A 144,179-nucleotide genomic window follows, 5' to 3' on the forward strand; every position below is an offset into this window, starting at 1 on the left:
AAAAGAAAATTCCCAGGCCCCACCCCTAAGATTCTGATTCAGTTGATATGGGGTGGGATCTGAGCATCAGATCCTTAAGGAGGTTCTATTGTGAGGCCAAGTCTGAGAACCACTGTCTCAGGACAGCACTGGTAATGCAGAGGAAGTGGAAACTGGCATCATATGAGGTGGGTCTTGGTTGTGACCGAGAGCTGAGCCCAGCTCTATATTCTGGAAGCACTTAGCGACTGATGTTCAATGAGTTTCACAGCATGGTTGTGAAACTGGGGGAGAGAACTCTTGGACAGAAGCCAAGAATCATAAGAATCCCTGAACAGTGGATCAGAGGAGCCCCTTCTTTAATCCTCTTCCTCATCGCTGCATAAACACTGGCAATTCACTTGTCTCTGAGTCTCGGTTTCATTATCCATTAAATGAACAGGTTAGACTAGACAAGTTCAAGGGTGCCTTCCTGGGCTGTTCTTCTATGATCCTAAGATAGTTTCCAGGCATCAGAGGAAAGAGAAGCTGGCATTGCACATCCTTGTTGGTATTCTCTGCCCACTCCTTGTCTGAAGTCACTTGGCAGCTCTCTGTTGCTGACCAAAGGCCAGCCTTGAGTAACAGCTGAATCTCCAGAGCAACAGCTGAATCTCCATCCTTGGGGCCTCCCTTCACCCAGGCTTCTCCTGCAGGATGAAAGATTTCATGCCATTCTTGTGAAGGCAGCCCACATGAATGGCAGGAGTAGCCTCTAAGTGATCTCTCTGCTCCCGGGCCAGCACACAGCCTGATGGTATCTGCAGAGGAAGGGGTGGAATGTGGAAGTTTACATGACGTCAGTGCACACACATCTTCCTGTCTTAAGCTGGGAGCCCAGCCGTCAGCTACTGTGCCCTGCTGCATCTTTTCCACCCCTTCTCGAGAGCCTTGGGCTGCTTTGGAGTCCACTGCTCCATGCTTCCTGACAGTATGGGCCTCTGAGCAGGACTTAAAGGATTGGTCAAAACAACAACAACAAAACCTTTATCGTTTGCATCCTCGGCAGCAGACTCTGTACTAGTGACGTCACATTCCATCTCTCCAGGCCTCAGACTGACCAAGATCCACTGGAAAAGAATTTCTCTGGTCTGTTTGTCGCCCTACCCCCCAGAAAAATTCACATGTAGAAATCCTAACCCCCAAAGGTGATGGTATTAGGAGATGTGGCCTTTGGGAGGTAAGTCATAAGGGTAGAGCCCTCACGAATGGAATTAATATCTTACAAAATAGCCCCACAGAGCCCCTTACCCCCTTCTGCCATGTGTGGATACAGCCAGAAGCCTGCCACCCAGAAAAGGATCCTCACCTACCTTGATCTCAGACTCCAGCCTCCAGAGCTGTGACAAATAGATACCACTGAGTCCGTGGGATTTCGTTAGAGTGGTCCAAGCGGATGTAGACAGGACTCATCCCAGCCAATCCCCTAATACAAAGTGTCCTATCCAGTGCACACATGTATGGAAAACCATCAGATGTGCCTCACGCTTAGGAGAAAATGCCCTAACGTGCCATGCTCGAGGCTGTGAGGACATGCAAAATGTTGGTGGGAAGAGGGTAAGGGGTTTTAACGTGCATATTGCAGACCTTTTGGAGTTCTCAGCACCTGTGCCGGTAGAAGAGAGGGGAAGGCGAAGGAGTGGGTGGTTGGAAAAAGGCAGATTCAGTAGATCCTGCCCATGGCAGGGCTTTGAAAGTAACAGTGGGAGCTCCTGGGTCCAAGACAGCACCGGTGACATAGGTCAGTCTGGTTTTGCCTTCCAGGAACTGGCTCCCAGGTCCAGGTGAGGCCTGGAGCTACATTGCCATGCATAGCATAGGTGGTCTTTTGGGGCACTGAGGACAGTGTGGCCTCAGACCCCAGATCTTCTTCCCTGGCCCTTCCTTGGACTCACGAGGGCCTGGGGTCCTGGAGGAACTCTTTCTTGTGTTCTCCTCATATGGAGGGTGGCACAGGAGCAGCTTAGGCAAACCAGGTCCCCTCTCGATTGTGAAGAAGACTTGACGTTCTGGCTTCTGATGCTGGACCTGCCGCTCTGTGATCTTGCAGTTCTGGCAAAAGGTGTGGAATGAGAGGTATCACCTGACCAGGAGGGGCTTGGGATTCAAACATGGGCCTTCCAGCCAGCCTGAGACCCAGCAAGGTCCTATAACGTGGACCCCCAAGCAAACAGGCTTCAGGGCTTCCTCTTTGCTCCTTGAAACAAATGTTCCCTTTGGAACTGTGAAGCCGACTACTTCCATACTCAAGTCTATATTAGCATTCAAAGGGTCCGTGCCAGGAACCCATGGGAGAACATGGCACACGTCTGGCAGAACTATAGACACTCATCAGTGGACATTAGGTGTTCAGGAAGTGTTTCTATGTTTGCTACTCTGTAACTGAAAAACAAATCAACTCCAGGAAATCAAATATTTTATTGCTTTACTTAATAATGTTCCAAATCAGTCTCCCAGCCCCCAATCTGCTGTAAGCAAGTCTCTACGAGGAGCTCTAGGTGCCATCCTTATCCTCTGTCAGTCTGGTCCTTGGGGTGCTAGAGGTGGGCAGAGCAGGGCCTGGGTAGCAGGACTGAGAAACACCGACCCCCTGTCCATCCCTTTCACTCTGTGAGTAATATGTCATGGCCACAGGCAGTGGGGAATAACCAGAGTCAAGAAAACACAGAGAGGAGGAGAAAAAGGGAGAAAATGATAGGAGAGAAAGGAATAAAGGAGGAGACACAGATGCTGTGGAAGGCTAAACTCTCACTGTGTAACCAGAGATTCCAAACCACTAATTCAGCCACGTGGCTTCAAGAGTTCAAGAAAATTATGGGAGTAATGGGATGAACTATGTAACATTAGTACAGGTAATACCTGCTGGGAAATTGGGCCAGGAGTTTCCAGAGCTAAAAGCACATTTGAGAATATCTACTTATATTTGTTTTTATCTCATCATTATTCAATTTTTGTCCTGTGTATGTTTTGTGATATAACAATACAGTAGTACGTGTGTATAATTTATAAATAAATAAATATACCTATATTGAGGAATGTATGTTCAAATATTTTCTATTGATGGGGTACATGGTCAAAAGAGCTTGGAGACCACCTAACTAGAATGATGACAAAAATCACTAAAGACTCCACCATCCTACCTATCAAGGCCTGGGGCCTCACCAGGGGCCTTGGCCAGGGTGGCTTAATGTAGAAGGAAAAGTCAGCTGTCAGCTGGGAAAGCCCTCTCCCAGCTCTTCTCTAGTGCCACAGGTCCCTTTAAAGGGTAAAATCACTTGCATTTTGGGGAAACAGGAGAAATATTATTATCACGACTGTTACTATCTAAACACCCAACTAGCATCTAAGGAAGCTGCATCATAGTGGGCCTGCCCTATGCAATCGTGGCCTCTGAAAGGCAAGTGGGATTGGAATGCGGCCCATGATCTGCTCATCAAGCCATGTGCCCAGAGAGGGGTGCATCTGTCCCCAGGCAGGGGAGACTTTTACTCTCATCATGGTGTTGTATGGATTACCAATAGCCCTACTTTTTTTTTTTTTTATTTGAATCTAATTTTCTAATCGCTTTTGCTTTCATAAATCCAGTTTACTGCTTGTTTTGTCTTTGCCTAATACTAATGTCAAGTTGGCAGCCCTGGAGAGTCTGCATCACAGGGGGGGCGGTGGCAGAATGGGGCCCTGGCTTCAGTAGGTGCAACCCCTCAAAACACAGCCCACCATGGCTGAGAAATCAAAAGCTGAATATCATTTTTGGCCCCTGTGTCTCAGAGACACCCGGAGGTCGTCTGACTAGGTGAAATGTTCCACACAGGAAACAAAGAACCAACTTCTCAGTCCAGCCTCTGTTGGTGTCAGCCTGTTGCCTGGGTCCTGGGATGTGGCCTGCATCAGAGTCTCCATTCAGCCACGGGAGGTGCCGCTTCACTCGGCCTGAGACCACGGTGGAGTAATGCAATCCCTTTGAATACAGCCCCGGGGCTCAGACATGTCCACACAAGTCCCAGCTCACCCTTATCCTCCAGCAAACTCCACTGATTTATTTACTGGGAAGTGTGATGTTTCCCCCCCGAAAATGTCCTCTCCTTCTTAGGTAGGAATGTTGCTTCCTGGTCATCAGCTAGCAGCGAGAAAGGGAGCATTGCTGGGTCTCTGCAGGCTGTCTCTGTGGTGCTCCTGGGACCCTCAAGCATCGGTCTTGGGCTCCTTCATCGATTTGACAAATTCCTTGACATCCTCTTCCAAGGCCTTGTTCCTCCTCTCCACATCCTCCCGGGAGCGCTCCACGTTGCGGAGGCTGATTTCCAAGGCTGCAGACTTCTTCTTCTCCTTCTCCAGTTCTTCACTGAGCCTCACCACCTTAGCCCACACATCATAATTTTCCGTCTCAAGGCTACGAGGAAGGAAAGAAAAGAATGAAAGGACGGGGTGGGACCTCTAGACCTTCCCTTCAGCCTTTCCCTCAACCCCCTCTGTCCACTTTACCTTCCACATCCCAAGACCCATCTCCAACCTGTACCTCCTAGTTATGTCCCATCCCCGACAGGAGGACTTCCCAGTAAACCTGAATTCCCAGAGCCTGTCCCCTTTTTTGTCATTTGTCATCCATCTCATGACATCTCTTGTGTTGTTTTTCACGTCGTTTTGTGTTTTGTATCTCCCACCACACAATAAAGTCTTTGAATGAAGAGACCACCTCTAATATTTACAGCCCCACAGCGCCTTGCATCTGTCCTGCTCAGTGGAAAGGTTGACTGACTGCTGAACCCCATCCGGATTCCAGATTCCAGGCGCCGGTGTACACATGCATGCTTTCTCATCCTGCTTCATTGCAGAGCACGGACCAGAGCCTTCTCTTATGAAGGCTCCTGGGGACCAAGATTTGGAGAATTTGGGGGAGCTGCCCCTTGGGAGCAACTGTCTTGTCAGGCCCACCCTTGTTTCTGAATCCCACTCCAAGTGAAGGATCTGTTGGATTCCCGAATTCACAGGATTTTCATCGCTACTGGCCAAAATCCTAGTCTAGTCTCAGGTGCCCATCTCTCTCCCTCCAGGCTGTGCTGAATTAACCCTTGGGAATGAGAGTACATATGACATTTTTGAGCCAAAAGAGGGAATTTCAGGCCTATGAGGAGACTATGATTGGAAATTGGCTTCAGAATTTCATTCTGTGAGATGCTGCTTCCCTGCTACCCAATGCCCTGCTCATTTTTATACGGAGACTTGAGCTCCTGTTTGAGCCCATCTCTGGCTTCTATCTTCAAGGGCCTTGGTCCATTTTGCAGGCAATGGCCTCTCTTCAGAGCCTTGCTTACCCCTGCCTGTTTCTTCTTAAAGCCAAATTAGTCTCATTCCTCTGGAATTCCACCCATTACAAATTTAGTTTTCTTCTCTGAGTCCTCCATATCCTTCTTGTTTTGGGGGGAAACCTCAAAAGAGACACCATGCTAGATCTCGACCACTGCCTCCAGTGGAGAGGTAGAATCTGAGTGGGTTTGGGAGGTTGGCTGACCCGAGTTCAAATCTCAGCCCCACCAATGACTAGCTGTGCAACCTTTTTATACTTCCTAAACTCCCATTTCTTCTGTAAAATGGGGGTATTACCTATTTCACGGGATAACTGAGGGGATTATATGAGAAGGCGTGTCTGAAGCATGAAGCTTAGAGCAGGCACTGTAGACTGTTAATTCTCCTTCCTCTCCCGAGGATGGAATGGGACAGCGGATTCAGAAGACTTTGTTCCCTTCAGGAGGAGTGGCCACCTCAATGGCAGCCAGTTTTTCCCCACCCTGTCAATGACCCCTGTGCTAGAAACTGGGGCTCAGTGTCTGCTCTGGGGTTGCCTTGGTCACTGCCAAGATGTCACCCAAGTCTCAGAGTCTACAAACAGCTGATTTCAGTTTCTTAGACAAGAAGTTATGTGTTGTTCTAGATGGGCAGCCCTCTCCAGGGAACACAGGTTCACCAAAGTCTTCCTTTCATGTACCTGAGTCTCTATGGACTGAAAAGTACCCGTCGTTCGAAAACCCCACTAGGTTCACATTTCACTAACTTTTGATTAGTGTGACTTTAGGCAAATCTGGATTGAGGTTTCTTCTCAGGAAAAATCAGTGGTGTGAAAAAGATTTCAAGAAAGTAGTTTATCTACTCAAGTGAGCAAATCATGTCCGAGCATCTTAGAGATTTGTGTGAAATGGTGGCAATGGCCATGTCACCGGCCTCACTTCCGTTCACCCCCTGCAGTCTGAGATCGTGGGGAGTTAGTGATCCTGACCCATTGAAGCCTCAGTCAGGTCAGGGGTGCCCAGAAGCTCTGCCTCACTTAGGCTTTCAGGTGGCTGACCAGGCCCTCTGCATTCTCTGCCCTCTCCCATCAGTCACTCCCCTGCTGCCACCAACCACCGCTCTTCCTCTGCATGAACACGCCAGACCCCTCCCTTCCCATAGCCTCTGCACTTTGGTTCTCTCTGCCTGGCCTGCTCTCTCTCACACCCACCCCAACCCCTCCCACATGGACCTCCCTCGTTCCCTCCCCTCCTTCAGGCCTTTGCTCGAGTGTCACCTTCTCAGTGAGGCCTTCCCCAACCACCCTATGTAACACTGGAACCCCCTTCCTGAGCTCCCCAACCTCCTGCCCTGCTTTATTTCTCTCCCTAGCATTTTCCACCATCTGACATAGCATATGTTTTAATTACCTTTTTGTATTCTCTGTCTGTCTCCACTAGAAGGAAAGCTCTATAAGCAAAAGGGCTTTTGTGTGTTTTGCTCAGTGCTATTCTCTAACAGCTGAGATGGTGCCTGGCACATAGTAGATGCTCAATAAATGTTTGCAGAGTTGATGAATAACATTAATATAAAAAGTTTTAAAATTTCTCTTAATTCGTTAAGACATGTTGATGCTTAAACAACCACTGTTTGGAAACAGTTGATTAAACTACTTAAGCTACATATTTAACTTTTCATGAATGTAAGGTAAAGCTTAGAGTGTGCACTAATTTAGTCATCTCCTCAATGCCTTTGCCCTGTTCTTCATTAGGCCCAACTGCTGTAGATAGCATCTTCTGTAACTGAAGTTTTATAATGTCACTTCTTTGGCAGAGGAGAACAATCCCTAATGCTTTTAAGATGGAAGGCGAGTGGCTGCCCAGGGCCCTCTGGACGTGACTTACTTTTCAATCTGTTCCTCATACATTTGCTTCTGTATTTCTATTTCCTTTTGCAGCTCCTGGACCATCCTCTGCAAAGATTCAAGTTCCTCTTCTCCGGAGTTCTTTTTCCCAGGCCCGGTTTCAGAGTTTAGGCTGGCAAGAGCATCTCTCTTGGAGTCACAGGCCTGGGATGATAGTGTACCGGCTTCATCCCCAGGGGACCCCGGCTGGGTGGGGACATTATCATAGGTGGAAGTCCGCTGGGAGTCAAAAAACTGTGGCACACCTTGAGACATCGTTCTCCTGTGCCCGTCCCCTGCCTTCCCCTCCAAAGGAGATGACCAGAACTCATTTTTAAAGATCTCTACTTTGCAGCTGTTGGCACCTTGCAAAGCTGATGTCAAGAAGCATTTCCGGTTAGGGAGCGTCTGAGTCCTTTTTCGTGACTGCAGCTTCCAATCTCCTGGCTTTTCCCTGGATGCTTTGTCTTCTAGACACCCATCACTTGGCCGTTGTCCAGTGGGGCTGGTTGCATCTGAGTCGCTGGCCTAGAAAAAAGTGGTCACGGATGTTACATGGGTTTTTCCCACACGTGTCACGTTCCCAAGATAAGGATTAGAAACTTGAAAGAAAGTATCTCCTGGCCACACACCTATGAAACTCAATTAGAAGACCATCTCTTAATTTGTCACATTAGTTGATTATCTGTGTGGCATTTTTCCAAAAGGATATTATACTTGAAGGAACTCATGCTCTAGAGGTAAACTGCTGACTAAAATCAATTGTTTGTTTGTAGTAAGGGACCCTAAACTAAGATTCTGTTATAACCTTAGAATGGGGGGGGGGGCTTTTCTAACTATGACCCAAATCCAGAAGCCATATAAGAATAATTTGATAAACTCAATCCACATGTGTTTCCATGACCCCCAAAATTAAAAATAAAACAAAGAAACCACCACATGCTAAATCAAAGAATGACAAACTGACAAAAATATTTGCAATGTATATCACAGACAACAGGCTACTCTCCATAATGCATAAAGTTCACAAAAATTGAGAAGAAAAAGACTAATATAAATATGGGCAAAGAGCAAGATCAGAGAGTTCATGGAGGAAAAATGCAACTGGCCCTTACACGTAAAAAAAAATGTTTGAACACTCTTATAACAGGAAAAACTCAAATTGGAATTAAAATTACTGAAATATTAGTTCTCATCTAACAGATGGGCAATCCTCCAAAATCTGACAACACACTCTGCTGGCGAAACTATAGGGAAATAGGTTATTTCATGCATTGCTGGTGGAAGTGCAAAATGGCACAACCACAGTTTAACAATTTTAATCAAAATTACATACTACAAATCTATTTACCCTCTGACTCAGCAATCATACTTCTAGGAATTTATCCCAGAAATATATTTGCCTGAGCACAAAATGAAGCATGGCCAAGGTTATTCATTGCATCCTTGTTTGCAGTACAAAGGAGTAAAAGAAACCTGTTCATCTATGGAGGTTGGCTGAGTAGATCACAGTACATGCACAGAATGTAACACCACACATCTGCCAGAAACTTGAGGTTGTATGAGGTACTGCCTATGTATTGACATGAAAAGGTCTCCAGGGTATCTGTTAAACAGAAAAATTCAAGATACACAGTAGCGTGTGTGTGTGTGGAGAGGGAGAGAGTGAGCATGTTACGCTTTGTGTAAAAAGGGAGGTAAATAACAATTTACACTCATATCTGCTTATATTTGCAAAAAGGAACACTGGAAGGATAAAAAAGAAACTGATAAAGGCATGGCAGAATAAGGTGGGTGCAGACAGCAGAGGGAGCAGGAGTTCTAAACATATCTCTTTCTTTTGTTTTGACTTTCTTGAGTCATGCATATGTATTTTTAGATTAAATTAAAAATGAAAAGATTGAGCCCTAAAATGAGAAAATCAGGGCTCAACCTGTCTGTCTGACGCTTCTAGCTCATCACCTGCCTTGGCAATCCCACCTGGAGTCAGAAGGACCTGGGCCCTGAGGTGCAAACTAGATCTAAGTCCCACTCTCGACCATTCTACTGCTGTCATCTTGGGACAGCTGGTCAACCTCCCTGAGACTCAGTGCCTCAGCTATAAAATGTGGATGATAAATTCTGCCCTACAGAGTAACGGTGAGGACTCCAGATGTGATCTGTTTAAGGTTCCCAGCACACTGCCTGTCCATTGCTGCCCATACTGTTATAATAAATACAGAAACCTGTCAAATGAGCACAACAATGGCTACTCTCAAAGATGTCTAGGATGATTTCATTATATGAAATAAACATTTCTAAATATTAATTTGATTTTAGAGTATTAGTAAATGCACTGTGTCCAGACAGGCATCACCCAAGAAAAATCACAACTACCACCATATTTTTTCCAATACATTCTTAATCATCCTCGGGATTAACAGTAGGCAACTGACATTACCTGGCGAACTGGAAATTTTACATTCATTCCTTGACCACACATAAAGAATTAAGCTGCTATATAAAGTTCACACATTCTTTTAAAAAATATTTGCCTCTATAAATACGTTAAAATATTTGAGCTTTGCAAATTATTGGCCTAAATAGTCTAAATTTCAGAGTCTGCAGAGTTTTTTGACATTGTGAACGTGAGCCCCAACCCTTCAGTACAAATGAGGGGGTTGACATTGCTGAGACAGCTTATCAGGGAATGAGAAATATTACACAAACACATACATACTCTGAGAAAGGAATCACGTTTCATGGCTTAGCAGGAAACCGTTCTCTCTGGACTTTCACCCGAAATTTTCAACAACTCTCACTAGAACATTAACACTGCGGTATGTAATTTCCCCATTGAACTTCCCTGGACTGAGTTTGAAAGGGTTTAGAGTGGGCTTTAGTGAGGACTCCCATTGCTTAGTCACTGGGGGGTGGGCACACATGTCACTAATCCCACCTCCAGGATACCAACAGAAACTAGATTTTGAAAGAGGCCAGGCTTTCAAGATTCATTCAAATGGGTCTATATCAGCTGTGCCCACTGCCACAGCATCACCCAGGGCTCCCTAAATCGCCGCTCCAGAGCAGCTCTTACATGGAATGACCTGGACTGAAGGAAGAGTCGGATGGAAGGAGGAAGGCCCTCTGCACCTTACCATGTTACTGACGCTGTCTGTTCTAGAAATTGGAGGGTCCTCAGTGGCATCCCAGCCCACAGAGCTTCGCGCCACTGGAGGTTTCTTGGGGTCATTTTTTGGGGCAGGGGGTGACAAGGGTGCATCCTTGGACTTGGGAAAGAGGACTTCGTGGTCTCTGATCATCATGGTCATCACTCTTTGGATTTGAGGAGTCCCTGAAAGAAAGAAGAAAGACATTTGTAGTGCTGGACCATGGGGCAGAGGGCAGGTGGTCCTCAAGGTTCTCCACCCATGAGATGTCTCTAAACTTGACTCTAAAACCACATGGCCCCAAAGGACCCCATTTTCTCCTCACAGGACCCTTCTTAATTGCTTGGGGTAGGAGATTGTGGTGAATGGGATGGGATAGAAGAAGGATATGGCAGTGGGGCGAAAGAGGGTTATTTTCGGCCTACAGTCCTCTGGATCAGTCTTTGATCAGTTTATAGGCAATACGACAGGAAAGAAAATGAAGACATCTTTCTCTCTTGATGTGATCCTCAATATGACATCTGATTTCTTATTGCACACATAGAGAATGCGTACCAGGCATACTGCCTCCCCCAAACCACGGCAGACATCAGTACTCTGTGTCAGGACTCTTGTTCACTGAACCAAGACACTACCTCAGAAGTCTTTTCAGCGCAGCTTTACAAGTAGCCTCTTTAGGAGTTGCCTTATAAAATCACACTTGTTTGCTCTCTCTGGCTAAGGATGTTTAAAAGTACTAAGAGACTAAGAAACACTAACTGTTTTCGTGCCTGCCTATCATACTGTGTGATGATTGGTAAATCTTTAACCTCTTCGCTCTGCTGTGACCTGGAAAATGAACATAATTCCTGCCTGCTTATTTCACAGGGTTATTTTACAATTCAGACAAGATGATCAACGGAAAATGCTTGGCAAATTGCAGAGCAATTTGGTAGCGATGTCACTGTCTTTACTTCCTCTGCCCCTACCTTCACCACAGGACCAGCGTACCTCTCATGATCACAGCAGGGTCTTCGACCTTCGACCTGATGAGATTCACACCAATCACAGTAGCCAGATTTTCCACACTCATCTTGTTAACTCCACAGTTCAGCTGGATTTCATGGAGAAACCTGTGGGCAACCAGGAAATCCCAGAGTAGGAAATAGGAAGTTGCCACAAGGAAGCACTTCCAGGTACCCACAGGATCCCAGAGGTGGGTCTCAACTCTTTCCTTCTGGTCTCAGGAATGGGACCAGTCTGCTCTGACTACAAGAATTTAGCTTCCCCCCGAAAGATTCAAGATCAAGGAAGAAGAGACACAAGCAACCCAGCTGCTGATGGTGGCACTGGGGCCAGGGGTGGGTGAGGAGTCACATTGGCAGGAGACAGGGTCCAGTTCAGGGAGCTAAGAGGAGACAAGAAGGCCTAAAATGGGTGTTTGACTATCCCTGGTCCTGACTTTACAGGCTTCTCTCCTAGGCTCTCAGCACCTATCCCAGCTGAGTCTCCGGAGAAGAGAACTTCATCGTGGGAAGATCTCAGAAATGGGAATTCATGGTGCCTCCTTGGTCTCATCCTCAGGTTACACCACCAAGCATCTCAAATTCTCAGCAAGTGCTCAAAAACTAACACTGAATTTTTGCTGTAATCCCACCTATTTGAGGAATGAAGCTCTCAGATTCACTATTTTAAAAACCTGAAAAGATCAGAATAAAACACTTCTAAATACTGTCTCTAAAAACCATTTTTAAGTGAATCGGCTGAAGCAACATAAAATTCCAAATACAGAGAAATGATCAAATAAGTGGTGGCGGGGGGGGGCGGTGTCCAAATGAGGAAACATTATGGAATATTATGGAGTCATGTATAATCCTACTTTGTGACATAGGAAAATGCTCACAATACAACATTTAGCCAAAAGAAGCAGGATACAAGTATATATATATTCTTTATTTAAAAATATATTTCTAATTTGGTATAAAAATTGTTTCCCTATATTTATATTGATGCATGTGATGATCTATCACAGAGACAAAAACATTCAGAAGGAAACACACTCAAATATTAATAGTGACTTTTTCTGGGTGAGGGGATTTGGGGAAATGTTCATCTATTTACAGTATTTTATATTCTCCTAGTTTCCAAATCAAGCATGTGTAACTCTTTTATCATCTGGAAACTACAAAAAATTATTAAAAAAAAAATAAAACTAGGGCTTCCCTGGTGACACAGTGGTTAAGAATCCGCCTACCAATGCAGGGCACACGGGTTCGAGTCCTGGTCCGGGAAGATACCACATGCCGCGGAGCAACTAAGCCCATGCACCACAACTACTGAAGCCTGTGCGCCTAGAGCCTGTGCTCCACAACAAGAGAAGCCACAGGAATGAGAAGCCCGCGTGCCGCAACTAGAGAAACCCGCGTGCAGCAACAAAGACCTAACGCAGCCAAATATAAATAAATAAAATAAATAAATTAAAAAAAATAAAGATAAATTTCAGCTATGTCTGACATGGAGATCCAGGCTCCCAACTCAGCCAGATCTGGGTCAATCCACATGCTATGTGTTGCCACAGAGACAGCACATAGCAGGTCTGTCCTCAGAAAGGGAATTAAAAAAGGTGGCCTGGAATGAATGTCTCTGGGGTGCTAAGTTATGGTCCAGAGACAGGAAGATGGGAGATGATTCTAGAAACATTATAAGAATTCTGAGTTCTAATGCCTGTCCCAGGACTGTGGGCAGCACTGGGGCAGGCTTGAAGGAGGAAGCATGTTTCCTTTTTATGCTGATTAGATTTTCCGGGATCCTTTCAATTGTCTTGGGGACACAGGAAACTACCTCAGTGCTATGTGAATAGAGTTGACCTTCCAGAGGTCTGGACCAGAATCTCTTGAGTTCACAGAGATACTGTTTCCTCCTCTAACTGGGGAATTCTTTCTGGTGTGGCTGAAAATTATGGAACTGATACCAGGTGCCTCTTACCTGCAGATGTAGCTTAAGAGACTATAGTTGTCTCGAGGAACGATGGAGAGCTGCTTCATCAACTCCTGCTGAGCCTGGGAAGAGATTTTTAATGCCAGTAAAAGAGCCTGCTCACTTGCCAGCAATGGGACCCTGGAGCATAATTGGTGCATCTCTGCAGAAGCAACACTTTGGCAGTCACTCCTGTTCCCGTAGTTTTGTGTGTGTGTGTGTGTGTGTGTGTGTGTGTGTGTGTGTGTGTGTGTTTTAACATCTTTATTGGAGTATAATTGCTTTACAATGGTGTGCTAGCCTCTGCCCTACAACAAAGTGCATCAGTTATACATATACATATATCCCCATATCTCCTCCCTCTTGTGTCTCCCTCCCACCCTCCCTATGCCACCCCTCTAGGTGGTCACAAAGCACCGAGCTGATCTCCCTGTGCTATGTGGCTGCTTCCCACTAGCTATCTATCTTACATTTGGTAGTGGATATATGTCCATGCCACTCTCTCACTTCGTCCCAGCTTACCCTTCCCCCTCCCTGTGCCCTCAAGTCCATTCTCTATGTCTGCGTCTTTATTCCTGTCTTGCCCCTAGGTTCTTCAGAACCTTTTTTTTTTTTTTTTAGATTCCATATATATGTGTTAGCACACGGTATTTGTTTTTCTCTTTCTGACTTACTTCACTCTGTATGACAGACTCTAGGTCCATCGACCTCACTACAAATAACTCAATTTCATTTCTTTTTATGGCTGAGTAATATTCCATTGTATATATGTGCCACATCTTCTTTATCCATTCATCTGTCAATGGACACTTAGGTTGCTTCCATGTCCTGGCTATTGTAAATACAGCTGCAATGAACATTGTGGTACATGACCCTTTTTGAATTACAGTTTTCTCAGGGTATATGCCTAGTAGTGGGATTGCTGGGTCGTTTGGTAGCTTTATTTTTAGTTTTTGGAGTAACCTCCATACTGTTCTCCATAGTGGCTGTATCAAGTTACATTCCCACCAACAGTGCAAGAGGGTTCCCTTTTCTCCACACCCTCTCCAGCGTTTATTGTTTGTAGATTTTTTGATGATGGCCAGTCTGAATGGTGTGAGGTGATACCTCAGTGTAGTTTTGATTTACATTTCTCTAATGATTAGTGATGTTGAGCATCTTTTCATGTGTTTGTTGGCCATCTGTATATCTTCTTTGGAGAAATGTCTATTTAGATCTTCTGCCCATTTTTAGATTGGGCTGTTTGTTTCTTTGATATTGAGCTGCACGAGCTGCTTGTATATTTTGGAGATTAATCCTCTGTCAGTTGCTTCATTTGCAAATATTTTCTCCCATTTTGAGGGTTGTCTTTTCGTCTTGTTTATGGTTTCCTTTGCTGTGCAAAAGCTTTGAAGTTTCATTAGGTCCCATTTGTTTATTTTTATAAAACTTCTAATTTTGAAATAACTATAAATCCACAGGAAGTTGCAAGAATAGCCTGGAGAGGTTCACTGGTTTTGGTACCTTGTATTTTTTTATTCATCTGCGATTATGCCCTCCTCCCTGACTCAGAGCTACTCTAAGGCAAGAACTATTTGATAACCATACTCACAATAACTGTTTGCTTCATAAATGCTTGAGCTGTAACTCTCCAATAAAGAATTCGACCAGAACCAAATGCCCCCCAAGTCACTTTAAAAGTGTTGTGAGAAGGAGGATGTTTCTGAGAACTGAGGTTTCACGAGATATGGTTTCGCTGGGAGCTGCTAGAACCCAGGGACAGACTGACCAAGCTGGAAGGCAGGTGAGAGGCCCGAAGGTTATAGCTTCATGATGACACTGAATGTCAGAGACAGTCATACAAGGAATGCAAGTGCCAGGAAGAGGAAGGACAGAGAATTTTCTTTGTTCTTTTCATTCACAGTGCCTATAGTGTCTGCAGTCACCGTCTACAAAATCATGATTGTAAAAGGGCACCAGTGCACATGAGACACACAGGCTCTCCTCAAACCTGAGCAGCTCCTCCAGGAGAAAATGCACCCTATGGCCTGTCAGCCTGCATGCAGTGACTTGGTGCAGCCCCGCTGGATCTAGAATGCCTGCTTCATACTGATTCCCTCCTCTTCAGTTTAGTCAAGTAAATTCTTTGCAAAGGTTGCTTTAGACTCACGCCTCCCAGCGACTGCCTCTGCCGCGTGTTCACCCATGAGAGAGGCTGTGATCCCTCACCCTGTCCAGATCTGTGTTACCAGGATTAGAAACTCTCCAATATGTTGAGATCGAGAAAAGTTGGGAGAAGCAGGTCTAAATCAAGGAAGTTCAGGGGTGGGAGTCTGGTTGTCAGAACTGCATCCATGGACCTCCTTTCCTTTCCCAGAAGCTGTGGGACAAGATGTCACCTGAAACATTCATCTTTTTAGCCAACTTTTAAACCTTATTCCATAAAATTGTATTACTCTTGCAAAGGTGAGCTGATATGCCTGTATAAATTAAGACTTTCCATATCCTCTTTTAACCCCCCCAAAATTCATAAACCATACACAAAATATCCTAAAATCAGATCATGCAACCTAATTTTTGTGTTGGAAAATAGCTACAAAGGCTATAGTGTGTTAGTTGCATCCTTATCGTGCTCTTTCTTTCCTAATGCTAAAATATAAAACCACTTTTTTTCTTGTACCAGGATCTACTTAAATTGTGAGGCTCCTCCCTCTCAATCAGGATGGAAGTTCTCACAGCTGTACTTTCTTCCAGGGCTAGGGCACTATCTCTTCAATGATTTTATATATATATATATATATATATATATATATATATATACACATACATACACACACACATATGTGTGTGTGTATTATATATATATATACTTTTTCTGGGAGCATACTATATAATAAATTCAGAAGTAGAGCAGAGACTAAACATCCCCTTGAATCAATAATTTTAAAATGTCACTCACTTGTGACACATATCCCATGGTCCTCAAAATGATCCTGTTATTATGAAATGTGTCTAAGTTTGTGCTGTCTAATACAACAGCAACTTGACACATGTGACTATTAATAAAATAAAATAAAATAAAATAAAATTAGAAACTTGGTTCCTCAGTTGTGCTAGCCACATTTCAAGTGCCTAGTGGCCACATATAGCTAGTGGTTACTACATTGGACTGTGCAGTTATGTAACAGTTCCATCATTGTAGAAAGTTCTCTTGGGCTAAGTAAATAAACTGAGTCTCACAGAAGATGCATCATTTGCTAAATGGCAAAATCAAAGTTAAATTCATTGCAAGTTTTTCTGTGCACCACTTTGCCAGAGAGAACTTTTTTTTTTTAATTTTATTTATTTATTTATTTATGGCTGTGTTGGGTCTTCGTTTCTGTGCGAGGGCTTTCTCTAGTTGCGGCAAGTGGGGGCCACTCTTCATTGCGGTGTGCGGGCCTCTCACTGTCGCGGCCTCTCTTGTTGCAGAGCACAGGCTCCAGATGCGCAGGCTCAGTAGTTGTGGCTCATGGGCCTAGTCGCTCCGCGGCATGTGGGATCTTCCCAGACCAGGGCTCGAACCCGTGTCCCCTGCATTGGCAGGCAGATTCTCAACCACTGCGCCACCAGGGAGAACTTTTAACATAGTAGTGCTAAACACTAACCTCCCCAAAGTGGGCAGTTAGACCCCTTTGTTAGCTGTGTAACAAATGCATTCATGGGCCATTTAGTTTTGCAAATCTCGGTTAAAAACCATAATAGGGGCTTCCCTGGTGGCGCAGTGGTTGAGAATCTGCCTGCCAGTGCAGGGGACACGGGTTCGAGCCCTGGTCTGGGAAGATCCCACATGCCACGGAGCAACTAGGCCCGTGAGCCACAACTACTGAGCCTGCGCGTCTGGAGTCTGTGCTCCGCAACAAGAGAGGCCGCAATAGTGAGAGGCCCGCGCACCGCGATGAAGAGTGGCCCCCACTTGCCGCAACTGGAGAAAGCCCTCGCACAGAAACGAAGACCCAACACAGCCAAAAATAAATAAATAAAATAAATAAATTAAAAAAAAAAAACCATAATAGTTTTATTGTTGTCAGTCAGGTTTTCTTTTGCTGGTTGGCTAGTTTGTTGTCAGTCAGGTTTTCTTTTGCTGGTTGGTTAGTTTGTTTAACATGTTGACTATAAGGGCTTTAAGGAAACAATTTACACAAGGATCAAAATTCCTGCTGGTGAGGAGCTGCATGATGCTGCAGATGGGGACTGCAGACCCTACAGGCAGCTGCAGCTGAAAGGAACCAAGAAAAGCTCTTGTCCTTCCTCTCCCTGGCACATGTGTTTCTTGTATACCCATGCATGACACGCATGGTCATCGCAGATCTAGAACATTTGGACCTCTCACTTGCCCTCCAGGTGGGTCAGTCTGTCTTTTTGTCCCAGCGGGTCTTAGCAAGGCCATATTGCTTGAAACCCTTCTCAGAAGCATCCTCACTCTCTTACTAATTTTAGAGTGACTTGGGGGTATTTAATGATAGTCCAGTACTTTGTTGGCGTGCAACATCCCATAAAGGCTGTCACCATGATTGGCTTCATTGGACTTTTGTTGCTGAGAGTTCCAGTTTGACAAAGTATCTCACCAAAAGTTATGGGGTTCACCCATGACCCACTGTTGCTTGCCTACCAGAATAGTGTTCAGTAACCCTCACCTTCTTCCGAAGCAGGACAACTAACTCTATTGAGATACAAACCTTTGCCTCATCTGCATTCATGAGCTGCCCGCAGAGCAGAAACCCCTCATACTGGCTCCAGGGAACCACTGGCTCTGGGAGGTCTCGGAGGTAGAGCTTCAGCAGGGAGGCTACCGTGTGCACATCTGTATCTCTGGAAAAAAACAAACAATGTTTTTTGAAAACAAACCTCCAGAACTCTCCTCACCTCCCCCTTGGTGATCCACTGAATAAGATCCCAGCTTCCACAAAGAAATTTTGCAGAGGAGTAGAGTCTGATAAAGATGTATCTGACCAAAATATTTTTGCAACTCCCCCTTCTGGAATAATAACCCCCAACACCTTTTCCTTTATCTCTTCTACCTAACTGCCTCAAAGATAAGTTTAAGGTCTACTCTTCCAATAAGCCTGTTAAACTATTCTAGTCTTCATTGCTTTCTTCTTTCTCCAAGTCACAGAGTACAATTGAGCATTCTCTACTTAGTCTCTAGTTTTTCATGTGGTAACTCCTTATAGCTATGACCCATTGATCTCTTTAGTCTATCAGAGAGCTTAAAATAGGTCTGGGATTCATTCATATATTCACACAATCATTTATTCAACCAATGTGTTGAGAGAACCTACTAGGTGCAAGACACGATGTCAGGCACTGGGGTTTCAGCAGTGAACCTGAGGGACCCACAGGATCCCTGTCCTCATGGAGTGACAGAGCTATGAAGACTCAAATGTTACCAAGTCATTACAATACTGTGTGGTTAGTGAGATGACAAGGAAGTCCAGGACTTGAGACTGCATGGAAATGTAAAAAAGGGACACCCAACGCAGAATTGGGGAACCCTAGGAAACTCTTCAGACAAGATCGGAAGACTGATGAGGAATTAGAGCATGGGGTAGGCAGCATATCTTTCAGCCTGGAGGAGGGAGACAAGACTGGATGAACCATGGCCCAGGAACCAAACCTGGCCCATCACCTTTATTTGTACAGCCTGTGAGCTAAGAATGGATCTAACATTTTCAAATGGTTGGGGAAAAAACTCAAAAGGAGAATATTTCATGGCATGTGAAAATCATGTGAAATTTGAATTTCAGCATCCATAAATAAAGTGTTACAGGAACATAGCCATGCTCATTCATTTTTGTATTGTCTTTGGCTGAATTCTTGTATAAGAACAGAGTTGAGTAGCTGCAGCAGAGACTGTCTGGCCTGCAAAGCCTAAATATTTCATATGTGGCCCTTTAAGAAAAGTCTGCTGATCCCTGGTATATGGAGCTATTGTGTTTATTCCGCAGCTCTATAAGAGAAAATGAGTCTGAGTATACCATATACTTGAAACTCATTAGTGAAAAATATTTATTTCATATCAAGAAAAACTGGTCATGCACCCCAATGTTCATAGCAGCACTATTTACAATAGCGAAGACATGGAAGCAACCTAAGTGTCCATTGACAGATGAATGGATAAAGAAGATGTGGTATGTATACACAGTGGAATATTACTCAGCCATAAAAAAGAGTGAAATAATGCCATTTGCAGCAACATGGATAGACCTAGAGATTATCATACTAAGTGAAGTAAGTCAGACAGAGAAAGGCAAATATCATACGATATCACTTATATGTGGAATCTTTAAAAAAATTGATACAAATGAACTTATTAACAAAACAGAAATAGACTCACAGACATAGAAAACAAACATGGTTACCAAAGGGGAAATGGGGGGGTGGAGGGATAAATTGGAATTTGGGATTAACAGATACACAATACTATATATAAAATAGCTAAACAACAAAGACCTACTGTATAGCACAGGGAATGATAGTCAATATCTTGTAATAGCCTACAATGGAAAAGAATCTGAAAAGGAATACATATATACATATGTATATATATATATATATACACACACAAACACATATTTATATAAATGAATCACTTTGCTATACACCTGAAACTTTGTAAATCAACTATACTTCAATAAAAAAAGAAAGAAAGAAAAAGAAAAACTTGTATCTGTAAGAGACACTCCCAGTATTTTGAAAAGCTGTGACGGGGCAAGAGATCCAGCCGATCTGAGTGGCTCCTGGGCTTCAGCAGTGGGGACATAGAAGCGGCTGGGCTGGGTGGGATCACATCCTGGAGGAGGGCCGGGAGGGGTGGATTTGGGCAGGAGAAGAAGGCAGGCATTTGAGGCCTCAGAAACCAGAACATCAAGGCTTGACTGTGGAGCTCTCTATCTTGACGTTTCATGTAAATGTTTTCTTTTGGGTTTTTGACAGCCAGTGGTTGGAACTGTCTTCTGGAAAGGTTCCCCACTTTGCAGCCTGTGAACTCCACCTCCAAAGAAGAACTTGAGCTAGCACAGAGCCCTGCCTCTGCTCCACTGCTGCCCTCAGGAAATCGGGGGTGGGGACCATTCACTTAAGGCGGGGATTCTGGAGAAGCCTTCCCTGCTGAGTCACTGCCTAAAAATACCTTGGCAGAGCCCTCTCGTCAAAATGCAGGAGAAGTTCCCCAGAAAATGGCAGGACAACAGCCAGCTGACACTTTGCCCGAGCAGCATTCTCCTAAGTCCTAAAATCTCCTTTGTCCCAAATCCTCTGCATCGCAATCCACCCAATGGGCTTAATCAGGGTCCAGGGTCTCAGGTTTGATTGAAGTCTCTTCCTCACCCCACATCTTCTAATCCTACTCTGCAAATGTCCCAGGAATCCCTCTAGGCCTCACTCCCTGTCCTGTTCCAAAAGGCCATGGTCTTTTGCCAGGATTCTGCCAGCCCCTATCTGGCCTCCTGGCTCCACGACTCCATTCTCCAATGCACTGTCCGTCACTGGCACAGCCCCCAACACTCAAAACATACCCACAGAACAAATATGGAAAACAAAGAATTTGAAATGACAAAAACAGTATAGATGATACATCAAGAACCAGAAATTTTGAAGAGAAAGAGCAATAAAAAAAGACAAACTCGGGGCTTCCCTGCTGGCGCAGTGGTTGAGAATCCGTCTGCCAATGCAGGGGACATGGGTTCGAGCCCTGGTCTGGGAAGATCCCACACGCCGCAGAGCAACTAGGCCCGTGAGCCACAACTGCTGAGCCTGCGCGTCTGGAGCCTGTGCTCCGCAACAAGAGAGGCCGCGATAGTGAGAGGCCCGCGCACCGCGATGAAGAGTGGCCCCCGCTTGCCACAGCAAGAGAAAGCCCTCACACAGAAATGAAGACCCAACACAGCCATAAATAAAATAAATTAATAAATTAAAAAAAAAACACAAAACTCTATAGATGGTTCAATCAGGAGAAACTAATAGCCAACATTAGAAAAGAGAAAGGGGTTGTAACCACACATATAGGATTGATACTTCAAAATTATCATCAAAAAACACATTTAGCCATCTAAATCATCGTAGAATATTGCAACCCACAGAAAGCTTCCCAATTCATTTTGCCGGGGGAAGATAATGCTGCTTGGTCTGACTAAGTCCTCAGGCTTGTTTATTGTCTCAGCTTAAGTGTCATTTTTGGGGGGGGGCATTCTAAATCCAGCAGACCATGTCAAAAGTCTCCTGTTGAAATGAAAAATGATGAAAAAATGAAATGAAATGAAAAATAGATGAAAAATAGATGGTATTAATACCATCTATTTTTCATTTTTTGGTATTTAACACAATGGAAAGTCTACAGTTATGTCTTTAAATTTTTGGTTTAATGTTTGTGCCCCCATTGTAACAGAGCTAGATCAGATGTCATGCTTATAATCTAAGTTTCCAGCATGATTTTTCCTGAGTCTGTTTTTCCTCCAACCTAATGGAACATCCTTATATGATGTTATATGAACTTCTGAGTTCAACGCCTGACCCATCAGAGATTAGCCAGGGCCTCTCAGGTGGTCTGCCTACCCTTCCCTTGTAGCACTGACCTTCTAATGTGGCATGTCTGTCCTTTTCTCACAGAAATATAGGTATGGGGAGTGTATTGTGTATTGTCAGTATCCATCCCAGTAGATGGATAGCCATCCCATAATGTTTATATGTTTAATGAGCGCCAGATACATCCAGTAGAATCTACCAAGTAAGAGCGCCTTTGTTTTTCTTCATTCCAGTGAGGCAGTTTGGGGGGATCTCTGGTGGAACTGCATACATGACCTATGTAGAGGATCTAGGTGAGTACCCACACGGGTCACGTGGACCCAAGAGTCATCCCTGGGAGGATTCCGAAGAGCCACAGGTCACCCTTCCTATTTCTGGATGTGTAAACTCTTTTCCTCAGTTCTAGGAGGTGGAGCTATCATGACAAGGTGTGGTAACTCTCCTCCCTCCAGCCCCAAAGATTTCACAGAATCAAAGACTCCAAGTCTACCACCCAGGCTGACTTTACAGGTGCAGAAGCTGAAGCCTTGGGCAGGTGTTTGGCAATCCCCACAATCACCTCTAGTCCTCCTGGCTGACTGTTCTCATTGCCTTAGCAGCAACCCATCTGTATTTTTTGATCAACATAAAGCTAGTTAAAAACATAAAAAGAAAAGTGAATATAAAAGTAGTGAACTTGATTGAATCGGTGCCTGATAATGAAATGTGATTTAGGGTCCTGCTGAAAGCTCTCTAAATTTGATGCCCATAACCTGCTCTAGTTCCAGTAACATCTTCACCTGTTGCTTTCCTGATAAAATACCGCACCTTGGTAAGTTAACCTATTGCATGCCAAGGGCAGCAAAGACAGACATATGGTGAGCCAAACTAAGACAGTGGCTGTGAGAATGGAGAGAAACAGACGGGTCTCGGCGATGTTTCCGAGGGAGGGTGGGCATCGTTGGTGATTGGAGTGGGAGGTGAGGGAGAGGGAGGGTGAGACGGTCCACGCAGCACCACACTTAGCTGTTCACGATTTTCCCAGGATCAGCCCGAGTCCTCTATCGTAAATAAGTTCTTGGGGGGATTTCAGCCTTTGGAAACTGGAAGAGTTCAGGCCCGTCTCACTGAATCTTGGTTTATGGGCTGCCGATTTGGAAAGAACAGTGGCTCTTTCTTGCCAGCAGGACAAGCGCGTGCAGGCAACTGGGGCAAATATTGCACAACAGACAGAAAGTATACAATGTCGGGTGGCGGTTGTACCTTCTGAGCAGGGCAGAGAAGGAAACCTTGGCAGGGTGGCTGCAGCAGCAGGGGCGGGAGGGGGATGGTGGAAGAAATGTCGTTGCGCCTGAAATGCCCCGAACAGGACTGGGCAACCTCCACAGAGGAGATTGGGAGAACGCCAAGATGTTGGTATGCACTCCCTCCCAAAGGGTTCAGAACCAAGTTCAGAGTTGCACAGAAATGTGGTCTCCCAAGTTAACAAGAAGTCCTGGCTCTGGCCATTTCTGGAAAACTGAGGAAGACCATGGAGCCCTTGGATATGGACATGGTGCCTTATCCACCACCCAGAGTCGGCACAGCCAGCTCAGCAATTCTCCACCCCTCATCCGCTCCGAAGTGCGTGCCTTGAGTTAAGTCCCATCTTTCTCCCTTGGTCCACCCTTCCCCTCCCACCATATCCTAAACACCTCTTGCCTGCCCTGCAAGGCTCTAGTTCTAGTTCACATCGTCTCTCGCCTAAATGATCAGAACGCTCCTCTAACTGTGTTCCAGGCTCCCAAATTCTGAGTTATGAGCAAAACAAAAGGTTCTTTCTGTTGCAAACCAGGGCTTTTGGAAGCATCTATTCGAGTCCCATAGCTCAACTGGTAGAGCGAGGTCCTCTCAGCCAAGCAGGGCACGGGGGAGGCGAGGCAAGGACGGCATACCTGTCAAAGGAGGGCCGCTCCCCCGCGTCAAAAGCATCTCTCAGCTGCTTCACCAGGTTGTCCTGCCCAGGCAGTCGGAAGATGCCCTCTTCATTCAGGCCGTGCTCCAGGATGAACTCGGCACACTTCTCCACCAGGATGGGCACCAGGTGGGGGCCGAATTTCTGCTCATAGGCCACGGTCTCATCCAAGCGCTGGCCGAACACCGCTGGGAAGAGAAAAAAGCAGAGCTTGCCCATCACTCTGACTTCCCTTGGAGGAACGGATAGGTCAAAGTGCTTTGTCTATTTCTTGATTTTCTGCAATGATACTAAACAAAACACAGAAGACAAATCACACAGATATATTTCCTGGGGCTATAAACTGGGGGCTGTCCACTTGAAGCAGTCTGTCAGTCTTTTTCTGTTTGTCCACATTTATCATATTTAAAATGACAACTCACTTTTAATGAGTGCTTGTTTTGTGCTAGGAATCATGCTAAATTTGTACACCTTTTCTCATTTAATCTTGACAGGAATCCCATGAGATGTTGGTTTCATTGTGCCCGCCTTCCTATGAAAGATACTGAGCCTTAGAGATGCTAATGAACTTGCCAAGGTCAGGTGCCAGGACACAGTACCGTCAGAATTCAAGCCCAGGCAGTAAACTCAAGAGAAGCAAGCAGGCCATTTTGAATTCTGCTTGTGTCATGTAGCATTAAAGCATAATAGTCTATCATACGGATGTCTCATACTGTATTAAACCACTGCAGCATTTTAAATAATTTACGTTGTTTACCGGGCTCTACTATTATGAGCATTGCCACAGCGAACATGGCCACCCCCCTAGCAGAGTTCCTGGAATGTATATAGTGCAATGTGTAATTCCTAATTAATTGCTTAATTGATTAATTAACATTTGGATGGATGAACATAGGCTTTTCCTTCTTTTGGACTATTTCCTTAGGGCCAATCCCCACATGTAGAATTACTAGTTCAAGTGGTTGGAACATTTTAGTGACTACAGTATGCAAATTGCTTTCCAAAAATATTTTTCCAAATTACACTGCCTTCAGTGTAATTCCCTCCCTCCTTCCTTCCCTTTCCTCCCTTCCCTCCCTCCCTCCCTTCCCTACCCTCCCTCCAGCATGTGTGGACCAGCTCCACCGAGCCCTGCCAGCACTTGGCTCTATAATTTCCCCACCCCAGCAGTGTAACAAGGTTAGTTTATAAATCAGGACACTGGTTGGCTGGGCCCCATGGGACCCCAGGGCCCCATGCCCTTTGTGTCCTGGAGATTCAGAAGACAGTCATGGTTTCAGCTCTGTCCTGCCTGGCTTTCTCTCTGGCATAATTAGGGCTCTGTTACACTGACCACTCCAGTCGCTAGGACACTGTTCCCAAAGCCCTTTGGTTTTCCCCATGATTCTCTCTGGTTGGTCCCCTTTATCCAGTCTCTAATTAACGCGGATGCCACATGTAAAGAGCTGCAGCTATCTCTCTGGAATCGACCGTGTCCTCCCCACTTCCCACTGCCCTAGGCCAGGCTGGACTCCTCTCTCACCTCCCCCTGCTGTGGTCTCCTCTCCTGTAATTGTTCAAAACCCTCCTGCTACTTAAACAACTGGTCTACCTGAGCACGTTTGTCCTTGTTTTTAATAGTCACCCACTTCTTCCCCATTTGCCACAGCAGTGATTTTCAAATTACCCCTCAAAACTCCAGGGGTTCCTCAGAGGCCCCTCAGAGGCTGAGAGGTGAGAGCATTTCAGAGGAGCTGAGCAGGTGGGCCTCTGTCCTCCCTACTCCAACCCGACCTGCTGGGCTGTTGTCTGTTTTACTTACAGCATTTCAGTGAGACTGTTTGCTTAAATATTCCTGTGGCTAAAATTTGAAAACCAGGTTGGCATTTGTATTGGCTCCTACCTTCCTTTCTGCCTGATCTGGCACCTCAACCTGATGATCTCAAAGCCCACAGTGCTCTCCAGTCCTCATGCCCTTGCTGAGGCAGTCTGTTCATCTCTCCCCTCCCTGTCTACTAAGATTCTATGTGTTCCTTGTCCCGACTCAATATCATCACCTCTGCCAAGTCTTCCCTGACCCAGCCCGAGGGGCTCCATTGCCACTCTGTGCACCTGTATCCCTTCTGTAATATCCCAATCCCTTTTCCACTGTGCTATTATCATTTGTAAGTACTGTGCCCTCTGCAAGACTGTAGGCTTCCTGAGGCCGGGAATATGGGGAGGGTTCTCTTGTCATTATCGTGTTTAGCATGGGGCCTGGCCCAAGGTAGATAGTCAACCAGTTTTGCTGAATTACTTAATCAATTATGTAATCTTTAAGCAAGTGCTTTCCGTGATTCATGACAATTTGGGCATTTCTATAGTTTAAACAATAGTAGGGACCCCATCAGTAAATGAATTCAGCTTCACACTAACATCTGTTGAGTGCCCAGCATGTGTTAACAGCAGGTCACGTGGAATGGGTTATACAGAAAAGGAGGGACTGTAAGATGTGGTTCTCGCTTTCAATTAGCTTACTACCAAGTTATGAAAATGAAAGGACTCCATGCAAAATAATGAGAAACAATTAGAGGATGTGAGGAACTATACAGCATTAGGTTTCTGTTTGTCTGTGAAAGGACCTAGATAGATATTTTCACCAAACTGGAAGGAAATGATTAAAATGATCTGACTCAAAACATAGACGAGGAGGCATTTGTAAAATTCCCTTTGAGGGGTCCAGGGAGGGCACCTCAAAAGAAGAAGCAGATGTGTTTCAGAGCAGTTGAAACTTGGGCTCAAAGAGCTCACTGGATCCCCATGGAGAAAGATACTGCAAACACAATGGAACGGTGTTCATGGGGACGTCAGAGCTGTCAAACATGAGCTCCATCTCTGAGGTCCCAAGGCAGACGATCTGGAATCAAGTTCCTTCTTCCAGCCCTCTGCACAGTCAGTCCACCAGCTTTTCTCCTCAAGCGAGTCTCTCAGCCGTGTCCTGTGTTCATCTTCTCTTCCTCCCATGCCCACAGTCAGGCCTTTCAATGTCATTCTCCCCGGGACACTCATTTTCCAACATTCCTTTTCCGTCCAGCATCTCTACCACCCCCTCCATGCCTTTCTCAGGCCACAGAGGTACAGAGCATACCGATCTCCATAAGACCTTCAGTCCAAATCTTCACCACGCAATCCCCTCCCCTCTGCCTCAGCAGGTGATCTTGTCTCCTCCTTCCCTTATCTCCCCAAATGAAGAGCATCATGAGAGAACCCCCTGATCTCCAGTCTCTGTCTCTCCTATCCTTCCTCCTCTGTCCATCTGCCTGTCCTCTCTCAGGGGAAGAAAATTACCCTATGCTTTCCTCTAAGATGATGTTTCTTGAACTGTGGGTTCCATCCTTTTCCACGTCTTCTAGGTTTTCACTCCTCTTTTATATCTTAGATTGAAAGAGCATGTGAGTCTAAATCTTTACCAATTTATTAAAGAATCATCTCCCACCCCTGCTCTCATGCAATCAACTAATACCTGCCTTTTTCTCTTCACCAATATGCTCATAGAAAAACATGTCTGTTTCTGGAAAGAGTCATCCACCCTCATAGCCTCTACTGTTTCCCTTGTTATTCATGTAAACTCTCAATCCATCTCAACCTGGTTTCACAAGCTGCATCTTCCCATCCAATCTGCTCACTAAGATTTCTCGTGCCCTCCTAGTGGCCAGATCTGACCTATGTTCATTCCACACTCTACTGGTCTTCTCTGAAGACTCTGATGGTATTGATTCTCCTTCCTTCCTCAAGACTTTCTCCTTATGTGGCTGTGAAACTGTCCACCCTCATTCTAGTCTCATCTCTCTGCAGCCTCCTCTGCAGGCTCCTGTACTTGCCCTTCCTCCACCTGCCCCTTCAGTGTGTCATTTCCTAGCATTCCAACTCAGACTTCTCCTCACTCTAGATGTTATCCTTGGGAAAGTTCATACAACTCCATGCATTTGGATATCACCTATAAACTGACACATAAATCTGCATACCTGGTCCAATCTCTCTATATATATCATTTCTATCTCCCTCATTTCTTTCTGTCCCTCTTCTGTGCCTATAAGCCCAACATCTGATGGCAGTTCTCCCACTGTCTCCCACTGTCTTCTACAATCTCACTCTCATCCCAACTGTCCCATATCACTGCTTCTCCTACACACTTCCCCACAGACAATAGCTTTCAGTCAATCAAGCAGTCAAGCAGCAGGCACTTTCCTAGGCCTTGAGAGTACAAAGCCATTAACGCAAGATACCCGCCCTCAACTAATCCAGTTAGCAAAATTATTAGCATTAGAAGTATCTGCAACAACCCTCCTTCCTTCTTAACAGATCAGGACCTTTTAAGTCCCCTTTAAACTGTTTCTCTTCTCTATCCTCGCTCGTACTGTCCACATTATTGTAATGGTTTCTTTTGCAATTCTTTTTCTTGCAAATTCCTTCCACTGGAACTCATGAAATCATTTGGCAAATATAGACTGAGCGTCTGCTGTGGACCAGCTTCTTTGGTAGCTGGAGATTATGATAGAAAGAAGGAAAAATAGTCTTTCTCTTAAAAACTCTGGATTGAAATCCCTCCCTCCTCCCCACCTGGAAACCTGATTTTCCTGCAGCCTGAACTCAAACACCTTCTTCTAAGAGGGAATTTGTTGCTCCCTCTGCTGTGCTCGTGGCGCACCGTGTGCATACTTCATCACTTCTCGTGTCCCTTTATGATGATTTAGTTAAGCATCTCTCTTCCACTGGACTGTGGGCTCCTCGGAGACAGACAGCCCGCCTGGCTCACCATCTATTTTTACCTCCTGGCACAGAGCCTGCCACATGACAGACTAGTTCTCAAAGTGCTGTTACCTGCTGTCTTCCATTCCTCCTGTTGCCCGTCCCTTCTCTCCTAAACGTACTCTGCTCAGCATTTCCTCAAACTTGGGCTTGTCAAAGAAATCAATGGCCTCTACATTTTTAAAATCCAGGGTCAAATTCTTAGTCTTTATCTGAACTGCTCCATCAGCAACATGTGACCCAGCAAATCACCCCTCCTTCTTGAGACAACTCCTCACATGACTTTTGGTTCTCCATTTATTTCTTTGGCCTCTCGTTCCCTGCCTCCTTGGATGATTCCTCCTTCCTCCTTGTCCTCTAAAGGTTGCAGTGTCTCAGGCCTTTCCTTCTGCATCTGCATCTACTGCATAATCTCACAGCTTTAAATATCACCCGTATGATAAAGACTCCAAACTTTCCATCTCCAGCCTAGAAATCAGTCCAAGTTATTCTTACCAAGAAATGGCCACGACCTGCTCTAGAGACATCAGGACCCACAGGTCCCTTCTAACATGAGAGAAAGGGCATCCTTGTTTGTTCAGTTTGTCTAGGTCAGGGTTGGTCACTTTTCATCTCACATCGCATATGATGAATTCGGAATCCAAAACATCCCTGGAACTCCAAAGACCCAATCGTGAGTTCTACCTACCGCTGACTTCTGGATCCTGATTGCTACCCTTTGATCCTGGGTGGACATGAAAGAGCCTAAATATAAGGGAATAGATGAACCAAAAAATCCAGGGAAACTAGGGAAGGGACCAGTGAAGGAGGAAGACAGTAGACAGGTACTCAACGACCATTTCCCACCCCAAGGATTCCAAGAGGTGAAACCCAGCTCCCCTTTCTGTGCCATGCCCTCCTAGCTTGCACTCAGTCCTTTAGGGAACTAGTGCCCTACTGCTCTTTTTAACCTCTGCCAGCCACTCATCCACCCGGAACTCCTCATCACTTTGGACCCGTCACCATTAACAGACGCATTTCCATCTAAACAGGTACAACTCTTAATTAATTATAATATGTAATCTAATTATTAATACATTTAATTAATTAAGCTAATGTATGACAGACTACCCTAAAAGCTTTCATGTGTGCTCTCATTTAGTCCTCATAAGAACCCTACAATTGTTCCATTTTACAGATGAGAAAACTGAGACTCAGATTAGGAATCTGTCCAAGGTCATATTTGCCCTGTGATTCTAAAATCGGTACTTTAATCTTTCTTGTTTAAACTCAGTGGAATAAAATTGTCTAGGTGAAATTTCAGACGGCAGCAAGGCTCAAGGGAAGAGAGAGAGGGGTAAGCTGCGCAGTTTCTGCTCACAAGCCATCCTCCATTCTTTACTTCTTAAGCCCTCTCCCCAGATTTGCTGGAAAACCCCAGAACACTGTGTTGGTTCCGTTAAGCAAAAATTAGCTGTCACCTCCTTTCTAATCTAGCTCCTACTTCATCATCGCTCCAACACTCTTGGATTCAGGACAAGAGCCCCTCCCACCCCACCTCCAGTCCAGCCCAGGTCACCGAGAGCCCGCCCTGCCCCTCTCCTCCCTCTCCGCACTGGCCCCGTCCCCAGAGGTTCAGTCCCAGGAGCATGCCCCCCTCAGACAGGAGAGGGAAGGGGAGCTGGGCGAAGTGTCTTTCTTTTCATGGAAGAATTGAATCCCAAAATAGGAAAGAAATACCTTTCTTTTGGAGCTTGGGGGTTTTCTTCCTGAAATTCCAGCAAAAGAGCAGTGCCAGGGCAGGAAAGCCACAGCCCGGTTCCCACCGCGGCATCCTGGGAATATGAGGCATGGCGGGGGCCGAGGAATCGTACTTTCTGCTGGGCCAGGCTCAGACCTTCCCTCCTCCCCAAGCTGCAAGAACCGTCCCCTCTTGCTTCCAGATCAACACATGCTTGTCAATACTGCTTCAGGTTCAGATTCCGGCACTGAAACCATGGGATGTGTCGGCACCTGCCCCGGCCCTCCCTTCCTCCTTCCCACACTACTTCTCCTCCCCACTCACCTTTACACACATGACTCTCGGCTTTTAAAGAGTGAACATAAAGCTGTCAAGGCCCCCGCAATAAAAATAAATGCCTCCTTTTACTTAGCAGCGAATTGTCAACTGCCATTCAAGGAATACCAGGGAGGTGGGTTAAAAAAAAAAAAAAATCCCACACACAGCCCTTACCAACGTCGTTCCATATATCACAGCCTCTGGCAGGAACACAGGATTTCACTTAGCGCTGATGAAGCCAGCCTACCCTTCCCTGGAAATGACTGAGTTGCATGTGGCTCAGTGGAGCATTCAGAGAGAAGGATCTTGGAGGTGGGTTGCTGGGTAAAATGAGATGATTTCCCCCCTCCCATTGAGAAGATTCAGCAAAGAGTGCAGCAGGCCAACTAGACATGCCCAGGAGACTTGAAATGGACTCTCAGCCTCATGGGCAGGATAGGCAGGGGCAGGGAAGGACTGCCAGGAAGGGTCCTGGGCAGTGTGATGCTGCCAACCAAGTTCACCCTTCCATGTGCTCCTAGGAAAGGAGGACTCATCTGTGACACCACAGTCTCCTTCCATGTCAAATTCACTCCTATGTCCTGGCAATGCTACCACAGAAACAAGCAAGCCTGTTTACTTCTCTCCATCTCCACCACCCCCACCCTTATCCAAGCCACTTTAGGATGAAGACCCACATCTTTAACATAGCTATCTCCACTGTTCTCGCCTTCCTCTCACTCCAGAGCCCATTCTCCTTTCTGCCACAGGACCTCTGCACATGCTATTCCTCTGACTGGGACACTGCTCCTCTTCCCCCTTCTCTGCCTAGCTGGCCTCTACTGGCTTTTCAGATAGAAGCTTAATCATCACTAGCTCAGGGACGCCTTCCCTGAACTTCTTAACAACGACATTTTTTTTCCCCTTACATAGCACCATGAGTTTTTTTCTTCATGGTACTTTTCGCAGTTGTAATTTTATGGTTTTCCTTGGGGTTTTTGTTTCCTTTCTGTGTCTCCTGCTAGACTGTGAGCTCCTTGAAAGTAGAGACTTTGCCTTTTCTTTTTTTCTCTCTTCTTCTCTCTCTCACCGTTGTACTCCCAGTGCTGGGGCCGTGCCTGGCACGTGACACATGCTCAAGAAATATTTGTTGAGTAAATGAATAAATAAGTATCCGTCTGGTGTTAGGATCTCAGGGGAAGGGAGGTGAGGGAATTAATGAAAATAAATAAAAATCATGCCTCGTAATGTCCCATTTAGCCAGAGAGAAAGAAGCAAGACACATGAGGTAACAGTGAATCACAGAGACCACACTCCCACAGGCTACGCTGGGCTGTGGGTTGTGAAATCTTGCTCTGAAGGCTGCAGAGACCTAAAGAAATGAGAGGGAGAAAAGGAACCTGAGGCATAGAACAATTCCATATTTACATGAACCATGCCTAGTGCTGGCAAACACACAAAGACGCTTAAACCATGAGACCTGCCCCAGGGTCTTTCAACCTGGTTGGGTGGAGCAGAGCTACGCATAATTGAGTGCAGTGCTTCTGCACCCGGTGATGGCCCAAGGAAAACTTCAAAGGCCATCCTCCGCAGGAAGGAGGCAAAGCAGGTCCCGACTGAGTAACAATTTGCAATATGGCTGCCAGCCTCCTGGGGATGGGACGGAGATCAGGTTTCAATGCTGAGATCCAGGGAAGGCAGAGCCCTCTTACTAAAAGGGGGAGGTGGTTTGGAGAAAGTGGGCAGCTGGGAGCCTGGGAACAAGTCACCTGAAGTTGAGGTGTGATCACCTCCCTTCCCTTTCTCCTTCGTAATTCGGGACAACTTAGAATTGCATCCAGAACTTCTGGGAAAAAATTAACCTTTCCAGCTGGGCCCTTAAGAAAAGGTAGGAAAAAAAAAAAAAGAAAGAAAGAAAAAAAAAAAAGGGAGTGAGAGAGAGAGAGATAAATTGGCTGTCTAGGAAGGAAAAGGCTGGAACACCAAGGAGCGCCAAAGAGCTGCTCTCCAATGTGCAATATTGTGATGTATAATAAGAAATATTTTTTCGTCTTCCACCCATTTCCTGGCACAGGGTTCCTAAAACTCTTCAAATTTCCTGCGATGAGAGCGATAAAGTGTCTTTCGTTATGTTAAAGAGGTAATTTTTGGATCCCAGCTAAGGATGGGGGCTGGTTGCCACGGGAATCAACCAACCAACCAATGTGATTATTAGTTTGGAACTTTCAGCCCCACCCACCAGGGAGGGGCGAGGGGCTGGCGATTGAGTTCAATCACCAGTGGCCAATGATTTAATCAATCGTGCCTATGTACTAAAGCCTGCAGAAAAGCCCAAAAGGATGTGTTCAGAGAGCTTCCGGGTTGGTGAACACAAGGAGGTGCAGGTAGAATGGCGCTGGGGGAGGGCATGCAAGTTCCGTGCCCGTTCCACATACCTTCTCTATGCATCTCTTCTATCTGGCTGTTCCAGAGCTTTGTTCTACTATAATAAGCCAGTAATCTAGTAAGTAAACTGGTTTCCTGTGTTCTGTGAGCCACTCTAGCAAATTATTTGAACCCAAGGAGGGGGTTGTGGAACTTCCAATCTGTAGCTGGTTGGTCAGACGCACAGGGTACAATCTGGACTTGCCATAGGCATATGAGGGCAGTCTTGTAGGACTGAGCCATTAACCTGTGAAATCTGAAGCTATCTCCAGGTAGATAGTATCAAAATTGAGTTAAATTGTAGAACACCTAGCTGGTGTCCAAGAATTGCTTAGACGCGTGGGGAACCCTCCCCCTCTCCCCAGCACACACCCACTGGAATCGGTCCCAGAATCAAATCGGACAAGGTAAGAGGCGTGTTCAGAGTCAGCTCAGAGGCAGAAGGAGCCGAGGGGAAGAAGTTAGGTATGCCACGGGGACCATGTGGACCCTCTCTCCCATCAGGGGAGCCAGAAAAGGAGTCGGGGCAGGAGGAAGCCTCAGCTCTGCAGAATTGTCATGAGAATGACTTGGTGGGGAAGGGGTTCAGTGTCAAACGGGACGATCAGGGGAAGGCTCACTGAAGTGAAGTTTGAGCAAAGACCTGAGGAAAGCAAGGGACCAAGCCGTGCAGCACCCTGGGGAAGGAGGGTTCCAGACAGAGGAAGCAGCAAGTGCAAGGGCCGTGAGGCAGGAATGTACCTAGGGTGTCTGGGGAAGAGCAAGGAGGCTGATGAAGCTGGAGTGAAATGAGCACTGGAGAAGGTTCTAGAAAACAAGGTCAGAGAGGTCATGGGGGTGGGGGCAGATTGTGCGTGGAGTCATTATAAGGCTTCTGACTCTTCCTCTGAGAGAGAAAGGAAGCTATTGGACAGTAATGAGCAGAGAAGGTCTTGAGATGACAGGTTTAATAAGCTCACTCTTCTCTCTGTTGAAAACAGACTACAAGAAGGCGAGCCTGGAAGCGTGGAGAGAGTTTGGAGACCACTGCTGCAATTCAAACAAGGCAGTCTGGCGCCTCAACCAGAATGGCAAGTAACAGAGGTGGTGAGAAGTGGGTAGGTTCTGGGTGGGAAAAGTCATAGAAAGTTTCATGAAGAGCTGAAAAAAAGACAGCAACAACATACCTCAGTGACTTTCCAGCATGCGAGGGGGCACGCCCTGCCAATCTAGTAGACCCAGATCAGAGGCACTTTACAAGGCGAAAGAGGGCCTCCCCGGAGGCAGGAGCCCCAGGCCTGCCCCTCGACAGCTGGGCCCCTTGGACAAATCATTTACTTCCTCAGGACTCAAGTTTCCTGACTTACAAACAGGAAGAGCAAATGTCTGACTGGTCCCAAGACCTCAGACTGGACTCTGCTGTCTTAAAATGCCTTCTCATCCTGAGATGTCTGATTTTGGTTCAATCTGAGATGCCACATCAAATCCAGACCTTGTTCTTTGAATACATAAATAGTGCTGGACTCTTATCTCTCCTCCCTTGGACTTTCCTCTGCCTACAGGACTTACGCTTGACTTGCTTCTGATGGTGGGGGCCTCCGAGTGGGGTGAGGGAGAAATCCCCATGTGGGTTATGACCATTGCAGCGGTTCGCCCTGACATGGCTGAGCAGAGCGCCACAAGGGGCATAGATGCTGGTACGCACAGTGCCTCCACAGCATTTTGACTCAGAACAGGTGCATAATTTAGACGACATGTGCTACCCTTGTCACTGCAGACAGCCTAAAGCACTGGACCAGGGAAAACAGAAAATGTCAGCCATCTCACAATCCAGGGCAATAAGGAAGGTCACAGGTCAGACCATCCAGGCTGAGCAGCACATAACAGAGTTTTAATAAATAAACCCCTCATCTCAACCTGATTAGCACCATAAAAAATACTGCGTTTAGGAATTGGGAAATGGCTAATGAAACTACTCTCCTCTTTTTTTGTAATAGGTTGCAGCTATTTGTATGAGGCAGGCACTCAAATTAGGCTATCCCATCCAAGTCACTTCTTTTCTCGCACCCCCTCCTGGGCAGGTCACTGGCCACAGGACTTCCTCCCTGCCCCAGATCCTGACCGCAACTGAGCCAGGAGTTTGGAATGGGGCGGCAGTAGAGGCTGAGCTCAGCCTCTGCTGGTACTCCAGGGATAAATATGGGAAAGCTGGGGCTGGCACAGCAGTGTCTGGGACAGGCGTGAGCGCTAGAGGGCTGTTAACTAGAGAAAAACAGGCAGGCAGAGAAAAGCGGAATGGGAATCTGTGTGGCCCCAGGGAAACTGGCAGGATAAGCTCATGTTGATCAGTTCTCAGCCCCAGTCCCTTCAGTCTTCCTGGAAGTTCCTGCCCTTGGTTTCTTGGAGTAGCTTGCACCTGCCCAGTAAATACCTCTTTCTTGCTTAACATCATTTGGATAAAATTTATCCATTAAGATTGTACAGCCCTTTGGGAAAATTAAGCTAGAAAATAAAAGGTGTTGAACTGCATAAATCCTGTGTTTGTCATCCTGAGAAACAAGTATGTATACATGAACACCAGCTGAAAGGAAAATATAAAAACACCTCTGGTCGTTTTAGGAGTGATTATTTTCCTATATTTTTTCCAATGTCCACAAAATTGTTAAGATGTTCATAATTTTTGAGAGAAACTATTGGGCAATCAAATAAATATTTAATATTTGAGCTATAACAGCCCCCCCTGAATAATTTCCAAAATAACAGGCAGCATAACTGATAAATAATCATAAATTATACTGTTATCCTGGAGTTGACACAAATGAGTGTGTTCCTAAAAAAGTTGAAGGAAAATGGTCACTTGAGATTGTGTCATCAGTTCTTTCATATTTTTATGAAAGGAAAAAACACATACTGGATTCACCTGTTGGTTAATTTCAGATTTTTTTCACATTAGTTATTCACAGGCAGGGCCCTCCTGTAGTGTGGACACAACACCAGGTGTTCTCAGAGAGCTCAAACACTTGAGCTTGTAACCTTGAACTTGAGCTTATAAACTCAAACACTAGTAACCCAGAAAAGTGTTCAACCCTGAATTCACTGTGTACCTGTAAGACAGCAGACACAATTCTGGAACCTCTCCCCCCTTATGACTACCCCAATTCTGGACAGCAGCTTTAGTTTCCTGTGCTGATCAGCCTAACTTATGCTTTCAGCATAGATCTTGCCATCAACCTTCTTGGGTTCCCAAACCCCCATAACTGGGCAGGCTCTTGGTACCACTGAAGGTTAGTGCTGCCAGGAACCGGGGTCAGCTGGTCCAACCCGTTCGTTTTACAGATGAGAGCACTGTGTCCAGAGAGGAGAAAGGACTGCTTCAGGGCATCACACACATTTGCCAATGAGGGCAAAGGGCTTGCAGTCCTTCCAGCTAATCTGGAGTTGGCTTTGACATCACCCAGGGAAGGAAGTTAGAGCCTTGGCAATAAGCATGGCCTCGGAGTTGTCTTCTGGTGGTCTTCTTTGAACACTGTTCAAGGAAAGCTCTTGTCTGAATCTACCTCCTTCCCATCCTTGAGATGTCACAGACACCTGTCCAGGAAAGCCTGCAGGAGTCCTTACCTCCAGAGGGTGTGCCAGCGACTCTCCTAAGGAATTTAACCCACTCCTCCATTTCCGCCTGGGAGCTGGCCATGAGGACATAGGAGTCCTGTCCCGTGCGACTCTGGTCACATGAGGCTGGAGGAAGAAGTAACACTAATGAAGGTCATACATTGGTCAGGGGCCAGGGCAAGGGGCAGCGAGGGGAAGCTGAGCCTGAATTGCTTCTTTGGTCCAATTAAACAAGCAGTCAAACAGCACAAAAGCATCTACTTTTCCTCAGCAGAACTGAGTATCTACGCACCTTTATTGTTTTTGCTGGAGCTCTAATCCTATACACAAATCATTGAACTCAGTGGTTTGCAACTGAGATGATTTGGGCTGAGATCTGTCCCCATGGAGGACAGAAGCCATTTCCTATCAAAAATTAAGAGGAAGTTTAAGGGGCGGTGTCAGTACAAGAGGAGACAGGCTCAGCCCATACGATTCTGAAAGCGAAGTCCATCACGCCCATCATGGATAACTTCCTAGGCTACCCTGAGCTCAGCTGTGGGGTTGGAGGAGGGAACAGCAACTCAGGAGGGAGGGGCAATGAGCACCGTATGCCTTTCTTATGAATCAGTGCCTCCTGTTCAGGATTACTGCCCTCCTGCCTGCGTGAAGACATTGCAAATGGTAGGCTCTCGGTACATAGCCGATGGACAAATGAAGTTTGTTAGGACTTTCTTTATCATTTTCACTTTAAACCCAAGATTACAGACAGACATCTGTAGTCTGTCCTGGGTTGGTGTTATCAAATGGACAAAAGGGTGGAAGAAATGACAAGGGGGCAGAGTGGGGAGAGGAGACCAAGAGAAAGAATAAGAGAAAGTGACAAAGAGAGAAAAATAGGGAGAGAGAAGGAGAGGAGAGGGAGAAGGGGCACATCAAACATAGGTCTCACAAAGTACAAGAAAATAACAGCAATCCCTTTCAATTACAGGATACTATTAAATCTCACATTGCTTTAGGGGACATCAACCCATTCTTCTCAAAATATCAGGGCATTTCCTTCAAAAAGAGCCTGTTTTGCTACCATATGACCCAGCAATTCCACTCCTGGGTATTTATCTGAAAAAAACAAAAACACTGATTTGAAAAGATACATGCACCCCAATGTTCATAGCATTATTTGCAGTTCCCAAGATATGGAAGCAACCTAAGTGTCCATTAACAGATGAATGGATAAAGAAGTTGTGGTATATATATACGATGGAATATTACTTAGCCACAAAAAAGAACAAAATTTTGCCATTTGCAGCAACATGGATGAACTTGGAAGGCATCATGCTAAGTGAAATAAGTCAGAGAAAGACAAATACTGTATGATATTGCTTATATGTGATATCTAAAAAATACAACAAACTAGTGAATATAACAAAAAAAGAAGCAAACTCACAGATATAGAGAACAAACTAGTGGTTACCAGTGTGGAGAGGGATGGGGGAGGGGCAATACAGGGGTAGGGGATTAGGAGGGACAAACTATTGGGTATAAAATAAGCTACAGGGATATATTGTACAACATGGGAATATACCCAGTATTTTATAATAACCATAAATGGGGTATAACCTTCAAAAACTGTGAATCAGTATATTGTACACCTGTAATTTATATAATACTGTACATCAACTATACTTCAACTTTTAAAAAGCTTAAAAAAAAGAGCCTGTTCTAGCTGCCCAGTTGGGCCCAAACCTGTATTTTCTTACACAGCAACAAAATACTTTCAAAGTCCCTTTGTTTTCAGTCTCTTCAACCTATCTTAATATTACCCAGCCTCACTTTCTTTTACACTTTGGGACAACCTGATTCTGAATCCATCTTATCACTGGGTCATAAGCTCTTCTGGCCAGAAGTGTCAGCCCATGGAAGTGCTGGCCACTGAGGAACATTATGAAACTGGGTGTTTCCAGAAGTAAGATGGGCAGTAAAAAGCCCTCAGGGCAGAACTAAAGAATCCCATAGGAAACACAACATCCTTTAGTAATAGAGTAGGGCTCTAGTATCATTTCCACTCTACAAATAATGGAACTGCAGCCCAGAGATGCAAAGGGCCTTGCCCATTGGTACCCAGTAAGTTATCACCAAACTCAAGGCAAGGCCGTGGGTCTTTCTCCCAATAGTTTCCACCAGCCCATAGTGCTTCAAATTTGACCTTGGCCAAAATTTATCTGGTATCCTTCTCCACCATGCCTACACGCCAGTCTATTACGTTATCAAGAACATGCCTTCTCAGTTTTCTCTCATTCCTGACAGATTCCTTTAGTTCCATCATGGCAACACCACTGAGAAATATCCAGCTCTCAGGATGTTCCTCAATGACCAGGACTTCCATGGACTGATCTTTCTGATTAGAAGAGCTGATGACAAGATGGATTGAGAAGTAAGTCATCCCAAAGGCTAAGGAAGGTGAGGCTGGGTAATATTAAGATAGATTCAAGAGACAAGAACCAAAGGGAATTTGAAAATTCTTTGTTACCCTTCAAAAAAATGAATGTTTGGGCACATTGGGGTGCGAGGGAGAGCTGTCTTTGAGGGAAACTGCCTGACATTAATACAGAGCCCATGGACAGCATCTCTGCCCTCAGGCACATACTTCCTCTGACTTAAACAGTGTGTTCAGCCTGTGTCACCTATTGGGCTGTTACCCCTCTCAGAAAGGAACCTCCCTTCTTTTCTTCCCCTGCCTAAGGAACTCCTATCCATCCTTTAAAACCTAGTGCAAATGTTGTCTTCTCTAAGGACCCTTCCTTCAAACCTCCTTCTCCCACTCCAGATGGAGTGGGGACTCCCTTTTCTAAATCCCTTAACATCCTATCATCACCTCTATCACAGCAGTAGCTAAATTATCCTGAACATTGGTTTCCTTATCATTAAAATTGAATTAATTACTTAATACGTCCAAAGCTAAAGCCCTGATCTTCCACCCAAAACTGGTCACATGCACAAATCTCAGGAAAGCCATCCTTCCTGTTGTTTGCGTGAAAACCTTAGAGTCAACCTTGACTTCTCTTTCCTACATCCAATCCATCAGCAGATGAAGTCCTCTCTACCTTCAAAATGTGTCCAGAGATTGATCATTTCTCACCCCCTTCATTGTTACTATCTCTGACTTGGATAATTACAATAAACTCCTCACTGGTGTTCCTGCTCCGTCTTTGCTCCTTTTTAGTCTCAACTCAAAAGAGTTTTAAAACAAAAGTCAGATCATGTTACTTCTCTGCTCAAAACCTCCCAATGGCTTTCCATCCTTCTAGCACAAAAACTAAACTTTTTACAGTTGCCTACCAGTGCCTGTAAAACCTATGCCCACCCCTGACCAAATCACCTACTCTTCTCCCTTCTCAGCACTTCACTGTAACCACCTTGGCCTCCTTGACGTTTCCTGAACACAAGAAATAGGCTCAGAGACTTTGCACTGGCTGTTCCCCTTCCTGGAATGCTCTTCCTCCAGATGTGCACTTGGCTCACGCCTTCACTTCCTTCGATCTTGGCTCAAAGGTCACCTTCTCAATGATGTCTATTCTTCCCGCTCTATTTCAAATGACAAATCAACAGTTGCCATCCCCACCTCATCCAGTACTTTCTCTTTCTTTGCTTTCTTCCCATAGTACTTCTCCCATAATGAAACTATACAACGTTCTCATTTATTTGGTTTGTTTTCAGTCTCTTCCCATTGACTGTAAGCTGCATACAGGCTGTTTTGTTCGTTGCTGGATCCCCAGTTCCTACAATAGTGCCCGGCTCATAGCAGGTGCTCAATAATTTTGGTGTAACATTTCAGAAGGCAGTATGACAATTAAATGCTACATATCCTACAGAAGGAATAAATCCCCCATCCCTGATGACTCCCTTTGGGTGAGAGAACAGATAATTATGCTGCTTGAGGTAGTTAGGGAGGGAGAAGCTTGCCTCAAATTTTTGCCTGCTCCAAATAAAGAAAAACAGCATAACAACAACCGAATTCTTCTCTATGGCCTTTGTGCAGCTAAAACTGGTGATCACAGAGAGGGGGCCCCGATTAGGAAGGCCATTTCTTATGCCAGCGCTGGCCCCTGAGAATTGTCTTGCACAAGAGGATGACAAAAAGAGGAACTGAAAATTCTCTACATCATAACATAAAGGGTTGTCTCATTTTAGGTTAGGTGGAACCTTGAGAATGATGGTGTCTTTAGGAAAATGGTTCCCTGCCTTACTATTGCTTTAGAATTGTTGTTTGTCCTTATGAGTTGAGTGTGTGCATGTGCACGTACACACATGTGTGAATCTGTCCAAGAATTCCCCCAGCAGCCCAGGAGACAGCTGTTAGTGTGAGTGATAATGAGAGAACAAATCTTCATCCTTCAGTAACAGCAGTCTTCAAGTTACTGCAAAGTCCACAGTAAATTTGCAGTTGGAGCTCTCAGCAGGGTCACCCCAGATTGAAAAATCAGGTTTTGGGACATGTGTCATCATGAATGGTCACATCCCTTGAATTGTGCTGGGAAAGGGATCCTAGGGATAGAAGAAACCTTGTGGGAAAAGGGTGGGGTTATCCCAGAACGGAGAGACTGGAAAAGTAGGTTCTTCCTCTGAGGAGGAAGAAAAATGGATAGACCCTCAGATAAAAAGCAAGGGAGTGTCCATGAGGGGGCCACTTGGGAAGAGCTGAACTTTAAAAAAAAACACCTGTTTTTCTTTGTTTTCTATAAACAGTCAGAGCCAGTTTTGGGATTGGTTTCTACATTACAATTTCCTCTAATTATTGCCAAAACTTCAAACACTTGGCACTGCATCAAGCGTGGCATATATATTTCTTTACTTAATCTTCACTATCATCATCATTGTCCCCATTTCCCAGGTAAAGAAACAGAGGCAAAGAGAAATTAAATAATCAAATTAAATTATTAAATTAAATAATTGATCACAATTACACACATAGTAAGTGGCAGGGCCAGGATGTGGTCCTGGGCACGCTGGCTCCAGATGGGGCACGTCTATCCTCTCTGCTACACTGACTTTGCCATCAAGTTTCTTATGCACACAGCTGCCTTGCGTGAGAGGTAAGAAGAAATTTAAGGCAAGGGGCACTCAGGGGACGTTGGTCTCCCCTGCTGTGTCAGCATGGCAGCAGCAATCTGGCTGCATAGCTGGACCCGCAGCTCTGTAGTTCCTGCTGGTTGTGGGGGTGGGGGCTGGTGAAGGAGCAAGAGACAGGGAGGAGAGCCTCAGTGTGACAGACTTCCACAGACACAAGCAAACTCCCCTTGAGACAAACTGAGACAAACTTCCCCTTTCCCCAGATGCATTCGAGGAAGGTAACTCTTGATTAGAAAGAGACACCCTCCAGTATGCGGCTAACTTGTGCAATAGGTAAATTACAGCGCCTGACATGTAGTAAGTGCTCAGTAAGTCGGAGTTGTCATTTCTTAATAGGTCACGATGAACCACATGAGACTGTTGACTGTCGACCGTTTTTGACCTACCAACATGGTGACTTCACATGGTTCAATTTATAATATAACTGTTCATTTTATTGTCCCACTCGCCCTCAAAGTTGAGCTCCTTTTGGCGAGCAGGGATGATGTACTTTCCAATCAGTATCCCAGTGCCTAGTGGATACCTGGCTCCAAGCAGGTGCTCGTGAGATGCTTACAGAGCTCAACCGGATGCACACCCACTAAGTTCACATGTCGTTAATAAACTAGTATGGGATCATTAACTATATACAGAACTCTTATGCATTCTTACTAGGTTGGTTGGCTAGCTGGTTGACAGACTCCCTGAATGTAGCCTTGACTTCTGGGGTCAGAAGTAACATGGGAACGTGATGCACGTCTATCCCACATTTCGTCACCTACCTGGAATGACTTCAAAGACAAACTTCCCCGCTTCTTCTGGGTTTGTGGCGATCTCCTTGATTGTACTCCCTGGTAGATATATGCAACCCTGAAAGATTGAAAGCGAGGCCTTTAAGGTAAGCAAAAACATTACCAGCTATGAACTAAAATTAAGTTGGAGGACAGATAGGATAATGATGGGATAGCAGAGAGAAGCATGGAAAGCTGGCATCTCAGCTTCGAATGGGGCACTTCTGCTACTCAGACCTTGGTCAGATTAAGTGGCAGCTATGTGAGAGCAAGCAAGGTGCCTAAAGAGACTAGGAAGACAAGGTTCTGACTGGAGAATGAGCTGAGAGGGTGCCGTCACCAAAACTTGCCTCTTCCTACTTTCCAAGAGCCAAAATTCCTTGCCAACCCAGACACCTGATCTTTGTGGAGGCCATGCTGAGACTGGGGGGACCATACCACCTGCCGGGCTGCCAAAGGGGGCACTGAGGACTGAACCACAGGTTCATTGAGGCGATGCAGCACTTAGTAGCAGCAAGAGCTCCTGAGCTGCACGCTCCAGGTGTCTGTCCCTCTGCTGAGCACCTTGATTGTGTATTATTCACTTAGTCCTTTAAGCAATTCTCCAGGCAAGGTATTGCTACACAGATTTACAAGTGAGGAAACTCGGGATCAGAATGGTTCTGTGATTTGTCCAATGTCACAGAGCTAGTAAGTGGCAGAATGGTAATTCATCTCAGAAGTGTGTTCAGACCCTGTGCTTTTCACCATCACAGTGGAAGTGCTGGACCCATCAGCTTAATGTCCCTTGAACGGGCAAGGGGAGGAGGATCATGGACCCGTTGGGGGGGAGGGGGGGAGTGAGGGTGGAATTTGTGACCTTACACATGAATATGTCATCAGAAAACCAAGTCACTTCCACCACGTGTACACTCATTGCTTTACCATTGACAGTGCACTGTCACATGCAACGTCTCCTTAGACCTCAGAACAGCCCCCCAAATCAGAAACATGGCAGGATGGCCACTCCCACTTTACAGATGAGGAAACCAACACTTTCAAAGTTTAAGTAATGGCACGAGAGGGCACAGTTAATTGTCCTAGAGTTCCTTACTCATAATTTACATTTCACTAGCTGTCATAGGTAGTGTGTCTGATTCTGAGCTGAGTAAACAGTGATGTCTTGTTTCTAGAACAAATCGTGGATGAAAAGGATTGGCAGCAGAAAAGCTATAAAAGAAGAGTCTTAAGGAACTCCCAGGTCAGCTCAGAATCCTGAAAGAATAAATGTTTCTTGGGGGTCTATAAATGCAAATGTCTAAGACTGAGTGAGAAAAAGAGTAGAAGCGAAAGCAGAAGGGGGGGGGGGAGAGAAAGGGGAAGAGGAGAAGGAGGGGAAGGAGGGGAGCCGGGGGAAGGAGGACAAGAGAAAAGAAAAAAAATTCTGCCTACACTTCTCTAATTTTATTACTTAAAAATAACCACCACCTACATGCTCCTTGCCATCTTTAAATAATATCAGTGGCCTCAGAAAAAAAATGACCCTGAGATTGTGCTGCTGGATAGTATATTCAGGACACTTAACACAGAGCCTGGCACCTAGTAACTGTTAAATAAATGGTATTTACATACTTTGTATTTTATTTTCACTATTTTTGGATGAAACTATCAAATAACCATTTAGAGACGAACTTAGGAGAGGCAGGTACCCCTGAAATGACACTTTCTTTATCTTCCTGCCAGGCAGTACTCCCTCCTGTCTGAAAAAACTACATAGTGTTTTATTCTGGTGCCATAACTCACAGCCATTATTAAAAGTTAAATTATATAAACTTACAATGAAATATTTTATATTAAAAATAAAGGTAGTACTACTCAGAATTCATCACTTTCTAATTCTCTCTTTCTTTTTTATCTTGCAATTCCCCTGAGACACAATTGACATACCGTACTGTCCAAGTTCAAGGTGCAGAGCACGACTATTTGACCCACAAGCGTCGTGAAATGATCACCACAATAAGTTTGGTGATCATCCATCATCTCATATAAATATAAAAGAAAAGAAAAAAAATTTCTATTTACCTAAGTATTTGCTCTCTTTTACTATTATTTCTGTTCATAACGGTCATTTACATCAAATCTATCTGTGTGGTAGAAACACTATCTAACGCTACGCTACTGTACATCCCTTCTCAACTCTGTGTTCAGGGATGCTGGTAGCTTGAATCAGACACAGTGGGAGTATCTACACAACAGAAATTGGCAAATGCTGTGTCCAAAACAACTCCCGTACCACAGGGCTGTTGGTTAAACATTTCCCAGCTCGCCCCTGATAGACAACTCTCTGCTCTAACTTCAGAGAAAGCAGATGAGGCAATGGAACAGCTAAGCCAGGATTGTCTAAAACCATCATTGTAGCAGAGACTTGAGGGCAATTCACTGAGATTCTGTTTTAAACAACTTCCTTGACAAAGAAACTTTTGGAATGAGTTATAGGAAGCTAGGTCATGGACTTACAGGGCATTATACTGTTAGAGCTAGACAGACCTTTCTGAGAACTCAGAGGAAAAACTGCATAGACTGCCTTCTCCTGAACCCCAGGGTCCCCTGGAAGAGCATATACAAGGGTGCATCATAGAGGGTCCCATAATTTACTTAATCATCCTCCTTTGTTGGACATTTGGTCTAATGTTTCTCATTACAAATAGTACTGCATATATCTTATTATTTCTTTTGGATAGCTTCTTAAAACCAGAATGACTGGGTCATTCTGGATATGATATCTTTTGGCTTTTAGAAATCTGGCCAAATTGCTTTCTAGAAAGGCTGCACCAAACGTACACATCAACAGTATACATGAGGGCATTTTTCATCTGATTGCTCTAAGATTACTGGAGTGATTTTTGTTTTTTGAGTTTTTTAGGAATCGTAGTGTATGTGTGTTCTTTTTAAATTTACAACTAATTTATATTTTAGTCATAGAGAAAGAAGAAAAGTAAAAGTTATGTGTAACTCCGGTACTCAGAGATAACTCAGTTAACACCTCTGTGTATTTCTTTCCAAGCCTTTTCCCATAAATTACAGATTCATTGTTCTTTTCCCCTCAAGAATAGGATTAGCATATAAATCATCCTCTGCTGTTAACTGCTTTTTTCGAAGCAATTATATTATGGGCATCTTTCAATTTCAAAAAGTATTAATTTAGGGCATCAACAGCTGAATTATATTCTATCAGATAGATATATAAAAGTTGCCTCACATAACTTAGCCCCTACCACTGGGCATTGTTTCCACATCACTATTATAAACCCCTACATTAGAAATGCAGGGTCAAAGAATTTGCATTTCTGAGAGGCATATTACCCTCCAGAAAGGTTGTACAGATTTTCATTTCCACCAGTTGTGCATGAGAATTCCTGTTCCCTAGTCTTTACTAACACTGGAATTTCTAGAAAATCTTTGCCATTTTGATAAGGGGACAATGGTATCTCATTAACTTCCATTGCATGTCTTTAATTATAACTGAGTGGACTTTTTTACCTATGCTTTTTGGTTATTACATTTCTTTGGGAAATTGCCCATTTACGTCATTTGCTCATTTTCCTATTGCTGTTTCTTATAAGATTTGAGATTATTTTAAATAGGAAGAATAGTTGTTTACAATTTTTCCTGTTTATTTTTGCCTTTTCACCTTATTATTTTGGTTTTTAAGGTACAGACATTTCTATTTATGCAATTAAATCAGTCTTTTCCTTGTGCTGTCTTTGTTGCTACGCTTAAGAAACACCTACTTCCCAAAGATCATGCAGATAATTACACTTTCTTCTAGGATTTTTACGAACTCGTTTTCACACATAAGTCTTTAACCCATCCAGAATCATGAATGGTGTGAAACATAGTGTGGAAATAGACCTTTAATTTTTCCCAAGAATTTAGTTCATATCTTTCATTTCACGTCTAGATATTTGCAGTGTCTATGAATCCCAAAACAATGTTAAATGATAGCATAATAAAAGTATTTTATTTTGAATAGACTTTTCTTTGTCTTAATAAAATAATGATGGATATATGAAAAGTCTACAAGGATATCCACTTAATTCTTGTTTGTTATAATAACATAGAAAAATCAGCCCAAATTCTCAACTAATTTCCAGGAGGAAATTGGTTAAACAACTTATAGAGTGTCCATAAAATAAGTTATTTTGCCACCACTAAGAATTACATTGTAGACTAATATTTAATAATATGGGACAATATTCACGACATATTGTTAATTTTTAATTAAAGAATACTATTATACTAATTTTGCATTTAGATGAGTTTCTAAATGTATATGCATAGACAAAACTGGAAGAATTGAGGATTTAGGTGGTTATTTCTTACTGATGGGATAATTCTTATTTTCTACTTTGTGATTTTCTGTATCCTCCAAATTTCCAACTATATACCCATATAGCTTTTGTAATCAAAATATTCATATCCATATAAAATAAAATATTCTGAGAAATTATCATTTTATTCCGTTTTTTAAAAAACCTTTTTATATCTGAAATGAGTTTTGAATTTTATCAAATGCTCTTTTCAGCCATCTATTTAGGGGTTGTGTGGTTTTTCTCATTTGACTTCTTGATCTTGACTTATTGGTCTGATACATTAATAGGTTTTCGAAAAAATAAACCATACTTGTCATTCTAGAAGAAGCTTTACCTAATTATCCCAGACTAATTTAATCCTGAGAGGACTCAGAGTTTCCTCCTCCAAAAGTAAGGGAGAAAAGCCAGGACCTCCAATAATTTATTTTACTCTTTGACATCCGTTTATGTTTTTACAAAACAATTTTTTACATGTGCTTCATATCATTTAATCCTGTGACAGATGCAGGCCAGGTATGATTGTCTCATCTTACAAAAGAAAAAAAGAGGGGTCCAGAAAAATTAAATAATTACATGGCCAGATGGTAGTAGAGCCAGGAAAAGAACACAAGCTCCCCGGCTACACCTCACGGAAGTAAGCCTCACTGAACTTCCCTTTCTGCTGCTTTGGGAAGGCTAACACATTATTGCCATCTCCCTCACTCTCCGCAGACGGGAAGACTTCCTGCCTCGGCTATTAATGTACCAGGAACCCCATCTTAGCTTGTGATTGCTTGCCTCTGATAGGGTCTGTTCGTAAAGTGAAGAAAGTCTGGTTACCACGCACAGGACACTGGGCAAGAACCCAGGCAGTGGTGGGGTCTCTGGCCCCTCCCCCAGCCTCTGCAGGGACAGACACTCACAGCCCTCTGACTGGAGGTTAACCGGGCACTGCCGATGCGTCACAGAGCCTCAAGCCTGCCCTTAGAGAGAACTGTCCTCTTCCAAAATGACCTTCTCACTTCTTTGCTTACCCGGCCATCCACCTTCAATATCCTCACCCTTCTTGGGGCTTTTTTTCTGGCTGCAGAAAGTTTTAGAGTCTGTCCTCCCTAACAAGTTCCTTGCCCACTCTTCCACCTCCACAGGCGTGAGCTCTAGAAAGGGTGTCCAGTCCTCCTGGTTGCCTTGAGACATACAATTTACACCTGTGGTCTCTCAGCTGTTAATAGCATCCCCTTTTTTCTCTCATTCACCACGATAACCACGAGGAATCAATGAGGCAGGAAGAAAAGACCCAGGCCCAAGATTTACGATCAAAACCCTCTCTAGCCCCATCCACTCCATCTGGAAGTCCTGTTTGCTGTATTTTCAAGTGTATCAGGGATCTGATCATTTTCTTCCAGCCCACTGGGATCCTAAACATTATAACCTCTCACCTAAATTACCCTTATATCTCTTCCCCTTCAGCCTTGGATCTATTTTTGAGCATGGTAACCAGAACCATCTTTTTACAACATAACCCAAGAATGACCCCTTTCTGCCGGGAACCTTGCCAGGCCTGCCATCGCCCTCAGTGTAAAGACTCAAGTCCTTACAGGGGACTACAATGTCCTTTACAATTTGCATCCCAACCCCCAACGCTCCGCTCTCTGATCTCATCTCCTCTGACCCTTTCATTCCCTAACTCTGCTGCTCCCACGCTGACCTCCTTGTGATTTCCCACACACATCAGACATGATCTACCTCAGGGCCTTTGCACTGGCTGTCCCCTCTGCCTGGAGTGCTCTTTACCCAGAGATCTGCCTGGCGGATTGCCTCTCCTCCTTAATCTTTGCTCAAATGTCCCCTTTCTCATGAAGTCATTCTGGCCACCCTTCTTGAAATTGTACCACCTCCCCCAAATGCTTGATCCTCCTAGCCCTTTCTATTTTTTCCTCCTAGAACTAGCCATTTTCTAACAAACCGCATAATTTTCTTATTGATTACGTTTCTCTTTCTGCTTCCCCCCTCCCCATCTTCTAAGTTCCACACGTCAGGGGTGCTTATCTGTTTTAGTCACTGAGTTATTTCAACTCCCTGGAACAGTGTCTGGCGCACAGTAGATGCTCAATAAATACTGATTGAACAGACAAATAAATGAAAGTCCCAAATCAATTTTCCTGAACCCAAATCCACTCTCCCGGATCCCTTGCGCTCCACATTCCCGTCGAGACCACGGTGCCAACCTTGACTCAGCGCTGCGTTTAGGAAGAGCCCCAGTGCTCATCCTGGGGCTCCGTGGAGGAGGATCACCCTGTCATCTCTGCAACTCAGTTTATGTATCTCACACAGGGTGAGAAGGAGAGCGAGAAGTCCTTTCAAACGGACAGGGGTCTCATCCTAGTAAGAAGCCCCCCTGCGAGTCTGTAGTGATCTGCGGGGCTCCATCCACCCCCCCGCACCCAGGAGGGGACAGCCCTGGGAAGGGAGCAAACAGCCAGACTGGTACCTGTGGCTTCACGTCCTCCTCGTCCTTGTAGTAATAGAGCTGCTGTGCCCTCAGCACGAAGTACCTCTGCTGCCAGTTTTTCACGATGGACCTCTGCTTCTTCAGCCAGCCCATCTTGATGGGTCTTTCCAGTGGGTTGGGGGCGGATGCGGGGTGAAAGGTCGCCATCTTCTCTCCGGTCATCACGCTCCTTGACCGAGCTGTGGAGAGGGACACACAGGCGGGCTGACAGGGGCTGTGAGCAGTGTGCAGGGAGGGGCCGGGAAGCACCGGGCCCCAGTGAGGCCGGGCTCAGGGGTCCAGATCTGCAGCAGAGAGGATGCCCCGGAACCCAGCGAGCCAGCCAAGGGGCCAGCTCCCATCAGCGCCGGCCCTGGGGCCCTACACCCTCAAGGTCCGGCAGCTGGAGTCGGCGCCCTCGTTCTGCAAAGCCAGAGATTGGCTGGAGCCTTCTGAAGAGGAAGTGGCCACAGCATCTGACAAAAGGTGCTTCCTTTTTCCTGCGTGGGAGTCAATATCTGACAAGAGAGGGGAGAAAATAATGCCTCTTGCTCTCAGGGTTCAGGGTGAGTCCCACACAGCTGCAGAGGCAGCCAGAAGCTGCCCGGCTTCTTCCTCAGAAGGAGCCACTGTGTTCCCCAACCTCACTGCCCAGTACTGCCCTGCCCCAGCGGCCCCCCAAATCCCCCCGACCCCTGACCACACAGCCAGTGTGCAGGATGCTGGCACATCCTGAATCTTCCTGCCCAGTGTCGTCAAGAGCTCTCTGTCCCCCGCCCACAGAGAGTGTTCACAGCCTTTTCTGCTGGACCAAGGGCCTCCCTGTAGCTGCCTTCCTACTATGTTTTCATTTGGGTTGTCCCTCCCATGTGGCTGGCAGCACACAAGCATTTGAAAAGGACATGAATCTGCCACCAGGACACAGACGCAGAATTTGAATCCAGATCCCCCCAACCCAGTGCATCGTGTAGTTTGCTTTTGTTTTCACACAAGAGCTCTGCCTGTCATCAGATTAGATCCAGGTGTCTGCAGCTTGTCTCCATGGTAACTCCCACCCAGGATAACTCTCTCCTTCCCTCCTCTCCACAGTGATCCATCAGCCGGCCTGTGGTCCCCTGGGGGTCAACATGTTCTTCCTCAGATTCTCCCCTCCCTTCTTTCGCAGCTGGTCCAACAGTTCCCTTAAAACCGCATTGGAGCTCCGTGTCTCCTCGACCTTGTGCGGTGCGCTCCACACTTGCCAGTCTCCAGTGTTTGCATTCTCCTCTTTGCTGGAGGAAGTCTCCATTTTATAATCCCTTAATCCAGCTTTTGTCAGTCTCCAGAGCATTCACGAAGAAGCTGAACGAAGCCAACTCCACTCTCATCCAATCTCATCTCACCTGGTAAAGACCAGTTTCTCCTTTCTTGGCTCTTTGACCCTGAGTACATTATGCAGCTTCTCTGAGCCTCAGTTTCCTTGCCTGTTAAACTAGGATCATCATAGCCCCTATTCTATGGAACTGTTGTGGAGATTAAACAGGTTAATGTATATAAACCATTTTGCACAGTCCCTGGTCCAAGGTGAGCAAATGTCACTCATTATTTTTATCAACAGATGACTTTACTTCCTACTGCGAAGATGCAGATCGATCATCTTCGAGAACCTCCTAAACCTCCCTCTTCGTTTCAAAATATTGCTGCATTGTCAAGCTTTCCCTCTTCCTTTATTCGCATTTTCAATGCATTGAATCAACAGCTTCTCTCATTGCTTTTGATTCCTTTCTTTCTATCTCCTTCTAGGCCTGTAGTTTTTGTCTTTTATTTATATTCATGACTTGCTTTCAAATACCAAAATTTTTTACAGCATTACAGAGTCTTTCTTCCACTGATTCTAACTGGACCCAGAATTATCACCCTATTTACATAGCTCATCCTGGATTGCTGTCTGAAGTGGACTCTGCCCTTTCTGGGCTCCCTCGACCCCACAGGTGGTCTGCGTTCCTGTCACATACCCTCGTTCCCAAGGTGCCAACTTGCAGTCACCCCTCGCCTCCCACCGGGGACTGGAGAGATCATCCTATGCTGTACACCAGGGCACGAGACACACTTGATTCAGCCTCCTATTAGACAGATATCATAAGAGTGCAGATACCCTGATACCCCGTTGCAGTAAAAAGTAACTTGACATTGGGGCTTCCCTGGTGGCGCAGTGGTTGAGAGTCTGCCTGCCAATGCAGGGGACACGGGTTCGAGCCCTCGTCTGGGAAGATCCCACATGCCGTGGAGCAACTGGGCCCGTGAGCCACAGCTACTGAGCCTGCGCATCTGGAGCCTGGGCTCCGCAACAAGAGAGGCCGCGATAGTGAGAGGCCCGCGCACCGCGATGAAGAGTGGCCCCCACTTGCCACAACTAGAGAAAGCCCTCGCACAGAAACGAAGACCCAACACAGCCATAAATAAATAAATAAATAAATAAATAAATAAATAAATAAAATTTAAAAAAAAAAGTAACTTGACATGTTGATGAACATTTAGCAATGTGCTAGCAAAGGGTTTGCTTTATATCCGTGTGTCCCGGCACGCCAGTTAAGAATTTTACCTTTGATCTTAATCTTCAGTTCATTGCAATCTTCAAGGCCTTCCATCTGTAACTCAAAGAACAGCCACTCTGGGGCTGATCACTTGCTCTAAGGCTGTTTAAATGATCTGAAGGAAGCAGGGGAGGGTTTGGGCAGGAATACAGTGGGGAGGAGGGAAGTGGAAGAACTGTGCACAGCGCTGTGTCTCTCTAGGTCAGAAACTGTAACGTGGAAAGACTCACATGCGTACTAGAAAGAGGACAGAGATGGAAAGAATGGTTGGCACACAGAATTTCTGAAGAGTGAGGGATTCTGGCAGACGCGCGGGGGTTTTTCCTCACCTCGGTAGCCTCTGCCCAGCCCAGTGTGACTTCTGTGCTCATCCAGCTGAAGCAGTCTCAGACTTGGGAGGGAGGGCTTCTAGGCTTCTAGGGTGATACCACCAAAGGCAGCCAGCGCAGGAGAGGAGGAAAGCAGGTGGGTGCCACGTGGTGGCTGTGGAGACTCAGGTCCCCGCAGACTCAGGCCACCCCCCAGAGACCCGTAGAAACTGTTCGGACTGCTCTAGAAAATGGGAGAAACTGAAGAGCTCCAACAAGAATTGAAGAAGCAGGATAGGGGGAGCAGGGGCCAAAAAGATACCGTAGACTGAAGAGAATGAACTCAGCACAGAAGAATTCAGCTGCTGGGATAGCTCTGGGAAACTTTTTATGCTCTGTAGTGGCAAAAACAATAATAGCAAAAACAAACATGCAACACTCAAAACCTCCCCCTAGAAGCATCTGTGCTTTGCAGAATGGGCTGGCAAAGGAAGAGTAGATATGAGAATGTTATGTCCTCATACTTGGCCAAGAGGGGTCTTGATGTCCTTGTGACAAGTAGGTGACCACTTTGTCCGTATGCATGGGATCAAGGCCTTGGCTAACCATCTGTTATATTTCAGAAATGATCCCATTCACCCATACATCCACCATACGTGATATGACTGTGGGCACTGGGCCATGAGTACAGATGGCTCAGAACAAACTGCCACTGCTCGAATCAGGCCTGAACACTGGGGAGATGACAGCAGGGGTTCTGATGAGACAGTAACGAAGCAGGGGCTCCTTCTGTCCCATATCAGAGCCATCTCCCACCTCGGCCCTCAGTATGGCTCATCGGCCAGCCCTATCATGAGGTGATTCAAATATCAGAGAAGAAAGCCTGGTGGGCCCTGAGTTGGACTTGTTTTTGACGACTTTCCTGGTTCGTTCCTTTGAACAGTCTCTCTTGTCTGTGGGTGTGACTTGTTCCCGGATAAAGTAAACAAAGAGATCTGTTACTATTTCTAGAGCTGTTTCTCATAATGAAAATAATAACCGTGATAAGCTTTGCTTGTGAGCCAGTAATCACATACAGAGCGCACGATCCCAGCCCTTGGGGAAGGAGGTCTGAGGCAGGCTGTGGGCTGGAGCGGGGGCCCGAGGGCAGACCAGCGAAAGGCAGGTAGTTGGAAGGCAACTGCCTTCCAACTTAAGAGTTTGCAGAACGCTCTACGGAGGTGGGAAATCCACCCGTACTCTAGTACATAAAGAAAGAACAAGCCCCCAGCACTGCACTGCCCAGTACAGTAGCCACTTGCCATGACTGGCTACGTACATTGAAATGAATTAAAATAAATTAAATTCAGTGCCTCGGTCACACCAGCCGCATTTCAAGTGCTCAGTAGCCCATGTGGCTCATGGCTACAGTAATGGACAACACAGAAGAGAATATTTCCATCATCACAGAAAGGTCTATTGGTTGGCACTTCCGGGAATCTGAATAGTATCATGACCAAGCATGAGACAAAATGGGCCATAAAGGTGTGGGTAGCATTTCATCAAAGAGAGAAATCAAACTGGAGGGTCCAGAAAAGTAGCTTCTGGTGGCAAAGTGAGAAGTTCAACCTTGACCTGAGAACTAACAGAGAGCCATCTCATGTACCTAACTAAGCAAGGGAGGTTCGTGGTAAAATAGAGACAAGTTAAGTAATTGAACCGCATAGGCTGCATTTTAGTCTACAAGTGAGGGAGGGCAAGAAGAGACATAGATAGAAGAGACATAAAAGAAGTTCCACAGTCTCAGGGTGCTGTTTCTGCAGTAGAAGGTAGCTGCTTTTTGCCCCAAGTTGGAGCGAGAAAAAATTAAACGAGGAAGTATAAACAGAGAAGTCAGCTTGGGAGGCATTATCACTTCCTCTCTTTATCTTCTCATCTTCTGACCCCACCCTCCCCCCACAGATAATCAATCACAAAATCTTCTAGGGTCTCCTTCTGAGATATTTCTTCCATCTGCTCTCAACTCTGCATGAGTTTAGATTCTATTTTAGAGGCTCCGAACACGTGAGATGGGAATAGTTCAATCAAAGCTGGAAAACTACTGAAGGTATTTTCTCAATATGTTGATCTGAGCAGTGCATTAGTCTGGGAACCTTGTTTAAATAAAGTTGAAAAGCGAGTAGAATATACATAGCTTACCCCCAGACACCCTCTCCTGAGCTGTAGACTCATCTACCCGACTGCCCGCAGGTACCTCCGTAAGGATCTCCAGGTCACGTGATGCTAGTTGCACTTACCGTCTTTCTCCCCCTACCTCCTACCTTTCCCCGGGCTTGTGTAACAAACACACCCAAGCCTGCTTTTCTATGGTTTGCTGTGACTGACTGCTTCCCGGTCAGCCAGACAAACTAGAAGGCTGACCCATTCCTACAGTCCTCACAATCAATAGCTCTCTTTCTCTCTGATCCCTCCTCTCTACAGCTACCTGTTTTTTTTTTTTTGATCCATTTATCCTCTCCCTGGATTTTCACAATAGTTCCCTGTCCTGTCTCCCTCCTACCAATCTCATCTCTCATCCACTGATGACATTGTTTGTGACATGGTCCTTCTGAAACACAAATCTGATCATGTTACTCTTTGACCTAGAAGCCTTCAATGACCCTCCAACATCTTCATCCTAAAAGATGAAGACTAAACTCCCTACCATGGGGTTCAGAGTCCTTTGTGATTCTCCTGTTGCATCTCCTGCTCTTCCTCCATACCCATTCTGCACTCCATCCATGACAGTATTCCATTCCCTCTGCTGGGCTCTTCTCCCCACCCATTCTCACCCACCCCCAGTTCTTGAAATGTTCTTGTTCGTTCTTCAAGACTTACTTCCTGCCACACCTCCCATGAGAACCCTTCTCAGCCCAGCCAGACTGAGTCACACCCTGGGCTCTATTCCCTCTTAACTGGGGACACATGTCCTTCAAATCACTTATCATCCCTCCTGGTCCTTTTTCTTACTCTGTCTTCCCTCTCCACTTGAACTCTAAGAGGACAGGGGCTCTGCTTTCATGCTTAGCCTTGTTCACCCTGTATCCCCCACATCTAACACAGCGCTGACAAAGAGAGGGCAGGGTGAGGTAGCAGAGAGCACAGGCTTCTACGTATGCAGCCTCGGGTGAATCATGTTCTGTCTCTGAGGGCCAGTTACCTTCTCTGTGAAACTGTGATAATAATACGTAGCTCGTGGAGTGGCCAGTCTATAAGGATTAACAAAGATAAGTGGACGGGCCCCAGCCAATGTCTGCCTCTTAAAACATGGGCATTAAATGGAAGCTATTATTGTTAGCAGTATTATCGTAGGATGGACTGGATATTATGTTAAATGAGAGAAAAGGAAGAAGAGATGAAAGGGAAGAGAGGAAAGGAGGGAGAGAGAAGGAGGAAAGGAAAAAGGGAAGACTAGCTGGACAGTGTACAAAATTCCAGGTGTGAATCCGGAGGCCTGAATTAGGATGGCGGCCGGGGAAATGGAGAGCGTGGGAGAGGCACTGATGGGGCAGACCACCAGAGCTCCATAGCTGGCTGAACAGGAGGCGGGTGGGAGGTTTGGGGTTTGGGTGGCTCAGGTGAGGGGCCTTCTCCATCCATTCGTCCAATGCACATTGGCTGAGCGCTTGGCGTGTGCCGGGAGCAGTGACTGGGTCTGGGATCTAAGATCAACCTGACACAACCCTGCCCCACAAACATTCAGAGACCTGAGAGACTCGTTCATAGAAGCTGGGAAGGAAGCAGAGAGCGTGGTGGGTTGGAATAGGCAGGAAAGTCCTGTTCTGGGTGTGATGAAATTTGAGGGTGGGCTGAGAGATTTTGACTTCCCCAGAATTCTACTTTTGACAGGTGAGGTCTGTGGGTTCAGAAAGAGGTTATTGGGGAAAAAGAGGTGCAAGTGAAAGCCAGGATGTGAGAATCTCTGATCTGGAAAGTAACATAATAGATGTTCAGAAATCAAAGAAAAGGCTGAGCCCAGAGGAGACTAGCATTAATTCAAGGCACTGGAGATCAACTTAGATACAAGACAGAGAAGGTTACCATTTTCCTTGGGACTTTACAGAGAGCTTGCATTAGGCATCAGTGTGGGAGAAAAGAAGCGCAGCAAGAAAATCCACTATCCCCAAGAGTTTAGCGATGGAGCAGGGGTTGCTTCCTGGAAGGCGAGTGAAAGGAGAGAGGCTGTCATCTTGTGCCAAGCAAAGATCCAGGGCCAGTTTTGGTCCATCTCATACCCCTGGGCCAGGAGCTGTCCTGGGGGAGCAGATGATTCCCCTGGATGGATGGATGCAGCCAATCTCCAGCGTTAACAGCTTCATGATAGGAGCACCAGCTGGGTTTCAGCCCTGCTCACCCTTTCTGCCAAGGCTCTTGACCATGCACTTACACAGACATCCACGTTCTGCAAGAGGACACTTAAGGACATAAAGCACCATTCAGAAGCAAGAGGTCCTTTACAAAGAAGTGTTTGAGTTTCTGATCTCAGTGTTCTCTCTCAGAAAATGATATTTGGCTGCGTAGGTGAGTAGAAGGCCCCATGACTCAGGAATAAATATCTTTTTCTTTTTAATTTATTTTTTTATTGATGTATAGTTGATTTACAATGTTGTGTTAATTACTGCTGTGCAGCAAAGTGACTCAGTTACACGTATATACATTCTTTTTCAATTCTTTTCCATTATGGTTTACCACAAGATACTGAATATAGTTCCCTGTGCTATACAGTAGGACCTCGTTGTATATCCATTCTAAATGTAATAATTTGCAGCTATTGTACTAACCCCAAACTCCCAGCCCATCCCTCTCCTTCCCCCACCTCGCGCATGGCAACCACAAGTGTGTTCTCTATGTCTGTGAGTCTGTTTCTGTTTTGCAGATACGTTCATTTGTGCCTTATTTTAGATTCCACATATAAGTGATATCATATGGTGTTTGTCTTTCTCTTTTTCACTTACTTCACTTAGTATGATAATCTCTAGTTTGTATCCGTGTTGCTGCAAATGGCATTATTGTGGTTTTTTTATGGCTGAGTAGTGAGGAATAAATATCTTTGTGCTTTTATTGCATGTCTGCAGGTTATAAGGTGCTAGAGCTATGGAGAGGTTCTTGAGGGCAAAGCCCACGTCTTATTCATTTTAGTATCCTGAGGACCCTCACTGTGTCTGGCTTAGAAAAGTTAATTGGAAGGAATAAAGAGAGGAAGAAAGTGTACGTGTGTGTGTGTGTGTGTGTGTGTGTGTTAATGTTGAATAAAGTTCAAATAGAAAATTCATAAAATTCTCTTTAACAAAGAAATTCATATCCTTTATATTAACCAATCAGAAAAATTTCTTGGGCATTTCTTATGTGCAGGGCATGGTGCTAGGTAATGTGCAGAGCTTAAAAAACAGAGGAAGCTCTCTAAATTAGTGAACTCGAGATTGTGAGGCTTCAAATCTTTGCTGTGCACCCTGGCACACAAAAATGCATTCTACTGCACCCTGTTGCCAATAGCTGCCTCCATCCCAGCCCTAGTTCTTGATGGGCCAGAGCTCTGTCATGTTCTCCTTGTATAAAAAAGGAGATTCAGAATCAATCATAAACCACGAAATGTGAAAAGACGGAGGCTCAGGTATCAGAAAATAGGTTCCCAGGGGCAGGGATTTCTATAAATTTTTTTCACCAATCAAACCACACCTTCTAGAAGAGCATTTGGCCAATTGAAGGGTCTCAATAGATGTTTCTTGAGTGAATAAAATAAACATTTTAGAGAGAAATGTGAGTCACCTTGAGGCATTTTACATTTGCAACAAACGTTGACTGATCTACCCACTTGTGGGATTTCTAGATGTGTTCACTTGTGCCCATGCAAGCAGAGCGGCCAGGGAAGATAGAATCCCTGATGTAATAATGATCCCCACCAACAGTGACGTATTTAGTGAGGTCTTACCTGCACTAGCCACCATGCGAACACGCTATCTATCAAGATCAAGTCGGTCTGGTTGAATGCTCACACTACCTCTTCATGGTAAGCTCTGTTTTACAGACCAGGAACTGGAGCTCACAGAACTGAAGTGATTTGCCCAGGTACACGGCTAGAAATCTAATTTCAAAGCCCAATATCCATACCTAGGCCACACAGCCCACAGAGAGGCACATACTCCAGTGGTAAAGAGAGGTGCCTAGACTGAGAATCGTGTGTAATAATTCACAGGGGTAGACAGTAAGGGTGAGATGAAAAGGGGACGGGCCACTATTCCCATCAGGGAGACACCAGCCTCGGCCTCCACCCATTCTGCCGCAATGTTACGCATAAACCACTTTGTGTTACCTTTTCCTTCCAACGTAAGCTCTGCAAGGCTCGGCAGGCCTTGATGAAAGAGTGATGGGGAAGTAACACTGAAGCCTCCAGCCCAGCCCTGAGGCTGCGCTGACACCCCGACAGGAAAATGGACATATTATGGGTCCTGCCACGTCTTACCGGCTCTCTGCACAAGCTCCTTTGAAGAGACTTAAGGATCCTGACCAAAGCCCACTGGGGCTGAGGCGTGGGAGGGAGGAGCACGGAACAAACCGGAGGGGGGCCCAGCACTCGGCCCACAGGGCAGCTCACAGAGGGCCCCCCATCCTCGCTGAAGAGGCAGCCCTGGAAGCCGTGGGAAACAGCAGGTCCCTGCATGGCTGCCTCCCTGGAGATGGTCAGTAGGGGTCCATACACCATTGCGTACACCACACCCACACTCACACCCACACCCACACACTCACCCACACACACTCACCCACACACACTCACACCCACACACACCCACACACTCACACCCACTCACACCCACACAACTCACCCACACACTCACACCTACACGCACACACTCACACCCACACACACTCACACACTCACACCCACTCACCCACACCCACACCCACTCACACCCACACCCTCACACACACAACTCACCCACACACTCACACCTACACGCACACACTCACACCCACACCCACTCACACACTCACACCCACTCACACCCACACCCTCACACACACAACTCACCCACACACTCACACCTACACGCACACACTCACACCCACACACACTCACACACTCACACCCACTCACCCACACCCACACCCACTCACACCCTCACACACACAACTCACCCACACACTCACACCTACACGCACACACTCACACCCACACACACTCACACCCACACACTCACATACTCACACACTCACACACTCACACACACTAACCCACACACACTCACGCACACACTCACACCCACACCCCCACTCACCCACTCACACACACCCACATGCACACATTCACACGTACACACTCACATGCACACACACTCACACCCACACCCACACCCACATGCACACACTCACCCACACTCACCCACACACACTCACACGCACACCCACACACACCCCATTCCCCCCCACCACACATGCAGACCCTCAGCCTATATAGTTATCAGACTGTGGGAAGACAGCCCTCCTAGAAGAAAATTAAGTCTTTTTACTTCAGAACCTCCAGGCCCACTTTCTTTACCCCTTTTCTCTTTTCCTTGTCGAAGGCACACTGACCTCTACTTTGAAACACCCACCATTCAGGGGGGTGGGGAACTTTAAAAATCTTTCCACTCTCAAAACCTGGCATTTAAACTTTAGGATAAATTTATCCTGTGATTAGTCTCCTGGATTTTTTTTTTAATTTTCAGTTTCTTTTTTAACTTGGGCTTAAAAAACTTTGCTCCACCCCCAACCTCCCAAAAGGTAATGAGACGTGAGACTGAGGACAGCCAAGGGGCTTTCTCTGTGAACCCGGAATTCAGTCACACGGGCCTTCCCAGGCCGCTTGCCCTGAGACACATTTACATAACCTAATTCAAAGAAATACCTAAAGTTGTTCCCTGAATACCTGTCTCCAGACCCAGGAACTGAGCAGGTTTAACTTTCCCACGTTCTATAGCTCATAGAAATTTATTGTTTGACAAGTGAGGCTTTCAATGCAAAAAAGCAAACTCTGCTTTGCAAAGGGACTTAGCACACATAGCTACGTCTTTTGCAGGAAGAAGCAAAAATGCGGTCTCTGTAGCATATGAAGAAGAGAGAGAGAGAGCTGGCTTTCTGTTTCTTCTTCAGGCTTGCAAGTTCTACACTGTGAATCCGCCCGACTAGGCTGCCTTTCCAGGGCCACCCTTCTGGCGTTCATTCCGGAGCTTGCGTGTCTCGGGAACGTGGAGAGCAGTTGTCTCTTGTGGGCCTGTGTCTCCATCCATTGCAACACTTCACCAGCCCCCTCGGCCTATCTTTGCATAACAGGAAGCCAAACATAAAAACAAGAAGCATGCAGAATTGTGAGTGCTTCCGACTAAACACTGCTCGGGACTGCCTCTTCCTCAGCACACGGTGTGGTGGAGATTTGGCAATTGGGTGGCACACGCACGCCGGGGTCCACACTGTGATCCCTTAACCGTATCCAAGTTAACTGGCTTCCCAGATATGGATGGAAGGAAGGACTTTGCATCATTAACACAGTAAGCTAGAAGAACTATTGACCCTTCCACTGTCAAAGCCAGTCATTTGCTGCAGGTAAGGGGTTCTGCTTAGTCACTAGCATTCATAAATATGTAGTGCATTAGAATGCTTGAAGTATTTATATTTTATAAGCCCAACTAAATTCTGTGGCTCCAGTAACTCACAGCAGTGACCCAACCAGGCCATTGCCCAAGGGCTGGCCCCAATAATCAAGCCCTGGGCCTTGATGAAGCTACAAGCTATTAACCAGCCTACAGATGTCACTCCAGTCTGTTCCTAAGGGCCCTCTCTGGTCCTCGGGAATAGTGATTTTTAACCGTACAGTTCTAATAAGAGTGTGAACAATAAACAATTGTTGCAGTGGAATGGGCCTGGTGTACAAGTCATAATAGGTTTCTCTTACTCTACAATCTGATAAAAAGATTCTTTTTTTATTAATTTTTATTGGAGTATAGTTGCTTTACCATGCTGCGTTACTTTCTGCTGTACAGTAAAGTGAATCAGCTATACACATATATATATATATATATATATATGTATATATCGCCACTCTTTTTTGGATTTCCTTCCCCTTTAGGTCACCACAGAACACCAAGTAGAGTTCCCTGTGCTACACAGTAGTTTCTCATTAGTTATCTATTTTATACATAATAGTGTATATATGTCAATCCCAATCTCCCAGTTCATCCCACCCCCCTCCCCCCCTTGGTATCCATATGTTTGTTCTCTACGTCTATGTCTCTATTTCTGCTTTGCAAAGAAGTTCATCTGTATCATTTTTCTACAATCTGATAAAAGATTCTATTAAAAATGGAGGCCATTAGATTATGGATGGAGGACAGAGGACACCCATAAATTATTAATTAGTTTCATAGGTGTGATTAGGCATGTGATTAGGAAATAAAATGTCCATATTTTCAAAGATGCATACTTAAGCATGGGGAATAAAATTACACAGTGTCTGGGATTGGCCTTAAAATATCTCAGCAAAGAAAAGACAAAAAGAGAAACAAAGGAATAAAGCAGATGTGACAAATTCTTCATAATTTTGAATTTCAGTAATAGATATACATGGTAGTTCATTATACTTATTCTCTATGTTGGTGTTTGAAATGTATGTATAATAAAAAAATCTTTTTCAAGATTCTACTAGGCCTTAAACAATAAATTCTTTTAGGCTTCATTTTTTTTCACACATCAGCTATTGCCCTGAACTTCAACTTGCTGGTTTTCCCAGGCCTGCATTTCCAGACCTGTTACTTATTCCTCCGAGCACAGTGAAGTGATGTTACACAGATGTTCCACCACACACGTACACATTCCCCCGCCCCGGACAGATCCAACCCCTCCGTTGCCCCAGCACTGTCACTTTATCAGTTAATGAAGGGGAAGAACCGAGGGACTCCTGAAGCTTCCAGTTATGGATAATATTTCCTGTAAAGTCAGCTTTTACTCAAACTGTTAATGGTGGTGATGGTCTGTCTGTGTACATGTACACACACACACACGCACACACACACATATATATATAATTCCCCAGGGTCGCGGAAGGCGCTTAAAAAAACAGCTGTTGCAAGGAAGGCAAAGAGACTTCGTTTTGCTAGACAATTCCTTCTGACCGGAAGTAACGTCTGGGCCATCGGAGGCCTAGTTCAAGATCAATGGAAAGAATAGAGTGACTGATTATCAGCGTTTACAATGACAAAAGTTGGAGGAAGTGCTAGTTCATATGCTACTGGGGCCTGGTAAATGGCCAACACTGGATGATAGTCCCCCCTCCAGCCCTGTAGCAAGCAGGCAGGCAGGCAGCCTAAAGCAGTGGAAGGCATATCTGACGGCATCAGGAGACCCAGGTTCAAGTTCCAGCTCAGACACAAACCAGCTGTGTAACTCTCAGGGCCTTTCTGAGTCTTCATTTCTTCATTTGTAAAATAAAAGGATGGAAATAAACCATCTTGAATGCTTTTCCAACTCTAAATTAAAAAAAAAAAATTTTCAACTCTAAATTTTTTTGATTGACCTATCAAACATCTTTCAGCCAATACTTTGTGCTGTAATCCTGTTTTTTTATGTGCAACATGTCTAACTTAATTTACCAACTCAGGCAAGAATCCAGTTCCATATCAAGATCACAGGTCTCTAGCGCTACGTTTATGTAATTGATTAAGAAAAATGAATTTGGCAAAAAAGACATAATCTTGGTGATTTTAATCAAACACAGATGGTTTGACACGTCCTGGTTAGAGTGTGAATTTCGATATTAGGCTAAAGAAGATCCCCTGAGAAGTCCCAGTAATAATACAGGGTAGGAGGTACACAGACAAAAGCCACTGTAACTATTACTCAAGGATTGACAATTAAACAGTCTGCGTGATCGATTTATTCTGCGGTGATACCTTAGCTCCCAAATATTACGGACCCCATCATCTTTCTGGATGCATCTCTCCAACGTTAAACCAGGCTTTACATACCAACATTTGCAAATACATCCATGCCGTTTTGACCAAGAAGCTTTCTACTAATTTAGTTAAGGAGATAATAATGAATGTATCTTAAATTTATTTACAAAGATATTCACTGCAGCATTATTGTTTGAAAAATGTAAACAAGTAAATGTCCAACAACATGGAATCAGTTGAATGAAGTATGGTATGCTCATAAAGTAAAATACTATGTACCATTAAAATTGATGCTTTCTTGAGTTATAATGACATTGAATTTATGTAGTTAGATTAAAAACTGCTTACTCCAATATACACAGGATGACTCCATTTTGTTAAAAATACACACACACTATAGTGTAAGAAAGTCATAAATACATGTGTGGTGTAGCACAGAAAAACATAATGCAAGATTCACACCAGACTGGTGTAGGGTTATAGGTTATTTTCCTGATAGGTGGGATTATGGGTAATTTTTATGTCTTCTCATGCTGTCATTTTTTCATAAAGGAAACAAAAGTTATTTGTAAAATCTCTACGTCAGCTTTTTCTTCAATGATCTGCAGGCTGTCTCCCAAATTAAAAAATTTAAAACTTAACATGAGTCAAGAAAGAACTGACTGAGAGGAATCAGTCCCAATGTTAGGAAGAATTTTCATAATCTAAACCAAAGTGAATTCCAAAAGTTTTCAAATAGAGCATTTCAGAAGCTAGCTATGCTCTCTTGGGCAAGTCACCTTTCCCTGCCTGATGGGATTACTTGCCAGCAGGATACAATATATAAATGTCCTTTATGAAATATACAGTAGGTATAAGTTTGCTTATTAATATTGTCATTTACAAGAATAATTTTTGCAGATCTTAGTTTCTGCATATATAAAATGAAGTTGAACAGGATGCTTGCTAACGTCCTTCTAGACCCCAAATTCTTCTACTCTTTGTATATGAGCAGTTTCTACTAATACCATAATGCACTCAGAGTATAGAATTAGAGAAAAGGGGAGCAGAGCAGATTCATTATTGAGGAAAGAAAATAAGAGAGAATGTGCTCAGCGAGGGAGGGAGATCAGTATAGTTTGGAGGATCGGCCCAGGCATCACAGAAACCATAGAACCAGAACAAGTTCTTTGGGGCTAAGAAAGGGCAGGGCTTGGGGAAAGAGAAGAGTCAGCAGAAAGGCCTGAGGGAGCACAAGGGGCTGCTCTGGGGGAGCCCAGGAAGGAAGGAGCCCCTGAAATTCTGGACCGTTTGACCCCATGGTGTAACAGCCCCATTTCCAAATTTCCATCAAAATGACCAAAGAATGACTTCAGTGATAACAACGGGAAATGTGAAATGAAAGTAAAAGTAAGGAAAGATGCTGTCTGCGAGCTATTTGTGGGGAGGAGGATTTCTGTGAGCTGGAGGCTAGGCAGGACTAAACTGGAAGAGCCGACCCACACACAGTTCAGTGTCTGTGGAGGAGAAATTGTCCACGAGAGTGGGATGGTCCCCCAAAGAATCTGCACCACCTCCTAGAGGGGGCCAGCAGCGCTCGAGGGGGGAACGGAGGGAGGCCCCCAGAGCACAAAGGCCTGGCTGGGCATGCTCTGCTATCTCCAGCTTACCCGAGGGGCCGAAAGTCCCGCCAGAAAAGCAAGGGGTGGGAGGGCCTGTCTTGCTGGCTCCTAACCTGGGCCATTGAACCAGTGAGAGCAGGGAGGACTTTTCCAACTAACCTGGGGCTTCGCCAAGGAGAAAAAAAAGAAATTCTCTATGAACAGAGCCTCACTCCCTAAACTGAATGCTTCTTAAAAATTACAGGTATGCTTCCCATGCCTCCCAGCAATTCCACTTCTAGGAATCTCCTCACGAGAAGTGAAAGCGCACGTCCACAGATTTCTTGTATGCAAGTGTTTCCAGCAGCGTTATTCATAATGATCAAACTGGAAACGACCTAGAGTCCATCAGCTGCTGGATGGATGAACACAAAGTGCATAGCTGTGCGATGCAACACTGCCCCAAAATAAAAAGGAATGAAGTACTGATACAAGTTACAAGATGGTAACCCTCAAGAACCTTATGCTAAGTGAAAGACACTGAATGCAAAAGACAGCATATTGCAAATCCGTGGAAGAAATACCCAGAAAAGTCAATATTATAGAGACAGAAAGCAGATGGGAGGTTGCCTGGAGCTGAGGGTTAAAAGTAGAGATTGACTGCAAATGGGCAGGAGGGAACTTTCTGGAAAGATGAAAGTCTTCTAAAACTGAATTGTGGTAATTGCTGTACAAGGACCAATTCCTCACTCATTTTATAAAGACCATTTAAAATAGATCATAAACTTCACAAAGTGATAGATTTGCCTGTTTTGCCACTCAGGTAGCCCAAGGGTCTAGAATACTCCAAGAATGCGGATATTTCAATGTTAGGAAAACTATTCAATGGTTTATTACAGCAATAGGTAAAAGAATTGAAAAGCCATGTGTTTTCAAAACATTGTGAATTTACATTTGATAAATTTCAATATCGATTGATATTACAAAATTAATTATCAAGAATAGAATACTTTGGGGGCTTCCCTGGTGGCGCAGTGGTTGAGAATCTGCCTGCCAATGCAGGGGACACGGGTTCGAGCCCTCGTCTGGGAGGATCCCACATGCCGCGGAGCAACTGGGCCCATGAGCCACAACTACTGAGCCTGCGCGTCTGGAGCCTGTGCTCCGCAACAAGAGAGGCCGCGAGAGTGAGAGGCCCGCGCACCGCGATGAAGCGTGGTCCCCGCTCGCCGCAACTGGAGAAAGCCCTCACACAGAAATGAAGACCCAATGCAGCCAAAAATAAATAAATAAAAAATAAAGAATTATAAAAGAATAGAATACTTTCTTAGGTGGTAAGGAATGTCTATCTCAAACCAAAGAGAGGTAGCTGAAAGAATGCTCTATGTTGCTGAAAATTCAACTACTGAAAACTGAAAAACTCTTCAAGAAAACTTCAAGAAAAAGTTCTTAGGAGCAAGGCCAAGTGTTTGGTGTTTAGCTGTGTAAGGAAAATTGATGAAAGTGAGAGTTTCAAAGAAACACAAAGTGATACAGCAGAAAATTTCTGACACTTCTACTGTGTCATATAACTGAGAGCTGTGGAATGTGTGAAGATTTCCATTGCTGTGACATTTTACAATTCCTTTAAAATTTTTTTGAGGATTCACAGAAGAAATCATTCTAAAATCCATGAAACTTAACCCAATAGGAAAAAAAAATCAATGTCAAGGTCTTGCTTAGAGCTACTGATGTGGGAAATCACTGAGATTTTACTTTTTCATAAAATATTTTATTTACCAGCATTTCTATCCATTTCAGGCTATGCTTCACGGTACTTGAGTGAGGCTTCGCAGAAGGCAGAATTTCCCCTGTGACTCTGCCGCTGACATCCCGCAGTTCTGTTTCCTCTTCAAAGCTGTCAAACTTTATCAGCTGTCTGAAAAAAAAATGCTCTAGGGGTTTTCCCTATTATCGCCCAAGGTCCTCAGAAAAATGTTAGGATTTCTTCTGAAAGCATCTGTCTGAAGTGCGAGCTTCTTCGACAGGCAGACACAGACCTTTGCCCTGATCCTTCTCTCTGTGGCTGGCCGCCCCTTGACAGTCCTCCCAGCCTCTGTACCACATCACTTGTTGCCCACAGAAGATCTAGAAGAACATCATTCTTCTTTCTTTTTCCTTTATCCATTTGTTTGCTTTTAGCTGATGTCCACTGAAAGACAAACTAAGCCTTGAAGTCGTAGGTGCAGAACCTGAAGAAGCAGGAAGCCCAGATGGACAAACAGTAAGCGGAAGACAGGGAACCACGCATGGGTGACTCGGTGATTGATACCATGACAGGCAGGATTTGCCCCCAGTTCCAAGTCCCTCTGGTCTGGCGCATCTTACAGCATAAAAGACCTTTTCAAGGTGAAAAATCACTTATGTTTTCATGAGGTTTTGTTGAAAGGGAATCATTTCACTCAACTCAGCGTATGCACTAATTGGAGATACAATAACTGACATGTTTTATAATGAACTTGTATGGGGTACAATCAGGAAAGAAGTAGTAAACATCTTAATGTGGAATTTAAAACATGGAAGAAAGCATTTATTCGTGTGCTTAAGAATGGATCATACTTTTTTCTCCTTCAACTCCTTAATTCCGCCCTTCCCCTCTCTCCTTCACTTTTCTGGCATTTCCTTAATTGTATCAACTGTGAAATGTGAGGACTTCAAATCCAACCTAAGAGAAGTGGAAGGAAGCTGTACTCAGACTTAAAAATAGCCCCAGAAAACATCTGTTCCTTTGAATATATGGAAAGATATTTCAAAATACAAATAGACAAACATAGCTAATTAATTCACTTGAACGTTAAATCCCATTGATATACAGTGTGAGTTTTGTTATCTGAGGGATGGATGTATATTGGGGGATGAGTTTCCATAATGCCATTTCTACTTGTATAATTTTGAGAAAGAGGCTTCACAATGACATTCTGGAGTGTTTGGCCATAAAAATAGCACTGACCATTCCAATCTCCAGCACTTTCCCCTGCATGATAAAAAATACTTTGGAAAATGTGACTTCTGTGATCTTTGGGAGGAGGCCTGGAAAGGGAGGGCTGAGGGTTCAGAGTGACACAGGAAATCTGTGTTTGTAACGCTTAAGTGTGTGGGTGTGTTCACGTGGGCAGTGCTGGAGAGGAAATATGAAAGAAAATGTTTGCAAACCATTGCAGGCAGGAGCTGAATAAGAGACTCAGAGAGTCTATAAAATTTACAAAACATATTTGATATCCATGGAGTGTCCTGGGTTGGGATTATCAAAAACTACTCTTGACACCAAAAGCACTATCTGTAAGAGAAAAAACCTGGTATTGGTTTTTGTCAAAATTAAAACCTTTGCTCTTTGAAAGGCACTGAGAGAATGAAAAGCAAGCCACAGATTGGGAAAAAAATATTTGCAAACCACATATCTGACAAAGGAATTGTACCCAGAATATATAAAGAATTCTTAAAACTCAACTATAGGGCTTCCCTGGTGGCGCAGTGGTTGAGAATCTGCCTGCCAATGCAGGGGACAGGTTCGAGCCCTGGTCTGGGAAGATCCCACGTGCCGCGAAGCAACTAGGCCCGTGAGCCACAACTACTGAGCCTGCGCGTCTGGAGCCTGTGCTCCGCAACAAGAGAGGCCGCGATAGTGAGAGGCCCGCGCACCGCGATGAAGAGTGGCCCCCACTTGCCACAACTAGAGAAAGCCCTCGCACAGAAACGAAGACCCAACACAGCCATAAATAAATAAATAAATACTTAAAAAAAACACAACTCAACTATAAGTAAACAAACAAACCAATTTTTTAAATGTGCAAACTATTGAACAGATACTTCACTAAATGAAAAGATGCCAAACATTATCAACTATCAGGAAACCATGAAGTAAAACCACAATGAGGTACCTTTACAATCGTATTAGAGTGACTGAAATAAAATTTAAAGACAAACTAACAGTACTGAGGACTGGTAAGGATGAGAAGCAACCGGAACTTTCAAACATGGCTGGTGGGAATACAAAACGGTACAGCTACTTTGGGAAATAATGTGACAGTTTCTTACAAAGTGAAGCATTCACTTACAATATGACCCAGCAGTCTCACTACTCAAAATTTACCCAAGATAAATGAGACATTATATTCACACCAAAACCTGTAAGCACATATTTATAGCAGCTGATTCTAACTTCCAAAAATCAGAAGCAAACCCAGTGTCTTTCAACTGATGGATGGCTAAATCCACACAATAGAATAATACTCAGCAATAAGAAGGACAAAACTATTGATACAAGCAGGAACATGGATGAATCTCAAATGCATTCTGCTGTCTAAAAGAAATCAGACTGCAGACAGGCTACGTCCTATACAATTCCATTTATACGACATTTAGGACAAAGTAAAACTACAGGGATGGAGAACAGATGAGGGTTTGCCCAGGGTTGGCCAAGAGGGGTTGGCTAAAAAGAGACGGTGTTGGACCTGTCTGTATCTCCATTGTGGTGGTTATCACGTGACTCTAGGCATTTGCCAAAACTCATACAACTGCAGACCAAAGTAAATACGTTTTACTAGATGTCAATTTCAAAACAATTTTTTCATCTGCTCTCATTTGTTACATGTTTGTTACACAGCACCACCTGACATTCTCACTTCCTCCTGACCTTCAAAAGTTTCCGTAGCTAATAGAAGTTCTTTTTTTTTTTTTGAATATCAAATGCTGAGTTTCTTTTTTTTTTTAACATCTTTATTGGAGTATAATTGCTTTACAATGGGGTGCTAGCCTCTGCCCTACAACAAAGTGAATCAGCTATATATATACATACATCCCCATATCTCCTCCCTCTTGCATCTCCCTCCCACCCTCCTTATCCCACCCCTCTAGGTGGTCACAAAGCACCGAGCTGATCTCCCTGTGCTATGCGGCTGCTTCCCACCAGCCATCTATTCTACATTTGGTAGTGTATATATAAGTCCATGCCACTCTCTCACTTCGTCCCAGCTTACCCTTCCCCCTCCCCGTGTCCTCAAGTCCATTCTCTACATCTGCGTCTTTATTCCTGTCCTGCCCCTAGGTTCTTCAGAACCTTTTTTTTTTTTTTTAGATTCCATATATATGTGTTAGCACACGGTATTTGTTTTTCTCTTTCTGACTTACTTCACTCTGTATGACAGACTCTAGGTCCATCGACCTCACTACAAATAACTCAATTTCGTTTCTTTTTATGGCTGAGTAATATTCCATTGTATATATGTGCCACATCTTCTTTATCCATTCATCTGTTGATGGACACTTAGGTTGCTTCCATGTCCTGGCTATTGTAAATAGAGCTGCGATGAACATTGTGGTACATGACTTTTTTTTACAATTTTTTTTTAAACACCTTTATTGGAGTATAATTGCTTTACAATGGTGTGTTAGTTTCTGCTTTATAACAAAGTAAATCAGTTATACATATACATATGTCCCCACATCTCTTGCCTCTTGCATCTCCCTCCCTCCCACCCTCCCTATCCCATCCCTCTAGGTGGTCACAAAGCACCGAGCTGATCTCCCTGTACTATGTGGTTGCTTCCCACTAGCTATCTATTTTACGTTTGGTAGTGTATATATGTCAATGCAACTCTCTCACTTTGTCCCAGCTTACCCTTCCCCCTCCCCGTATCCTCAAGTCCATTCTCTAGTAGGTCTGTATCTTTATTCCCATCTTGCCCCTAGGTTCTTCATGACCATTTTTTTTTTTTAAGATTCCATATATATGTGTTAGCATACGGTATTTGTTTTTCTCTTTCTGACTTACTTCACTCTGTATGACAGTCTCTAGGTCCATCCACCTCACTACAAATGACTCAGTTTCATTCCTTTTTATGGCTGAGTAATATTCCATTGTACATATGTGCCACATTTTCTTTATCCATTCATCTGTCGATGGACACTTAGGTTGCTTCCATGTCCTGGCTATTGTAAATACAGCTGCAATGAACATTGTGGTACATGACTCTTTTTGAATTATGGTTTTCTCAGGGTATATGCCCAGTAGTGGGATTGCTGGGTCGTATGGTAGTTCTATTTGTAGTTTTTTTAAGGAACCTCTATACTGTTCTCCATAGTGACTGTATCAATTTACATTCCCACCAACAGTGCAGGAGGGTTCCCTTTTCTCCACACCCTCTCCAGCATTTATTGTTTGTAGATTTTTTGATGATGGGCCATTCTGACTGGTGTGAGGTGATAACTCAGTGTAGTTTTGATTTGCATTTCTCTAATGATTAATGATGTTGAGCATTCTTTCATGTGTTTGTTGGCAATCTGTATATCTTCTTTGGAGAAATGTCTATTTAGGTCTTCTGCCCATTTTTGGATTGGGTTGTCTGTTATAAGTTCTGAATGGAAAAAAAGAAAGTGACTTCTACCATCCCACAGTGACTTGGATTAGGTGAGTGGTCTCAAAAAAACATGGGAATGTAGGGAAGACCAAAATATTAAGTTAAATCTCCCCAGGTGGTAAGGGAGCAGGATCCCAGGGAGGGAGGATGGTACCCCTTCAAAGGCTGGTCTACCTCACGGCATGCCATCCCCAGCAACAAGCCCACACTCCTGTGAAGAAAGTCTGACCATGATCCTCATCCGGATGACTCATTTTGGTGTCCCAGACTAGCAAGGGAACCTGGCCAGGGGTGTTTCCTCCCATCAACACAGTCTCTGAATTCCAGTGCTTCCAGGTTTTAGTACAAGGGAGAGCACAATGATAGGCAAGTTGGTGGCATTAAATACCCTGAAAAGGAGTTCTTTGGTGGAAAGTAGTAGAAAGCCCACGGGGTAGTGTTCAGGAGACTTAATTATCCAGGCCTGGTTCTGCTGCTAACTTGCTGTGTTCATATTTGAGCAGTCTACATAATGCATGTTTTATCATTGTCTTACCAGACTTTTTTTTTTTTGGCTGCAAAAAACAGACTCTGAATCAAGCTGGTTTAATACAGATAGATAATAGATACATAGATCGATAGATCGACACATACATACATGCATACATACATACATACGTGGACCAATAATTAGATCAACCAATCGTTCTTAACTGGGGACATTTTTACCCCCAAGGGATATTTGGCAATGTCTAGAGATATTTTGGTTGTCACAACTAGGAGGGCTGCTACTGCCATGAGGTGGAGAAGTCCAAGGTTGCTGGTAAATACCCTACTGTGCACAGGGCAGCTGCCACAGCAAACTGTTGTCTGGCCCAAAATGGCAATAGTGTTGAGGTTGAGAAACCCTAATATAAGTATGGACACACACATACATGTATATACATAATGATGTATGTGCATGTGTGTATAATTTTTTAAAAAGAAAATATTCTTTCAAAAAACTAAGGTAACTTTGGGGAAAAGATCATGGCTCAGGATGATTAGAAATCAAGGTAAATTTTGCAAGTTTGGAGCTCTTAGAGTTCAAGGCCCTTCCTCTTAGTGTCCTATGATTTGCAAGGCTCAGTTCTGAATGACTGTTCTCTGTGAACCTCAGGCTGAGAGAAAACAAGCTAGTTGCAGCTTGAGTCAGCTCTGTCCAAGGGCAGGCTTGCAAAGGCCAAGTCTGTGGCCACCCATGGAGACGGGTTGGAAGCCAAGAGGGGGAGCTGGGAAAACAACCCCAAAGAGGCTATTAAATGTATCTGTAAAGGGACGATAAGGTCACCTACCCTCTAGAAGCCTACCATTAAATAAATGACCAGGGGCTTCCCTGGTGGCGCAGTGGTTGAGAATCTGTCAATGCAGGGGACACGGGTTCGGGCCCTGGTCTAGGAAGATCCCACATGCCGCAGAGCAACTAGGCCCGTGAGCCACAACTGCTGAGCCTGTGCGACTGGAGCCTGTGCTCCGCAACAAGAGAGGCTGCGATAGTGAGAGGCCCGCGCACCGTGATGAAGAGTGGCCCCCGCTTGCCGCAACTGGGGAAAGCCCTCTCACAGAAACGAAGACCCAACACAGCCAAAAATAAATAAATAAAAATTAAAAAAAAAAAAGAATAGCTTCCTTAAAAAGAATTCCAATTCTAGCCGCTAAAAAAAGAAAAATTTCTCTTCTAAAAAACTAAATAAATAAATGACCGTGGGCCTCAGGTCTCTTGGAAGCAGAAATGGCAGGTCTCTCCTTGAAATGGAATTCATAATCTCCCTTTTTTTCCCTTTTTATCTTGAAGAACAGTTTGTGGTTTTTATGCTACTACAAAACAAATAGAACCGTAACTTATGTCCCCCAGTTTGCATAGCTGATTCCATGAACTTTTTAATAAGTTTTGCTTACTTATGTCAGTCCCAAGTTTTACCCCCTTAGAGCTGTCAGGATATGAAGGGTAATTTTGCCACCTGAAGTTTATATGGACCGAATGAGATAATGGAAAGTACAGTAAATCCCTGCCCCAACACAGTCAGTGGGGGCCAAAATCAGTCATCTACAGCACAAGGTCACGTTATTTTGAAGTTAATGAAATGGCAGGGCGGCCTTGAACCTGCTCAGTTGCCCAAGGCAGCTCCAGAGGTCCAGGTGGACCAACAGGCCTGACCCAGCCACGGCTGAGTGTGCTGCCCTCTGGTGGCCACAGTCAGCTTTAGCTTAAACATCAAGGACCAGAATGCGGTCCAGAATGCCAGGACCAGCAGATCAGCAACAAGAAGCAATTCTAAGAATTTCCCAGTTAGTTGTCACCCTTGTATTGTCCCAGGCCAGGAACACTGGGCCAGGAAAGGCTGTAGACTAGAGAATCATGTGGCATTTTCCCTCTACTCAGCTTTCTCTCCCTCCACTCTCTCTACACACGACACCCAGAAAATATCCTTGGACAGGACAGAGGATGGACCCATGTGCCTACCACACTGTGTCTAATTATCACAGGGTTCCTTAGCGGGGTGGGGGGGGGGGGCGGGGGCGGGGCGGGGCGTGGTTTGTTGCTTGGAAACGTAAAGCAGTGGTTTTAGCCTTTGTATAGATCCCTTTGAGAATCTGCACGTACACATATAATTTTTCATACAATTTTGGGAGGGTTGTGGGTTTACTGAAGTCAGTCCAGGACACAGAGGGAAGGACACTGGATACAGGCCTGACAAACATGTTTGTTGGGTAATACATATATGATCACAAGCCACTCTGAAGCCATTTGGAACAGAAAGGGAAAAGATCAGGGGTAGGCAAGAGAGAAGGAAGAGAAAATCTATGCCAATTGGAGGATAATAAGCCCTTTACTGTCCTCTAGAATGTGCCAAATGTCTGTATGGCTCCTTAGGCATATTTATCTATGCTGTGTATCCCCACCTTCTCTATTCACCCTTAATACTGGGTTCCTGTTTTACACACCTGAGTTTTTTCTCCTCCCCCTGTGCTTTCTGGCCAGAGTCACTGGCAGACCGGCAGTGAGACTTGAGTTGGGAGTGAGGAGACTGGGTGGGATTAGGCCGACATCCCCACCTCACTGAGTGACCATTACAAGCACTACTGTCTCTGGGCTCTGAATGGGGATGAACATCCCTTAATCCCTTTGGGGCTGGAATGAGACGCTGTGACGAGATGAAAAACATGGAAAGAGAATTCGTCTTTAAATTTTGGAGTCTACAGTGTTATTCCAAAAATAAGTCCTTCTAGGATACCCCACAATCAATTCATGCTTAGAGCTGGGGAAATAAGTGTCAGCTGGCCCTGTATGTTGGCCACACTCACAGCAGCAGAACCCAAACTTCGCCAGATACCAAGATGGCACCCCTTGCCACTTACATCAGTGTCTCTGCTAGTTGGAATTTAGCAGCCAAGTTTGAGAACCAGTGATTTAGAGGAGGGGTAGGGAAGGTTCAGCTCAAGAACCTGATGCCGTCTTCATGTGATTCTCTTGAGCCCTGGAGTGATGGCTCTGATAGATGAAACTATCAACACGTGCAGGCACTGGGGAGCTCAGGGAGAATAAGTTAAGGACCATGAGAACTGGAGGCTGGACAATGGTTAGGAGGCTCGCAGTAATCTGGAGATAAGACAAGAGGGTGGATCTGAGACACAGGTAAGAGAATTAGTAGGACTGATGTGCTCTACTTGGGGAAGGAAGAGGTCCTGGTCAAGAGGTCAAGGCCCGGCTCAACAATCACCCCATTCTTGGGACACAAGATAGAAAAACATCAAGGCTGACTCTATAATTTGTGGCCCCCAGTACAAAGTAAAAATGTAGGGCTCCTTGTTCAAAAATAATTAAGAATTTCAAGATGGCGACAGCAGAGCCTTTAACCAAGCGCGGGGACCCTGCGCGGTTGCCCAGGTCGCACACCCAAGCACCAGCACTGAGGAGATCTTGGCCACTTGATAGAGCCGTGAGGAGTGGACAATACAGGGGGTGTGTGGAGAGAGACACCTAGAAATGAAAGGCCACTGGGTGATGACTTTGTCTCTTTGAAGGACTCACAGAGGTGCTAGCTGGGGTTATTGTAGGAGATTTTCCTGTTTGTCGGTGAACTCCTTGTAAATATTTGAATGGCAGGATTGCCCTGAGGGCTCTGGTTTGCTCAGGCACTAATTGGCTGCTGGGGGAGTCAATGGCACCAGCGACTGTGGAGATGCATTTGGTGGAGGAGTCAGTGGAATGTGCCATTCTGGGAGTAGAAGGTGATAAGGGTTGTGTGCAAACTGCAGTGGTGACATATGAAAATGTATCCATCCAAGTTCAGTTTGGGAAGTAGGAATTGCCTATTAAGGATTTAAGCGTTTATCGAATATTTGGAGGAGCTGAAGGAGCAGATTTCAGGCGGCAAAACAGACCTGATTCCCTCAGAGACAGATCACCTCTGGGGAAATTCCACAAGTAAGATCCCTCCGCAGAGGCTGCCGCCACTGCCCCCCATGCCCAAGACCCCACAGAGTGGGCGCTGGAGCTGCGATGTCCAGGAGCCTCACGGCTTCCCATCTTGTTTGCCAGCAATAACCAGGAAGACACAGGGAGATGCCTGCCCTTCACTTCTATGGTCCAGATCGCATACCAGTGAATCGACCCGGCAGAACGTCATCTATTTCTAGAATCCTGGCTCCAAGGGAGTCTGAGAAATCTTGGTTTGAGTTTTTCAGTCTCTCCAAAGAAAGGAAAGGTAGAAGGAAGTTTCAGCGAAATAGTCCAGGGTTACAATTGTAGCCAGTTTTGTTATCCCTAATGCCTGAGAGCATGATAACTTTCTGAATCCGTAGCTGATAAGTTCAGTTTGGCTGCTGGTTGGTGAAAGCCAACCTGAGGGGCTTTGAAGAGCATCTTCCCCTACAGCAAGACCTGTCTTCCACTCACCTCACCTGCTGCACCTTCCCCTCCTCCTTCTCCCTCCCTCTGCCTTTGCTGGGTCCCTCTCCCACCCTCTGTCTTTCCTCCTTTCTCCTCTCCATTGCTCTCCCTCGCTCTTCATCTTAGCTACCCCACCCCCCCAGACTAACTGACCACACGACAACACTGATGTACAACTTTAATGTTTCCATTTCCTGAGAAAAGCTGCTTTGCACCTCTTAGGAACTCCCTGGATACCCTAACCCTAACCCCAGTGCTAACCAGTATCCAGTTAAAGAGGGGAGGTAGAGGGATTGGGGCTGCTGAACATGTCTCCCCAGTCCCTGAGTCTGAAGTGGAGGGATTAATTCATTGACCTCACTTCAATCTCCATCATCAAGAAGACTTTGGGGATGAAGAGGTACAAACTACTATGTATAAAATAAGCTATAAGGATATAGTGTACAACATGGAGAATATAGCTAATATTTTATAATAACTATAAATGGAGTATAACCTTTAAAATTTGTGAATCGCTCTATTGTACATCACAGAACTTATGTAACATTGTACACCAACTACACTTCAATTTTTTAAAAAAGACTTTGATTATAGGAGCAAGAAGTGTCCCTTGGCACCCTATTCAGCAGCCTAAGCCCCATGACTTAGGTCCCAACCTCTCTTGAGAATAGCTGAATGCTCAGTCACCTGCATGCACTTCCAAATTAGCTTCAGAAACCAAAAGTTCTACTTCCTTCTCCAAAAGAAATTCAGAATTGTCTCTCTGGATCAAACCATTGCTCCACACCAGTAAGGGCAGCAGAAAAACACGTGTTGGTCTTATTTTAACTTACAGATTTCACTGGGGTGAAGGAAAGTTAGCAGGCCACAGGACAGTCCCCAGCTATCCCACGAAAATCTCCGAGATCACCTATTTGTATGCCAGGCACTGTTCTTGGCAGCAATGGCCTAAAAGTGAGGGAAACAGACAAAGCCCGGCCTTCCAGGAGCTTATAGTCTAGTGGGGGTGGAGACCATAGACATGAAAACAAATGAATATCATTTCCGGTACAAAAGTGCTATGAAGAAAATAGAATAAGGTGATGGGATAAAGAGAGACTGCAGTAGGGGGGTGCTATACTAGGTATTACGGTCAGGAAAGACCTCTTTAAAGAGAAACTGTTTGAGCCAAAGCTGAATGGCATGGAGGAAAGACCAGGGTAAGATCTGGGTAAGGGTAGATCAGAGAGAGAGTGGCAGACAGGCCCGAGGTGGCCTTGAGCTCCAAGTGTTTAAGGAACTAGGAGGTGGGCGTGGCTGAAGGGCAGTGTGAGACGAGAAGAGGAGAGGCAGGTGGGCTGGGGGAAGGGGCTGGGGTCAGACCCCACAGGCAGGGATAACTAATTTGAATCTCATACTGATGGTTTTAAATAAGACATTCCACAAGTTGATTTGTGCTTTTAAACGCTATCAAGTCTGGCCATGGTGCAGAGTGTATATTGTACAGCAGTGGTCCCCAACCTTTTTGGCACCAGGGACCAGTTTTGTGGAAGACAATTTTTCCATGGGGGGAAGAATGGTTCAGGCGGTAATGCGAGCGATGGGAAGTGGCAGACGATGTTTCGCACACTGGCCCACGGCTCACCTCCTGCTGTGCGGCCCCGGTCCTAACAGGTTGCGGACCGGTACCAGTCCACAGCCCGGGGGGGTTGGGGACCCCTGTTCTACAGGGCAAGAGTGGAGGCAGGAAGACTAGTTAGCAAAAAATTGCAGAAGACTCAGCAAGAAATGATGGTGTTTACAGTATCAGAGATAATTGAAAATAATCAGATGAGAAACATAAATCGCTAACGAATCCAAAAGTTTTTTCTGGTGGATTAGATGCAGGGTGGTAGAGAAAAACATGAATGGAAGATGACCGTAGGTGGAAGCTTGAGCAACTGGGTGAAAGGTGGAGTCTTTTATTGAGGTCAGCTAAACTGGGTGGGGAGGAATGAGAAGAGAGAGAATTCTGGATTCTGTGTTGGACGTACTGGGAGAGAGAAGCCCGAGAGGGATCCAAGTGGAGGTGGTGAGCAGTCTGGAGCCCAGCAGACAGACCAGGGTGAACATACAAAAGGATAGATGGAATTTAAAGCCATGGGAAGGGATGAGACTACCCAGCAAGTGAGGATGGATGAGAGAAGAGGACGAGGGAACTGAGCCCTGGGGCCAGAGCTGGCCTCATAGACACACCACCTGTGCGGTTGTGCTGAGCCCCAGGTCCCTTGCACCTGGTTCAATGCTCTGCGGCTGCCATCTTGCAATTCTTCATAATTTGGAACTAGGAGGTCCACCTTTTCACTCCTCACCAGGCCCTGCAAATGATGCAGCCAGTTCTGCCTCAGACACTTCAAAGTTAAGAATCTGGTGGAGACGGAGACTCCATCAAAGAAAGCTCAGAAAGAGTGATTAATGGGGTAAGGAAGTCCCAGAGTATGGTATCAAGCCAGCCCAGAGATTATTTCTAGGAGGAAATGGCCAACTGTGTCAAACACCGCAGGGCACTGGAGTGAGACAAGGACAGCAATCGATGCACCCTTGGCCAAGTTCCCGACAATCAGTGACTTTGACGATGACCTTGGCAGTGTGGCCTGCACCAGTCCTTAATTTGGCTGACTATAGAATGACAAGAGACAAGTGACCACCAACACTGGAGAATGTATGGCAAGAATATACAGATGGAGGCCCCCTCATCCTACAGCCCACACCTCTTCTCTTCCCACTGCCCGCTCGCTCCATTTCGCAGAGTGAGAGGCCTCACACACATGCATGTCAACATGCCAGCCCAGACATCCAAGCTCTGTTCTGGGCCTCCCTGCCATCAGCCTTCTGCAGAACAGCCACTAGGAGGACCCAGGAAGACAGGCGGCCCGGCCCTGGAAACAGCTCTGGCTATCCTTGCAGGGAATTTCACATTCCCAAGTGGTCTAGACAGCTAGCAGGGCCCAGGCTACAGGTGGGCAGACACCTCGGCAGCTAGAGCCCGACCAGAGCAGGACCCTGTAAGGTCCAGGCCTCCAAACGGTGGCCCTGTGCCCAAATCTAAGGGCAGTCCTGGAGGTGAAGACATGGGTAGACGGAAGCAACTTGTAGGTAGGAAAATGAGGTGGTTCTCATTCAGTTGCACATACTTTTCTCTAAGAAATATCAAAGTGAGTGTGACAGTGGGAGTAGGTGTTAAGGCCTTGAGGAGAGAAAAAAATGTTTTGGGGGAAAGGAAAGGAAATTTACTAGCTAGGCATAGCAGGCTTATCTGGGTCTGTTGAACATCCACCTAACATGACTGTTCACAAATTTTAAGTAAATCCAGGCAGCTCAGTGGTCTCACTTTCCCCAGCAATGTTCAGGTGCCCATGTACAGGTGCCAAGAAAGTGGCTTCTTGGGTTTAAACAGGGTTAGCGGCAGAGGAGTTAAGGGTGTTTGTTCCACAGTTCTGCGATGCCAGAATTAGCAATCTATGGTCAAGAGGACATAATGGAGGATTGATGGTGAAAAAGTGGTAGAACCAATGGAATGGGAACTCACTGAGGGCAGAGAATTGCTGGAGTGGGTGCCTGCAAGTGAGACTTCAGAGATGGTACAGTTATGAGGGAAGACATGGTTTACTTAGGGCTATGAGCAGTTTCTTTCAAGAAACATTTTTTATCTGGAACCCTACTTTGTATCTGTAAAGACACAAAAGGTGATTAAATCATCCGTAGCTTTCGTTATAATGCTGGGCATCTCAGCCCACAGAGGATGAGATATGGGGATAACTCTGTGATGACCAGAGATTGGTTAAATCCAGGGCTTTCTAGAGAGAAACAAGGGAAATGGACCAAGTTTACGGGTAGAAATGTAGTTATGTTGTCTGTGGGCGCCCTCTATTGGCACCTAGTCAGAATAGCCATCTGGGGTTGGAAGCTTTTGGGGGTGTGTGTGGGTGTGGGTATGTTTTAATTAACGAGTGAAAACTTGCCCCTTATAGATATTTAGGGGGTATGGCTCAAGTGGGCAAGGAAACTTTAGTTACAGAACAAACCCTGCGTCAGCATTTTAAATGTCACAGTCTCAGTTACGTCATTTATGACTTTCTGATCCTCTTTACAGACAGCCCTGCTTAACCCTAATCTTGAGGGTCTCTCCAATGGGATTGAGCTACTTGAAGTCAAGATCTTAATATTTTTTTATCTCCTTACATCCTGAGCCTAGTACTGTGCCCAGCATATTGTAGGTGTCTGATAAATATGTGTCAATCAAAATAGAAGGGCAATGAGCAAATGATCAAAGTGGTACAATGTCACAGAAGAAGGAGGGTTTAATCCTACTTGGGCAATTCAGGAAGGCTTCCAAGAGGAGAAGGGTGGTGGCCATGGTGATGGGGAGGGACAGGTAAAGTTGAAATGAATCCAGAAAATAGAAGAGCAAACCTAGGGGCCAGATGGAGACTCCACAGGGCAGGGATTTTTGTGTGATTCTGGAAAGAACGTCCCTGCTATATGGCTGACAGCTGTGGCTCCCAATCCTTCCCGAGAAAGTATGAGCAAGAATCTTAAAATTTCATAAAAACAGAGAGAGGAAGCTAGCATGGCAGATTCAGGCAGGCTGAAGGAAGAATCTGGAAGGATTTTTAACCATGAGTACTGAAAAAAAAAAAAAAAAGAACAACAATTCAAGGTTTAAAGAAGATTCCCCATAATTTTGTTTTTACTCTAAACTGTGCGACCTCACCGGAAATTCAGTTCAATAGATAATACAGAGCACTTTTACAATGATGGCATTCTTTTCTCAAAATGCCTTGTTTTCTCAGACACAGAGCGTGGGACCAGGGTGACTTTTCTGGTTTTCATACTGAGTATCTCATATCTCAGGAACCCCCTGAGTCCCAGGCAAATTGGGACAGCTGGTCACCCTAGCTGAGCAGGGGAATTCAGAACAGCTCAGATGGAGAAGGCTGGTGCCCAAGCTGGTCTTGGGACAGAGCACAAAGGGCCCTGGCTGAGAATGGACAGGGGGTGCCAACTTACTCTGTACCTGTGATCATCATAACCCTGGGTTGTGTGCCCAGGGAGATTCCTCACCCACCAGCAAAATGGGTTTCTGGGTTCTGAACGACCAAGTGCCCAGAGGAAAATGCAGAAGAACAAGGAGGGGGAGAATGCACTCACAAGAACCCTTGGGTTGCAACAGCAGAACTGAGGCCAAGGAAGACAGGGGTCTCATTTGGAAGGTCCTGCTGTTTCTTCACAATTGTATCTAAAAATAATGGCCTGGAAATGAATAGTTGGCCACATGTGGGATTCTTACAGAACTGGAAAAACTAATCTGCTGCTGCTGTAACTCACACGTAAGACATCACAGACATTAACCATTGACCCCAGTGAGGCCCAAACAAACAGCATGCAACCTCACTTCGATGGCCAGAGATGCTTGTGAGAGTGGGAGAGGTCTGCAGCTCTGGCGGAAGTGGCTCCTCAGCAATGGAGGAGGGTCACCCAGGTGGTGCACAACCCAGAGTCACTCTTTTCCTACCCAGAGTAAGAGGAGTATGAGGAACGGCCCCTATCACAACAGCGCGGAGACAGAGACCTCTCTACAGCAAGCATCCTGAAGGACACTTACCAGAAGCTCCTCCTTATCCTTATAGGAAAGTCACAACTCAGGTACTTTACCAACTTAGGAAAGAAATGGCAAAAACAAAACAAAAAAAAAGAAAAGCAAGAGGAAAGGAAAAGGACAAACGATGAAAAGTGATGTAGCTGTGTAAACAGAGTGGATGAAATTTGTATGCCTTAAGGAAGGGCTGCAGAGTCAAAGACTGGAGGTAAAGGAGTCAGAAACAAGACATGCCAGGCAACCCCAGAGCAGCAGTGTTGTGGTGAGCCGGGGGCTGACACCGGGCAGCAAAGAGGATCAGCAGATGCTGAAAAGGCCATTAGTCTAAAGAAAAAAGAGAAGAACTAAACTGGACCAAGACAAACTAAACTAGCACCGCTGGCTGGGGCTTTCACCAAAGACTTGGCTGGAAGGAGTTGATAGCGTACCCACATTGTAGTCATGCGCTTGGCCGCAGTGATGATGACAAGTGATATTTACGAAGCACATGCCGATGTCTGCTATTATGCTAAGGGTTTTACCAAGATCGTCTCCTTTAATCGTCACAATAGCCACATGGGTTAGCACTGTGATTATGCCCATTTTACAGATAAAGAAAGTGAGAACCAAGGTCACATGACTAGCAACTAATGACGGTAGAATTTACTTTAAGGTAACTTTCTAACTACCATCCCATGCACAGTTGGCTCGTGTCACTGTAGCTAGTTCGGACTTTGTTAGAAATTTTTCTGGTCAACTTTATAAAAATCATGTTTAAATATTAAAAAATATTTTATATCAGCAACAGAAACTTCGTACTGTACCACTTCCTCTTTCACTTTGAAACTCTCAGACCAACAAGGAAGCCTACAGATGGTTCAGAAGTCATAGGCCAGGGTTCCAGCAGTAGAGTATCACTAGCCCCATCTGGAACATCTGTGTGTACACATTTTGGAGGTGGGTGAGTAGCATAAGGAGGCAGTGAAGCAGCTGTCACAGGGCACAATATTGAGAATGTTCCTTGAAAAGGACCTGTCACGTAGAGGTGAGCAAATACATGTTACATGAATGAATGAATGAAATGAAAATGATTGGCCTCAGTGTACTGAAGCCACCATCATTATATATAACTAGCAAAAAAATATGAGTGGCCATAGAATTGTGTTTTCATTTATGAACTAAAAGAATTGATTCTCAGCACCCATGTTCTTTGAACACTGTTTTTAGAAAAATTATAATGCCCAGTTGCCACTAATAAGTATGAAATTTATTCACAGGCTACCTGAGGAGTTGTATACTGATAGATTGCATATACTTACACTCTCTCCTTAAAAGACTTCATGGGTTTTTCATCTTCAAATAGAAAACTCACTTGCAATGAACACATAAATTTATACCAAAGACAAAGGAAAATATAAGTCTGCTAATTGAATGGGTGAAAGTTGTGATTGAGCTTCAGTTTAGCTCTGAGTTTCCTGGCAGACAAGGCAAAAAAAGAAAAACAATAGGTTTCACAATTGTCTTAACAGAAAGGAGGAAACATGCCAGTCCCTCAAATGAGACAAAGTATGAGCACTGAATTCTCAGTGAATTTTCTCACCTAGGGTTACACATAGAAGTTGCCTGCATTGTTCATTTCCTGTTCTCATTTTTACAAAACAATCAGGAGCAGATTTCATGAAATCGTTACCTGCGGTGATGATTAAAACTGATGGTGTGACAGTAAAGTGCAGCTTAGTGAGCCCATCTGTAAGGATGCCAAGGTAATGTAGCCCAAGTACAGCTTCTAGTTTGATCTGAGGTTAGAAATCAGATTATCTATAAAGAAAGGAAACAGGTGTTTGCTAAACACCTAACGTGTTTTGTGCATGAAATGTTTTCTTCCTCTCAACATACATATTATTAATTCTGTTTAATAATTAAGTGAATGTTTTACTGGGATTTACTGCAAATCAGCAAAGGGGTCCCAAGCTCACGCACTCTCTTCTGTACCACACACACCTTCCTGCGCTCCTACACTCCTATCAAGAAAAGCCAATGGGCAATTCATCCCTTAGAAAAGCTTCTGTCAGTGCCACTTTTTACAGGAAATTCGAGTTAATTTTCTCCAGAGAGGGCCTAGAGCGCTGGGGTTGCACATTACTGATTAAGGAGAAATTTCTTTGATTAAAAACCAAGCACAAAGGGTTAACCAAGATGGCGGAGTAGAAGGACATGCTCTCACTCCCTCTTGCGAGAGCACCAGAATCACAACTGGCTGCTGGATAATCATCGACAGGAAGACACTGGACTTCACCAAGGAGGATACCCCACGTCCAAGGACAGAGGAGAAGCCACAGTGAGACGGCAGGAGGGGTGCAATCAGAGTAAAATCAAATCCCATAACTGCTGGGTGGGTGACTCACAGACTGGCGAGCACTTATACCACAGAAGTCCACCCACTGGAGTGAAGCTTCTGAGCCCTACGTCAGGCTTCCCAACCTGGGGGTCCGGCAACGGGAGGAGGAATTCCTAGAGAATCAGACTTTGAAGCCTAGTGGGAATTGATTGCAGGACTTCGACAGGACTGGGGGAAGCAGAGACCCCACTCTTGGAGGGCGCACACAAAATAGTGTGTGCATCGGGACCCAGGGGAAGGAGCAGTGACCCTGGGGGAGACTGAACCAGACATACCTGCTGGTGTTGGGGGGTCTCCTGCAGAGGCGGGGACTGGCTGTGTTTCACCGTGGGGACAAGGACACTGGCAGCGGAGGTTCTGGGAAGTACTCCTTGGCGTGAGCCCTCCCAGGGTCTGCCATTAGCCCCACCAAAGAGCCCGGGTAGGCTCCAGTGTTGGGTTGCCTCGGGCAAAACAACCAACAGGGAGGGAACCCAGCCCCACCCATCAACAGTCAAGTGGATTAAAGTTTTACGGAGCTCTGACCGCCACAGCAACAGTCAGCTCTACCCACTCCCAGAGCCTCCCATCAAGCCTCTTAGATAGCCTCAACCACCAGAGGGCAGACAGCAGAAGCAAGAAAAACTACAATCCTGCAGCCTGTGGAACAAAAACCACATTTACAGAAAGATAGACAAGATGAAAAGGCAGAGGGCTATATACCAGATGAAGGAACAAGAAAAAACCCCAGAAAAACAACAAAATGAAGTGGAGATAGGCAACCTTCCAGAAAAAGAATTCAGAATAATGATAGTGAAGATGATCCAGGACCTCGGAATAAGAATGGAGACAAAGATTGAGAAGATGCAAGAAATGATTAACAAAGACCTAGAAGAATTAAAGAACAAACAAACAGAGATGACCAATACAATAACTGAAATGAAAACTACACTAGAAGGAATCAATAGCAGAATAACTGAGGCAGAAGAACGGATAAGTGACCTGGAATACAGAATGGTGGAATTCACTGCTGTGGAACAGACTAAAGAAAAAAGAATGAAAAGAAATAAAGACAGCCTAAGAGACCTCTGGGACAACATTAAACGCAACAACGTTCGCATTATAGGGGTCCCAGAAGGAGAAGAGAGAGAGAAAGGACCAGAGAAAATATTTGAAGAGATTATAGTCGAAAACTTCCCTAACATGGGAAAGGAAATAGCCACCCAAGTCCAGGAAGTGCAGAGAGTCCCATACAGGATAAACCCAAGGAGAAGCACGCCAAGACACATAGTAATCAAAGTTACAAAAATTAAAGACAAAGAAAAATTATTGAAAGCAGCAAGGGAAAAATGACAAATAACATACAAGGGAACTCCCATAAGGTTAACAGCTGATTTCTCAGCAGAAGCTCTACAAGCCAGAAGGGAGTGGCATGATATACTTAAAGTGATGAAAGGGAAGAACCTACAACCAAGATTACTCTACCCAGCAAGGATCTCATTTAGATTTGATGGAGAAATCAAAAGCTTTACAGACAAGCAAAAGCTAAGAGAATTCAGCACCACCAAACCAGCTCTACAACAAATGCTAAAGGAACTTCTCTAAGTGGGAAACACAAGAGAAGAAAAGGACCTACAAAAACAAACCCAAAACAATTAAGAAAATGGTCATAGGAACATACATATCGATAATTACCTTAAACGTGAATGGATTAAATGCTCCAACCAAAAGACAGGCTTGCTGAATGGATACAAAAACAAGACCCATATATATGCTGTCTACAAGAGACCCACTTTAGACCTAGGGACACATACAGACTGAAAGTGAGGGGATGGAAAAAGATATTCCGTGCAAATGGAAATCAAAAGAAAGCTGGAGTAGCTATACTCATATCAGATAAAATAGACTTTAAAATAAAGAATGTTACAAGAGACAAGGAAGGACACTACATAATGATCAAGGGATCAATCCAAGAAGAAGATATAACAATTATAAATATATATGCACCCAACATAGGAGCACCTCAATACATAAGGCAACTGCTAACAGCTATAAAAGAAGAAATCGACAGTAACACAATAATAGTGGGGGACTTTAACACCTCACTTACACCAATGGACAGATCATCCAAAATGAAAATAAATAAGGAAACAGAAGCTTTAAATGACACAATAGACCAGATAGATTTAATTGATATATATAGGACATTCCATCCAAAAACAGCAGATTACACGTTCTTCTCAAGTGCACACAGAACATTATCCAGGATAGATCACATCTTGGGTCACAAATCAAGCCTCAGTAAATCTAAGAAAATTGAAATCATATCAAGCATCTTTTCTGACCACAACACTGTGAGATTAGAAATGAATTACAGGGGAAAAAATGTAAAAAACACAAACACATGGAGGCTAAACAATATGTTACTAAATAAGCAAGAGATCACTGAAGAAATCAAAGAGGAAATCAAAAAATACCTAGAGACAAATGACAATGAAAACACGATGACCCAAAACCTATGGGAGGCAGCAAAAGCAGTTCTAAGAGGGAAGTTTATAGCTATACAAGCCTACCTCAAGAAACAAGAAAAATCTCAAGTAAACAATCTAACCTTACACCTAAAGGAACTAGAGAAAAAAGAACAAACAAAACCCAAAGTTAGCAGAAGGAAAGAAATCATAAAGATCAGAGCAGAAATAAATGAAATAGAAACAAAGAAAACAATAGCAAAGATCAATAAAACTAAAAGCTGGTTCTTTGAGAAGATAAACAAAATTGATAAGCCATTAGCCAGACTCATCAAGAAAAAGAGGGAGAGGACTCAGATCAATAAAATCAGAAATGAAAAAGGAGAAGTTACAACAGACACTGCAGAAATACAAAGCATCTTAAGAGACTACTACAAGCAACTTTATGCCAATAAAATGGACAACCTGGAAGAAATGGACAAATTCTTAGAAAGGTATAACCTTCCAAGACTGAACCAGGAAGAAGCAGAAAATATGAACAGACCAATCACAAGTAATGAAATTGAAACTGTGATTAAAAATCTTCCAACAAACAAAAGTCCAGGACCAGATGGCTTCACAGGTGAATTCTATCAAACATTTAGAGAAGAGCTAACACCTATCCTTCTCAAACTCTTCCAAAAAATTGCAGAGGAAGGAACACTCCCAAACTCATTCTATGAGGCCACCATCACCCTGATACCAAAACCAGACAAAGACACTACAAAAAAAGAAAATTACAGACCAATATCACTGATGAATATAGATGCAAAAATCCTCAACAAAATACTAGCAAACAGAATCCAACAACACATTAAAAGGACCATACACCACGATCAAGTGGGATTTATCCCAGGGATGCAAGGATTCTTCAATATACGCAAATCAATCAATGTGATACACCATATTAACAAATTGAAGAAGAAAAACCATATGATCATCTCAATAGATGCAGGAAAAGCTTTTGACAAAATTCAACACCCATTTATGATAAAAACTCTCCAGAAAGTGGGCATAGAGGGAACCTACCTCAACATAATAAAGGCCATATATGACAAACCCACAGCAAACATCCTTCTCAACGGTGAAAAACTGAAAGCATTTCCTCTAAGATCAGGAATGAGACAAGGATGTCCACTCTCACCACTATTATTCAACATAGTTCTGGAAGTCCTAGCCACGGCAATCAGAGAAGAAAAAGAAATAAAAGGAATACAAATTGGAAAAGAAGAAGTAAAACTGTCACTGTTTGCAGATGACATGATACTATACATAGAGAATCCTAAAACTGCCACCAGAAAACTGCTAGAGCTAATTAATGAATATGGTAAAGTTGCAGGATACAAAATTAATGCACAGAACTCTCTTGCATTCCTATACACTAATGATGAAAAATCTGAAAGAGAAATTATGGAAACACTCCCATTTACCATTGCAACAAAAAGAATAAAATACCTAGGAATAAACCTACCTAGGGAGACAAAAGACCTGTATGCAGAAAACTATAAGACACTGATGTGGGATTTCCCTGGCGGTCCAGTGGTTAAGACTTCACCTTCCAATGCAGGGGGTGCAGGTTCGATCCCTGGTCAGGGAGCTAGGATCCCACATGCCTCGTGGCCAAAAAAACAAAACATAAAACAGAAGCAATATTGTAACAAATTCAATAAAGACTTTAAAAATTGTCCACATCAAAAAAAATCTATAAAAAAGACACTGATGAAAGAAATTAAAGATGATACCAACAGATGGAGAGATATACCATGTTCTTGGATTGGAAGAATCAATATTGTGAAAATGACTATACTACCCAAAGCAATCTACAGATTCAATGCAATCCCTATCAAATTACCAATGGCATTTTTTACCGAACTAGAACAAATCATCTTAAAATTTGTATGGAGACACAATAGACCCCGAATAGCCAAAGCAGTCTTGAGGGAAAAAAAACGGAGCTGGAGGAATCACACTCCCTGACTTCAGACTATACTACAAAGCTACAGTAATCAAGACAATATGGTACTGGCACAAAAACAGAAACATAGATCAATGGAACAAGATAGAAAGCTCAGAGATAAACCCACACACCTATGGTCAACTAATCTATGACAAGGGAGGCAAAGATATACAATGGAGAAAAGACAGTCTCTTCAATAAGTGGTGCTGGGAAAACTGGACAGCTATATGTAAAAGAATGAAATTAGAATACTCCCTAACACCATACACAAAAATAAACTCAAAATGGATTAGAGACCTAAATGTAAGACTGGACACTATAAAACTCTTAGAGGAAAACATAGGAAGAACACTCTTTGACATAAATCACAGCAAGATGTTTTTTGATCCACCTCCTAGAGTAATGGAAATAAAAACAAAAATAAACAAATGGGACCTAATGAAACTTCAAAGCTTTTGCACAGCAAAGGAAACCATAAACAAGATGAAAAGACAACCCTCAGAATGGGAGAAAATATTTGCAAACGAAGCAACAGACAAAGGATTAATCTCCAAAATATATAAACAGTTCATTCAGCTCTATGTTAAAGAAACAAACACCCCAATCCAAAAATGGGCAGAAGACCTAAATAGACATTTCTCCAAAGAAGACATACAGATGGCCACGAAGCACATGAAAAGATGCTCAACATCACTAATTATCAGAGAAATGCAAATCAAAACTACAATGAGGCATCACCTCACACCAGTTAGAACGGGCATCATCAGAAAATCTACAAACAACAAATGCTTGAGAGGGTGTGGAGAAAAGGGAACCCTCTTGCACTGTTGGTGGGAATGTAAATTGATACAGCCACTATGGAGAACAATATGGAGGTTCCTTAAAAAACTAAAAATAGAATTACCATATGACCCAGCAATCCCACTACTGGGCATATACCCAGAGAAAACCATAATTCAAAAAGACACATGCACCCCAATGTTCATTGCAGCACTATTTACAATAGCCAGGTCATGGAAGCAACCTAAATGCCCATCAACAGACGAATGGATAAAGAAGAAGTGGTACATATATACAATGGAATATTACTCAGCCATGAAAAGGAACGAAATTGAGTCATTTGTTGAGACGTGGATGGATCTAGAGACTGTCATACAGAGTGAAGTAAGTCAGAAAGAGAAAAACAAATATCGTATATTAACGCATGTATGTGGGACCTAGAAAAATGGTACAGATGGGCCGCTTTGCAGGGCAGAAGTTGAGACACAGATGTAGAGAACAGACATATGGACACCAAGGGGGGAAAACTGCGGTGGGGTGGGGATGGTGGTGTGCTGAATTGGGCGATTGGGATTGACATGTATACACTGATGTGTATAAAATTGATGACTAATAAGAACCTGCAGTATAAAAAAACAAACAAGACAACTAATACTAAACTTTCATTGGGTTATTTGTATGGAAATATGTTAATATAAATGTTTCAGACATAACATGAAATTTCTAAAAATCTTATATGTTCTGGTATAATGTTATAAGTCATAATCCTAGTTATTACTTTAAAATGTATATATCAGAAATAACTAATTTTCTTGTCAACTGCATTATTATGAACTTTCATCAAATCTTTAACCGTGGTCATTTTAAGTCTTTTGTCATTTACAGACAGTTCTGGGTGTACTCTGATGCTTTTGCAAATATGTTCCTATAAAAGGGTTTCATCTTCAAGAAATACATGGAAAAGACTGACAAGGACAGGTTTCTGGTAACTGACTGTACTGCTGAACTGAATGAATAAGCATTTTCAGAACTCTAATGAAAAACTGATGAACTCATAAAAGTGCTAACAAAAGATCAAGATAAAAAAAAATTAATTACATGGGACTGAGTGAACTGATGAGGATGAGTATAATTTTTGTGACTTTCTGTTTGAATTAAAAAAAAAATCCCACAAGGACTCAGAGGCAAAGAATATACAAATCAAGTTTCACTGCAAAGTAAAGGAGCTGTTACAGTGGAGGATTACTGGACTGAATGTCAATATTATGACATAGTATGAGTGTGTTTCATGTTTGGTAATTGCAATCATTGTTGCTTTTGTTGTGGTCATCCATGTACAATGCTTGATGTCAGTCTATTTATCTCTTGTAAAAATAAAATACAGTGTGTGTGTGTGTAAAAAAAAAAAAAAGAATAAAATACTTAGGAATAATAAAAAAAAAAACCAAGCAGATGGGAATAAAGACGCAGACCTACTACAGAATGGACTTGAGGACACGGGGAGGGGGAAGGGTAAGCTGGGATGAAGTGAGAGAGTGTTATGGACATATATACACTACCAAATGTAAAATAGATAGCTAGTGGGAAGCAGCCGCATAGCACAGGGAGATCAGCTCGGTGCTTTGTGACCACCTAGAGGGGTGGGATAGGGAGGGTGGGAGGGAGGGAAATGCAAGAGGGAGGAGATATGGGGATACATGTATATGTATAGCTGATTCACTTTGTTATACAGCAGAAACTAACACACCATTGTAAAGCAATTATACTCCAATAAAGATGTTTAAAAATAAATAAATAATTAATTAGTTAAAAAAAATAAAAGGCAATCAATCAGTTGGTAGGTTTGACTCAAATCTCTCAACTTCAGGAGCCTTCACTGAGCTCACCACAAAGGAAGTCCACAGTTTCTAGATCTGTAAGTCTCTCTGGTTAAATGGCCTGGGAAAGGATTATTACACTCTCCTTCCAGTGATAGGCAGACTCAAGGTCTCCCAGGGGACAAGATGTCTACACTGTGACTAAAACGTGACAGAGCCTTAATTTAGCTCTGAGCTTCCCGGCAGTCAAGACAAAAAGAGAAATACAATGAGTTTCACAGCTGTCTTAACAGAAACGAGGAAGCACGCCAGTCCCTCAAAGGAGACAAAGTGTGGGCTAAAGCACGGGCAGGAATCGGGTGGTAGTAAGGGAGCCCTGAGTAGAGAGGGCTCCAGGCGGATGAGAAAGGGCAGGGAACTGAAAAGGACATGGCTGGGGTCTAGAGTGTGCGTGTGTCTGCTTGGGGAAGCATCTGTGGCAAGAACAAGCAGGCAGGTGTAATCCCTTCACAAGGAGGGGCTACAGAAAATAACAGAGTTTTTTCTTCTCCAAAGGAACAGGGACCATGTACAGGAAAATCAGTCTGAGAAGGATGGCAAGTCTGGGACTCACTGAAGAACATACATATCTATATCTTAAAGATATATCTATAGATATCTTTTATCTATAGATATATAGATAAAAATGAATGGGGCTTCCCTGGTGGCGCAGTGGTTGAGAATCTGCCTGCCAATGCAGGGCACACGGGTTCGAGCCCTGGTCTGGGAAGATCCCACATGCCGCGGAGCAACTAGGCCCGTGAGCCACAACTACTGAGCCTGCGCGTCTGGAGCCTGCGCTCCGCAACTAGAGAGGCCGCGATAGTGAGAGGCCCGCGCACCGCGATGAAGAGTGGCCCCCGCTCGCCGCAGCAAGAGAAAGCCCTCGCACAGAAACGAAGACCCAACACAGCCATAAATAAATAAATAAATAAATAAATTTATAAAAAAAAAAAAAAAAAATGAATGGCAGTGTTGGGGAGAGAGGTGGCGGGACCAGTATGCCGCTTCCTAGGAGCCCTCCTGTGGCTCCCATGGCTGTTATCATAGGACTGGTCTTGATGTCCTGTAATTGTTTCTCTGTCTATGCCGCACTAGCCTGTAAGCCTTGCAGGAGCAGAGAGCAGGACTGCCTTTAGATTTGCTTGCCAGACCTACGGGTGTCATTTTGTGTGTGTGTGTAAAGTGATTTTGATTTTTTAGAACGTATTCAAAGGAAGAACAAAGAAACGCTTTCAAGGAGAAAAATGGTGACGAGTAAAGGATAAGACAAGAAATGTAAATTATTTTCTCTGCTTGAGACTTCCATATCTCAGTTCCCCTCTGGGGACTCCACAAAACTTACATACCACCCCCAGGCTGGAATCTGTCCCATTGGCCTGCGCCTCACCCTGGCTCTCCCTGTGGTATTTCCCTGAGTCTCCATGGGCGCCCTTTTGTCTCAGTTGCTGTGCCAATGCTGAGGCTTCACATTAGCTCTTTACTCACTCCTTTCTCCTCTATCCGATTAAACAACCACAGAGAGAGGCATTTTTTCTTTCAAGCTGTCTTGTGTGTGATGGGACCATCATCACCACCTTAGTCTTCTTAACCAATCCCAGCACCTTTCCAACACCCCTATAATGAGCATCCTGCCGACGACCACGTGTAGGTCCTGGCTGGTTGCAACCTCTGCAGCTGCAGGAGGGCTTTGCACCTGGCTGCCGACTGCCAAAGAGCATGTGCCGCCAGACCTTGTGCCACCACGCCTGGCCAAGCGCTGGAATTTGTTTTAGCTTTGAGTATTCTCAATAATGTAGTTAATACTTGTTCACTATAGAAACTCTGGAAAATACTTATAAAGTAATAATACATACATGTGTGGGTATACCTCACCCATAAATCCTTCACCCATAATTAGCTACTCCAGTTGGCCCTTGAACAACACAGGTTTGAACTGCGCAGGTCCACTTATAGGTGAATTTTTTTGATAAATATAGTTCCTGTGTTTTCATTTTACAGATCTTTAAGTGCAGCGAAAAGTTTGTGTTCGATTGGAGATCCTTTTGTTATTTCAACATCTTGCCCCCTTGAGTGAGTCACTTATCAATTCCTTTGTTTCTGAGGCAGAGATGGTAGTACTCAGATTTCTGGCTGCACGGAATGGGGAAGGAGGGTCCTGAGCCCCTAACCCCCCCCGCATTGTTCAAGGGTCAACTGTATTAACAAATTGTATATCTCCTTCCAGATTTTTGAGTGTTTATTTACGCGTTCGTTTCTTTGTTCATTTTATATACAATAATATAATAACTTCTCATGTAACTACCAATAACGTTAGTTAGGTACATTTGGAGCTTCCGAAATGCATTTCCCTTTCTTTTCCCTACAGAAGTAACAACCATCCAGAACTTTATATTAGTCAATTCCTCATTTTTCTTTATAGTTTTGCCGTATACATACACAGTTTTTAAGCTTCCTGTAAATGAATCCCCATTCTGATCTTCTGTGACTTCCCTTTTCTGCCTAAAATTAAGTTTTTGCTATTCAGACTCATTGAAATATATGACCACAATTAATTAGTTTTTGCTCTTGGGTAGCATTACATTTTATAAAGATACTACAATTTATTTTTCTATTCTGTTATTGATGGGCACTTGGGTTGTTTCCTGCCTCTTGTTATTTCAAGAAATACTACTGTGGAACTTCTGTACATCTCTTCTTGTTCATACACACAGTAGCTTCTCCAGGGGACAGTCTCCAGAGGGAAATGGCTGTTTCGTAGAGTCTATACATCATCAGTTTCACTGAGCAATGCTAAATTGTTTTCCAAAATTGTTTTATTCTTAGTGTCTGAGAGTTCCTATTGCTCCGTGTCCTTGATAACACTTGGTATTGTCAGAATTTTTCATTTTAGCAATTTTGGTGGGTGAGATTAGGTATGTCATTGTGCTTTTAATTTACATTTCCTAATTACTGTGATTAACCATATTTCCATATATTTATTGGCAGTATTATTCCTATCTTGTAAAATGCCTATTCATGTTGTTTCTTCATTTTTTAAACTATTTTTTGATTCATAGGACTTATTTATATATTCAATTCTCTCTGTCTCTGTGGATCTCTGTATCTATCTATGCATCTGTTTATCTAAAACTATACTTTCAAATCTGACAGCTTTTAACAAGAATAATAACCTACGTTGGAAATTGGTCTAGTTACAGGGTCTTAAGTAACAATTATTTTTATTCCCTTTACTCTGATTTTCTAAAGAGCAAAACTAGATCCCATATCAGACAAATAATGATTTATCAAGTGGAAAAAAGCCCTCCACTACTGTTGTTTTTCACTTTACTACTTGGGAGATTAGAATAATGAATTTTTGTTTCTGGATAATTTTTTTTCAACATTGAATTTCAGAGGGGAAAAAAAAGTTGAAAACAACTGTCCCTCCGTAGTCACTTTTTTAATGTATCTCAGAGTCATATGCTCTCTAGGGCCCATTGTCCCCTCATTTGGCTTAGGGGAGCTGAGAAAAAAGTAAGACGTGCCTGCAACTGGATACAACATGGGTGGTCCTGAAATTCACCCAGAGATCTTCCAACTAAGCACTCCCCAGCAGCCGGGCAGGAAGGTCCTTCCCTGGATGGTCAATACCCTCTCAATAGAGCACCTACATGCCACCCTATGGATGTGCCATACCCTTGGACAGTGTGCAAGAAATGACACTGCATCCTAGAACCCACCCTCTAGGGCTTACAGTTCAGTTAGAAAGACAAATAAATGAAAGAGTAAAAGATATGAGTAACACTACATGAAAGCAATGGAAGGCTATCATGATTTTAACTATTGGACAAAAATTGAAGATGACAAAGGATCAAAGGAAGAAGTATGTGCTCTTGGCTCCACCTCAAGTCAAGTCTGTTGGCTCTGCATTTCCCTTGCCTCCAACCCCTGTTCCCTCCTAGGACCAATAGGTCAGACGCAGGGTAGCTTGGGTCACGTTCTCCCACCGCTTCCAGACCCATGGTGTGGTCTCTGGTCAGCCTCCCATCCACTGGGGCCCTCCCCACTCTCTGAGATGGAAGTACAGAGGAGAGTCCTCCACCCGCTCTCGGAGACTTCCACTTTCATTCCAGCCCTGGCTCAGCACTCACAAGACTCAGAGGGAACTAGAAGTGTCGCTCACCAAAAAGATGTTGGAGCCCCTTCCTGGGCCACATCATGGATCAGTGTCTTGCTATTTCCCTAAGTAAGTGCTGAACCTGGTGTCCTCCTAGGGCACTGCCCATTCCCTGAAGTTATATCTTACTAAGAGTCTCTTGAAAGTTGACCTTGACAATGAATCATGAGGTAATACTTGGATTCCAGTCCCAAGTGACCTGACAACCACACCCTCTTGGTGATGATCTATGCCAGTGGTTTTCAACTAGGAGAGATGTCTCTTCCCAGACATCCAGTAACTTCTGGAGGTATTTTTGGTTGTCACAACTGATGGTGGTAGGGGAGTGCTACTGTCATCTAGTGCATAGAGGCTGAGGATGCTGCTAATATCCTTTAATGCACAGGATAGCCTCCATCACTGAGAACTAAGCAGCCCAAAATATCTGTAGTGTCCAGACTGAGAAACCCAGACCTACTCCTGACTAGCCCAGGCTGGAAAAACCACAGGTCATGACTCCCAGCTCCACACATTTTTTAATAGACTTGAGCTTCTTTGGTTATTCTTAAGTCAGTTCCTACAGTCACACCTGGACACAGGGTGCTGGAGAAGGGACCAGAGGTCCCATGGCTGAGTCAATGACTCTCTTCCCTCAGAGGGCTCAGCCTGTGATCTGAACTCTCATCAACGTGACACTCACAAAAAGTATTCTGGCTGCAGTCTAATCTCTTGGGGTGACAAACTTGTAAATGGCATGGATAATGACAAGGGCTCCTCCGTATTTCATTATGTAAGTATGATTTTTTTCATTAAAAAATACTAAATAATATCATCTGCTTGTACTCTATCATTCATTCAGTCAACAAATATTTGTTGTGTGCCCACTAGGACCCAGCACCACGCTCTATGCTAGATGAATGGTAATTGTCCAAGTCTACTAACCTAGACCACAGCCGGACTTTTTGATCAGGTGAGATGGAGGGCTGGGAGCTTACTAAATTGCAGATGCTTGGGTCTCCCTTCAGAGATTCTGATTTTACAAGTCAGGGTGATGCCCAGGAATCTGCATTTTTAGTGAGCACTTGTGGTGACTTCTAACACAGGCTAATTATGGGACCATGTTTTAAGAAACGTTGGTAGAAATCATGAAATCTACCCAACCTTATCCCAGGTCTGAGATTATGCAGGCCTGCACTCTAATGTGGTAACGTCCTCTATCCCTGAAAAAAATCATTTAACCATTTAATCAATTAATCATTTAACCATTAATTGTCTCAAGCTTCCATTTTTAAACAGAAGGAGAATAAGACTTGTTCAAACATGGATGGTGAGAGGGTAGAATGACCCCACGTAAATAGAAGCAAGACACTTTCAAAAGGAACAGAACCATAGAAGTTTTACTTCTAAAAACAAATTTTTTATGACATATAATAGAATGAGCATTAGCCAAGTACATTGACATCAACAGTAGTTAGGAGGAAAACCTCTGATTATGTAAAATCTCTCATTCTCTGAACCGACCTGCAATGATTCCCAGCTTGGTTAGGGACCACTAATCCTCCCTGGTTACCAAGATAAATGGCTTCTCTGATTACTCTCAATTTGCTTTCAAATTCTTTCTCAGACCTATATCATTCACACTCAGATATGTGACTTTGCAGTGGACCCCTTGCTTTAGTAGCTCATTAACCACTGTTAGAAGCCCAAGTTTAAACCTGTTCCAAGCAAAACTTTTCCAAGCCATTAGAAACACCTTAATACTTATCTATGTCTGTTATCAAGGAAGTTATCTCACTATACAAGCATAAGGGCAAAACACAGGGAATCATTTCCAGCCCAACTGCTCTATTCTAAATTACTGGGGTCAATTTAATAGTAGAAGGAACCCATATAAAGAAACTCATGATAACAATTATAGAACAGATTAAAATCAATGTATCACATGAATGGACCTAGAGATTATCGTACTAAGTGAAGTAAGCCACAGAAAAAGATAAATATCATATGATATTGCTTATATGTGGTATCTTAAAAAAAATGATACAAATGAACTTATTTACAAAACAGAAATAGACTCACAGACATGAATACAAACTTATGGTTACCAAAGAGGAAAGGGTAGGGAAGAAATAAATTAGGAGTTTCAGATTAAAATATGCACACTACTATATATAAAATAGATAACGAACAAGGACCTACTGTATAACACAGGGAACTATACTCAACATCTTGTCATAACCTATAATGGAAGATGATGTGAAAAAAGAATATATATGTTTATATACATGTACAATTGAATCACTTTGCTGTACACCTGAAACCAACACAACAGTGTAAATCAACTATATTTCAATAAAAATTTTTTTTAAAAATCAATGTATCACCAACATCATTAACGAGAAGAGGTATGAATTAAAGGCCAGAATATCTCAGAAAACACACCAGAGTCCCCTAAGGTAATTAATCTAAAATGTATTCTGTCCCTTTAATTAAACGTGTCTTTGTTACACCTTCAAAGGTCTCTATATTCCTGTCTTGTCCACACTATTTACTTTTTGCTACAAGTAACACCACCTTAGCCCCGAGTCCACAGAGAAGGTCTGGGGACCCAGTGGGCTCACAAAACAGAACACCTTGCGTTCCTTTACAGATCAAGCATTTCCAAAGACTCCTACCAAAATCCACTCAAAATACGGATGAGTGTCCAAACAGGAGGGAAATTATCCTTCCATGATAAACAGAGAAAAACTCACCATGTTTTGTGAGATCTGTAGCCTTAGTCCATCCCAAGTACCCCAGATCCCACACACCAAGGAGCTCCATTCCCACCACCTCCAAACAAAAAAACCCCTCCACAGCACTTGGGAACTCTGAGCCAACATATCAGTTTGAATGCAAATTTTACCCCAAACCCAACTCTGCCAACAGATTCATTTTTAAGTAGACTATGCTCCCTGCAGACCAACATGCAAATGGTGGGAACTCAAGTATGAGAACCACAAAGGCAGCAAAAAGACATTGACCATACCTATTTTCCCAGCCTCCCCTCGCAGGTTGAAATCCCAGTTTCTTGGCAACTTCAGGGACATTTTGCTTCTGGTTTGGGTGAGTAGCTGCTGAAGCAGGGAGTCTGCCTCAATTCACGCCCTTCTTGGCTTTTTGATCTTCTTGCCTCACAAGCTTGTGTGTGTGTGTTTTCCCCTTTACGATTGCTTCACAAGCAATCTTGGGTTTGAGGTTGATCTGCCAGCATGTCTTCTCCTTTCTCAGATGAAAGGTCCATCCATCTGTCACCGGGGATGGCACCCAAACCTGCCCACGGTCCCTCGGGAGGCTGGTACCTCGTAAAGTGTGCACCCTGCTTTTCCTGCTTTCAGTATTACCAGAAATATCCCAGTTGACACTTCACTCTGCGTCATGGGAAGCAAAGCTCCTGTTCGAAAGAATCTCAGGCCTCACTGAGGCAAGGTCGTGATAAACAACGGCTGCCTCTTGGCTTTTTTTTTTTTTTTTTTTTTTTAACTGTCTGCTTCCTTGCATTTGAGGAAGTGGGTGGTTGTTCAGTGTAGATGATACATTATAATCTCCTTCTTGAGAAAATGGTTTTTGGAAATGCTTATATAAGTAGAGTGAGTGCTCTTGGGTTATAAGCCTAGAGGTTTGATTAAAAGAAAAAGAAAAGAAAATTCTAAGACTCTGGCCATCTACCTCTAAGGCTCCCTTCTCATCGAACAGAGTGGGCTTACAAAAACGGTCAGTAAGACAAAGACCATAGCACAGGGAGATCAGCTCGGTGGTTTGTGACCACCTAGAGGGGTGGGATAGGGAGGGTGGAAGGGAGGGAGGCGCAAGAGGGAAGAGATATGGGAATATATGTATATGTGTAACTGATGCACTTTGTTATAAAGCAGAAGCTAACACACCATTGTAAAGCAATTATACTCCAATAAAGATGTTAAAAAAAAAAAAAGACAAAGAACATTCCCCCAAAATCACCTTCGTTTGGGTCACCTCCTTTTAGTCACCTTCTTCCTGCTATAAGGCCCACATAGTTAGTTCTCCACCTACTCAGGACAAAGGTTCCAAGAGATCTCAGCCTGATGTCAGGAGGGTTCTGATGTATTTAGCTAATAAGTGAGCTTTAGCTGGGTAGACCCACTTAAGTGTTATAATGGTTCTTTGACCTTGTGTACAGGGTGTGGGTTTGGGAATCAGACTGATATGGGTTCACAACTCAGTTCCTCCACTTCCTAGCTCTGCAGCTTTTAACAAGCAACTGAATCTCTCTGGGCCTCAGTATCCTTAGCAGTAAAATGGGTTGATAATAACCATGACTGCACAGAGTGGTGAAGGCATCTAGTACAGAGCTGGACGCATAGTGGTTACACCACAAACATCAATTCAACCCTTATTCCATTTAGTTCAGTTCCGTGACAGGCTTTCATATGTTCAGCTGGGCCAGACTAACCTAGTGATTAAGTATTTGGTCCAAGAGCCAGACTGCCTGTGTTCAAATCCTGGCCCAACCACTTTCTTGCTGTGTGACTTTGGATAAGTTTCTTGACTCCTCTGTGCTTCAATATTCTCATCTATAAATGAGGCAAATAATAGGACCTACTTCAGAGGGCTATCATGAGGCTTATTAAAGATAGTAGATAATAAAGACTAATAAGGCTATAAGGTAATGGGACTAATAAGATAGTAGGTAAGCGTGCTCACAAGAGTCACTACTGGCCAGAATATGAGCTACACATCCTTGGTCCATTCATTCTTCAGCCCTCCTGGATGACTCTGCTACACTTTCTTCTTTGCCTGCACGTGCTCACTCTGTTGATGACCTGGCTTCCTGTTCCATTGAGAAAGTTGATGCAACTGGAGGAGAGCGTCTGCAAGCTCCCATCACTGTAGCGCCCTCACTTCCACACTCAATCTTCTCCCAGTTCTGAAGGATAAACTGTGTTTATCACTGTGTCATCACTCCTCCATCTTTACTGCTTCATCAGTTTCTTCTCTCTCTTGGATCATTCCCACCAGCATTCACACGTATTCTTTTTTATACTATAGTTTAAAAAATCTCTCTCTATGTCATTTCCCCCTTTGGCTACAGCCCCATTTCTCTCCTTCATTTCTGAGCCAAGTTTTCATAAGAATCGTCTATACTTGCAAACACTTGTCCTACTATTCTCTCCTGAATCTTTTCGGTTGATGTTTTTGCTCCCATGACTCCACTGAATATATTCTGATCAAGGACGTGGACCACATCCCTGTCACTGAACCCACTGGTCAATTCCACATGTCATCTCACTTTGACACATTTGATTACTTTCTCCAACCCCAAGCCCTCTCTCTGCTTGTCTCCCAGGGCTCCTCACGGGTGTGGTTGTCTGCCGGCCGTTCTGCTCCATCTCCATTTCCTTGCTGATTCCGTCTCATCTCCCTGACCTCTTACCATTGAAGGAAACCAGGATCCACTCACTGGACTACTTTTCCATCTAGACCCACACCTTGGTGAGCTCATCTGTCTCAAGGCTTTAAACGCCATGCATCTTTTGATCCCTCCAATGTAGATTTTCAGCCCAGACTGCCCCTTGAACCCCAAATCATACACATCTCTGCTTATATAACAAATAATCACCTCAAACTAAACTGTCCAAAACTTATATCCGGGGGACCAGGCTGAAGGAGCAGGGGTGACCTGAGGCATATTCTTCTCATTGTGAATGAAAGGAGTGTAAGAGGGAAGAACCACATATGCATATTTAAAGCCTCTGCTCTTATCATATCTGCTCATATTCCAGTGACCAATACACATCACGTGACCAAGTCCAAAGTCAGTGAAACAGGAAGTACACACAACCCGGGGGTGGGGGGAAAAAGGAGTAAAGGTTTGCTGATCAATACTCCAATCCATCACGCCAACACGGCTCAGCTACCCTCCAAGCACCCCAGGGGTGCTGGATTCCTCTGAACTTGACTCAGTCAGTTGGACACTTCGGAGCGCCCGCTCGGCATTATGCCTGCCTGACCCAAACAGCACTTCTCTTTCTTATCCTGACTTGGAGTGGAGGCAGGGGTGGGTAGGCATCCTGAGTCCCAGCCCAGCAACATCTCCACAGGGAACTTGACATCATGCAAAGGTTCAATCCTGGGACCTTAAACTCAAGAACTCTGAAAATATCTTGAAGGTAGCAGTTAGAAACATGGAGAGAACTTTCCTTACTCTTCAGGGTAGGTTCCTGTAAGTCTTGGGAAAATCTCGTGACTGATGGGGAAGTTGGTCATGAATACTTGGAAAGGCAGCCAGAAGAAAAGCACCCCTGGAAAGACCCAGCACAGCTGCCTTCCCTCCGAAAAGCCTGCCCCGGAGCAGTCAGCTGCTTGGGAAGGGGTGAAGGGCAGCGTCTCTGCAGCGCTGCTCCCCAATTCCTGACCTTCAGAAAATGAAGAACTAGATGTCTCGTCTGGTTCCAAAGTTTGAATCAGCATCTGCCATAGCAAAAGGAAAAGCAAACGTTCATTCATCTATTTGCTTACTGAATGCTAACCATTAATTAAGGACTTATTTTTTTTACTGGGCATTGGTGGAATGTTCATGAACAAGCTGACTTTGTTTCTGCCCCCATTCAACTTACAGTCTGTTGAGAGAGAATAGTTAAGTCAACAATTAAATACTATATGAGAAGGGTATGTTGGGGGCAGTTTGGGGAGTATGGGACTTTATCTTGGAGGGACCTAACTGGGACTTGGGGTTGTGAGGGAAGGCTTTCTGAAGGAAGTGTCTTTTATATTAAGGCTTCATGAATGAGTTAGGGAAGCAAAAGTGTTGCAGAAGTTTTCCATACGAAACAAACAGCATGCAATAGGCACAGAGGTAAGAAAGAACTCATCAGGCTTCCCTGGTGGTGCAGTGGTTGAGAATCTGCCTGCCAATGCAGGGGACACGGGTTCGAGCCCTGGTCTGGGAAGATCCCACATGCCGCGGAGCAACTAGGCCCGTGAGCCACAATTACTGAGCCTGCGCGTCTGGAGGCTGTGCTCCGCAACAAGAGAGGCCGCGATGAAGAGTGGCCCCCACTTGCCGCAACTAGAGAAAGCCCTCGCACAGAAACGAAGACCCAACACAGCCATAAATAAATAAATAAATAAATAAATAAATAAATAAATAAAAAAGAAAGAACTCATCAGGTTGCTCCTGAAAATGATGAAAGGGGAGGGATGGGGGAGAGACGAAGCTGGAGAGGGAGAGCAGGGCTGGATCGTGGTGGATCCCTGGGAAGAGTTTTGACTTTACACTGGCGGAAACAGAAGCTTCTGGGGAGTTTTTATTAGGGTAAGGGTGCGGAGGCTGTGGCAGGAATCCAGGTGAGAGTGAGAGTGGGGGAGACGTCAATGGCAGTGTTCAGGGAAAGAAGGGAAAACAAGGCAAAAGCCATCCAGGTGGTAGGATTGATGGCCCCGGGGAGTTTCTATGGGAGAAAAAAGATGCCCACTGTCCTGGCCCCAGTCCCTGCAGAGATGGAGGCTCCAATCACAGAGATGGGGAGTGGACAGAAAGAGTGAGGGTTACTAATGAGGAGGGAGAGTCAAGATACCTCAAGGAGAAGATGGTGGGCTCTGTCGGTCCAGGGGAGGTTGCATTTAGAGAGCTACGGGATACTCACTGCAGATGTCCTGCAGCTGTGGGAGCCCAGAGCTCACGTCCATTCGTCCCCTCATTCACTCCATAAACATTTATCCAGGACTGTGCTGGATGGATGCTGAGTAAACAGGATGATTAAGAACCTGGCCTAATCCTCAAATGACTCAGAAGAGAGAAGTGTAAACATAACGGCAGTGCCATTGGAGACAAAAAAAAAAAATAGTGTACACACGGGGTAGGGTGGAACAGGAAATGTGAGCTCTGCTTGGGTGGCCAGGGAAGGCTTCCCAGGAAAGGTGACCCAGGAGAGGGTAGGCAGGCAGGAAGCATGGTGAGGGAGAAGGAGGAAGGTGTTCCAGGCTGATGAAACAGCAGAGAGCTGCTACAACACCAAACCCACTTAGGAAAGAACTAGGAATGGTATACGGCTACGGGGTAAGGCTGGAGGAGGGGGAGACAGACAGATGGGCCGAGGGGGCAGGGCTGCTGGGCCAGGGCCTCAGGCACTGGCTGAGGGCTAGGACTCCACTCTGAGGTGACAGTCATTGGAGGACTTCGTATACATTCCTTGTATTGTTATTTTTACCATTATAGAAGTCTATGCAAGTTTTAAATATGTATAAAGAAAATAAAAATCACCGTTACCATTTAAGATGTAATGAAAAATTTTCTCATTCTCAGCCTCCTCTCTGGATGTAGTGTATGTATATATGTTATTTTAACTTTATTAAGAAATAATTGACAAATATAATTGTATATATTGAAAGTGTACAACATGATGATTTGATATCCATATACAATGCAGATGTGTGATTACCAAGATTAAGATTATTTACACACACATTACCTCATATAGTTAACATCATTACTATTTGTGTGTGTGTGTGTGGTCACAATGCTTACGATCTACTCTCAGCAACTTTCCTAATACCATATTATTAGCTACAGTCACCATGCTGTACATTAGATATCGCATATCTGTATATATTGTTTTAATTCAAAAATTACCATGCATGTTGTTTTATAAACTGCTATCATGCCTTGACAAAAAAAATGAATAGTTATCTATCCTTAAGCATTTTCCTAAAACATCATTATTAAAGGCCTCATAGTTTTTAATTATATAATGAGAGCCAAATTTATTCAACAAATCCCTGTGCCACTGAGCATTTGAGAGATGCACAAAGTTTTATAATCATCTTATAGTTAAATATCTGGGGAAATCCATTCTCCCACTTTCCCCCTCACCCCCAGGTGAATTCTTAGAGGTGGAAATACTGTGAAAAAGGATATGAAAATGTTAAGACTTGACGTGTGCTTCCAAACTGTCTTACAGAAAGTTCTACCACTTTATGTTCACATCAGTGATATATGAGGGGTCCAGTTCCCTCATGCCCTCGCTAAAAGTTGGCATTGTTTTTTTTAAATCATTGCCAGTTATTCAAACAATTTTTTAATTAATAGTGAAACTCAAGTTACTTTTTAATGTGCTTACTGGCCATTTGTAGGGGTCAGATATGTCTAGGTATCTATGTGTCTGAGTGACCTTGCAAAAGGAGGGTTATCTTATACCTTTATTTGTGACTTTCATCCCACTCGCTCTAGGATCTCCTTCAGAAACGCTGGTTAGCTGCCTGCTAGTTCTTCATTTGTAGCCTCTTTGTCTTTCATTTTGTCACCTCTGTTACTGTCCTCTGCATTTCGAGACAGTTTCTCATGTTTGTCCTTCATCTCACTGGTTTTGTTTTTTTAATGGCTTTATTAAGGTATAATTTATGTACCACACAATTCACTCATCTAAAGGGTAAAATTCAATGATTTTTTTACTATATTCATAGAGTTGTGCAACCGTCAACACAACTTTACAACATTATTGTCATCCCCCAAAGAAACCCCTTACCCTTTAGCAGCCCCTTCCCATTTCCCCCACCAACCCCAGGCAACCACTAATCTACTTTCTCTCTCTATATATTTGCCCATTCTGTACATTTCATATAAATGGAATCATATGATATGTGGTCTTTTCTGACTTGCTTCTTTCACATAGCGTAATGTTTTGAAGTTCATCCATTTTGTAGCATATATCAGAACTTTATTTCTTTTTATGGCCAAACCATATTCCATTGTATGTATGTAGCACATTTTGTTTATCTATTCATCAGATGATGGACACTTGGCTTATTTCCACTTTTTGGGTATTATGAATAATGCTGCTGTGAACATTCATGTTCAAGTTTTTGTGTAGACATATGCTTTTGTTTCTCTTGGGTTTGTACCTAGCAGTGGAATTTCTGGATCATATGGTGACTCATGTTTAAACTCTTGAGGAACCACCAGAATGTTTTTCAAAGTGGCTGCACCACTTTATATTCTCACCAGCGATACAGGAGGGGTCCATTTTTTCCCCACATTATCCCCAAAACTTGTTATCATCTCTCTTTTCTATTTGAGCCATCCTAGTGGGTATGGACTGGTATCTCATTGTGGTTTTGATTTGCATTTCCCTGATGGCCAGTGATGTTGAGTGTCTTTCCATGTGCTTATTGGCTGGTTTGGTTTTCCAAAGCATAAGTTCTGCTTCTTGAAACGTCCACAGATGTAGCCACAGGGAACATGCATTTCTATAAGACCACATTCAGCTAAAACTTAAGACTTCAGTTTTGGCTTTAACTCTACTGTTTTGTTTTGGTTCCTTTAAAACCTTCTTTAAGGGGAAGCTGATACACATTGTGCTGAATATCATTCCAAACTTCTGGCAGTATTTCTCCTATGTAATTCTGAAGTACCACTTTCCCCTACCCACTGCCTGGCAAATTTTTAAGTGATGCTGGGTATGAAAACATAGTCGCATCTTACCGGTAGTGATCGGGTCTGCTGGAGAGAGTCCTTTGCCGCTGGATCTCTCCCTCTCTTTCTCCATCGCATGCTCCAAGTTGTGGCTGCCGCCATCGTCTGCATCATCATGGATAGTGTAGCTGTTATTTTCTGCAGGGATTTATAGCAGTGCCTGGGAGGGGATGGAAGGATGATACCCTAGCTCCCTCACTGAGGAGCGTCAAAGAAATGTACAGCAGAGAAGGGGAGTTCAGTTTTCTGGATTCTCCACAGTTTGTGTCTCTGATTGAAGAACAGACTCGAGGAGAGACACGCTGTGGGTACCCACCTTTGTCAGGAAGTCTCTGCCCATGAGACGATGTCGGGGAGGTTTCTCTGAGCCCAGGTCCTTGTGCGATAGGACAGTGTCCTGTTGATCAGTAAAAGCTTCTCCTATGAGGACAGAGAGGAGCTTTGTTGCTAGTGCTGGCCCAGTGGTTTTGTTGTTGTTGTTCTTAATAGAAGTAATTGTGCATTGTGGTGGACGGGGGTGGATAGAAACAAAGAGAAATCTTGAGCATCTTGGTGTCGGAGTTGAAACAAAAGAGGCTTTAATTTCACTGTCTGACAATAGCAAAACCGTGGGCTCTAGAGAGGTGTCTGAGGGTTGGCCTCCCTCCCACCTGTCTCCCACAGCCCCTGAAGAGTTGCTTGGTGAAAGGTTAAGGCGCTGCCCGTGGTGGTAGGTCCCTGAATCTAATGTCTTTCTCTCTCAGTAGTGAGTGTGGGGTGGCAGAGGAAAGGGGAGCAATGGGAGGCACCTGCTATAAGCAGGCAATAGAGGTCTTTGTCCGTAGAGAATTGAAAAAATATAACAAAACTAAAAGCCCTCGGCTTTCCTTTATTATTATCACCACACAGGGTAATTCTAAATAATGTCTGTGCTAAAACTACTGCTCCCCTTAGCTGGACCCTTCCACCCCCCACCTTGGTAGGCCCGACAACCCCTGTGGGTTATGATCTCACCTTGTCCATGTGAGAGCATCTCCTTGCTGTGGGACCTGCCCAGGGCTCGTGTATTTTGATTGCTTACACTGCCCACCTGCAAATATCAGCACCATCCCCCATCCTTCCCAATCCTTCCCACTCCAGCTCCCTGAGGATTTGAACCCCTATTCCAGCCCCCACCCTACTTTCCCCAGCGGTAGTCTATAACAACCCCCCTCATCTCATGAGCTTTCCAGGAAGCCTGGAATTTGAACCAGGTGAATTGGTTCAGAAAACCTGCAGGACGCCATTCTAAAAAAAGCCTTGAACGACTGCATCTTAATGACTTTATCCTGACAATTCAGGTAGAGCACCTACATTTAAAAAAAAAAAAAACCCACACTTTGTTCTTTAAGCAGTTTTAAGTTTACAGAAAAACTGAATGAGAAGTAGAGAGTTCCCACATACCACCACCCCACCCTCCAGCGCCCACACAGTTCCTCCTTTCCCCGTCTACTAGTGTTACTAAGTGCAAGCTCGTATGGCTCACTGCACAACAGGCCAAGAAATTGAGGGACGAGCTGGTGGGGCAAGGAATAGTGATTTTATTTGGAAAGCCAGCAGACCGAGAAGATGGTGGACTCATGTCCCAAAGAACCATCTTACTTGAGCTAGAGTTCTGGCTTCTTTTATACTGAAAGTGGAGGGGGTGTGGCTGGTTGTTGCAGATGTCTTGGTGCTGGAATCCTTTGTCCTTGCCTGTGTCCGTGTAGGTCTGGTCACAATGCTCTTGTAAAACTCCAACAAGACAATTTTTATTTTCTGTTCTGCAACTTTTTATCTCTACATAAATGGAAAAGAGTTACACATTGAAAGGTCAGAGACTTGAGAATGGGTTATCATGTATATTTCAGACTATAGGCAACATTCTTTTACCAAAGGTGCAGAGCCAGCATGACAAAGCACAGGCAACAGAGCGCAAGGATTAGAGCTAAAGGAATAGATCCAGTGTGGAGTCAGGTTTGTTCTTCTCTGTTACATTAGCATCTTGCATTAGGGTGGTACTTTTGATGGAATTGATGAGCCAATATTGATACATTTTTATTAACTAAAGTCCATAGTTTGCATTAGGATTCACTCTTTGTGTTGTGCATTCTACAGGTTTGATAAATGTTTGATGACATGTATCCATCATCATGGTATTATACAGAATGGTTTTACTGCCCTAAAAGTCCCCTGTACAGAGCACCCACTTTTGTGACACCCTCCTGTCTTGTTCATGCAGAGTATTTTTTGTTTGTTTGTTTGTTTTTTGTTTGTTTTTAACAGAGTATTTTTTTTCATTGCCATGATTTTAGAATCAAGAGATTCCTAAAGGAATCTGAGTTTCTGAAACAGCCAGCGATTCAGCCACATGCACCAGCATGTCCACAAGATCACGGTCAGCAGAATCTCAGCAGAGGCTGACCCTCTTCAGACAGGTCAGCTGTGCCAAGACCTTTCTCCTCCAGAGAGGCAGGGCCAGGTGCCATTTATAGTCACACTTGGACTGTTGTTTTCCTTAGAATAGATCTGAGAAGAAAAGTATGACACTTTGTACTCGTCTCATTCAGAAGTGAGGGGAATAAAGGTAGTCTGGGAAGGTCAAGACGTTTGGGAGAAAACACATTTCTTTGTGGACACGAGTGAGCTAGTTTCATGTGCTTATATTCCCTGTCTGGCTCCTTTTGGCGCTGGAATGTGGGCCCCATATTGGGAGTGCAGTCGACCAGCAACTGTACTTTTAGTTACTACTCAACTGTGCAGGGTTAAAGGCCGCACCTTCAGGGATATGACTGATTTCACAGAATGTGTGTCCTGAAGTGTGGCATTTAGAGACATCAAGAGAAAGACCTTTTTCATATGGATTTTAATAAGTCTACGTCTTTAAGAGAGTTGTATTTAAAAGGCACAAGTTCAGTGTTTTACTCCCTTTCCCTTGGCTATATGAGTAAAACAGGAAAAAAAAAAAAATCCCAACTGGCAGAGGAAGAGACTCTACCCTCTGAACAATCTGTTTGGTTCAAGGGATGTGGTACTGGCATCTTGGCTCAGAGCCTTGTTCCTCCAGGCCTGAGCCATGAGGTGGACATGCCCTGCTCGTTACTGATCTCACCTCTGCTAAGGCTCTAATGTTGATTCTGATGGCTGGTCACAGTTTGATAGTCTATTAACTTTTAGGTTTTCCAACTATCACATAGCCAAAAAAAAATTATATATACACTATGCTATATATAATTTTTATATATAGTATAGTATATAAAGCTATATATATACTATAATATATAGTATACTATAATATAGTATATTAGTATATATAGTATATAGTATATATATGATATATCATGATATATTATTATACTATTATAATAGTATATAGTATATATAATGATATATATTATGTATCTATATATACTATACTATACAGTATCTATGATATATACCATAATATAATATATATTAATATAATATATATTATTGCAGCTAAGGCACCAACCCTCAGAACAGGAGGTCAGAGCAACTTGGAGGCTTACGTGGTCAAGCAGGCCATGTGAGCAAGGGATGGAGGGCTAGCTTCTCCCACCCCTCACTCATCCACTCTCAGGGGGCCAGGGGTCTCCCCATGTCAGAGGAGCCTGGGCCTCGTGATTGTCCGCCAGGGAGTCCCTCTGTGCCAGCATTTCTCAAGCACTCAGCTCACACCAGAGCCCAAAGATGGGTGGAAATGGTCAAGGTGCCAAGATTCAGTGCCTTTATTTCCCGTTGTCCTCGGAACCCAGTGCGAGGTAGGGATTCACTGATCCCTAGAGGGAGCCCTAGGGCAAGAAGGCAGCCCTCCTTGCCCTTCCTCCTCCTTGACCTTGACGGTGTTCTGATTGGTCATTCTCCTTTTCATACCTGCTCTAGGTTTTTATCTGCCCCTTCTTACCCTGTCCAACTATTACAAACTGCCATGAGAAGTTTCTCAATGAATGTAGTCCATTCCAATCATTTTTTGAAAAATGGCCCATCCAGGCTCGGGGGTAGCCCACTGGCTTCCTGTTTCACAGCTGACCCCACAGTAGGTCTACAGGCTTGGACAGACTGCCCAAGGAGCCCAGAGAGGGTAAGCCCACCACAGTGCCCCTCAGTCGGCTGACAACCCCTCTTCCCTCGCTTTGGCTCCAATGAGCCTTCTTTGCTATTAACCAGCGACCACAGTGCTGGCACCTAGGTGGCCGCCTGCCGGCTCTCTGAAACCCAGATTTGTCCTCCTGGCCTTGAACACAAGCCCACTGCCCTGTGTAGGCCAACCAAGCCACGTGCAGAGAGAGACAGAACTCACGCGCACATGCCCAGATTCTCCGGAGACTCTGCCGAGCCTGGCTTCCCCTTTCAAGATTTCCGTATTTCCCCCCACGGTTTAAGAATTAGAAAACCCTCCGTTTCTCGTCTAATAACCATCCTGCTTTAGGTGATGGGTTATCATGGCAGATTTGACCCACTTTCCCTTTCTGGGCTTCCTCTACCTTTTGTCCCTTTTTTCCTGGGTGGAGCCCTGTGGCTTGCACCCATCCTGCCTGGGATCTTACAGGGCAGGCTGAGTCGGGTGCTACCGGTGGTCTCGGCAGGGCTGTTCAACTTTGCATCTGGGGTCTCCTCCGTTCCCCACATGGGTATATAAACTTATTCACTGTGAGTCCGGTTCAAGACTGGGCTGGGTGTAGGGAGAGGGGGGAGGGGCAGAAAAGGGTAGGGGGAGCGGGAGGTGCAAACCATCGGGTGTAAGACAGGCTCAAGGCTGTATTGCACAACATGGGGAATAGAGCCAATATTTTGTAATTAACTGTAAATGGAAAGTAACCTTTAAAACTTGTATTTAAAAATTTAAATTAAAAAAGACTGTGCCAGGTGTGTCTGCCCTCTTGATAGTCCACTCTCTATACCTGTTCTTCCAAAAAAAGTTCTGCATTCACCTTTTACTGCCTGTCACTGGCCTTACTCCACTGCACAGAGATTCCATCAAGAGATTCTGGTGGCTCGGGCCTTAGGAAGCCCAGTTCTCTTTCCCCAGAGGCCCGACAGTATATTCATACAATAATTGCTCCATCCTGGGGAAGAATCTTTGGTCCCATTCTTCCCCTAGTCTTTCACGATCATGAGGAGAAGCCAAAGGATGGAAGGCGGCAGCCTCATGGCTCAGTTCCACCAGGTGAGGATTCCACCTCGCATGGCTGCCAGACCACCAATCCTCCTTAGGGTTCGTGACCTGCCCTCTCAGGGATTTTAGTGGCCCACAGACATCATGGTCACCCTGATTACTGCTCTCCCCTGACCCGCTAGCACCCTTGGGGTGGGGGAGACATCTTCCACCCTGGAGGACCCCGTCGAGCCCTTCTGCACGCCTAGTTGAGCAGCATTTACCCGCTATCAGCACTCTCTACCAGACAAAGCACTGGCGCCATCACTTGTGGAGGCTGGGACCACGGGCAGGAAGGTCAGCCGCTACTGAGGGTCTCCCTTTTCTGGGCTACGAGTGCGGGGTTATGCTCTATGGGAGGTCCACTTCTGGAAAAAAAAACACGAACAAAACACTTGGAATGAAAAACCCCAACGAGCCTTTGGGTACAGCAACCACTAGAGTGAGCCCACAGAACCCAGAGGCCTGTGGGATCCCTGCTCACACCCAGCACAGTGAGGGAACAGCCACCAAGGACCAGGAGGGCCAACTAGGAATCTCTCAAAGAAATGCACTGCTGGTCAGTTAAGTGAGCAGGGCTCAATCCCCAGGGGTCTGGCTACAGCTAGCAGATGAATTTCCCAGGCTCCCTGCTCCCGAATAGGGGGCTTCACTTTTGCCCACCTCTCCCAAATGGATGGCCACACACTGCTGGATGATAAATGACCTCCTTTATCGTGTGCTGGGAATCTCTGACTATAGGAACTCCATTTATGACCACTGCCTCCCAGTGGGCCCAGCATCATGGAATCTGCCGGCTATTCCACCCTTCTCACCATCTGTAGCCATGGGGCTAAGTGAGCACGGAAATGGCCAGCTCAAGAGCCAAACGCAGCCACTGTCACACTTGCCCCGTAAGGAGAGAGAGCAAAGAGGAGGTGGTGTCCCTCTGCTGCAGCACAGGCCCACATGCAGCCAGCTGAACCCAGGCCAAGTTCACTCCCCCCAGTTTGGAGAGTGGGGAAATGACGCACCTCTTCATCACCTGCCCGAGGGCATCCACACCTAGTGGCACTGGCTCCTGTTTACCCGGAATCCTTGGCTCAGGGCTTCATGAAGCTGTCCTTGAGGGCTCATGAGCCCATCAGTGCTGTGGAAAGGTCGGGGGGTCAGGAGCCTGAGCTGGAGTGAGAAGCTCGATGGGGAGCAGGGGCCCTAGAGCCAGACTCCCGGGTTTGAATCCTCCTTGCTCAGCTGTCTATCTGTGTGACTGTGACCATGTCAATGAACTTCTCCTAGCTTTACTTCTGCCATATGCAAAATGAAGGTAATTATATCTATCTCATAGAGCTGATGAGACCATCAGATGAAATCATACATCAAAAACACTCAAGATAATGCCTGCCATGTAGTTCTTAATAAAGGTTAGAGAAGAATTTAATTTCCACTGGTGAAATTATGTGACCTAAAGAGTCCATAAAGCTCCATTTCACGTGATGTAATAAGAAAGTAAGCTGATAGTTAACAAAACAACATGTGCGGTGTCGGCTCTAACTTGGGGAACAGGAGGGACCTGCCTTGTTTAAACGGCCTATGAGACTGCAAAGCCAACTTGGGCCAGTTGGGGAGGGGTGTGGACAAGAGTGAGGAAGGGGGCTGTCTGTCCACATAACAGTGCAGGGCTGAGATGCTGAGGGTGTGGACCACAAACCAGTAGTGTAGTTTCAAGAGCCCTCCTTGCCCACCCAGCAGCCCAGCACGTGGGCAAACAATGACACACCCAATTTTATCAGCTCGAACACGTTAGAGGAAGGAAGTGGTGCTGTGGGGAGGGGTAGAGTTCTAATCCTGACACGGAGACAAGAGAAAGGGACTCAAGTTGCAGAAAGGTAAACGTGTAGTCTCCTGTGTACCTGGAGCTTTGCCACCGAGAGGAAATCTAATCCAACAATCCGGGAACTGTACTGTTAAGCCCATCTTGGACTGCTCCGTCAGCCAGCTTCTAGTCTCCTGAGATCACGAGATGCTCAGCAGGGCGCTGCCAGAACAGGAAGTGACAAGGGCAGCTGATTTCATCAGTGATATGAAACCCACGGTTCCCGTTGAGTAATTACACGCAGAACAGACAGATCCCGCTGGGGGAAGGGAAGAGTTAATGCGAGCGGGTAACTTCACTTTAACTCCACACTTCGACAAAGAGAACACTTTGACTTTCAGTCAAACTCATTTTCTCCTCATGTTTTTCATCACAAACTTGGATGACTCATCCCATTTTACAGATAAGAAAACTGAGACATGGACTGGAGAGGTAACTTGTTTAAGGGTCAGGTCAGAGATCTATATTTTGTCCATGAGTTGTTGCAAACCTTAATAGTCCAAAAACATACAATATAATCCTTAAAGTATAAAATTCAAAATAAAGCAAGGAATTCATTTCTTTTTTTTTCAATTTTAATTTTATTTATTTTTTAAATTTTTTATTGAAATACAGTTGATTAACAAAGTTGTGTTAATTTCAGGTGTACAGCAAAGTGATTCAGTTATGCATATATATATATATTACATTCTCTTCCCTTATAGGTTATTATAAGATTTTGAGTATAGTTCCCTACGCTCTACAGTAGGTCCTTGTTGGTTATTTTATATATAGGAATTCATTTCTGCCTGTTAGTTCTGATGGTAAAAAGAGGAGTTTGGTAAAAAGTCTAAGTTTTGGCCAGTTCTATAAAAGGAGTCGACACACTTTATATGTTATTTCAAAAAAAGCTTTGTTTATGAAATTAAGTAGCCAGCGCAAATGAAAACTTGGACACATTTTGAAACATCACTCTTCTGGAGAGTTGGTAAGAAAGTTGTCACCAAGGAGTTTCATGTGTGGTTCCAGACACATAGGCAGGAAAAAGGAATGAAGACTTTAACCCACAATAAGACCTTGGAGCCTGGGGATGTCTTAAATGTTTCTGCATTCGGTCTGAGAGCACAGCTGGATTTCTATAAAAGCTTATTTCAGGTTTGAAAGATAATATTGCTCAGAGAGGAACCTAGTAGGACCACCTTCAAATATTCCAGAACATCTGGTGTGGAGCAGGGGTAACCTACACATTTTAGAGTCACATCGATTTCGCCCACCTTTGCTAAAGGACGTTTGAATCTGGGAGGTGGGGAAATCCTGAAAGCAGACTGTGGTCCTTGAACTTGCCCTTTTAGATGATCCCAATAACAAGGTGATTATGGCCACATATTGAGAGGAATTTGATCTCTGCCCATAGCACAGCTTCCAGAGCAAGTGTAAGAGCCATTTTTTACTTAAACAAACAAACAAAAAAACCCTGAAATGTCTCCACGTCTGCCACCTCTGTTCTGTCCCAGGTTCATTCCTCTGCTCCCACAAAAGTTTGAACCACACTTTACCGTGGAAGCTCATTAGAGTGGCGTCTCACAAGCCACCTCCTGCCAAGGGACAGCATTTCTGTCTGACTCCTGCAATTTTAACCATGGGACCTTTCCTGTCTAGGTGTGTGATTTCTAGAAACGGGCCTTGATCACTCAGCTGATAGCGCACAGGAAGCCTCTCAGGGTTTTCACCAAAACCATCACTTTGGTCTTTGAATAACATGTAAAATTTCCTTCTCAAAATAAGCATGGGCTTTAGATCAGTGGGCATAACAGGCAACTGGACAACCCTGGACTGTCCGACGTCGCTCATGCTGAGTTAATTAGCCAGGTGTCAAGGGGTGCTCAGTAGGCCTGGACTCATGAGGGTCTGGGTGCCAATCTCTGCTCTGTGTCACTGTGATGTCTGAAGCCCAGGCTTATCATCTACAAGGACCAGATGATCATATCTACTGTGGGCTATTCTTGTGAGGATTAGGTTTCATGTATGTAAAATACCAGGACATGGCAAGTATTGTTAAATAGTAATGATAATAATGCTAAATTTCCCTAAAACAATATCTGACAAGGATGTGGACGGCTGAACAATGGCCATCCCAAAGATGTCCGCCTCCTAATCCCCAAAATCTGAGAATGTGTAGAAGGACTTTGCAAATGTGATTAACAGAAGGATCTTGAGATGGGAACACGATCCTGAACTATCCAGGTGGGCCCAGTGTAATCATAAGGGGCCTTTTAACAAGGAGGCAGGGGGAGATTATGTGAATATGGAAGCAGAGGTCAGAATGAGGTGAGAAACGGGCCATGGACCAAGGAATGCAGATGACCTCTAGAAGCTGGAAAAGGTAAGGAGAGAAGTCCTCCCTAAGAGCCCTCAGAGCGAACTAGCCCTGCTGACACCTTGACTTTAGCCCGTTAGGACCAGTTTGGGGGTTCTGACCTCCAGTATTATCAGAGAATGAATCTGGGTTGCTTTAAGCCACTGGGTTTCTGGTAATTTGTTATAATAGCAGGCAAAAACTCATACAAAGATTCTAAAACTGATTTTCTTGGGTGGTTCATAGGCTGGCTCTGGGGCCAAATTCCAACAAAACAGTCTTTCCCGCTTTTTCAGAGCAAGGTTTGACATATTCATGACATACCTATTTCAGTGTGTAGAGTGGGAAGAACAGAGGCCTTAAAGCAGACCCTGGAGCAGTTATTCTCAGAATATCCTATGATTTTGAATTATTAGAGTTCATGCTAAAATGAACATTCTGATTCAGGAGGTTTGTTGTGAGGCCTGAGACACTGCATTCCTAACACGTTTCAGATGATGTAGCACTGCTGGTCCCCAGATCACACTTTGAGTAGCCAGGCTCTAGAGGACCAATTCGAAAGGAACACACATTTTTTAAAATTGAAGTATAGTTGATTTACAATATTGTGTTAGTTTCAAGTGTACAACAGTAAAGTGATTCAGTTATATATATGTATTTTTCATATTTTTTTTTGCATGATAGGTTATTACAAGATGTTGAATATACAGTTCCCTGTGCTATACAGTATTTCCTTGTTGCTTACCTATTTTATACATAGCAATTTGTATCTGTTAATCCCATACTCCTAATTTATCCCTCCCCCGCCCTTTCCTCTTTGATAACCATAAATTTGTTTTCTATGTCTGTGAGTCTATTCCTGTTTTGTATATAGATTCATTTGTATTGTATTTAGATTCCACATATAGGTGATATCATATAATATTTGTCTTTCTCTGTCTGACTTACTTCACTAAGTATAATATCTGTAGGTCCATCCATGTTGCTGCAAATGGCAATATTTCATTCTTTTTTAGGGCTGAGTAAGATCACATTACATATATATATATATATATATATATATATATATATATATATATATATATATATATATATATATATGTGTGTGTGTGATATGTATATCACATCTTCTAAAGCCAATTGTCTGTTGATGGGCACTTGGGTTGCTTCCATGTCTCAGCTATTATAAATAGTGCTCTGTGAACATTGGTGTGGGTGTATCTTTTCAAATTAGAGTTTTTTTCTTTTCCAGATATATACCCAGGAGTGAAATTGCTGGGTCATATGGTAGTTCTATTTTTTTTTTTTTAATTATTTATTTATTTATTTATTTATGGCTGTGTTGGGTCTTCGTTTCTGTGTGAGGGCTTTCTCTAGTTGCGGCAAGTGGGGGCCACTCTTCATCGCGGCGCGCGGGCCTCTCACTATCGGGGCCTCTCTTGTTGCGGAGCACAGGCTCCAGGCGCGCAGGCTCAGTAGCTGTGGCTCACGGGCTTAGTCGCTCCGCGGCATGTGGGATCTTCCCAGACCAGGGCTCGAACCTGTGTCCCCTGCATTGGCAGGCAGATTCTCAACCACTGCGCCACCAGGGAAGCCCCGGTAGTTCTATTTTTAGTTTTTTAAGGAACCTCCATACTGCTTTCCATAGTGGCTACACAAATTTACATTTCTACCAACAGTGTGGGAGGGTGAGGGAACACATTTGCTTGGCACACAAAAGTCTCCATTAATGGACCTGCCCTTAACCACTTTGCCAACTCTGTCCAGTACTCTGTAAAACTTGACAAGGCCCACTGAGTGCCCAGGGCTGGTCATGAATCATTCAATTCCACTCCTACCAAGTATATTATACATATAAACTCAGTTGGATCTGTCCCCAAGTGAGTGTGTCCCAAGGTAATACAAGCTGTACTTACTATTCTAATTATAGGATGAAGTTGATTACCTAAACTAATGAAATATGAGTTTCTGCAAAGAAGAAAGCATAACTCTTTCTATGAAAATTAAGTTACTAGCTTTGGAGAGAGAGAGTAAATGCATAGCACTATAAAATATGTCAAATCACATGTGGGTAAATGCAAGGGAGGATCATAAAAATGTCTACACTTAGAATGCTTTAAAATATGCCTTTAAATTTTCACTCCCATTTTAAAGAAACCAAAACTTTCCTGCCAGTACATTACAGATAAGACTTAGACAAGCAAAGCTATAGGGATATGCATCTAATTTTTCTTTTTTTTAACATCTTTATTGGAGTATAATTGCTTTACAATGTTGTGTTAGTTTCGGCTATATAACAAAGTGAATCAGCTATGTGTATAGATATATCCCCATATCCCATCCTACTTGCATCTCCCTCCCTCCCACCCTCCCTATCCCACCCCTCTAGGTGGTCACAAAGCACCGAGCTGATCTCCCTGTGCTATGCAGCTGCTTCCCACTAGCTATCTATTTTACATTTGGTAGTGTATATACGTCCATGCCACTCTCTCACTTTGTCCCAGCTTACCCTTCCCCCTCCCCGTGTCCTCACGTCTCCTCTCTACATTTGCGTCTTTATTCCTGTCTTGCCCCTAGGTTCTTCAGAACCACTTTTTTTTCTTTTAGATTCAATATATAGGTGTTAGCATATGGTATTTGTTTTTCTCTTTTTGACTTACTTCACTCTGTATGACAGATTCTAGGTCCATTGACCTCACTACAAATAACTCAATTTCATTTCTTTTTATGGCTGAGTAATATTCCATTGTATATATGTGCCACATCTTCTTTATCCATTCATCTGTTGATGGACACTTAGGTTACTTCCATGTCCTGGCTATTGTAAATACTGCTGCAGTGAACATTGTGGTACATGACTGTTTTTGAATTATGGTTTTCTCAGGGTGTATGCCCAGGAGTGGGATTGCTGGGGCATATGGTAGTTCTATTTTTAGTTTTTTAAGGAACCTCCATACTGTTCTCCATAGTGGCTGTATCAATTTACATTCCCACCAACAGTGCAAGAGAGTTCCCTTTCCTCCACACCCTCTCCAGCATTTATTATTTGTAGATTTTTTGATGATGGCCGTTCTGACTGGTGTGAGGTGAAACCTCAATGTAGTTCTGATTTGCATTTCTCTAATGATTAGTGATGTTAAGCATCCTTTCATGTGTTTGTTGGCAATCTGTATATCTTCTTTGGAGAAATGTCTATTTAGGTCTCCTGCTTATTTTTGGATTGGGTTTTTGTTTTTTTGATATTGAGCTGCATGAGCTGCTTGTATATTTTGGAGATTAATCTTTTGTCAGTTGCTTCATTTGAAAATATTTTCTCCCATTCTGAGGGTTGTCTTTCACCTTGTTTATGGTTTCCTTTGCAAAAGCTTTGAAGTTTCACTAGGTCCCATTTGCTTATTTTTGTTTTTATTTCCATTTCTCTAGGAGGTGGGTCAAAAAGGAACTTGCTGTGATTTATGTCATAGAATGTTCTGCCTATGTTTTCCTCTAAGAGTTTTATAGTGTCTGGCCTTACATTTAGGTCTTTAATCCAATTTGAGTTTATTTTTGTGCATGGTGTTAGGAATTGTTCTAATTTCATGCTTTTACATTTAGCTGTCCAGTTTTCCCAGCACCACTTATTGAAGAGGCTGTCTTTTCTCCATTGTATATTCTTGCCTCCTTTATCAAAGATAAGGTGACCATATGTGCGTGGGTTTACCTCTGGGTTTTCTATCCTATTCCATTGATCTATATTTCTGTTTTTGTGCCAGTACCATACTGTCTTGATTACTGTAGCTTTGTAGTATAGTCTGAAGTCAGGGAGCCTGCTTCCTCCAGCTCCGTTTTTCTTTCACAAGATTTCTTTGGCTCGTTGGGGTCTTTTGTGTTTCCATACAAATTGTGAAATGGTTTGTTCTAGTTCTGTGAAAAATGCCATTGGCAATTTGATAGGGATTGCATTGAATCTGTAGATTGCTTTGGGTAGTATAGTCATTTTCACAATATTGATTCTTCCAATCCAAGAACATGGTATATCTCTCCATCTGTTTGTATCATTTTTAATTTCTTTCATCAATGTCTTACAGTTTTCTGCATACAGGTTTTTTGCCTCCTTAGGTAGGTTTATTCCTAGGTATTTTATTCTTTTTGTTGCAATGGTAAATGGGAGTGTTTCCTTAATTTCTCTTTCAGATTTTTCATCATTACTGTATAGGAATGCAAGAGATTTCTGTGCATTAATTTTGTATCCTGCTACTTTACCAAATTCATTAATTAGCTCTAGTAGTTTTCTGGTAGCATCTTTAGGATTCTCTATGTATAGTGTCATGTCATCTGCAAACAGTGCCAGTTTTACTTCTTATTTTCCAATTTGGATTCCTTTTATTTCTTTCTCTTTTCTGATTGCTGTGGCTAAAACTTCCAAAACTATGTTAAATAATAGCGGTGAGCGTGGGCAACATTGTCTTGTTCCTGATCTTAGTGGAAATGGTTTCAGTTTTCAACCATTGAGAATGAGGTTGGCTGCGGGTTTGTCATATATGGCCTTTATTATGTTGAGGTAAGCTCCCCCTATGCCCACTTTCTGGAGAGTTTTTATCATAAATGAGTGTTGAATTTTGTCAAAAGCTTTCTCTGCATCTATTGAGAAGATCATATGGTTTTTATCCTTCAGTTTGTTAATATGGTGTATCACATTGATTGATTTGAGTATATTGAAGAATCCTTGCATTCCTGGGATAAACCCCACTTAATCATGGTGTATGATCCTTTTAATGTGCTGTTGGATTCTGTTTGCTAGTATTTTGTTGAGGATTTTTGCATTTATGTTCATCAGTGATATTGGCCTGTAGTATTCTTTTTTTTGTGATATCTTTTTCTGGTTTTGGTATCAGCGTGATGGTGGCCTCGTAGAATGAGTTTGGGAGTGTTCCTCCCTCTGCTATATTTTGGAAGAGTTTGAGAAGGATAGGTGTTAGCTCTTCTCTAAATGTTTGATAGAATTTGACTGTGAAGCCATCTGGTCCTGGGCTTTTGTTTGTTGGAAGATTTTTAATCACAGTTTCAATTTCATTACTTGTGATTGATCTGTTCATATTTTCTATTTCTTCCTGGTTCAGTCTTGGAAGGTTATACCTTTCTAAGAATTTGTCCATTTCTTCCAGGTTGTCCATTTTATTGGCGTATAGTTGCTTGTAGCAATCCCTCATGATTCTTTGCATTTCTGCAGGGTCAGTTGTTACTTCTCCTTTCTCATTTCTAATTCTGTGGATTTGAGCCTTCTCCCTTTTTTTCTTGATGAGTCTGGCTAATGGTTTATCAATTTTGTTTATCTTCTCAAAGAACCAGCTTTTAGTTTTATTCATCTTTGTTATTGTTTCCTTCATTTCTTTTTCATTTATTTCTGATCTGATCTTTATGATTTCTTTCCTTCTGCTAACTTTGGGGGTTTTTTGTTCTTCTTTCTCTAATTGCTTTAGGTGTAAGGTTAGGTTGTTTATTTGAGATTTTTCTTGTTTCTTGAGGTAGGATTTTATTGCTATAAACTTCCTTCTTAGAACTGCTTTGGCTGCATCCCATAGATTTGGGGTTATCCTGTTTCCATTGTCATTTTTTCTACGTATTTTTGATTTCCTCTTTGATTTCTTCAGTGATCCCTTGGTTATTTAGTCACATGTTCTTTAGCCTCCATGTCTTTGTATTTTTTACAGAATTTCTTCCTGTAATTGATGTCTAGTATTACAGCATTGTGGTCAGAAAAGATACTTGATACAATTTCAATTTTCTTAAATTTACCAATGCTTGATTTGTGACCCAGGATATGATCTATCCTGGAGAATGTACCATGAGCACTTGAGAAGAAAGTGTATTCTGTTGTTTTTGGATGGAATGTCCTATAACTATCAATTAAGTCCATCTTTTTTAATGGGTCATTTAAAGCTTGTGTTTCCTTATTTATTTTCATTTTGGATGATCTGTCCATTGATGAAAGTGGGGTGTTAAAGTCCTCTACTATTATTGTGTTACTGTCAATTTTCCCTTTCATGGTTGTTAGCATTTGCCTTATGTACAGAGGTGTTCCTATGTTGGGTGCATAAATATTTACAATTGTTATATCTTCTTCTTGGACTGATCCCTTGATCATTATGTAGTGTCCTTCTTTGTCTCTTGTAATAGCCTTTTTTTTAAAGCCTATTTTGTCTGATATGAGAATTGCTACTCCAGCTTTCTTTTGATTTCCATTTGCATGGAATGTCTTTTTCCATCCCCTCACTTTCAGTCTCTATGTGTCCCTAGGTCTGAATTGGATCTCTTGTAGACAGCATATATACGGGCCTTGTTTTTGTATCCATTCAGCCAGTCTATGTCTTTTGGTTGGAGCATTTAATCCATTTACATTTAAGGTAATTATCGATATGTATGTTCCTATTACCATTTTCTTAATTGTTTTGGGTTTGTTTTTGTAAATCTTTTCCTTCTCTTGTGTTTCCTGCCTAGAAAAGTTCCTTTAACATTTGCTGTAAAGCTGGTTTGGTGGTGCTGAATTATCTTAGCTTTTGCTTGTCTGTAAAGATTTTAATTTCTCCGTTGAATCTGAATGAGATCCTTGCTGGGTAGAGTAATCTTGGTTGTAGATTTTTCCCTTTCATCACTTTAAATATGTCCTGCCATTCCCTTCTGGCTTGCAGAGTTTCTGCTGACAGATCAGCTGTTAACCTTATGGGGATTCCCTTGTATGTTATTTGTTGCTTTTCTCTTGCTGCTTTTAATATTTTTCCTTTGTATTATTTTTTTATAGTTTAATTAACATGTGTCTTGGCATGTTTCTCCTTGGATTTATCCTGTATGTGATTCTCTGTGCTTCCTGGACTTGAGTGACTATTTCCTTTACCATACTAGGGAAGTTTTCAACTATAATCTCTTCAAATATTTTCTCAGCCCCTTTCTTTTTCTCTTCTTCTTCTGGGACTCCTATAATTTGAATGATGGTGCATTTAATATTGTTCCAGAGGTCTCTGAGACTGTCCTCAATTCTTTTCATTTTTTCTTTATTTTGCTCTGTGGTAGTTATTTCCACTATTTTATCTTCCAGGTCACTTATCTGTTCTTCTGCCTCAGTTATTCTGCTATTGATTCCTTCTGGAGAATTTTTAATTTCATTTATTGTGTTGTTCATCATGGTTTGTTTGCTCTTTAGTTCTTCTAGGTCCTTGTTGAAGGTTTCTTGTATTTTCTCCATTCCATTTCCAAGATTTTGGATCATCTTTACTATCATTACTCTGAATTCTTTTTCAGGTAGACTGCCTCTTTCCTCTTCATTTTTTTGGTCTGGTGGGTTTTACTTTGTTCCTTCATCTGCTGCATATTTCTCTGTTTTCTCATTTTGCTTAACTTACTGTGTTTGGGGTCTCCTGTTCGCAGGCTACAGGTTTGTAGTTCCCGTTGTTTTTGGTGTCTGCCCCCAGTGGGTAAGGTTGGTTCAGTGGGTTGTGTAAGCTTCCTCGTGGAGGGGACTGGTGCCTGTGTTCTGCTGGATGAGTCTGGATCTTGTCTTTCTAGTGGGCAGGACCACATCCAGTGGTGTGTTTTGGGGTGTCTGTGAACTTATTATGATTTTAAGCAGCCTCTCTGGTAATGAATGGGGTTGTGTTCCTGTGTTGCTAGTTGTTTGGCATGGAGTGTCCAGCACTGGAGCTTGCTGGTCTTTGTGTGGAGCTGGGTCTTAGCATTGAGATGGAAATCTCTGGGAGAGTTCTCGCCAATCTGGTGGTCCAATGTCCTGAACTTGGCTCTCCCACCTCAGAGGCTCAGGCCTGACACCCAGCTGGAGCACCAAGACCCTGTCAGCCACACGGCAACAACACATGGAAGAGTGTTTTTGTGTGGTGTGCTGTCCTTCTACTAGTCCCTGATTTTCCAATGCATTCAGGAAGCAGATTCCAGTTTTGATGTTGTATTGATTTTCTATTGCCATTGTTCTTTCAACGTCTCCTCAGCTGCCCAGGGCTCAGCCACCTCACTCTCCTGGGCTGTGGCCCTGGGGGACTCAGAACTGCACATGGCCCAGCCTCCCGCTGGGTTGGGGGCGGGGCAGGGGAGGAGCCCCACCCCAGGCCTGGCATCGGGGACCCCACCTGGGATGGGTGAGCACCACTAGCCCTGCTCAACATGTGGAAGATGAACCTGCAATCTGGAGAAGGAGAACTGGCATTCAGGCTGGACCACTTCAAAGCCAAGGCCACGTGGCACATCCTCCTCATCAGACACACTCCCAGTACCACGTGGATACCTCCCTGGAAAGAACCACACTCTTGCATCTACTTTTTAAGTGAAAATGTAAAAGGTCAAGTGATTATTGCTGCTCTCAATGGTGGGGATGGTGTACTTACTTATACTTCAGACCTTTGGCTCTTCTTACACAACACTGCAGTATTACCTACCACCCCTGTCAAGCCTCAGCACCACAAACCTGTCAGAAGCTGTGATTAATCTCCATCTTTTGCAGCGGAAGAAACTGAAGCTCAAAAAGAAAGGAGTGAATTGACTCAGTTCTAGAGGCAGTAAAAGCCTCTCCATCCTGGGCCATCCTCAACAACCCAGGGTTGTTCTTCTAAACAACAGAATGTCATGTTCTGACATTTAAAGAGAGAAAAAGAATCACATGTATTGTTCAATTAAGATCAAAGAGTAAATTGAAATAGCTGTGGCAAAAACACATCAGGTTGAAGGAAGTGTAGGCTGGAAAATTATTCTATAAAGTAGAATACAGATGCCTATCCAAGGTGTCCCTAGAGACCCCATGGTGGTTTCTCCCCAGTGTAAGTGCTACCTCAAGATTATATCATGTGGTAACCTATATGGGAAAATAATCTGAAAAAGAATGAATATATGTGTAGTATAAGTGAATCACTTTGCTGGACACCTGAAACTAACAAAACTTTGTAAATCAATAATACTCTATTAAAATTAAAAATAAGTTATATTAAATTAAGGTATGCTAAAAAAGATTACATCATGTGGTTGAGGTTTGGGATATAACTATATACACATTTTCAATCCTTCTGTGCTCAGCAGTTGAAACTTCAGTTTCAATGACTTCTGGGAGGGAAGGATGTTGGTCCAAGCTCCAGGAAAGGGTAGAAGCCACATAAGGCAAGCTCAGGAGCCCTGCTGGCCTTCTCTACTGCCACAATGACTCGTTGCAGTATTCCTGTCTCTCTTGAAGGATCTACATTTTGGGAGAAGCCACAGCATGAAAGAGTTAAGCATAATTTCCATATATGGAAACGTCCCACAAGGGTTACATGGATGTGCTAGAAGAGACCACACTGTACAGCTCTCCTCCTTCTCCATGCACTTCATCTTTCCTTCTCCTTTTGAAATGGGTCACCAGGGACAATGGGTGCCAAGTCTCAATAAGAGCAAACAAACAAACTAGGCCTTCTGATTCAAGTTGGTAAACTAAGCATATTCCTTTCTCTCTCTTCTCTCCCCAAATCCCATCTAAATGGCAATAAGGAAGGACCAGGAAGAGTGGAGAGCATAGGAGAGGATCAGCAGACCAAGGATTTTCATGATTCTTGGGTAGAATTACACTGAGGGATAAACATTGGCAGAAGGGATATCAGCTCAGAACATTCCCAAGAGAAGGCTGCAGCAGAAGAGGGGTCCTGGATTCAGGCATGTCAGGTGTGAAAATGATTGAACAAATGCCTGTGGAATAAATGATGGAGTAGGTTCATTCTCCTATCCCCTCTCCTCCCCTATGCATACAACAAAAAAAGTCCACGGGAGGATGGGTCCAAGATGGTTAATTTCGGAGCCCTGGGATATCATTAGGGCATCAGATTCTTTCCACCTCTCAGCTCCGCCCTGTTCACTCTGTCACTTCACCCCACCACTAATAGATGCCACAGCAGTTCCATCCTCTCACTTAGAGGTGACTATATCTGGTGGAAGGACCCAGGATGGCTCCCAATCTTCCACGCACCTCTTTTAAGAGCAAGAACTCTTTTCCCAGAAGCCCCTCAAACAAACCTCCCGTGGCATCTCATTAGCCAGAACAGGGTCACGTGTCCACCCTAAGCCAATCACGGGCAAGAGGAATGGGATTTCTGTGGCTGATTTAGAGCAGTGCCTCTCAAACTTGAGCATGCATCAGAATCACCCTGAGAATTTGCTAAAACACCCATTGCTGGGCCCCACCCCATAGGTTCTGGTTCAGTAAGTCTCAGGATGGGGCCAGAGAAATTGCTTTTCTGCAGGGTTCCCAGGTGATGCTGATCGTGATCCCTGGGTTTGAGGAGGCAAACAGCAGTGAAAGGGTCTATCCTCTTTCAGCGTTTTAAGTAGTTCTAACCTAACTTCCTGCCCGCATGTTTCAAGTTAAACCTTCTAGTGCACATGGTCTGCCCTCATGCTCAGGGCTTAGTCATTTCTCTCATTCAGGGAAGTTATGATTGTAAGCATCAGAAGAACTAAGAGCAGAAATGGTCAAAAGTGTCTGCCTCTGGGGAGCAGGTGGGAGAAGAGGGGGCAGAAGGAAGTAATGCGATATTTTATTATGATTACATGCCCATCTGAACTGATTGGATTTTTCTTTTCATCTGTATTATTGCTTTAATAAGAATGCTTTTGTAGTGCATGTTTTTCTTATTAAAGAATATTTTCAGCTCCTCCTTTTTCCAACTAGTCATTTCTATGTATCAATATCAATGTTGTGAATGGAGCTTAATGCAGGTGGGAGTTGCTATTGAGTAGTTGAATTAAAATCATCATGATGAGGTTGACAAAATATTAACCTATGGTTTGCACCAAAATTTGTCTTAGGAAGAAGACTCTTCCCCTTTGGAAAAATAATTTGAGAAGAACCTGGGGGAAAAGTTCACTTCCACTTCTCCTCAGTCACCATCACCAGGGACCTCCATGAAAGCCAAAACCAAGGCTCAAGAGAAAAGGGCTGAAATGCCCTACAAATAAAAGGAGAAGTCATTGGACCTCCTCAGGAAATCCACTGGAAAGCAGAGAGGAGGAGAGAGAGAATTGTGTGCCATTGAGAAGGAGGAATTGCATTTTGAGCTGTGACCTCTCACCTAGACATCCTTCATCAATTCCTCAGGGCCCTCTTCTGTTAAGAGTCTTACACATGCTTATTTGAGTGAGTTTTTGTGGTGGAAACTAAAGCGACTATGTTTCACATTTGGCATGGGATGACCTAGACAACCCAGGAGGAAGCGGAAAGCCAAAGAGGCAGAGGAGACTCAGAGAACAATGTAAGACTGGTCTGCCTTAGGGAAATGTAGCAGAAATCTTGTTTCACTTTCCACCGGCCCAGTTATTAGAGAGTTGAAGGTAATTTTACCTACATCTCAAGGGGCAGGTCAGCCCCCAGTTGACATACCAGTTAGTTATATAAGAACTAGAAAAAGCCACCAAGTTCATATCAAGGAACAAATATTTCAACTAGATGACTGAGGGCTTTGAACTCCTGAGAAGAAACTGTTACTCAACTGCTGCAGAGACATCTTCCAGGAAGAGAGGATGGTCCAGGTGTGTCCAGAGCTCCCACCTGGACTGGGAGCTAAATTCCAAAAACTGAGCATGTTCTTCAGATGGAATAACTCTGAGTGCTCCTAGGCTGGTGTTCATCTATGCAGAAATCAGAAAAGCCAAGCCTGACTTATCATAGGGGCTAAATAAATAAATAAATAAAAGTCCTACAGCTATTTTTAGCCTGATTATTGGCCCCACTAATACCCAGGAAATAGTGTGAAGTTCTGCCACTAATATAAAATTATTGTCATTATTCCATTTACTCAAGAACTTAATGGCTTCTGTTCATCAGTACATGTCTTTGACGTTTTAAGTTTGTATATTTTTCTCTTAAGCATTTCCATTTCTCTTTACAATTGCAAAGTTAGGTTGAATTATTATTTTTTCCTCCCTTTCTATGGTTGATTCTCCTTTTCCTTTATAAGTTATCTATTTGACTCATTTACAGACCTAGCATAAACTCAACCTCTTACTATCTGTCCTAAGTAATTAGCTGTTCTTTTTATGGATCAAATGGAAGGGTTTGTCATTAGACTCTTCAATAAGTCATCTCTCAAAAAAGAATAAATAACACTATTACTTTAAGTCATTCTTTAACTTACTAGAAAAAAATCCGAAGAGAAATGTATTAGCCATTTGTCTTGTAATCCAGTTTGATTCTCCTCTCTTTGTCTCTACCCAGAAGAGGATCATAAGGCAGCATAAATGTCCACATTGGGACACAGTGCTACATCTGTTCTCCCATCACTCAAAGACAAGGACCACATGGCTGGCTCAGGAAGGAAAGTGGTACTGAAATACCAGGCACACTCACTTGCCAAATTCTGGAATATTAAGATCTTCATTTAATCTGTTCCAAATCATAACCTAGTAGAGAAAAGTTTGTATTTTTTCATCTGTAGCCATGGGAATATTTGGCAAGGGGAAAACTCTTGTATCTCAGCTCCCTCTGCTGGCGTTTCAGAAAACAATTTGTCCCCTTATTACCAGGTCCTGTGCTTTATATACACAGAGGGCCACCTTCTTGCCAAATGTGAGCTGATAGGGAAGTTAAGTCCACATCAATAGGGAAAATCTTCTCAAGGAGCCCAGTGCTCCAAAAGATGAAAATAGAAGAGGGGCCTTCCCAATGTTGAGTCCAAACTAAAATGGAGATTCTCCAGCCCCCTCTATAAAGTAAGCCTGAGATGAATTCAGGCATGCTTATTCTGAAAAAGAATCCCAGGTGATTCTGTTGGACCTCCTCATTAGGAATCATGGTTCTAAAAGTTCTATTTTATGTTTAATGCATATTCTGGTTGCTACAGTTCAAATTTATATCTGTTTTACAGGCTTAGTGTGTTGCGGGGCTTGAGGGGAAGGGGAAGGCTAATTATTAACCTGCCCAAATATGCTTGGTTATTAAAACGGCACCTATAGCCTTGATTCTTTATGCTAAAAGCCCCACTTGCATGATCCTCTCTTCACAGTTCCTATCCTCCTGAAAAATTCTCAAGAACAAATCATAGCAATTTGAAGAGGCATTCAGTATCACATGCACCCAAGTTTCTGAAGCCTTGCTGCTTTTTCATCTTCGGTTTTCTCATCTCCTCTCCTTAAGGGTTTTGCTAGTGTCAGTGCATTCCTTCTGAAGCGGGTGAGCAGCCACCCAATGACAGAAGGGTCACACCTCCCAACCTGCTCATGGTGTTCATTGTTCGTGATGACAAGGAAGATGGAGCATGGTGTTGAATGACACACACAGCATCCTGAGCCCACAGTCCTGAGGTCTATACATCAAACCTATCCCTGGCAAGAGAAGAGGTCTTGGCATGTCAGCTCAGTGACTAAGAGACTGCTTCTCACTGGTCAGGGCATGATTTACACTCAAATTCTATATACCTCAGTCAGAGCTGCCATGAGAAAAATGGTTTCGAGGCTCTAGGTATGCCCACGAGCTTAGCTAGACCCCTTGCAAATGTATGGTCTTGGTTATTTCCTACCAAGGGAAATAACTCAAAATTTGTCCCAATAACCATGGGTTAGTCAAAGTACACATAAGATAAGAGAATAAAACACATCCATAATTTGTTCTATATAGGAAAATATTATACACACATAATATAAAAAGGAACCAGCCAGAACTGAAGAATAACATAACTGAAATGAAAAACACACCAGAAAGAACAGAGTAGGTGATACAAAAGAATGCATAAGTGATCTGGAAGATAGAATAAAGGAAATTAACCAATCAAAACAGAAAGAAGAAAAGCAAATTTGAAAATGAAAACAGTTTAAGAGACCTCTGGGATGACATCAAGCATACCAACATTGTATTACAGGGGTCCCAGAAAAGAAGAGAGAGAGAAGGGGGTCAAAAGTGTATTTGTTGAAATTATGGCTGAAAACCTCCTGAACCTGAAGAAGGAAACAGATATCCAGTTACAGGAAGCACAGAGGATCCCAAACAAGATGAGCCCAAACAGACTCACACCAAGACATAACCTAATTAAAATGGCAATAGTTAAAGATAAAGAGAGAATTTTAAAGGCAGCAAGAGACAAACAGTCATATACAAGGGAACCCACATAAAAAAAAAGCTTCTGACTTTTCTGCAGAAGCTTTTTAGGCCAGAAGGGAGGGGCATGATATATTTTAAAAGCTGAAAGGGAAAAATCTACAACCTAGGATACTCTACCAGCAAGATTATCATTTAGAACTGAAGGAGAGATGAAGAACATTGCAGACAAGCAAAAAAATAAAAGAATTCACCAATACTAAACTGAACCTAAAAGAAATGTTGAAGGATCTTCTCTAAGAGGAAAAGAAAAGGCTACAACAAGAAGTAAGTATCTATAGGAAAGGAAAAATCCCACTAGTAAATGCAAATATATAGTAAAGGCTGAAGATCAACCACTTAAATAAGCTAGTACAAACATTAAAAGACAAAAAATTGTAAAATCAACTATAACTATAATAAACAGTAAAGGAATATATGCGAAGATGTAAAATATAACATCAAAAACACAAAATGTGGGGGAGGGGAGTAAAAAGTGTAGATCTTTTAGAGTATGTTTGAACTTAAATGACTACCAGTTTAGAACAAGTAGATATAGTTAGAGATCAACATATATGTATCCCATGGTAACCACAAATCAAATCCTACAATAGATACACAAAAACTAGAGACAAAGGAACACAAGCATATCACTAAAGAAAATCATCAAACCACCAGGGAAGAAACTAAAGGAAGGAAAGAACGGGGAAGAACTACAAAAACAACCAGAAAACAAGTAACAAAATGGAAATAATTAAATACCTATCAGTAATTATTTTAAATGTCAATCGATTAAATGCTCCAATCAAAAGACATAGGATGGTTGATTGGATAAAGAAATAAGAACCATCTATATGCTGCTTACAAGAGATTCACTTCACAGCTAAAGACCCACACAGACTGAAAGTGAGGGGGTAGAAAATATATTCTGTGCAAATGGAAATAACAAGAAAGCAGGGGTAGCAATAGTCATATCAGACAAAATAGACTTTAAAACAAAGTCTGTAACAAAAGACAAAGAAGGACATTATATAATGATAAAGGGATTAATACAAGAAGAGGATATAACACTCATTAACATATATGTACCCAATAAAGGTGCACCTAAATATATAAAGGAAATATTAACAGACATAAAGGAAGAAATTAACAATAATACAATAATAGTAGCGGACTTTGACACCCCACTTACATCAATGAACATATCATCTGGGCAGAAAATCAATAACGAAACTAGCTTTAAATGACACATCACACAAGTTGGACTTAATAGATACCTATAGGACATTCCATCCAAAAATAGCAGCATATACATTCTTTTCAAGTGCACATGGAATGTTCTCCAGGATAGATCACATGCTAGACCACAAAACAAGCTTCAACAAATTTAAGAGGATAGAAATTGTACCAAGCATTTTTTTCAATCACAACAGTATGAAACTAGAAATCAATTATGGGAAGAAAAATGGGAGAAACACAAACACGTGGACACTAAACAACATGCTACTAAAAAACCAATGGGTCAATGAAGAAAACAAGGAGGAAATCAGAAAATATCTCAAGACAAATGAAAATAAAAACACAACTTTCCAAAACCTATGGGGCAAAGCAAAAGCAGTTCTAAGAGGGAGGTTTATAGAGATATAGGTCTATCTCAAGAAACAAGAAAAATCTCAAATAAACAACCTAAAGAAATTAGAAAAAGAAAAACAAAGCCCAAAGTCAACAAAAGGGAAGAATAAAGATCAGAGAGGAGGAACTTCCCTGGTGGTCCAGTGGTTAAGACTCTGCGCTCTCAATGCAGGGGGCCTGTGTTCAATCCCTGGTCAGGGAACTAGATCCCGCATGCCACAACTAAAAGGTCCAATGTGCTGCAACTAAGACCCAGTGCAACCAAATAAATAAATAAATATTTTTTTAAAAATCAGAGAGGAGGGGGGAGGAGAGAAGATGGCGGAAGAGTAAGACGCGGAGATCACCTTCCTTCCCACAGATACAGTAGAAATACATCTACACGTGGAACTGCTCCTACAGAACACCCACTGAATGCTGGCAGAAAACGTCCGACCTCCAAAAAGGCAAGAAACTCCCCCTGTACTTGGGTAGGGCAAACGAAAAAAGAAATAACAGAGACAAAAGAATAGGGACGGCACCTGCACCAGTGGGAGGGAGCTGTGAAGGAGGAAAGATTTCCACGCACTAGGAAGCCCCTTCGCGGGCAGAGACTGTGGGTGGCAGAGGGGGGAAGCTTCGGAGCCACGGAAGAGAGCGCAGCCACAGGGGTACAGAGGGCAAAGCGGAGAGGTTCCCGCACGGAGGAGCGGTGCCGACCAGCACTCAGCAGCCCGAGAGGCTTGTCTGCTCCCCCGCCGGGGCGGGTGGGGGCTGGGAGCTGAGGCTCGGGCTTCAGTCGGATCACAGGGAGAGGACTGGGGTTGGCGGCGTGAACACAGCCTGAAGGGGTTAGTGCACAACAGCTAGCCGGGAGGGAGTCCGGGAAAAAGTCTGCAGCTGCGGAAGAGGCAAGAGACTTTTTCTTCCCTGTTTCCTGGTGCGCGAGGAGAGGGGATTCAGAGCGCTGCCTAAACGAACTTCAGAGACGGGCGCGAGCCGCAGCTATCAGCGCGGATCCCACAGCAACAGGGGCGCAGAGGGAAAAACGGAGAGATTCCCGCACAGAGGCTCGGCGCCGAGCAGCACTCAGCAGCCCGAGAGGCTTGTCTGCTCACCCGCCGGGGCGGGCGGGGCTGGGAGCTGAGGCTCGGGCTTCGGTCGGATCGCAGGGAGAGGACTGGGGCTGGCGGCGTGAACACAGCCTGAAGGGGTTGGTGCACCACAGCTGGCTGGGAGGGAGACCGGGAAAAAGTCTGCAGCTGCCGAAGAGGCAAGAGACTTTTTCTTGCCTCTTTGTTTCGCGGCGCGCAAGGAGAGGGGATTCAGAGCGCCGCCTAAACGAACTCCAGAGAAGGGCGCGAGCCGCGGCTATCAGCGCGGACCCCAGAGACACGCGTGAGACGCTGGGGCTGCTGCTGCCGCCTCCAAAAAGCCTGTGTGTGAGCACAGGTCACTCTCCACACCGCCCCTCCCAGTAGCCTGTGCAGCCCGCCACCGCCAGGCTCCCGTGATCCGGGGACAAGTTCCCCAGGAGAACACACGGCGCACCTCAGGCTGCTGCAACGTCACGCCGGCCTCTGACGCCGCAGGCTCGCCCCGCCTCCTCTGTACCCCTCCCTCCCCGCGGTCTGGGTGAGCCAGAGCCCCCGAAGCAGCTGCTCCTTTAACCCCGTCCTGTCTGAGCGAAGAACAGACGCCCTCAGGCGACCTACACGCAGAGGCGGGGCCAAATCCAAAGCTGAACCCCAGGAGCTGTGCGAACAGGGAAGAGAAGGGGAAATCTCTCCCAGCAGCCTCAGAAGCAGTGGATTAAAACTCCAGAAACAACTGGATGTACCTGCATCTGTTGAATACCCGAATAGACAACGAATCATCCCAAATTCAGGAGGTGGACTTTGGGAGCAGGATATATTAATTTTTCCGCTTTTCCTTTTTTTTGTGAGTGTATATGTATATGCTTCTGGGTGAGATTTTGTCTGTATAGCTTTGCTTTACAATAGCTTTATTTTACTTCACTATATTATAGCCTCTTTCTTTCTTTCTTTCTATTTTTTCTCCCTTTTACTCTGAGCCGTGTGGACGAAAGGCTCTTGGTGCTCCAGCCAGGCATCAGGGCCGTGCCTCTGAGGTGGGAGAGCCAACTTCAGGACACTGGTCCACAAGAGACCTCCCAGCTCCACGTAATACCAAACAGCAAAAATCTCTCAGAGATCTCCATCTCAACATCAAGACCCAGCTTCACTCAACGACCAGCAAGCTACAGGGCTGGACACCCTATGCCAAACAACTAGCAAGACAGGAACACAGCCCCATCCATTAGCAGAGAGGCTGCCTAAAATCATAATAAGGCCACAGACACCCCAAAATACACCACAGACGTGGACGTGCCCACCAGAAAGACAAGATCCAGCCTCATCCACCAGAGCTCAGGCACTAGTTCCCTCCACCAGGAAGCCTACACAACCCACTGAACCAACCTTAGCCACTGGGGACAGATACCAAAAACAACGGGACCTACAAACCTCCAGCCTGTGAAAAGGAGACCCCAAACACAGTAAGATAAGCAAAATGAGACGACAGAAAAACACACAGCAGATGAAGGAGCAGGGTCAAAACACACCAGACTTAACAAATGAAGAGGAAATAGGTAGTCTACCTGAAAAAGAATTCAGAATAATGATAGTAAGGATGATCCAAAATCTTGGAAATAGAATAGACAAAATGCAAGAAACATTTAACAAGGATGTAGAAGAACTAAAGAGGAACCAAGCAACGATGAAAAACACAATAAATGAAATTAAAAATACTCTAGATGGGATCAATAGCAGAATAACTGAGGCAGAAGAAAGGATAAGTGACCTGGAAGATAAAATGGTGGAAATAACTACTACAGAGCAGGATAAAGAAAAAAGAATGAAAAGAACTGAGGACAGTCTCAGAGACCTCTGGGACAACATTAAACGCACCAACATTCGAATTATAGGGGTCCCAGAAGAAGAAGAGAAAAAGAAAGGGACTGAGAAAATATTTGAAGAGATTATAGTTGAAAACTTCCCTAATATGGGAAAGGAAATAGTTAATCAAGTCCTGGAAGCACAGAGAATCACATACAGGATAAATCCAAGGAGAAACATGCCAAGACACATATTAATCAAACTGTCAAAAATTAAATATAAGGAAAACATATTAAAGGCAGCAAGGGAAAAACAACAAATAACACACAAGGGAATCCCCATAAGGTTAACATCTGATCTTTCAGCAGAAACTCTGCAAACCAGAAGGGAGTGGCAGGATATACTTAAAGTGATGAAGGAGAAAAACCTACAACCAAGATTACTCTACCCAGCAAGGATCTCATTCAGATTCGATGGAGAAATTAAAACCTTTACAGACAAGCAAAAGCTGAGAGAGTTCAGCACCACCAAACCAGCTTTACAACAAATGCTAAAGGAACTTCTCTAGGCAAGAAACACAAGAGAAGGAAAACACCTACAATAACAAACCCAAAACATTTAAGAAAATGGGAATAGGAACATACATACTGATAATTACCTTGAATGTAAATGGATTAAATGCTCCCACCAAAAGACACAGACTGGCTGAATGGATACAAAAACAAGACCCATATATTTGCTGTCTACAAGAGACCCACTTCAGACCTAGAGACACATACAGACTGAAAGTGAGGGGATGGAAAAAGATATTCCATGCAAATGGAAATCAAAAGAAAGCTGGAGTAGCAATTCTCATATCAGACAAAATAGACTTTAAAATAAAGACTATTACAAGAGACAAAGAAGGACACTATATAATGATCAAGGGATCGATCCAAGAGGAAGGTATAACAATTGTAAATATTTATGCACCCAACATAGGAGCACCTCAATACATAAGGCAAATACTAACAGCCATAAAAGGGGAAATTGACAGCAACACAATCATAGTAGGGGACTTTAACACCCCACTTTCACCAATGGACAGATCATCCAAAATGAAAATAAATAAGGAAACACAAGCTTTAAATGATACATTAAACAAGATGGACTTAATTGATATTTATAGGACATTCCACCCAAAAACAACAGAATACACTTTCTTCTCAAGTGCTCATGGAACATTCTCCAGGATAGATCATATCTTGGGTCACAAATCAAGCCTTGGTAAATTTAAGAAAATTGAAATCGTATCAAGTATCTTTTCCGACCACAACGCTATGAGACTAGATATCAATTACAGGAAAAGATCTGTAAAAAATACAAACACATGGAGGCTACACAATACCACTACTTAATAACGAAGTGATCACTGAAGAATCAAAGGGGAAATCAAAAAATACCTAGAAACAAATGACAATGGAGATACGACGACCCAAAACCTATGGGACGCAGCAAAAGCAGTGCTAAGAGGGAAGTTTATAGCAATACAAAGCCTACCTCAAGAAACAGGAAACATCTCGAAATAATAAAAACCTAACCTTGCACCTAAAGCAATTAGAGAAAGAAGAAGAACAAAAAAACCCCAAAGCCAGCAGAAGAGAAGAAATTATAAAGATCAGGTCAGAAATAAATGAAAAAGAAATGAAGGAAACAATAGCAAAAATCAATGAAAAACTAAAAGGTGGTTCTTTGAGAAGATAAACAAATTGATAAACCATTAAGCCAGACTCATCAGAGAAAAAGGGAGAAGAGAAGACTCAGATCAATAGAATTAGAAATGAAAAAGGAGAAGTACCCACTGACACTGCAGAAATACAAAAGATCATGAGGAGATTACTACAAAGCAACTCTATGCCAATAAAATGGACAACCTGGAAGAAATGGACAGATTCTTAGAAATGCACAAACTGCCGAGACTGAACCAGGAAGAAATAGAAAATATGAACAGACCAATCACAAGCACTGAAATTGAAACTGTGATTAAAAACCTTCCAACAAACAAAAGCCAAGGACCATATGGCTTCACAGGTGAATTCTATCAAACATTTAGAGAAGAGCTAACACCTATCCTTCTCAAACTCTTCCAAAATATTGCAGAGGGAGGAACACTCCCAAACTCATTCTACGAGGCCACCATCACCCTGATAACAAAACCAGACAAAGATGTCACAAAGAAAGAAAACTACAGGCCAATATCACTGATGAACATAGATGCAAAAATCCTCAACAAAATACTAGCAAACAGAATCCAACAGCACATTAAAAGGATCATACACCATGATCAAGTGGGGTTTATCCCAGGAATGCAAGGATTCTTCAATATATGCAAATCAATCAACGTGATACACCATATTAACAAATTGAAGGAGAAAAAACCATATGATCATCTCAATAGATGCAGAGAAAGCTTTCGACAAAATTCAACACCATTTATGATAAAAGCCCTGCAGAAAGTAAGGCATAGAGGGACTTTCCTCACATCATAAAGGCCATATATGACAACACCACAGCCAACATTGTCCTCAATGGTTGAAAAAACTGAAACCATTTCCACTAAGATCAGGAACAAGAACAAGGTTGCCCACTCTCACCACTATTATTCACATAGTTTTGGAAGTGTTAGCCACAGCAATCAGAGAGACAAAGAAATAAAAGGAATCCAAATCGGAAACAGAAGAAGTAAAGCTGTCACTATTTGCAGATGACATTGATACTCTACATAGAGAATCCTAAAGATGCTACCCAGAAAACTCCTAGAGCTAATCAATGAATTTGGTAAGTAGCAGGATACAAAAATTAATGCACAGAAATCTCTTGCATTTCTATACACTAATGACGAAAAATCTGAAAGTGAAATTAAGAAAACACTCCCATTTACCACTGCAACAAAAAGAATAAAATATCTAGGAATAAACCTACCTAAGGAGACAAAAGACCTGTATGCAGAAAATTATAAGACAACTGATGAAAGAAATTAAAGATTGATACAAATAGATGGAGAGATATACATGTTCCTGGATTGGAAGAATCAACATTGTGAAAATGACTCTACTACCCAAAGCAATCTACAGATTCAATGCAATCCCTATCAAACTACCACTGGCATTTTTCACAGAACTAGAACAAAAAATTTCACAATTTGTATGGAAACACAAAAGACCCCGAATAGCCAAAGCAACCTTGAGAACAAAAAATGGAGCTGGGGGAATCAGGCTCCCTGACTTCAGACTATATTACAAAGCTTCAGTAATCAAGACAGTTTGGTACTGGCACAAAAACAGAAATATAGATCAATGGAACAGGATAGAAAGCCCAGAGATAAACCCACACACATATGGTCACCTTATCTTTGATAAAGGAGGCAAGCATATACAGTGGAGAAAAGACAGCCTCTTCAATAAGTGGTGCTGGGAAAATTGGACAGGTACATGTAAAAGAATGAAATTAGAACACTCCCTGACACCATGCACAAAAATAAACTCAAAATGGATTAAAGACCTAAGTGTAAGGCCAGACACTATCAAACTCTTAGAGGAAAACATAGGCAGAACACTCTATGACATACATTACAGCAAGATTCTTTTTGACCCAGCTCCCAGAGAAATGGACATAAGAACACAAATAAACAAATGGGACCTAATGAAACTTAAAAGCTTTTGCACAGCAAAGGAAACCATAAACAAGACCAAAAGACAACCATCAGAATGGGAGAAAATATTTGCAAATGAAGCAACTGACAAAGGATTAATCTCCAATATTTACAAGCAGCTCTTGCAGCTCAATAACAAAAAAACGAACAACCCAATCCAAAAATGGGCAGAAGACCTAAATAGACATTTCTCCAAAGAAGATATACAAATGGCCTACAGACACATGAAAGAATGCTCAACATCATTAATCATTAGAGAAATGCAAATCAAAACTACAATGAGATATCATCTCACACGGGTCAGAATGGCCATCATCAAAAAATCTAGAAACAATAAATGCTGGAGAGAGTGTGGAGAAAAGGGAACCCTCTTGCACTGTTGGTGGGAATGTAAATTGATACAGCCACTATGGAGAACAGTATGGAGGTTCCTTAAAAAACTACAAATAGAACTACCATACGACCCAGCAATCCCAATACTGGGCATATACCCTGAGAAAACCATAGGTCAAAAAGAGTCATGTACCAAAATGTTCATTGCAGCTCTATTTACAATAGCCAGGACATGGAAGCAACCTAAATGTCCATCGACAGATGAATGGATAAAGAAGATGTGGCACATATATACAATGGAATATTACTCAGCCATAAAAAGAAATGAAATGGAGGTATTTGTAATGAGGTGGATGGAGTTAGAGTCTGTCATACAGAGTGAAGTATGTCAGAAAGAGAAAAACAAATACAGTATTCTAACACATATATACGGAATCTAAGGGAAAAAAAAAAAAAAAGGCCATGAAGAACCTAGTGGCAAGACGGGAATAAAGACACAGACCTACTAGAGAATGGACTTGAGGATATGGGGAGGAGGTGGGGTGAGATGTGACAGGGTAAGAGAGTGTCATGGACATATATACATTACCAAATGTAAAACAGATAACTAGTGGGAAGCAGCCGCATAGCACAGGGAGATCAGCTCGGTGCTTTGTGACCACCCAGAGGGGTGGGATGGGGAGGGTGGGAGGGAGGGAGATGCAAGAGGGAAGAGAAATGGGAACATATTGTATATGTATAACTGATTCACTTTGTTATAAAGCAGAAGCTAACACACCATTGTAAGGCAATTATACTTCAATAAAGATGTTTAAAAAAAAAAATCAGAGAGGAAATAGAGACCAAAAATAATAATAATAATACAAAACCCACACAAAACCAAAAACAAAACAATAGAAAAGACCAATGAAACCAAGAGCTGGTATTTTGAAAAGATAGACAAAGTTGATGACCCTTTAGCCAGGCTCATCAAGAAGAAAAGAGAGATGACCCAAATAAATAAAATAAGAAATCAAAGAGGAGAAACAACAACTGATATCATAGAAATACAAATAATCATAAGAGAATACTATGAAGAGTTATATGCCAACAAATTGAACAAACTAGAAGAAATGGATAAATTTCTAGAAACAAACAATCTTCCAAAACTGAATCAGGAAGAAACAGACAATCTGAACAGGCTGAACACTACCGATAAAATTGAATTTGTAATAAAAAAAAAAATCCCAGCAAACAAAAGTCCAGAAGCAGATGGCTTCACAGGTCAATTCTATAAAACATTTTAAAAAGCATTAATATTTATCCTTTTCAAACTATTCCAAACAATTAAAGAAGAGGCAACACTCCTAGACTTATTTTATGAAGTCACCATTACCTTAACATCAAAACCAGATAAAAACACTACAAAAAAAGAAAATTACATGTAAATTATATTGTTTAGTTTTCAATTATTTGAGGGTGTTTCAGACAGGTTTTTATTTTTTTATTTTTAGTTAAGTTCAATTTGTTCAAAGAGTATACTTTATGTAATTTGATTCCTTTTAATTTTATTATGATATTGCCTATCTTGTTGAATGATCAATATGGATTTGAATGTGGATTCTGTTTTTGTGAGTGGATTTTTCTATAATTATTAATTAGGCAAAATTATCTAATGACTTTGCTCAGGTATTCTATAGCCTTATTTACTTGTTCTAATTATTCCTATGGGTGAAGTGTTGAAATCTTCAACTCTAATTGTGGATTTGACTGTGTCCCTTTTTCAGTTATATCAGGTTTTTTAAAATATGTTTTGAAATTCTGTTATTAGGTTCTCTGATTTTTCTCTTTTCCCAAATTCTTTCAGATTAATTTACTATTTTATGATTCTATTCTATCTTATTTATTGGATTATTACCTGTAATTTGTGTTGTTGTTTTTAGTGATTATTCTAGGACTACAGTATTCATTCTTATTGTAGTAAGAATTCAAATAATATTATACTACTTCACATATAGTATAAACAGGTTTCAACAGAATACTTTCACAACTAGGACACGTGCAGATGCTGGTGGAGGACCCCAACATTCAAGGAGAAGGGAAGAACCTCCAAGGGAACCGATAGGAGGTGGGTGGACTGAGGGGAGGGGAGAAGTGGAGGCTGGACAGGACTGGTGCCCCTGAGGGTGGCTGAGAGAGGGGAGGGGTTCCCACACCTGGAGGGACCCTCAGGGGCTCGGATCAGGGGGCAACAGGCCCAGCATTTCCCCTGCCCAATCGGTTGGGGAAGTCTGTCCAGCTCTCAGAGGTCCCCTCTGGGCTGGGTTTGTCCTGGGGGTGTAGAAGGGAGGCTGGGGAGATCAGGAGAGGCAGGTGGGAGGGGTCCTTCATTACAGGAGGAGCAGAAGAGGATCAGAGGGGTTTGCCCTGCCCACTTGAGCCCAGGAAGCCTGCTGGGCTCCCAGGTGGGGTCCCCTACCCTCTGAGACCAGAGGTGGGAGGGAGAAGCACACTTGGGTCCCTTCTGATCTGTTGAGCCTAAGCCCCACCTCCCACCCCCCCACTCCCACCCCCACCCCGCCTTTTCCTGCCCTGTGGGTACTAAGAATAGGCCCTGCCCAGCACCCAAACCTCACCCCTGCTTAGGACCCCACCCTTCACATCCAAGGCCTTTTCCACCTTCTTTTTTCTCCTCCTCATTTTTACTATTGTGTTTCTGTTTTATCTTCTGATTATTGTTTCATCTATATTTTTATTTTTGTATTTTTTCTAATATAGCTGTTAGTTTCCTAGAATAATTTTATTTTTTACTTTGTTATTGTTCTCCTTTATTTATTTATTTATTTTTTTGCCACCCTATGCGGCTTGCAGGATCTTGGTTCATGATCCAGGGGTCAGGCTGAAGCTCCTGCGGTGGGAGCTCCAAGTCAGAACCACTGGACTAACAGAGAACCTCAGACCCCAGGGAATATTCATCAGAGTGAGGTCTCCCAGAAGTCTTCATCTCAGCACCAAGACCCAGCTCTACCCAACAGCCTACAAACTGCAGTGTTGGAGCCTCAGGCCAAACAACCAGTAAGACAGGAACACAATCCCACTCATTAAAAAAAGGAAAAAAAAATGAGACAGAAAAAAAATATGTAACAGATGAAGGAGCAAGGTATAAACCTAAAAGACCCAATAAATGAAGAGGAAAAAGGCAATCTACCTGAAAAAGAATTCAGAGTAATGATAGTAAAGATGATCTAGAATTTCTGAAATAGAATGGAGGCACGAATTGAGAAAATACAAGAAATGTTTAACAAAGATCTAAAAGAACTAAAGAACAAACAAACAGAGATGAACAACACAATAACTGAAATGAAAAATACACTAGAAGGAATCAATAACAGAATAACTGAAGCAGAAGAACGAATAAGTGAGCTGGAAGACAAAATGGTGGAAATATCTGCTGAGGAGCAGAATAAAGAACAAAGAATGAAAAGAATTGAAGACAATCTCCGAGACCTCTGGGACAACACTAAACAAACCAACATTCAAATTATAGGGTCCCAGAAGAAGAAGAGGAAAAGAAAGTGTCTGAGAAAATATTTGAAGAGATTATAGTGGAAAACTTCCCTAACATGGGAAAGGAAATAGTCACTCAAGTCCAGGAAGCACAAGAGAGTCCTGTACAGGATAAACCCTAAGAGAAACACACCAAGACGCATATTAATCAAACTAAGAAAAATTAAATTCAAAGAAAAAATATTAAAAGCAACAAGGGAAAAACAACATACAAAGGAATCCCCATAAGGTTATCAGCTGATTTTTTTAGCAGAAACTCTGCAGGCCAGAAGGCAGTGGCAGGATATACTTAAAGTGATGGAAGAGAAAAATCTACAACCAAGATTACTCTACCCGGCAAGGATCTCATTCAGGTTCGATGGAGAAATCAAAAGCTTTTCAGACAAGCAAAAGCTAAGAGAATTCAGCACCACCAAACCAGCTTTACAACAAATGCTAAAGAAACTTTTCTAGGTGGGAAACACAAGAGAAGAAAAAGACCCACAAAAACAAACCCAAAACAATTAAGAAAATGGTAATAGGAACATACATATCAATAATAACCTTGAATGTAAATAGATTAAATGTCCCAACCAAAAGACACAGACTGGCTGGATGGATAAAAAAACAAACCCATATATATGCTGTCTACAATAGACCCAGTTCAGACCTAGGGACACATACAGACTGAAAGTGAAGGGATGGAAAAAGATATTCCATGCAAATGGAAATCAAAAGAGCTGGAGTAGCAATACTTGTTTCAGATAAAATAGACTTTAAAATAAAGACTGTTACAAGAGATAAGGAAGGACACTACATAATGTTCAAGGGATCAATACAAGAAGAAGATATAACAATTATAAATGTTTATGCACCCAACATAGGAGCACCTCAATACATAACGCAAATGCTAACAACCATGAAACGGAAAATCGACAGTAACACAATAATAGTAGGGGACTTTAAAACCCCACTTACACCAATGGACAGATCATCCAAACAGAAAAGAAATAAGGAAACACAAGCTTTAAATGGCACAATAGGCCAGATAGATTTATTTGATATTTGTAGGACATTCCACCTGAAAGTGGCAGAATACACTTTCTTCTCAAGTGCACATGGAACATTCTCCAGGATACATCGTATCTTGAGTCATAAATCAAGCCTTGGTAAATTTAAGAAAATTGAAATCGAATCAAGCATCTTTTCTGACCGCAACGCTATGAGACTGGAAATCAATTACAGGAAAAAAATTGTAAAAAACACAAGTACATGGAGGCTAAACAGTGTGCTACTAAATAACCAAGAGATCACTGAAGAAATCAAAAAAGAAATTAAAAAACACATAGAAACAAATGACAACAAAAACATGATGACCCAAAACCTATGGGATGTAGCAAAAGCAGTTCTAAGAAGGAAGTATATAGCAATTCAATCTCACCTCAATAAACAAGAAAAATCTCAAATAAACAATCTAACCCTACACCTAAAGCAACTAGAGAAAGAAGAACAAAGAAAACCCAAAGTCAGTAGAAGGAAAGGAATCATAAAGATCAGAGCAGAAATAAATGAAATAGAAACAAAGAAAATAACAAAGATCAATAAAACTAAAAGCTGGTTCTTTGAGATGATAAACAAAAATGATAAACCCTTAGCCAGACTCATGAAGAAAAAAAGGGAGAGGATGCAAATCAATAAAATTAGAAATGAAAAAGGAGAAATCACAACTGACACCACAGAAATACAAAGGATTATAAGAGACTACTACAAACAACTAGATGCCAATAAAAAGACAACCACGAAGAAAGGGACAAATTCTTGGAAATGTACAGTTCTCCAAGACTGAACCAGGAAGAATTAGAAAATATAAACAGACCTATCCCAAGTAATGAAGTTGAAACTATAATTAAAAATCTTCCAACAAACAAAAGCCCAGGACCAGGCAAATTCTATCTAACATTTAGAGAAGAGCCAACACTGATACGTCACAATTCTTCCAAAAAATTGCAGAGGGAGGAACACTACCAAATTCATTCTACAAAGCCATCATCACCCTGATACCAAAACCAGAAAAAGATATCACAAAAAAAGAAAATTATAGACCAATATCACTGATGAACATAGATGCAAAAATCCTCAACAAAATACTAGCAAACAGAATCCAACAACACATTAAAAGGATCATACACCATGATCAAGTGGGATTTATCTCAGGAATGCAAGGATTCTTCAATATGTGCAAATCAATCAATGTGATACACCATATCAACAAATTAAGGAATAAAAACCATACGATCATCTCAATAGATGCAGAAAAAGCTTTTGACAAAATTCAACACCAATTTATGACAAAAACTCTCCAGAAAATGGGCATAGAGGGAACCTACCTCAACATAATAAAGGCCATATATGACAAATATACAGCAAACATCATACTCAGTGGTGAAAAACTGAAAGCATTTCCACTAAGATCAGGAACAAGACAAGGATGTCCACTCTCACCACTATTATTCAACATAGTTTTGGAAGTCCCGACCATGGCAATCAGAGAAGAAAAAGAGATAAAAGGAATACAAATTGGAAAAGAAGTAAAACTGTCACTGTTTGCAGATGACATGATACTATACACAGAAAAACCTAAAGATGCCACCAGAAAACTACTAGAACTAATCAATGAATTTGGTATGGTTGCAGGATACAAAATTAATGCACAGAAATCTCTTGCATTCCTATACACTAACAACAAAAAATCAGAAAGAGAAATTAAGGAAACAATCCCATTTACCATTGCAACAAAAAGAATAAAATACCTAGGAATAAACCTACTTAAGGAGGCAAAAGACTTGTACTCAGAAAACTATAAAACACTGATGAAAGAAACCAAAGATGAAATAAACAGATGGAGAAATCTACCGTGTTCTTGGATTGGAAGAATCAATACTGTGAAAATGACTATACTACCCAAAGCAATCTACAGATTCAATGCAATCCCTATCAAACTACCAATGGCATTCTTCACAGAATTAGA

General features: G+C 43.4%; 1 protein-coding gene across 4 annotated transcripts; it reads right to left on the reverse strand.

Annotated features, from left to right (window-relative positions):
- Window positions 1-1,772: 1,772 nt before the first annotated feature.
- On the reverse strand, window positions 1,773-98,674 carry ARHGAP25 (Rho GTPase activating protein 25). Of its 4 annotated transcripts, none has more exons than XM_036873882.1 (11): window positions 52,161-52,289; window positions 49,259-49,458; window positions 42,428-42,515; window positions 36,567-36,683; window positions 23,742-23,949; window positions 17,985-18,117; window positions 13,297-13,370; window positions 11,323-11,444; window positions 10,321-10,517; window positions 7,185-7,711; window positions 1,773-4,408 (listed from the first exon to the last, which is right to left on the reverse strand). In XM_036873882.1, exons 2-11 carry the CDS (start codon window positions 49,439-49,441, stop codon window positions 4,201-4,203), a joined length of 1,857 nt encoding a protein of 618 aa, XP_036729777.1. In that variant the 5' UTR covers window positions 49,442-49,458; window positions 52,161-52,289; the 3' UTR covers window positions 1,773-4,200. The 4 variants fall into 4 exon arrangements, with proteins under 4 accessions (XP_036729777.1, XP_036729778.1, XP_036729779.1 ...); XM_036873881.1 differs by lacking the exon at window positions 52,161-52,289 and adding an exon at window positions 98,206-98,674 and having other exon boundaries at window positions 3,557-4,408; XM_036873883.1 differs by lacking the exons at window positions 36,567-36,683; window positions 52,161-52,289 and adding an exon at window positions 98,206-98,556.
- Between the last annotated feature and the right edge of the window lie 45,505 nt (window positions 98,675-144,179).

The sequence above is a fragment of the Balaenoptera musculus genome, chromosome 13, assembly GCF_009873245.2.
Source record: "Balaenoptera musculus isolate JJ_BM4_2016_0621 chromosome 13, mBalMus1.pri.v3, whole genome shotgun sequence".
NCBI lineage: Eukaryota > Metazoa > Chordata > Mammalia > Artiodactyla > Balaenopteridae > Balaenoptera > Balaenoptera musculus.

Coding starts and splice junctions, on each gene's coding strand:
- ARHGAP25 (XM_036873881.1), bottom strand. CDS start 98,266: ATGTCCCTGAAGTTGCCAAGAAACTGGGATTTCAACCTGCGAGGGGAG. Junction 42,516..49,258: donor AGGAGGACGTGAAGCCACAG/GTACCAGTCTGG, acceptor TCAATCTTTCAG/GGTTGCATATATCTACCAGG. Junction 36,684..42,427: donor TGTCTTTGAAGTCATTCCAG/GTAGGTGACGAA, acceptor TTCTTCCTCCAG/CCTCATGTGACCAGAGTCGC.